We start from the raw sequence: 144,179 nt of genomic DNA on the forward strand, positions 1-144,179 counted from the left end.
GACTGATTGGAGGAAACATGGGATGTCCTGGATGAGCCTTGGATCCCCACATCCATGTTCTCACAATGATTCCCACTGGCAACATCCTAAAGCTGCGTGACAGAAGCCAGCACCACATCGAGGTGTGAGCAAAGGGTCTTCAATTCAACTCACATCCATACACAGCAATCACAGTCCTTAAACATACTAAGGGCAGCAGAATTATACAATACACATTTATTAACATGTGGGACTGTGTCCAGTAAATACACAAACGCACAAGAAATTTGAGGACTGAAACTAAAAAGCACATAGATAGACCAAAGTAACCCACTTCTGGTTAGAAGCTCACAGAGCAATTCACAGACGAAACAACGTGCCCTGCCATTCTGCTACAGGGATGGAAGCTGATGCCTAACTGATATCAAGAAAGAGTTGTCAGAGGAAATGGAGAGGCATTTTGACTGATCCCTTGGAAAGTCTTTCAGCGCCTTTCACACTTGAGATGACCTTCGTTCGACTACAGATGTGAAGTAAAAATGCAATGTGGGAATGAAAATAAAGTTTCTTCAGCAGGCAAATCGTCATCTCAATCAGCCGAAATCGTAATTGGACTGAGGCGATTAAGGCATTGCAGAAGAACAACAACGCAGATGAAGACAGTACTTCAGCGCTTCAGAGTATCTCAAAGGCAAATGAAGATCTGTTGTTACGTAAGTTCGGTAAGACCAAAGGTTGGTTCAGCTCTGAGGTCTTTTACATTAATATTTAACTAATATTCTACAAAAGCATATCATTATATCAGGGTATATTTGATTCTTGCTTACCGTATCCTAGAACAATAAGTAAAAGGTATTTAAGTGATAATGGGGCACTCGGTTTCACAAGTGCTGCAATATGTCTGCTGAACTCTATGGATTTAATGGTAGTGAAATGGTGAGCGTGTGTATAGACAAGACATTGTATATGAACAGCTTGAGTGTCATAATGGCTCAAGGCATAGGCTTCTCTTTGCAGACAGAAGAGAGGAACATGAGGGATATGGGAAATCAGTGACCTCTTACAATTAGCTATTAAAGCAACATTCCTTCTTTCTTTCATTTAGTTTTTGAGATCCCTCTGTGCCTGTGTTCTTGGGGGGGGAGACTACCTGCATCGCTGTTTGTAATGACAGACTCGTGGAACACTTTGAGCAGCGATCAAGATGGTGCAGTGATTGCTATACTGGACATACATTTGGAAGAATGATGGTTCAATTTGTATAGTGCTTTGTCATAAAACCTGGCTGCCACAGAAATTATAAGACTGAGTCATTTACTTAAGGTGGCAGTAAAACTGGCCTGACTGCTCCTTAGAATCCTAATTCGGTCCATCTACATGAAGTGGCAGTTCTTTAGAATGCGAAAGTTTCTGGAGGAAATACATATTCCATGTGAGCTGTTCTAGTGCAACATCTATTTGTGATCATGTGGCACATGTCACACAATGTAAACGCAAAGTAGAAAGTTCAAGCTCACAACAATATGACTTTGGCGCGAATTGTGCCTTCCGCCACACACCGCCTGGTGGCTAGCGGAGTATATATGTAGACGTAGATATAGTTTGGTACTTCCATTTAATTTTTATTAAAAATGGGACACTTTAAAAAGTTTATTATGAACTGGGACATTTAAGAAAAATAAACGGAACACAAATTGTACTGGCAAAATTTGATGACACAGAAGTTTACCTTTGCTTCACGCATTTAGATGATCCCAAATGAATTTTTACATTTTATTCCGCTGCACTATCACCATAATTTTCACTTTTATGGATTTTTATAAAGAATTGCTTTTCTTTTACATTTTCTCATAAAAGTCAGAACATGAAACCCCATTAAAGTATTTTTTGACAGTGAGCAAGGCCTTAACTGTTTCGGCATTCATTCTAATATTTTTTCAGCTGATCACAAAGTGTTCACTAAGGTAAACACATGAACATTCAACAGTTTCTCCACTATCGGCGATAAAAGGAAATTCGCTTTTTATATTGCAGTTAAATTCACACTTTCGTTTTGCTATGATAAAACAGTGATTGCGTAGGATTAAAGTTGCCATGTATTCACTATAACGGCTTCAGAGAGTTCTTACCACACAGGAAAAAGAATTTCTTACTATCTAAACCAACCGAAAATACAACTCAACATGAATCGATACAAACAAGAACGTAAAACATTAACAGTAACTAAACAAAGTTTGTAGAGCAAGCTGTGCAAGAGATGGTTCCTCGCGTATGTGCTTGCACAGTAAACTGCGAGCGTAAAATACTTTAGCCAAGCGGAATCACAAAAAGAGGACATTTGAGCGTCCCGGAAAAAAACTTTCGGAACTGCGGGACAATATGAAAAAAAGGAACAGGGCTGTCCTGGGAAAAACGGAACGAATGGTCTCCTTCGTCTGATAACATTACCCTGATTACCGTGGATAATGACTTTGAAGATGTGAAGGGAAAAAAAGCACTGATTGAATAGTCTGCCATATGGTTCCACAATAACAAGCTTATCCTCAACTATAGCAAGATTGAAACTATGTATTTCTTCCTGCACAAGCTAAATGAAAAAGTGAATGAGTCTGCATCTGTTAAACTTCTTGGGATCCACATGGATCCCAAACTGATTTGGAACAGCCACACCGAACAGTTATGTATCAAAGTATCTAGAGTAGTCTTTTTGCTGAACAAATTAAAAGTTTTAGTTAGCAGACTACTACTTCTGTCTTCTTCCTATGCCTTCTTTCAGTCTCATAAGCAATAAAACTGTGGGACAACTCTCCTGGTGCTCATGCGGTGTTAATGTGTCAGGGGAAAGTTACAAGAGCAATTACAGGTATGACAAATTTAGAACCATGTCGAAAGCAGTTTAATGTTCTAAATATCTTGACTGTACCTTCTCTTTCGAAATTAGTCTCAAACACACAGGAATGAAGCTATATAACAAGCTGCAATCATCAGTGTGAGAGCCCACATCTCGTGGTCGTGCGGTAGCGTTCTCGCTTCCCACGCCCGGGTTCCCGGGTTCGATTCCCGGCGGGGTCAGGGATTTTCTCTGCCTCGTGATGGCTGGGTGTTGTGTGCTGTCCTTAGGTTAGTTAGGTTTAAGTAGTTCTAAGTTCTAGGGGACTTATGACCACAGCAGTTGAGTCCCATAGTGCTCAGAGCCATTTGAACCATTTCAGTGTGAGACTTGCCCTATGATGTTTTTGAGGAGTACCTCCATAAATTGTTAGTTCAAATGGCTCTGAGCACTATGGGACTTAACATCTGTGGTCATCAGTCCCCTAGAACTTAGAACTACTTAAACCTAACTAACCTAAGGACATCACACACATCCATGCCCGAGGCAGGATTCGAACCTGCGACCGTAGCGGTCACGCGGTTCCAGACTGAAGCGCCTAGAACCGCACCGCCACACCGGCCGGCAAAATTGTTAGTTGCTGAGTATGTTTATAGTGTTAAGGAATTTGAAAATGTTTAACAAATCTCCTCATCCTCGTGTATTACTCAAACCAATTAACTACATTAAAAATGAAACTAAGAAGCAAATAAAAATTCATTATTGTATATTGCTGAAACTGTTAAATTGTACTCAAATACTTCAGATTTGTGTAAAATAGATTATGTATAGTCTTACCAGTTCCCAGCGCATCTCATCTGTTTGACAGTAATAAGCAAATTTAAGCATCAAGATGGTAAACTATTAAATGTGTCGTAGAACTTTAATTGTAAAATTGTCTATTTTAACGTATGTTGGTTAACGACAAATAAATACACTACTGGCCATTAAAATTGCTACACCAAGAAGAAATGCAGATGATAAACGGGTATTCATTGGACAAATATATTATACTAGAACTGACACGTGGCTACGTTTTCACGCAATTTGGGTGCATAGATCCTGAGAAATCAATGCCCAGAACAACCACCTCGGGCCGTAATAACGGCCTTGATATGCCTGGGCATTGAGTCAAACAGAGATTGGATGGCGTGTACAGGTACAGCTGCCCGTGCAGTTTCAACACGGTACCACAGTTCATCAAGAGTAGTGACTGGCGTATTGTGACGAGCCAGTTGCTCGGCCACCATTGACCAGACGTTTTCAATTGGTGAGAGATCTGGAGAATGTGCTGGCCAGGGTAGCAGTCGAACATTTTCTGTATCCAGAAAGGCCCGTACAGGACCTGCAACATGCGGTCGTGCATTATCCTGCTGAAATGTAGGGTTTTGCAGGGATCGAATTAAAGGTAGAACCACGGGTCGTAACACATCTGAAATGTAACGTCAATTGTTCAAAGTGCCGTCAATGCGAACAAGAGTTGACCGAGACGGTTAACCAATGGCACCGCATACCATCACGCCGGATGATACGCCAGTATGGCGATGATGAATACACGCTTCCAATGTGCGTTCACCGCGATGTCGCCAAACACTGATGCGACCATCATGATGCTGTAAACAGAACCTGGATTCATCCGAAAAAATGACGTTTTGTCATTCGTGCACCCAGGTTCGTCGTTGAGTACACCTTCGCAGGTGCTCCTGTCTGTGATGCAGCGTCGAGGGTAAACGCAGCCACGGTCTCCGAGATGATAGTCCATGCTGCTGCAAACGTCGTCGAACTGTTCGTTCAGATGATTGTTGTCTTGCAAACGTCTCCATCTGTTGACTCGTGACGTGACGTGGCTGCGCGATCCGTTACAGCCATGCGGATAAGATGCCTGTCATCTCGACTGCTAGTGATACGAGGCCGTTGGGATCCAGCACGGCGTTCCGTATTACCCTCCTGAACCCACCGATTCCATATTCTACTAACAGTCACTGGGTCTCGACCAACGCGAGCAGCGATGTCGCGATACGATAAACCGCAATCGCGGTAGGCTACAATCCGACCTTTATCAAAGTCGGAAACGTGATGGTACGCATTTCTCCTCTTTACATGAGGCATCACAACAACGTTTCACCAGGCAACGCCGGTCAACTGCTGTTTGTGTATGAGAAATCGTTTGGAAACTTTCCTCATGTCAGCACGTTGTAGGTGTCGCCACCGGCGGCAACCTTGTGTGAATTCTCTGAAAAGCTAATCATTTGCATATCACAGCATCTTCTTCCTGTCGGTTAAATTTCGCGTCTGTAGCACGTCATCTTCGTGGTGTAGCAATTTTAATGGCCAGTAGTGTAAATGTCACAGACCAGAACAGCTTCCGCTAGAGTGCTTCCTCGATGCGGCTGACGCCACCCAGCGTCCCCCGGCGTGATCGAAACTGATCACTCCCTCTGCTTATGAGCTACAGCTCACGTTTCTGCAGTGAATCGATAAGCGAAAAAAGAAATGATTTATTATTGTAGTCTGATTTTCTGCACGAAATATTATCGTTGATTCTAGGTGATACATTACAAAAACAACAGTAGTGTGACCTCTGCTCATGCAGGGTATGACATCAGGAATATTGAAGTACGTAAGTTACCATTGTGGACAGAATTTACCCGAGAAAAGTAAATATTAGTGCATTAGTTTGTGCTGCTTTTGCTTGGCGTATTGTCACGGTGGTTGTGTAAGAATACAGAATTTTTACGTGGCTAGATTTGGTATCTCACTTTTTCAGGTCCGAGGTGCGAAGTTTTCTGTAGACTTGTTTTATATCAATGAGTAGTTATATAGTTTATTAATGGTAGGATAAAGGTGAATGTTTCAAGGGAAATGCAGTTCCGTATTTTTGCATGGGATATATTATATCAGTACAGAGATTTTTTTGGGGTTTACTGTTATCTGTCTGAGGTACTCGTTGGGCGGTATGAGGCATTTGAAGCTCCCAAACAACGCGCCACGAAGGAATTGTGCAAGTGGAACGGAAATCTGTAGATGTGATGTACCTGTGCAGAAAAATAACTGATTATAATTTCAGACAAAGTTGATGACTTATTCGAGAGAAAGTGCTTCACAAATTGAGCAAGTCAATAATGCTTTGGTCCACCTCCGGCCATTATGCGTGTAGTTATTAGCTTGGCATTGATAAGAGTTGTTGGGTAGGCTCCTGAGGGGTATCATGTAAAATTATATCCGATTGGCGTGATAGATCATCAAAATCCCAGCATGGTTGGAGGGCCCTGCCCGTAACACTCCAGAAGTTCTCTCTTGGGCAGAAATCCAACGACCTTGCTGGCCCTGGTGGGGTTTTCCAAGCACGAAGGCAAGCTGTAGAAACTCTCGATGTGTGTGTGTTCCTGAAATGTAAGCTCAGGATGGCTTGCCAGGAAGGACAATAAAATGGAGAGTAGAATGTCGTCCACACACCGCTGTGCTGTAAGGGTGGCGGCATGACAACCAAGAGGGTCTTGCTATGAAAAGAAATGGCACTCCAGACCACTGCTCCTGGTTGTCGGACCGTATAATATGTGACAGACAGGATGGTATCATACCACTGTCCGGGGTGTCTCCAGCCACGTATTCGCTGGTCAGCGGGGCTCAATTCAAAATGGTACTTATTACTAAGACAGTTCTACCCCAGTCAATGGGAGTCCAGGCCGAAGACGTGTTTGGAGATGCCCCGGATAGTGGTGGGTCATCAACCTAAAGCCCATCTCACACGGGGTAAGATTCTCTGCAATCTTACTTACTGGCTCATGTGACACCTCCCTTGGGGCTCTGTTTTCTGCTAGCTGGCTAGCCTGCAGGGAGCTGTGTATATTCCCCACGATACGTCCGGTGCTATTTTTCTTGTGAGGCCTAGATGGGTTCCTTGCTTGCTACCTGCACTGGCCAAACAGGCAGGAGTCCTGTTTGGTGACTGTTGTCACAGCCTAAAGGGCAGGAACTCTGGGACAACTTCAGTTAACTCTCAAGACTAAACAGAACGTCACGTTTCCGCTGACTGACCTTCGATCTTCCTCAAACGATTGTAAAGGAACTATTCGTTAAAAAAAAATTAGTTCTCGTACATATCATTTCGTTAACGGTCACATTTGCTATGATATTTTAGGATTAAGTAAACTACTGCAAGAATTTTGGAAGTTTACAGTGAAAAATAGAGGTCGCTATGAATTTGCGTTTGGTGCATGTTATGTCATATTTTGCTGCATATGATACGTAATTAACATGTTTGCTGCAGATGAATGTAACTAACGTAGTGAAGGATGTGGCTATCTACCACCAATCTTAAGATAATGGATCGTATGTAACGTTATTCTTGGAGCTGCGCGAGAGCGAGAAAGCCAGAACGAAATATTCACAAAATTTCTCATATGTCGAAACAAGATTTTGGCAAATTACAGTATGCAAAAGGGAGAGTATCTCGCCATATGATTAATATGCAAAACTTCCACATGTACCGCGATATTCAAGCGACTGTCGTATACCCCAGTGTATTTTTAATAACAAATGATATGGACTAGAACTTGGCAACGGATTTTATTTCTGTTCCACAATAATCTAAGAATTATGAAAACAACAGGACATAGCATGCAATCTTTTCTTTCCTATCCCTGTGCAGAATGAATGACTGCACTTTTCCGCCACAAACATCCTTTAGTTTGTCAAAGGTATTGGTAATCTTTTTACGTCTTCATACATAGTTGACTGGATTTTACAAATTTAAACGTCGTATCTCTCAGATCATTGAGATACAGAAATGAAATTCTTTGGTCGGTGTCAATCCACATAATTAATTATTAAACACACACTGGGGTACAGGATTTCATTAAAATTTTAACAGAAATATCGATTTATTTTCGGCTGACTTCTTATTTCCTTTCATTTTCTTCACGGAGACGTTATCAGTGGCGAGTTTTGAGTAATACCTTAAGTTCTCTTGTTTCCGCTTTCAAATCTGCTTCTTTCGCCAAATCACAGCAGAGTTTGTAAATATTGATGTCACTAACATTCTAATGCATTTGAAACTGCGACAGAATCATAAAACAGTAACTGATGGAAAGACAAGTCAGTAGTTTATGAATACACTGATGTCCAATATTACAGCAGCAAAATGCTATTTCCCCATCCCGTGTCTAATTCACGATATAATCACCAAACTGTCAACCATATGTCCATACCATCGTGTCCTGCACGGAAAATGGCATTCCACTCAACAGACAACCATGCCATTGATGACGTCAGGGCACCTATCAAACGAGGTGATGTTTCCGGGTAGCCCCACATCCACAATCGCCGTGTACACAGTCACAGACGGTGCAGTATGGCAGAGAGAAGATGCGTACCAGGCTCTCTGAGGCGAAGGGCTAGAGAAAGAAAGGGAGCAGAATAGTCGCAAACTGATGTGGCCCGATGTCTTATTGTGAATCGTTGTGTTGTTTCTCGGATGTGGTGACAGTTTATAGAAACAGAAATAGAATCCCGAAAACCAGGGCATACCGACCAAGCGTGACTTCGGAAGAGAGGTCCGTTATATGGTCGTAAGGGCACGACACTACCGCCTTAGTGTTGCACGGCAACTGGCATGTGAGCTCGCAGAATCCACTGGACGTGTTGTATTGAGGCAAGTGGTGTGCAGAAGGCTTCGGCAGCGTACCTTTATTGTCAGAGACCTGCTGTATGTCTACCTCTGACGCTCTGACGCGTATTCACAGTTGGGAACGTCTAGAGTGGAGTCATCAACGTGCCACCTGGGTGGTCGAACAGAAGGCCAATGTTGTTTCCACGGATGACTCCCTATTTTGTCTAGAGAGTGATCCTCGATAGATTCGCATCTAGAGGGAACGTGGAACACAATTTCGGGACCCAAACATTGTGGAAAGAGACCGATATCTAAGAGGATCCCTGATAGTATGGGCAGGGATAATGTTTACCACCCGAATCCCTCTTCATGAAATTCTATGGGTGAATCAGGAAGGTTTAAGTCCTGTCAAGTATTGTGACGAGATCTTGGGACCCCACTTGCAGTTGTTGCGGGGTGCTGTGGGTCCAGACTTCATACTGATGGACGGTAATGTTCGACTTCATAGAGCGTGGGTTGTTGAGGCTTTCTTGGAAACAGAAGATATTGCACGCATGGCTTGGCCTGCTCGCTTTCCCGATTTGAATCCCATACAGCATGCCTGGGATACACTAGGGAGACGGCGTGCATCACGTCAGCATCCACCAACCACTCTCTAAGACTGCGAGGTCGGCGTTATTCCCTCAGCATGAGATTGATGACATCATTCACAACATTCCCTGTCGATGTCGGGCCTGTATTGCTGTCAGAGGTGGTCACACTCCATACTGAGCACATTAACCAGTTGTCAGAATTTGTGTGCAAATCCATTAAGTTGGAAAAAAACGAAGAAAGTTTTTCTACCGTTATGCTTGTTCCAGTTGTTTACGTTCTGTATTTTTTACATTTTTTTCTGCTTCACTATCACCTGTTTATACTGCTTTGTGGCAAAATAAAGACAACCTTGCAAAATTTCCGTTTTTTGCTCTAATATTGGACACCAGTGTATGCCCAGTCTCGGTATAAAAGTAAAGTGAAATTTCCGCTCATATGTTATTCCAAACCCACAGTAATTCTCGTTTCACCAGCTATCAATCGAGCTTAGATATTACATCACTTCATTGAAAACTCTTTAGTCGCTTGAATATTGCGGTAGATATGGAAGTTTTGCATGTTAATCAAATGCAAAATACTCTCCTCTTTGCGTTCCACCATTAGCCAAAACCATGTTTCAGTATCTGAAACTGTTTACGAGATAGAACGAGTTTTGTGGATCTTTCATTCTGGCTTTTTCGCTGGTATTTCAGGTCGGGACGAAGCTCTTTATATACAATCCATTTCCTCGAGACTGGTAATACACACATAAAAAAAGTTATGCGTCACCTCGGTTCCGAGAGTTCCGGAACCTGCTCAGAAAATTGGAATACAGATCATCATAAACATCATTTCCGCCATTTTTATTGCTCATGAGAACCACACATTGCATGTCGTACAACGATACAGGGAGACCTTCAGAGGTGGTGCCACAGATTGCTGTACACACCGGTACCTCTAATACCCAGTAACACGTCCTCTTGCATTGATGCATGCCTGTATTCGTCGTCGTATACTATCCACAAGTTCATCAAGTCACCGTTGGTCCAAATTGCCCCCTTCCTCAACGGCGATTTGACATAGATTCCTCAGAGTGGTTGGTGGGTCACGTCGTCCATAAACAGCCCTTTTCAATCTATCCCTGGCATGTTCCATAGGATTCACGTCTGGAGAACGTACGGCTACTCTAGTCGAGCGATGTCGTTATCCTGAAGGAAGTCATTCACAAGATGCGCACGATGGGGGCGCGAATTGTCGTCCATGAAGACGAATGCCTCACCAATATGCTGCCAATATAGTTGAACTCTCGGTCGGAGGATGGCATTCACGTATCGTACAGCCGTTACGGCGCCTTCCGTGACCAACAGCGGAGTACATAGGCCCCATACAATGCTACCCCAAAACAGCAGGGAACTTCCACCTTACTGCATTCGCTGGACAGTGTATCTTAGCGTCAGTCCGACCGGGTTGCCTCCAAACAAGTCTCCGACGATTGTCTGGTTGAAGGCATATGCGACACTCATCGGTGAAGAGCACATGATGCCAATCCTGAGCGGTCCATTCGGCATGTTGTTGGGCCAATCTGTACCACGCTGCCTAGTGTCGTGGTTGGAGAGATGGATCTCGCCATGGACGTCTGGAGTGAAGTTGCGCATCGTGCAGCCTACTGCACACAGTTTGAGTCGTAACACGACGTCCTGTGGCTGCACGAAAAGCATTATGTGATGGCGTTGCTGTCAGGGTTCCTCCGAGTCATAATACGTAGGTAGCGGTCGTCCACTGCAGTAGTAGCCCTTGGGCGGCCTGAACGGGGCATGTCCTCGACGGTTCCTGTCTCTCAGTATGTCCTCCATGTCTGAACAACATCGCTTTGGTTCACTCCGAGACGCCTGGACACTTCCCTTGTTGAGAGCCCTTCCTGGCACAGAGTAACAATGCGGAAGCGATCGAACCGCGGTATTGACCGTCTAGGCATGGCTGAACTACAGACAACACGAACCGTGTACCTCCTTTGTGGTGGAATGACTGGAACTGATCGGCTGAGGACCCCCTCCGTCTAATAGGCGCTGCTCGTGCATGGTTGTTTACATCTTCGGGCGGGTTTAGTGATATCCTTGAACAGTCAAAGGGACTGTGTCTGTGATACAATATTAACAGCCAACGCCCATCTTCAGGAGTTCTGGGAACCGGGGTGATGCAATACTTTTTTATTTTATATGTGTGAAGAGCAATATCTTTCAAACTTAAAAAAAATTCAGTATGTTAGCTACATTTCATATGCAGCAACCTATGACCTAACAAGCATCAAACGCAAATTCATAGCAACCTCTATTTTTCACTGCAAACGTTCCCATATTCTTGCTGTAGTTTACTTAGTCCGAAACTATCACAATAAAAATTACCATTAACGAAATGATAGGCAGTTCATCATGAAGCTGACGAATGGAGCTATATCATGTGTGAGAATCAAATCTGTTTACCGAATAGTTTCTTTATAATCGTCTGTGAAAGGTTGCAGTTCGGTCGGCTCGGGCGCCCTGCCGTTCACGGAGTCATGTCAGCCAGCTAACTTCTCCTGTCTCCCCGTGTGAGAGGTTCAGCATGTGAGATAGCTGTCACCCCTCTGCTAGCCTGCAGCCGTGTGCGCCATCTAGCAAAAGTGCAGAGACCCTTACACTTTGTGAAATGTCGCCAGCGATATGGCCCACCAACCAGTGGTGATGGTCTAGGGTGCCATTTATTTTCATAGCAGGACCACTCTGGTAGTCATCCATGGCACCCTCACAGCACAGCGGTATATCGACGATATTCTATGTCTCGTTTTGTTGCACGTCATGGCAAGTCATCTTGGGCTTACATTTCACAAGACAACGCCTAGCCACACACGGCGAGAGTTTCGACGGCTTGTCGCCGGACGTCTCCCCAATAGAGAACGTTTGGAGCATTGAGGGCAGGGCCCTCCAACCATATCGGGATTTTGAATCTCTAACTCGCCAATTTTACAGAGTTTGGCATAGTATCCCTCAGGAGAAAATCCAGCAACTCTGTTAATCAATGCCATGCTGAATAACAGTTTGCACAAGGGCCAGAAGTGGATCAATGCGTTATTGACTTGCTCAAGTAGTGAAGCTTTTTCTGTTGAATAAGCCACCAAACTGTTCTGAAACTTTAATCATCTGTTTGTACATGTACGTCATATATACCGATTTCCGTCCCATTCCGATAATTCTTTTGTGGTCTGTCGTTTTTTGTCTTTTTTGTCTTAGGGTACACACGTAAAAAACTGTTCAGAAAATCTGCGTTTTCGTTTTAGTATTGAAAGTGGTACACATTGTCAGATATCCACACAGACAGCATTTTGCATAAGCTCACACAATAAATGTACACTGTTATTTAACCCTGTAGATAATCAAGTTCAAGTTCAAGTGGCTCTAAGCACTATGGGACTTAACATCTGAGGTCATCAGTCCCCTTGACTTAGAAGTACTTAAACCTAACTAACCTAAGGACATCACATACATCCATGACCGAAGCAGGTTTCGAACCTGTGACCGCAGCAGCCGCGCAGCGCTGGAATGAATGTTACATGAAACTTCCTGGCAGATAAAGGGTATGAGTTGGAGGGGGTCGAACCTGCGACCGTAGCAGCCGCGCAGCGCTGGAATGAATGTTGCATGAAGCTTCCTGGCAGATAAAGGGTATGAGTTGGAGGGGGGCCTAAACCTGGTACCTTTGCCATTCATGGGCGATTGCTCTACCGGCTGAGTTGTCCAAGCATGACTCACGATTCTCCCTCGCAGCTTTACTTCTGTATTACCTCTTCTCCCACCTTCCAGACTTCACCAAAGTGCTCTTGCATATCTTGCGGGACTATCGCGGTGCAGATGAATGAGGAGCCATTCGTCTGGCATCTCGAGATGGCGTAGTCGCTCTTCCAAGGGGTAGCGGCTGGGGGCGCGGGCTGATCTGTTAGACAATTTCAAAGTTAATATATATTGTCTAGGCTGCGTGTTTTGCCTGCGCGAGCGAAATAATTATTCCTTGACTTAGCGCTGCTCCACGGCGAGCGAAGAAATGTAAGAAAATCGGTATGTGACGGGACTTTGTTGCGAGACAGGATAACGAGGGGACGTGTATGAGGTGTGTGCAATGAAACAGTTATTGTTAGGCGCCATATCGTATAATTTGTGTTTTTTGACATTTGACATTCACAAGCGGGGTGTAACGTTGATGTGGAGATTAGTAACAGCCGTAATACAGTCTGGTGCATTTCAAAGGTAATTTCGCGTATTTATTTGTGATCAAAAGCTTCTGTGATTCTGTGATGAACTGTAATATACGATAAGCTTGTATAGGACTTCGAACATTTGGTGGTCTATGTTTGCTGTAGAACCTGCTCCAATAACACTGTCAAAAGCATAAAAAAAAATTCTCTGCTAAAACGAACTCATTTCATTCGCAGACAGTCATCGCATGATCAAATGCGAATGGCTGTATCCGAGTTGGAGAAGATCCTACAGAAGTTTTCTCTCTCTCACACATTTCAAAGAATTTTACAGGCGACCGTCGCAGTCGGCAGCTGCTTCTACACCACGAGAGGAACTTGTGTACGAAATTACGTACGCTGTGGAAATAGTCGACGCCACTCTGGAAATTGATATTGTCCTTCACAGACGTACAAACAGAGACACTACACACACTATTTCAATAACAACGAGTTTAATATTACCAGCTTAAAAACATTAATTTGTTCTTTTGAGCCATAGCATTATAAAAATGGCTAAAGCGTGGCAGCATCTGCAAGGAGTGAAACGTAAACACTGTCTAGTATTTCACGTCCAAAAACAAATTAATAGACAATCATTCAGTTATATGTATTTATTGTATATATTGTGATAAATGTGTATTATATGTTATGTATATGCACTAATGTTGTGCTTTGTATAATTTCATGTACGACTGATGGAATCATTCTATGTGAGCTACATCCGACACCAGAAAGCCACGACAACGCGGGTCCATCACTTACGAACTTCATGCGGCTCTATTCTGCAGTAAAGGCAAGCACAAGAGTGAAATGCTAAGTCATTGCACATATTAGTCTGGTCTTTGTAGATAACGACTGGGTTAGGAATGTTTGTAGATTTAGTTATTTTATGTTTTAGTATATGCAGAGTGATTTGTGTGTGTGTTTTTTGTTCACTATTGTGGAGAGATGTTCTGGGGTATAGAATGTGATGTGTATTTTCGTAGAATAAAGCTGAATTGCATCCAGAGTAAAGTAATTAAAAGAATAGCGAACAACTAAATACTTGTGGTTAAAACCAGATCACAGTTTAAAATGCAGAGGGAACAGGAAGCGAATGTGCAGCCCAGTGGTGACGAACAACACCCACGCAAACGGTAGATGTTAGCCAAGGAGAATCCAAAGATCCTATGGCTGAACTAGTAAATCAAATGAAACTTTTGATGAATACCGTAGTTAGTTTAGCTTCAGAACAGTCTCACATGTCTGCTATTCTAATGACCATGTCTGCTACGCAAGCGAATATTTCAACAACAGTTGAAAATTTAGCTTTGGAACAGTCCAACATGTGTGCTACTCAGACGAAACTGTTAGCTGAGCAAGCGAGTATGTCTGCTGCGCAGGCGGCTATTTCCGCAAATGTAGAAGCGATACCTATGGAACGGGCAAATATAGCGGCTAAAGTAACAAATCTAACCACGTAACTACCACTGTGAGCAATTTAGTAGCAGAACAGGCCGAGTTAGCCGACAAAGTAAAGGGTATAACCTATAAAGCGAAGGAACTGCCCACAAGGGAAGATTTTTTAAAAGTATTAGCTGATGTGAGTACTTTGACAAATGAACAGACAGAATTGAGGAACGAAATAGAAAAAAGAACACATTGACACCGGTGTGTCAGACCCACCATACTTGCTCCGGACACTGAGAGAGGGCTGTACAAGCAATGATCACACGCACGGCACAGCGGACACACCAGGAACCGCGGTGTTGGCCGTCGAATGGCGCTAGCTGCGCAGCTTTTGTGCACCGCCGCCGTCAGTGTCAGCCAGTTTGCCGTGGCATACGGAGCTCCATCGCAGTCTTTAACACTGGTAGCATGCCGCGACAGCGTGGACGTGAACCGTATGTGCAGTTGACGGACTTTGAGCGAGGGCGTATAGTGGGCATGCGGGAGGCCGGGTGGATGTACCACCGAATTGCTCAACACGTGGGGCGTGAGGTCTCCACAGTACATCGATGTTGTCGCCAGTGGTCGGCGGAAGGTGCACGTGCCCGTCGACCTGGGACCGGACCGCAGCGACGCACGGATGCACGCCAAGACCGTAGGATCCTACGCAGTGCCGTAGGGGACCGCACCGCCACTTCCCAGCAAATTAGGGACACTGTTGCTCCTGGGGTATCGGCGAGGACCATTCGCAACCGTCTCCATGAAGCGGGGCTACGGTCCCGCACACCGTTAGGCCGTCTTCCGCTCACGCCCCAACATCGTGCAGCCCGCCTCCAGTGGTGTCGCGACAGGCGTGAATGGAGGGACGAATGGAGACGTGTCGTCTTCAGCGATGAGAGTCGCTTCTGCCTTGGTGCCAATGATGGTCGTATGCGTGTTTGGCGCCGTGCAGGTGAGCGCCACAATCAGGACTGCATACGACCGAGGCACACAGGGCCAACACCCGGCATCATGGTGTGGGGAGCGATCTCCTACACTGGCCGTACACCACTGGTGATCGTCGAGGGGACACTGAATAGTGCACGGTACATCCAAACCGTCATCGAACCCATCGTTCTACCATTCCTAGACCGGCAAGGGAACTTGCTGTTCCAACAGGACAATGCACGTCCGCATGTATCCCGTGCCACCCAACGTGCTCTAGAAGGTGTAAGTCAACTACCCTGGCCAGCAAGATCTCCGGATCTGTCCCCCATTGAGCATGTTTGGGACTGGATGAAGCGTCGTCTCACGCGGTCTGCACGTCCAGCACGAACGCTGGTCCAACTGAGGCGCCAGGTGGAAATGGCATGGCAAGCCGTTCCACAGGACTACATCCAGCATCTCTACGATCGTCTCCATGGGAGAATAGCAGCCTGCATTGCTGCGAAAGGTGGATATACACTGTACTAGTGCCGACATTGTGCATGCTCTGTTGCCTGTGTCTATGTGCCTGTGATTCTGTCAGTGTGATCATGTGATGTATCTGACCCCAGGAATGTGTCAATAAAGTTTCCCCTTCCTGGGACAATGAATTCACGGTGTTCTTATTTCAATTTCCAGGAGTGTAAATAGTATGAAGCAAACCCACAGACAATTTCCGATCGTGATAAAGAGTTTAAACAGTGAAATTGAAACCGCGCGTAGGAGACAACAAACGGTAGAAGTAGAGGTACAAAACCTGGCCTCAACAGTAAAGGAACTAGTTTTCGGATGTGAAGTGCGAATGGAACAAAAGCTTCCAGAAAAAAACCAGCAATTTAAGCAACAGTTAGACGACTAAGTAGTGGATAAGGAACAGTAAGTGATATTGTCCATTAATAAAGATATCAAATGGTTCAAATGGCTCTGAGCACTATGGGACTTAACATCTGAGGTCATCAGTCTCCTAGAACTTAGAACTACTTAATCCTAACTAAAATAAAGGCATCAAGGAAGCGGTAGAGAATATAGCGAGTGAAGGCCTACCGTTACCTCGCCAAACAGACCAAGAGTTGAAGGAAGTTTTTGAGCAGATAGCAACCGAGTTCCAAAGATGGAAAGGAGAAGTTACACAGAATTTGCAAGCGGACACTCAAAGGATGGAAGAACTACAGGGGGTGAAGAAAGAAAGGAAGCCAGCCCAGAGAGGAGACCTAGAGGTAGAAATCAGGGCGCAATATATAATTATGAGGGTGATGAGCAGTACCCAGATACAAACTCAAACAATCAGATGTATGGAAGTATGTCACCTGTGAATGATTACACCAGATCCATCATGGAAGAGAAAAAGCTGAAGCAAAGGCAGTTCCAAATTTTTTTTCCGGAAGAGAAGGCATTAAATCCTGTTAAATTTATCAGAGGATTCAGAGGAGTGTTACCACAAGCTTGGTCTGATCGACAGAGAATCGAACGTGTATTGGGTTACACACAAGCTGATGGTAGTCTGTGAGTGACTGACGTAATAGACAAGTCGTCACTCCTACGAAGAATTTGAGAAGGCATTCCTCAATAGATATTGGTTAAGAGGCATTGAGGAGAGATTGGAGAAGGAAGTACATAGCCCGGAACCCTTCTCTTACCGAAATGGGAACTCAAGAAGATACTTCAAAAATATTTGAATAAAGCAAGATATTGGGACCAACCAACAGATCACAAAAGGGTGATAATGATCATCAAAGCTCAGCTTCTGAGGGAGATCAGGCAAAAACTGCTGCAGGTTTCAGAAGATAATCTGGATGAATTCATGTCTGCAGTAGATTCAATCGATTTGCTACAGGAGGAACAAAGACGAAGAAATAATTGCAATAAATCCTATCAAATGGAAAATAAGCAGACAGGTTATAACAGTAATAACGGAAGAAATTGTAAGCCAAACAGAAACAGACAAAGGCGATTTGAAAGGAGGTACAATTCTGTAAATAATGACCATAGAAATCAGGAACAAAGTAATCAAACCTTATATGAGGCGAGGCCAAGGCCAACAAATAATCAAGCCTGGCGAGAACAACCACCGGTCATAGTCATAGCAACTGATGGTAACAACGGATCGGCTAGAAAGGGCAATTTAAACTGAATCCGACCGGATTACGCACCAGAGGTTCGGTCAATAAAAGAGTAATGGGGGCAAGCAATCACTTGTAAACTGTTTGGGGTACAGCGATGGAATGAGGGTCATTGAGGAGTTAACAGAAGACGTAAATCCTGGGGAACAAGTTTCTAATAAAGTGTCAATATCAGCAATCTGCATCGAAGTATCAGATACACCTGTCAGAGTAATCTTGGATTCCGGAGCTTCGATAAATGCGATCTCCAACAATTTATTTAAATGGCTATCCAAGAAGACAAGTTATCGACGTTGCTGATACGAAACTCTGAGATCATTGGATCCTTAGGTACACATTCGCAACCAGTCTGGATACATACTTTGCTAGATGTAAGAATAGGAAATACAGCGATAAGATGTGTGTTCATTGTAATTCAAAAATTAATAGAAGATTGTATCATAGGATTAGAGACTATGAGGGAGAAGGACTCGGCCGTTACAGTCAGTTTTTGTGGTAATGGGGAAATGGCACAAGTTGATCTGATCATGGAAGAAAGGAGCATTGGGAATTACTGTCCTGGGCACGGTATTAAGCTCATTAGAAAAGAAAGGAGATGTAAATGAACAAAAGAGGTAAAGGAAAGTAAGATACTCAGGATAACAGAACAAGTGGAAGAAAAGGCAAAGGAAGCTGTTGGATTGGAAAATGAACAAAATGATCAACTGGTGGATCTTTCGGAGAAATATACCCAGGCTTTGAAGAAAGGCCAGGAGTTATTAAGGGATTTATATGCAATTTGGAGGTGTCTTCTCATGAGACATATTGTTATAAATCATATCCAATTCCATGGAGATTGAAGAAATCAGTAGGTGAAGAAATAAACAGGATGATAAACGTGGACCTTATAGAACCATCAGTCAGTCCATATTGCAGTCTGCTGTTATTTGTACCTAAACCAGGGGGAAAAGTAAGACTGGTATTGGACACAAGAGTCATCAACACAATTATTGTACTGGTGAGAACTGACCCAGAAAATATAGATAAACTCATTCAGAAGGTTCATGGAGCCAAGTACTTTGTCAGTATTGACCTACGGACTTTCTATTGTCAGATCAAATTGGATTAACAATCAAGACAATATACAGTCTTCATACACTACTGGCCATTAAAATTGCTACACCAAGAAGAAATCCAGATGATAAACGAGTACTCATTGGACAAATATATTATACTAGACCTGACATGTGATTGCATTTTCACGCAATTTGGGTACATAGATCATGAGAAATCAGTACCCAGAACAACCACCTCTGGCCGTAATAACGGCCTTTATACGCCTGGGCATTGACTCAAACAGAGCTTGGATGGGGTGTACAGGTACAGCTGCCCATGCAACTTCACCACGATACTACAGTTCATCAAGAGTAGACCTAGTGACTGGAATATTGTGACGAGCCCGTGGCTCGGCCACCATTGACCATACGTTTTCAATTGGAGAGATATCTGGAGAATGTGCTGGCCAGGGCAGCAGTCGAACATTTTCTATATCCAGAAAGGTCTGTACAGGACCTGCAACATGGGGTCGTGCATTATCCTGATGAAATGTACGGTTTCGAAAAATGTTCAAATATGTGTGAAAACTTATGGGACTTAACTGCTAAGGTCATCAGTCCCTAAGCTCACACGCTACTTAACCTAAATTATCCTAAGGAAAAACACACACCCATGCCCGAAGGAGGACTCGAACCTCTGGCGGTACCGGCCGCACAGTCCATGACTGCAGCGCCTTAGACCACTAGTGTAGGGTTTCATAGGGATCGAATGAAGGGTAGAGCCATGGTCGTAACACATCTAAAATGTAACGTCCACTGTTCAAAGTGCCGTCAATGCGAACAAAAGGTGACAGAGACGTGTAACCAATGGCACCCCATACCATTACGTCGTGTGATGACGAATCCACACTTCCAATGTGCGTTCACCGCGATGTCGCCAAACACGGATGCGACTATCATGATGCTGTAAACAGCACCTGGATTCATCCGAAAAAATGTCGTTTTGCCATTCGTGCACCCAGGTTCGTCATTGAATACACCATCGCAGGCACTCCTGTCTGTGATGCAGCGTTAAGGGTAACCGCAGCCATGGTCTCCGAGCTGACAGCCCATGCTGCTGCACACGTCGTCGAACTGTTCGTGCAGATGGTTGTTGTCTTGCAAACGTCCCCATCTGTTGACTCAGGGATCGAGACGTGGCTGCACGATCCGTTACAGCCATGCAGATAAGATGCCTGTCATCTCGACTGCTAGTGATATGAGGCCGTTGGGATCCAGCACGGCGTTCAGTATTACACTTCTGAACTCACCGATTCCATATTCTGCTAACAGTCATTGGATCTCGACCAACGCGAGCAGCAATGTCGCGATACGATAAACCGCAATCGCAATAGGCTACAATCCGACCTTTATCAAAGTCGGAAACGTGATGGTACGCATCACAACAACGTTTCACCAGGAAACGCCCGTCAACTGAAATTTGTGTATGAGAAATCGTTTGGAAACTTTCCTCATGTCAGCACGTTGTAGGTGTCACCACCGGCGCCAACCTTGTGTAAATGCTCTGAAAAGCTAATCATTTGCATATCACAGCATCTTCTTCCTGTCGGTTAAATTTTGCGTCTGTAGCACGTCATCTTCGTGGTGTAGCAATTTTAATGGGCAGTAGTGTATATGCCAGAAGAAGTTATCATTCTGAAGTACTGCCTTTCGGTTTGAATGCGAGCGCAGTAGTTTTTATAATGACATCAGATGCAGTGCTAGGACCAGAACTAACAAGTCAGCTCATCCGGTCCGTCGATGACATCTTAATGGCTACCGCAACATGGGAACAGCACATCTGCTTATTAGAGAGATTACTGTAAACTTTTAGGAGATCTCGAATAGCCGCAAACCTGCAAAAGTCTCACTTATGGATGAATGAGATAAACTTTTTGGTTCATTTAATTGATGACAGATGAATTTTGCCGGGCAGTGCCTAGATAAGCACTACTAAGAATTTGCCTACACCTAGGGATAAGAAACAACTTAAGGCGTTTTTGGGTTTAGCCTCATTTTTCGACGTTTCATAGAGGACCAAGCAGAGCCATTAGTAAATTTGTTAAGAAAGAATGTTTCTTGGCAATGCATTGGAGAAAGTAAAATAAGCTCTGGTAAATGCGAAATTATTGCGTCACCCAGATATGGATTTAGATTTTTGCTTTATGACAGGGTCTTCAAATGTTGGATTAGGATCTTGTCTCTTCCAAATTAAGACAATTAACGGGCAACCCACGATCTGCCTGTTAGCTTTTGCAAGTAGACTGTTGTCGAGTTGTGAAAAGACATATACCACGACTGAGACGGAAGCATTAGCTACAGTTTGGGCTTTCAAGAAGTTCCATTATTATTTATATGGGGCACAAACAATAGTCTATTGTGATCATCAAGCCCTCAGCTTCTTGCAGTTGTGCAAGGTGCTCACACCAAGATTATTACGATGGACAATGCCATTACAGGAGTATTGATTTCACATACCGTATATTAAAGGAAAGAACAATCAAATTGCTGATGCCATATCTAGGCTGCCAGAAGAATTAGATCAGGAAGAACAATTAGGTAAGTGCAGAGAAAAATTTACTGTCATGTTAATGAAAGAACCAACGGCAAGAAGGTATTATTTAGAATTATGCCAGGGGTTGGAGAAGTTACAGAAAAAGGATATACGCTGGTGTGGTATCCAACCTGAAAGACTATTTTAAGGTGATAAATGGAGTTTTATTCCATCAGAGGAATGCAAACAGAGATAATTGTGTGTATGTATTTCTGAAAGCCATGAAGTCAAGTTGATACAATATACACATCTAGCATGGGGCTCCTCTGGACTGATTAAGTGTCCCAATAAGCTACGAACATATTGCTACTTTCCTAATTTGCAATGGAAAGTACAGAAGGTCATTACAATATGTGCAATATGTCAAAAACCAAAACCTAATAATAAAGGTAGCAGGTGTTTCCTCCATTCTGTATTACCGGAGAAATGACTAGCTTTGGTATCCACAGATGTCTGCGGGGAATTACCCAGAGCGCGATGAGGATGTAGATACATCGTAGTCTTCTTGGATGTATTTATAAAACATGTGAAGTTATATCCAATAAAAATCGCAATGAGTAAAACCATCTTAAGAAAATTATTGCTGGAATATATAGGATGAGTCGCTAACTATTGCCACCTAGAATAACTCCGAAAGTATGATAGTAACTGAAAAGTTTGTGAGACAAATATTGCATGGGACAATGGGGGCCATAATATGATATTGGTTTTTTGTGGTTTGTTAGATGGGGGTACGTCAGAGGTATGAAGGTCAACTTTGTTTTTTAAATGGGATGCTATAGTTTGGTACTTATTTTCTGATAGCGGATATAGAGATGAATTCAATGATGTGTAACAGTAAGGTCTTTGAAGGTCAATGAAGGTCACAAAGGTGGCTTGAACGTTCGTCCATTTGCAGAAGGTGTTCGAAGTGATGGCCATTGGTATCACTGCAGTGCTGCAATCTTCATATCATGGATTGAGTGGTATTCCTTATCACTTCGGCACTTATCGAAGCAAATGCTCTGACATTTCTCTCTTGTACATCGTGCAAATAGTAAATATTAGCTGAATACGGCGTATCCATCTAACGTACCATTGAAAAATAAACACCATTCAAGGGGTTTCGCAATACAACACTAATAGGAACGGTAAGTCAAGTATCATCGAATCAAGCGAATGTCAGTGATGTATTCCTTCGAAGAACAAGTGTATATGCTTCTCATTTACAGAGAATGCCAACGAATTTCAGTGAGAGCTAGAGTCTTATATGCTGAAAGATATTCTCAACGTACTCATCCTACACATTGTACGTTTAAATATGTGTATGATAAATTGAGAACAAATGGATCTTTAACGCATTGGAAACATATCCGGCAAAGGAAAGTTACTAACAAGGAAACGGAAATGGGTACTCTTGCCACTGTGGTTCGAGATCCTTGTGTTAGTTCATGTCAAATCGCAATGGCATCTGGCATGAGCCAGAGTAGTGTTGTTTGTGTTCTGCATCGCCATAAATATCATCCTTACCATATCAATCTCCACCAAGAATTAACTGGTATGGATTGTATGCATCACACTGACTTCTGCTGATGGGCTCAACTTCAGATTCAGAGGCATGACACATTTATTAATCTGATTTTATTTACTGACGAGGCTACATTCACGCACCATGGAAATGTTAATTTGCATAACATGCATTATTGGGCAACTGAAAATCCAGGTTGGCTGTGGGCAAGTTGTACACCAAAAATCGTGGGCGGTGAATGTATTGTGTGGGATTCTGGAGGACAGAATTATAGACCCTTATTTCATCGAATGTAATCTTAATGGTAGGAAGTACACTACATTCCTGCAAGAAACGTTAGGTCTGTTATTGGAAGAAATACCTTTAGGAACAAGAAACAGAATGTAGTATCAATGCGATGGGTCTCCAGCACACTTTTCGCTGATGGCTAGAAATTAGTTGTGGAGACACTTTCCAATTCCCAAATCGTTGGATTAGACGCTCAGGAGATGTCATGGCCAGTTCATTCGCTAGACTTGACGCCTCTGGAGTTTTTCTTGTGGGGATTCGTAAAAGACATTGTTTATAAAAAAAATGGTTCAAATGGCTTTGAGCACTATGGGACTTAACTGCTGAGGTCATCAGTCCCCTAGAACTCAGAACTACTTAAACCTAACTAACCTAAGGACATCACACACATCCATGCCCGAGATAGGATTCGAACCTGCGACCGTAGCGGTCGCGTGGCTCCAGACTGTAGCGCCTAGAACTGCTCGGCCACTCTGGCCGGCCATTGTTTATAAAGACGTTCCAACTACACCTGAAGGTATGCGAGAGAGAATTGTTAGAGCATGTGCTTCGATAAGTGCCATTGTGGTAAGGAATACCGCTCAGTCCATGATAAGAAGATCTCAGCGCTGCATTGATACCAGTGGTTATCACTTCAAACACCTTCTGTAAATGGACGTCATGTCACCTTTGTGAACTTCATTGACATTCAGAGACCTTAGCCGGCCGCGGTGGTCTCACGGTTCTAGGCGCGCAGTCCGGAACCGTGCGACTGCTACGGTCGCAGGTTCGAATCCTGCCTCGGGCATGGATGTGTGTGTTATCCTTAGGTTAGTTAGGTTTAAGTAGTTCTAAGTTCTAGGGGACTGATGACCACAGCAGTTGAGTCCCATAGTGCTCAGAGCCATTTGAACCATTTTTTTCAGAGACCTTACTGTTGCACATCATTGGATTCGTCTTGTTAGCCACTATCAAAAAATAAGTACCAAACTATAGCATCCCATTTAGAAGACAAAGTTAACCTTCATATCTCTGAATCGACCCCACCTAGTAACAGAAAATCAATGTCATATTATGGCCCCTGTTGTCACATACAACTTTTGTCCCACAAACTTTTTAGCTCCTATCATACTTTCGGATTTATTCTTGGTGGCAGTAGTTAGTGACTCACCCTGTATACCCCAAGTAGTGAAACCACAAGCTATTATATAATATAATGGCAGTAATGTTACCCCATATACCTGGAGGGACGCATTGGATCAAAATAGAATTAAACAAATACTAACACCTAGATATAATCCACAAGGGAGCCCGATTGACAGGGTTTTTCGCAAGCTAAATCGATTTATGAGGACATATTGTCAGAATAGTCAAATGTGGTGGATAGAATAAGTGCAAGAGTTCGAAGACATTCTAAATAATGTACTGCATACCTCAACTGGTTTCATGCCAGAGGAATTTATGTTTCAAAAGAAGAAAGAAATGAGTGAGAGAACTGGGAAGAAAAGATTAAGGTGGCTTTAGTGAACATGGCGAAAAAGACCAGAAAGAGAAAGTTAAAATATGACAATAAATTAAGGAAGTACAAACTTTTTATGTGGGGGATAAAGTGTTGTTGCTCACTCATCCACAGGCATATTTACTGAAGAAGATGAACAAGAAACGGCAATTGTTATTTGTTGGGCCGTTTGAAATAATAAGGATTCCACACCCTGGGACGTATCTATTGGCCTACCTAGTGACAGGAAAGATGAAGGGACTCTATCCTCACCATGATATTAAAAAGTACTATTTGAAGAGAAAATAGAATTACTCCAGTCTCTAGTAAAGATTGTACACATTAAGCAGATTTCATTTCATTGAGTTTTTTTGTTGTAGGTAGGCTTAGTTATATAACAAAGTGTATAGATGTTTGTTTTCGGCAGAACCACAGAAGGAGAGCTGATGCTGCTTGCATACTTTTATGTGTGTATGAATAACTTTTGTGTTGATCTCCAGACTGAATTTTAATTTTGTTCGTGTTCATGTTCTAGATTAAGTATAAAGAGTAATGTAGTTCATGAGCGATAGTGTCAGTTATTACTGGAAGCAAATACTTTGACAGGAAATGATTCCAAGTAGCTCTGGACATTGTACTTCATGCACTTGTCTGAGAACCATGCCAAGGCAGAATAATTTTCTGGGGATACTAGACAACAAAGAGCAGGGGTGTGCATGTCATCTCGTGGTTGGCTTTAATACAATTAGGTGGACCTTTGCTATATAACTAAATGTTCATGTTATGTGTAAGGTAAACTAATGGTGGCTGAGCTATGTTAGATTCGGATGCTAGCGAGAAATTGCCATGTATTAGGGGTTAAATGTTTATATTACTTGAGCAGAATGGACTTCCAGTAAAGCAAGCTAAGTAATATGACAATGTAAATAAAACCTAAGATTGTTGATAAGGTACAACCAATGCACCATAATTACAAACATTATGAGAATTCATATCGTGTTGAGACTGATCCACGGTGTAATTCGATGAAAATAGGATATAAAAACAGTGACTTTTAATAGAAGTGTTATAAATGTCAAAGAATGGTGAAAAGTGAACAAAGAAGAACTCTATCTCAATCTATCATGCCAGCGCAGAAACAGGTTAACACGCCAATCTACTAACAATGAAAGGGTCAAGAAGAAATTCAAAGTACTTCCTTGCAAGATCGCCTGATGTCACCCAGGTTCTCTGCAGCAAATAATTGTAAAATAACTGAACATGAAGATTGTAATTTAAAGTCAGAAATTTCAGTCAACGATATTCGTTAAAGTACCAAAATGAGAAATGAGATAGGAAACCAGACTGGCTGACCTCACTACCAGTTTTCCATGGTTTCCCATGGAGGCTTTGCCCAGATGGAGGGGTCCTAAATCTAAAGGGGCCATAGCCTTGCCAATCGCCTATTGTCAAACGGTGTTTGGTAAGCGTAGTCCAGCCTGGAGTAAGGAGAGGGTAAGGTTCTTGATAGCAGCCATTTATGAAATTAGGCTGGCAAATAAATTTTTATGTAAAGTTAACGTGAGTAGTGGGACTACCTTTGTGTCAGTTCAAAGTACCGTTATTCAAGATGGCGGCGATGAGGTCATCCAAGATGGCGGCTGTGACGTTCATGTGATGAAGTCGTCCAAAATGGTGGCTTTTGGCGGGAAGTTTGAATTTTGGCGGGAAGATAGGTCAGTTGGGCTACCTCTACTAACCCAACACCCCCTTCCCCTCCCCCAGAAAATGGCGGGAAGCTCAAATTCCACCAGGACAATGCAACACACCTCTACTAACTAAGGAAAATGGCGGGAAAAAAGGTCACTTGGGCTACCTCCACTAAACTAAGTCATCCGACCGCCACCTCGTCCTAGGGATTGGCGAGAAAATGACTCAGCCTGCACTGGGCTGCTGGAGAAAGGAAGGAGTGTACTTTCTTCTTCTTCTTTCGTTTCACCCTCTTTGGGGTACGCTGGATCAATCATTTCTTTGTGCGTTGTTCTTTTCTTAGGGCCCAGTATTTCTTCATTCTTTCTGATCTCCTTCTCCTCTCTTCTTCCGAGATGAAGGATTTGGACTTTTGTGTGGATTTGTCTTGGAACCTTATGTTTCCATCTTTAGTAATTAATTTAGCAGTTCGATCAATAAGTGAATTTTCTGAAATATTTAATTCCACTAGGTCTTTCTCAGTTTCTTTAAACCAGTTGGGCTTCGTTTTTCGGTTACTTAAGAAGTCAAAGATTTGTTTGGTTAATCTGTTGGAATTCATTCTGAGAAGATGACCATAAAAATTTATTCTCCTTTTTCGCATAGAATCTGAAAGTTTTTCAATTTTCTTGTAGAGAGTTTCATTTTTTATGTATATAATCTTATTGTCTTGAAATTTTGGCCCAATGATTTTTCTTATAATTTTTCTTTCCTTTACCTCAAGTTTCTCCATTTGGCCCTTGAAATTCATGTTAAGTGTTTCTGCTGCATACAGTGCTTCTGGCTTAATCACTGTCTTGTAATGTGTAATTTTGGACCCCCCATGAAAGGGATTTTTTGTTGTATGTATTTTTTGTTAGTTGGAAGGCCAATTCAAGTTTATTTTTTCTGGATTCCATTGCTTTGCTTTCCCCAGCATTCCAAGTAATCCATTCTCCGAAATATTTGAATTCTTTTACTATTTCAATCTTCTGTTTGAACTTTGAGGTATTTACATGAGTGCTTGATGTTTGTCAATATCTTAGTTTTTTCAGAGGAGATGTGAAGACCAATTTTAGCTGCTTGTTTCTTTAGTTCAAGGATTTGCTCCCGTGCTTCTTCCATTGTTTCAGCAAACAGGGCCATATCATCTGCAAAAGCAATGCAATTTACTTTAAGGTTCTTCTTTTTGCAACCCAGTCTTATACCACTCTTAATATTTGTGTTCCATTCCCTGACTACTTTCTCAAGCGCACAATTGAACAGCAACGGTGAGAGCCCATCGCCCTGTCGCACTCCCGTTTTTATTTCAGGGGGTTCCGATAGTTCGCCCATAGATTTAACTTTCGAAAATGTATTTGTAAGGGTCGCTTTTATAATATTAGTTGTTTTCTTATCCAAACCCATTTCTTCCAGGACTGATAACAGAGATTCTCTATCAATCGAATCATATGCTTTTTTGAAATCAATGAAGGAGATTACATATGTCTTTGCCCTTGATTTTTGGTATGCCATAATGTTTTGAGGTTTAGTATTTGTTCCGAACATGATCTACCCTTTCTAAAACCTCCCTGGTATTCCCCGATTTGCGGATCCAATTGCGGCTCTGCCCTGTTCAAAAGGATTTTAGAAAGAATCTTGTACGTTATATCCAGCAGTGATATTCCTCTATAATTGTTGGGGTCTGTCTTCAAACCTTTCTTGTGGATAGGGTGGATGAGAGCTGTTCTCCATTCTGCGGGGATCTCTTCTTCTTTCCAGATTTGATCGAAAACACACTTTAGGGATGTAACTGCATTTTTGTCAGCCTTTTTCCATAGTTCGGCCACTATTTGATTTTCTCCAGACGCCTTGTTGTTTTTAAGTTCTGAAATGACCTTCTGTAGTTCTTCAGTCGTCGGTGGTTCTGAATCCGGCTTCTCATAGTTGTTTGGAATGGATTCAAATTTTTCAAGGATGGGTTCACAATTCAAGAGTTTCTCAAAGTAGCCTGCTAGTATTTTGCAGTTTTCCGTGTTGTTGTGAGCGATGGTCCCATTTACATCTCGAAATTGGAGGGTGGGTGCTTTGTATCTTGATAACCTTTGTTTGAAAGTTCTGTAAAAGCTCCTTGTGTTGTTTTTAGCAAATTCTTCATCAATTTGGAGGAGAGTTTTGTTTTCATGTGTCTTCTTACCCTTTTTATATTTTTATCTACCAGTTTTCTAACTGTAATGAAATTCAGTCTACTTTCTTCTGTTTTCTGTGATTGCCAATTTTGCCATGCCTGTTTTCTTGTTTCAATGAGGGCATCACATTCCAGCGACCACCAGGCATGTTTTTTACTTTTTTTGTTAGGTGCTATCCGTTCAGCTGTAGTAATGAGGTTTTCCTTGATATCCCCCCAGCTTTGTGTCTGAATGGTTTCTGTTGCTTTTGTGAATTCATCTGATTTTAATATCTTTTCTGTGCTATACTTCCGACCCTTAATTTGTTTCATGCTGCGTTTCCTGTTTGGGATGACTTTGAACTTAATTTTAGAAAGGTAATGGTCTGAATCCAAGTTTGCACCCCTGAGTACCCTAACGTTCATGATTTCCTTGCTAGAAATCTTCTTGATTGCCACATGATCAAGTTGAAATTCCCCAAGGCTAGGATTTGGGGATACCCATGTCTTTTGTCTTCGTGGTAGTTTCTTGAAAGCTGTGGATTTAAGAATTAAATTGTGTGCTTGGCAAAGTTCTATTAGTCTCACACCATTTCTGTTTATTGTCTTGTGTGCAGGATAGTTTCCAACTATTTTCTTATATCTTTTTTCCTTACCAATCTGTGCATTAAAATCTCCAAGAAGAATGATGATGTTTTTATCTGAAATTTTCTGAATAATGTCATCTAGATGATTCCAAAAGGCCTCCACTTTTTCTTTGTTTTTCCTGTTATCCTCGTTTATAGGGGCATGTGCATTGATAATTGTGTAGATTTTGTTTGTGCTTGTGAATGTAAGACTTGAGAATCTTTCTGATTGGGAATCAAAGCCAACTATTGAGTTCAAGATTTGTTTGTTGATTATAAAGGCTGTCCCAAGATGTGGTACATTTTTCATTGCTCTCGGTCCCACTTTCCCTTTGTATATCCTAAAACCTTCGGAATCGAAGGTATCTGTATCCATGCATCATGTTTCTTGAATGGCTGTTATGAGTATGTTGTGGTTCTTTAGCGTATCTGTTAGATGTTTTAGTTTTCCAGTTTTCAACAATGAGTTTGCATTGAAAGTTGCTAGGTACGTTGATTGTCTATATTGAAATTTGGATGAGATTCCACGACACTCCGACTTGTCTTGCAGACTCCCCAGAATCCGAATGTCTGCTGACGTACTGGCGTACGGTGGATCGTCCACCTGGGGTAAAATAGTTTACATCACACACTTCCATGATTGATGAAAGTTATTTTGGGTGTGGCCCAAAGGCCACAAAATGTACAACCAAGATTGTGAGTCCTGGAGGTAGCTCTTCCGCTCTCTCCGCCGTTGGGAATCTGAACTTCCTCTTCCGCCTTCGAGACCGTTGACCAGGTTTCACCTAGTAACCCTAGGCAGGGGCCCTTACAGGGTGCTACCATCCGGAGCCAGATGGACCCAGGTTTTTTTAACAAGGTGTTACTCCTCCCCCTCCTCCTTCCTCATCACTTGCGAAGTGAGGCCCCGGACTTGGGACCGGCAGTGGTGGAGTTGGAGTGTACTTTATTAATTTTGGAACAATTTATTCAGGGACGGATTTTGAAAGATGGTATATTTATCACAGTGATACAGAACACACACTCTGACATGCTTGGGGTAAAGCCACACAGCCTACAGACCTACAAACCACTCGTAAAGAATGCAATACATTTATGTCCAGAGAGCCAAACAACACGTAAATCGTCAAAATAATAATCCATCTAAAAGACTCTGCAAACATGCTTGCTAATCATCAACTGTCGAAATCATGCACCAGTCTTTATTTAAACAATTAGAGGCACTACCGCCATCCAGTGTGTTTTTCTTGAGGTCCAGAGTCCTACTGACCTAGTACACAGTACTGTCACCAGAGGGTGCTATCATCCATTCCATGACATAACCCAAGATGACTGTCTGGAGGGGAAAATGACTCAGCCTACGCTGGGCTGCTGGGGAGAAGACGGAGTGTACTTTATTTGTTTTGCAACAATATGTTTAGGGGCGGATTTGAGATAGTATATTTATCACATTGATACAAACACACACTCTGACATGCTAGGGGTCATCCCACACAGCCCACAGACCTGTAAACTAAACCTAAATAATGCTCTGCAGACTCGCAAACAGCTGTTGAATTACAGAAATAATTTCAGTACAGATATTCAAACTGCTCTTAAATAACGCATTACACTGGTGTGCAGACATGAAATCAACTCGTTAACTGTCCAAATAATGCATAGCACAGCCTACAGACCTGCTTGCAAAATAATGCAGCAGACACGGAAACAACGTATGCAGGCACTGCCCGCCACCCCCTGTCCATTGGGTTGCAGATGAGGCTGCCGCACACGCTCCCAGAAGTTGAGATGCACCGCCATCCCCCTCGAAGAGATGCACAGGTGCCCATTTGGGTCCTGCAAGCATCGTGTGGTGACAGCCCTTTCGTACTTTGTACCTGAGAAATTCCTCTCAAAGTATGTGTTCACCTAGGCACTGTTGCTGACACGACCAGACAGGAGCAAAAACCTATTTACAGAGCTCAAACACTCCAAGGGCGCCTGCACATCGATGCCACCATGAGCCACAGCTTGACACAACCCAGCGTGAGCCATCACTCTCACTCCACTGCAGATGGCATGTAAAAGTTCTTAGAGTGCTATACTGACATCACATGTCTATCTAAATAAGGGCCAAGTCATCCTCTGGACTGCGTGCGCATGTGTTTACCATTGCTGGTGCGATGAGGCGTAGCTGTGGTGCAGGCCCAGTGGGAGCACAATTCGCCATTATTTTCTGCAGACGAGACTTTCAGCGGTAAAATTAACTGACAGTTAAACCCACAAAATTTGTCTACAGATCATCAAATACATACAAGACGCACAAGAATATTGGAAACCAGGAACATATTTACCAGTGTAATTACAATTAAATATTAAGATTGCTGCTACAGTCTGACACCGATTGATGTACAATGATGTCTCCTCTTGACAGCTGTAGTTCTGGAACAAATCTCAGTATCTAGAGTGCACATAATTTTCCACATAAAAAAATCTCTCTCATACCCTCACGGTTATCGATATGCTGAATCTATACATCCCTCATGATAGGACACACACTCATCTTCTCTGGTCATACCACAACATAAGCCACAGTAACTTAACACTGCAATATATACACATTTTACACAAACAGTGCAGTTATGTTCTATATCTGCACAGTGCCTGAAAAAATTATGGTATGCCTACAGTAACACAAGCTACATGTCTCGATTCTCCTCGGTCCTAGGAAATTATCTGATAAAGTCTTACAATCAGCACTTATGGAAGGTGATGCATCCTGCCTAGATTCTCTCAAAAAGTGTTATGAAGGGCAGGCGTCCGACACTGGGTGTGATAATGCATACCACACCCCTGGATGTAATGCTTGGAAAGACATCACCGATGCAGCTTGGTGTACTGTAATCATCATCACTACCGATACAACAACAAGAAAAATGCGAATTCCTTCTTCCTTGAGATCCTAATGTGGCCCCCATCAATCATGTGTTACCCTTCCTGCTTTCAACACACACAAACGTTCTCACTGCTATGTAGAGACTCCCAGCACAAAGCATGTCTTGTGAATGAATGGGGGATTATGATTGGCTCTTATCGAATTTAACCCCCAAATTACTGATGCCACCAGTGTGGAAGCACCGTCCACCTTTCTTTTTTCTTTCTGCAGACAAGACTTTCAGCAGCCGAAAACTATTTTACACTGATCGCCATATTGCACTGACATCTAAACCTTGCAAAGTGCCCTACATTTCTTCAAATATGGAAAGACTCTTAATTGCACTGTTGTCCCTCTGAGGACAGGAGCTTGAATATTAGAGCATGAAACCAATCTTCAATCCAGCAATACATCACCGTGTACCTTGGCAATGTAGTAAACATACAATTCGTATCCTGCGCCTTACAAAATCAGCCCTCTTACATCATTCATACATATACCACGAACACAGACAGCACCGTATACACCCCTCGCAGCACTAGATATTGCTATGTGAGGGCGGCAGTCATCCACTACCGACGGGTGACCAGAGCACCCTCAGGGGACCGAAGCCACTCTCAGAACTGTTCTACAAATTCGGTCTCATTTCCCCTCGGCACGAACGCGTTACAGTTTCTGGTCCGGACCTACTTGCTCGCTTGTTTTTCTACACCCATCTCCAGACACTGGGATTGCAAGAACACATGTATTTTTGCATGGTTTGCCATAATATTATACTATTTTCGCGGTAATTCTCGATATCAAGTACACAGCAGTATCCTACTGATCGCTCTCGCAGCATAATTCCGAATATATAGACTGGAAATTATTTCTCTACAAACCCCAAACTTTAGCGAGGTGGTGTGTGCTCTAGACCACTGTTTAAGTAGAAACTTATCCCGTCTGCGAAGACCTTTACGTGAGAACTCGAATTAAATAGAGGGAAATGATATTTCCACTTGCAAATACCGATGTCGGTGATGTAACAGATTCCAAATTATCCCTATAATTTACAAATTCGACTAAGGTGTTTCTCATGTCTAGAGAACCGGAAAATGTGTCTTCCACCTGCTAGATCCACTCACCACAATCGATCTTCACTCAACTAAATAAAGTGTTCAAATATGAAGAAGCAGTCAACTGAACAAATTACATGGAAGGGAATAATGGTCCAGCGCAAACACATGTCCGTATTGAATCTTGTCAAATTTCCACTTGATCATGAAAGCTGCCCAATACATACTAAGTACTAGTTCGCTATTCAACTGTCTACAGGACGCTACGGTTAAGTCAGCTACATTCCTAACTAAATGTTACAGTGGCGGTCTCAGTTGAAGGACATTTGACAAAGTGCAAAGTATCGGAAATACACCCTGCTGATGGCTGTGGCTCTGGAAATAGAAATACCTGTACCGTTCTTGTGACTTGACATACTCTTCCCTTTGCTGTCACAGTACTCCACGTCAAATCCATAACTTCCTTACAACTGGACATAGTCATTTCTTTTGCACATGTCGGAACACAAACACATACTTTATAAGCCTGATGCTCAAGATGAACCTATCATGCACCACCTACTACTATGTACAATACATCACCAATAAATGATTGCAGACGATACAAAATAATACCGACCGATAATCAATGATGCGTGGACATGTCTCATAAATTTTTCTTGCGAGTGCTACCACCGTGTCTTAGAAAGAGAGGCGTAATCGTCTTACAAACCGCTATATGTTAAAAAAAACACACAACAATATTACCATCACAAGCGGTCTTGGTTCTACAGGTGCACACAAGTATCCATGTTAAAAGCTATATACATAAATCCATGTATGGCATTACCTACAAATGACGTGGTTTTTCCAGACAAATACCATGACACTGAATATAGACAGTGATCGCCGGAGTGTATATTATCACACCAGAAGTGTGGTTACACGCAATCGACAGTGCACCCTCGTAATAAAATTATCGAATTTTGAAAGTGATTCGGTTAAGGAGCGTGGTATGAAACAGATATTTGCAACGCCCTCACGCCGCCACCACTAGATATTTCTCCAGTATTTGTAACGCATTCTGTCTCGATGCCATATCATTTTTCTGGCACTCTCATATCTCGGAACGAGCCACGTTTCTCGAACCTATCTACTACAGTAAAATTCCAACATGGTTTTAGGTAGCCCCTATGTATATTGCAACTACTCCTCAGACTCTGTGCTACCATCCCTACAGCTTTCCGCATTGTTCCAATGTAAGCCAGAACTGAGTAGAAGTCACAGAAAGCTATATCTACCACCTTCGGCAACCCGTTTAGAAACATGCGAAGCTGAGTTACTGTGACAGATATGTGTTTGGATGGAAACGAATCCTGCTCCTGCAACACGAGGTAGTATAAAAGACAGTACAGGAACTGGGGGAAGGACATGGATTTTGCTACTGCATTGTGGTGCTTCTCCAAACTACAGGCAGGTACTACCGATCCACGTCCCTCAGGGTCCATTCACCTCTATCACCCCAACATTCTATTCCATCCATTCTGTTCCATCTACCAGATAAAAATTACGAACTATAAAAGCGCCACTAACTTCATCCGATAGAAAACTCGATAAGATCATATCTCTCTCCTCCCATATATCGAAAACAAATACCGCATGTGTGCCGGCATTGAGCACATGTGACAAGCCCAGTCAATATACAGCTATTCATTCACTGCACAGACCAGCTTAAAGTGTCATCACCTGTACTGTAGGAGGACGACCGTATCCCACAAACTGTATTGTAAGTCGCAAGAGACGCCGCTCTCTGTGACCTCATGTCGTTGTTTGAAGCATTGGTTTTTCTCTGCTGTAACACGCTCTGTACACTGCCATACATTTTGTTTTTCCTCCACGACTTCAAGGGCCATGTCAGATTCTAAACTGACATTAACACGTTCTGATCCATTGCCTCTCGCAGAAAACTAGACGTCGCACCGTGTAAATCATCTTGTTACTGCGGCTACCATAACACACCACACACACTGGGTGATTTTAAATAAAAGACAGTTACAACATAAGGAAACTGGAAGAGTTTGGCGGCGTTGTAGAGAGTTTCCAAACTGCTGTCCAAAAGTGATTGACGACCTCTATATTTAAACTCATCTGTAGCGTTGACAGAATAGCTAACGGCTTTGTGTTCCATTTCGACTGATTCCTCACATTGCAGTCATGTACGCGATCGCTGTTTCGGTGCTATCCATCCCCAGAATGTGTTGTCCCTGCACCAAAACTCTTTCTCCAGCTCAAAAACAAGCGACGTCAGTCAATCACTATGTGGTAACCAACAGCATACCAGTGGACGGAATGGGGTAGAAAAGACACCATTCAGTCACAATATATCCTTCTTGCTGGGATGTAGGAGTCTCTACATAGCCACAGTAACTTAACACTGCAATATATACACGTTTTACACAAACAGTGCAGTGGAAAATTATGTGCACTCTAGATACTGAGATTCGTTCCAGAACCACAGCTGTCAAGAGGAGACATCATTGTACATCAATCGGTGTCAGACTGTAGCAGCAATCTTAATATTTAATTGTAATTACACTGGTAAATATGTTCCTGGTTTCCAATATTCTTGTGTGTCTTGTATGTATTTGATGATCTGTAGACAAATTTTGTGGGTTTAACTGTTTCCCGCCAAAATCCGCCATCTTGGATAACAGTACTTGCTTCATCAGCTGACATCATGGGTGCCATCTTGGATTATGTCACGGTACAGATGACAGTGCACTCTGGTGGTGGTACTATGTACTGGGTCAGTAGGACTCTGGACCTCATGGCATACACACTGGCTGGTGGTAGTGCCTCAAATTGTTTAAATAAAGACTGGTGCATTATTTCGATAGTTGACGATTATCTTGCATGTTTGCAGAGTCTTTTAGATGGATTATTATTTTGACAATTTACGAGTTGTTTGACTCTATGGACATAAATCTTTACAAGTGGTTTGCAGGTCTGTAGGCTGAGTGGCGTGACCCCAAGCATGTCAGAGTGTGTGTTCTGTATCACTGTGATAAATATACCATCTTTCAAAATCCATCCCTGAATAAATTGTTCCAAAACTAATAAAGTACACTCCTTCCTCTCTCCAGCAGTCCAGTGCAGGCTGAGTCATTTTCCCGCCAATCCCTAGAAAGAGGTAGCAGTCGGGTGACTTAGGTTTGTGGAGGTAGCGCAAGTGACCTATCTTCCCACCAAAATTCAAACTTCCGGCCAAAAGCCGCTATTTTGGATGACGTCATCACATGACGTCATGGCCGCCATCTTGGGTGATGTCATCGCGCTCATCTTCGATAATGGTACTTCGGGGCGACATGAAGGTCGTCCCACTACTGAAGTGAACGCCTTTTGGTTGACAAGGTATTGCATACGGCTAGTGCAGAGTGGGTTTTCGAAGCATTCTAAACAAAATTTCGCTCTTGCGGGGGTGGCCACATAATATCCCTTGTCGGTTGGGGGTCGTGAATCGATCAGCTGATCCATTCAATGACCTTCCTATTGTTATTGTTTCAAAGTTAATATATACTGCGAGGCAGTGCATTTCCCCTGCACGAGCGTAATATTTATTCCTTGACTTATCGTTGCTCCATGGCGAGCGAAGAAATGTAAGAAAATCGGTATGTGGCGGGACTTTGTTGCGAAACTGGATAATGAGAGGACTTGAATGAAGTGTGTGCAATGAAAAGTCATTGTTAGCCGCCATATTGTATAATTTGTGTTTATTGAGATCCACAAGCGGTATGTAACGTTGATGTGGAGATTAGTAACAGGCATAATTGGCGCATTTCATAGGCAATTTCGCGTATTTCTTTGTGATCAAAAGATTCTGTGATGAACTGTAATGTACGACAAGTTTGTACAGGACTTCGAACATTTGGTGGTTGATATTTACTGCAGAATCTGCTTCAATAACACAGTCAAAAGTATAAAGAAAGTTTTCTCTGCTAAACGAATTCATTTCACTCGCAAACAATCATCGTATGATCAAATGCGAATGGCAGTATCCCAATTCGAGAAGATCCTATAGAATTTTTCTCTCTCTCACATTTCAAAAAATTTTCAGGCGACCATCAGAGTCGGCAGCTGCTTCTACACCACCAGAGTAACTTGTCTATGTGTACGAAATTGCGTATGCTGTGGATATAGTCGACGTCACTCTGGAAATTAAAATTCTCCTTCACAGACATACAAACAGAGACACTACACATACTAGTTCAATAACAAAGAGTTTAATATTACCAGCTTAAAAACATTAATTTCTTCTTTTGAGCCATAATATTATAATGGTAGCATACTGATATGGCAGTGGCTGTCACTAACGACAGCAGTGGAGGCTGCAGCGAGCTAAATTTAGAAAAGCATTCTTGTAGGTTAGGGCAACTGTGCTTAGCGCAGCAGGCGACTACTAAATGAAGCGTTACATATATTCAGGGTGTTTCACAGTTTATCTTACAGACTTATATAGGTTGTAGAGAGGACTTACTAGTTCAAGTTTTGCATAGAAATCCATGTCCAGAAATGATGCATTTCCATGTTACAAGGAAAACAACATGTACAGATTTCTCTTCTGTTTACTGTGGTATTACAACAGTTGTTCGATATGATCTTCACCATGTTCGGTGCACACAGTGTAGCTGCACAGTATGTTTGCATGAACTCTGTCTAACATGTGTGGTGTATGGTTAATCACTCCTGCGGCAGCCCTGATCTGTGCAATCAAATCTCCTCCAATTGGACAAGGATCTCATGAACAAGACTCTTCATGGCCAAGCAAGTGGTCCACCTCGACTGATCTGCCAGTCCCAATAGACTACATTTGGATGGTTTCAGATGCAAACTGCAAAATGTACTGCCATGCCATCATGCTGGAATCAATGGCACATCTTCCAAAATCTCCGCCAGCACTTGTTGCAGGAATATCAATTACCTGGCACCCGTTAGGAGGGGAGGAAGGATGTATGGCTGAATCACATGATCATTGCAGATACCTGCCCACACATTGATGCCGAAGGAGTGTTGAAATCTTCGTGTGGCTTTGTGGTTTTCTTTATCCCATATGTGGCTCTTTCGAGCATTCAGTACATCTTCCCTATTGAAATGTGCTTTGTAATTGAACAAAATTTGCTTTGGAAACTGAGAAAAAGCCAAATAATGGGGTAAAAACCTAGTACAGAAATTAACATATGGCACAAAATCTGGTGGGAGCATGGCACGTACCTTCTGAGGGTGATATAGGTGGAGCTTCTGTTCATGCTGAACACGCCAGATGGGCGAGTGAGACACGTGCAAGTCACATGCAATGGCTTGAGTACTTGGTGATGACTCCTCTTCAGTTTGATGAAGCACATCCTCTTCCAACATTACAGTGCTCTGCCTTGTTGGAGCACAACAGTTTGCTTAACACTTTTGAATTTCTCACTTTCCCGCAACCATCGTTCTATTCTGGCAAACATGGGATGAGATGGTTTCACATGATTTGAAAAGTACTCACGGTAGAGATGTCGAGCTTCTCCTACATTACAGCGAGCTTCATCTTAAATTAACAACACACTTGTGTACTCTGCTAGGCTGTACTCAGGCATCCTGTTACTGCAGTACTAATCACCATTGAAGTGAACTGACACATCACCAGGAAGCACGAAAACAAGACAGATGAAAACAGAGAACATCACGTGACACCACGTCATGGTACCATACGTGAATGTAGATAGCCTACTGTAACAGACGAACAGTGTAACAAATATCTGTTGCTTGACTGAGGTCTTGTTTCCCTTGTAACCTGGAAACAAACCATTTCCGGACATGGGTTGCTATGTAAAACTTGTTCTACTACAGCCCCTCTACAACCTCTAGAAGTGTGTAACACGAATTGTGAAATACCCTCTGTATGTCTGTAGTGCCCATTCTGTTGGACATGTCTGACAAAACAGTGGGCGTGAATATCAATACTTGGGGAAATTTTTCCGAAGGTGGCTGCATTGGGGAACTGAAATTAATCAGTGTTGCGAGTTGAAAATTTGTGCTGGATCGCGACTGGGATCCGGGCGCTTGCTTCTCTACAATGGTTGCCTTAACTGCCTCAACCATCCAGACACACTTTCCGACCGACCCAACTTGCCCAGTCCAAATAACGTCAATACGGCCTCCTGGTCCATGTACCTCTCAGCTGAATTGATTAATTTCAATCCCCTAATGTGGTCACTGCTGGAATAATTTTCTTGAATATTGTTGTTCATAGCTGCTATGTTATAAAAGTGTAGTTGTCTGTTCCGCCGGACATGGCCGACAGCATGGTGATTACACATTTTTCGAGATTATTAGTATTAATATTAAACACTGACATGGCTTTTATCGTCGTGTAGATTGTAACTGTGTGTTTATATACGATGTATGTTTAAAACATATGTAGCCTATGTCTGTCTGAAGGTTTAGTGGAGTATTGTGCAAAAATTTGAAATATATGAGTCAAGAACTTTTAGAGATTCTTGCTGTCAACATTTCCTCTTTTTATATATATAAAATATGAAACTTGTTTCATCTGAATGTTTATTGAAGAAATATGTAAAACTTTGAAGTAAATTACTCAAGAACTTGTCTTTATATACTGGTAGTAGTATAGATACCAGTTTGGCTACTGACATTATCAGGTCAAAACTTAGAACCTGTAAAACAAAGTTCAATGTCAGTGTCAATAAAACACATTCTTAATTGGAGCTTCAACGGAATCTTGTTTTCAAAGTTCTAACTTTTGATCTGATGATGGTAGCACCTTGAATGGCGCTATAAATAAAGACATATGTTAAGTTGTCTAGTCTGTTTTATTCACAAAATATTCACAATGATCATGAACTCATAAGGAAATTTAGTTCCTTTCTTAATAGGTTGGTATTTTCTTGTCACTTAGATTAAAAAATATTGAAAACGGTTCTGCCTTAAGAGTTAATGTAGACTTCAAAATTTTATGTTTTGTAGTACAGCAAGTTCATTCCACACTAAAGCTACAATTGATTTTATCTTCCACATTACAAATTACCTCTATAATCCATCACTGGGACGATCCTTGTGAATCTATAAGGAAACCCAAAGAAAATTTCTCCATCATAAGTCTTCTCGCCTCCTTGATTCCTTGATTCAGTTACACATACAGATTTGTAGGTGAAAAACTTACAATATTGCATTCTTGTTAATATCTGCATTTTTCTATCTCTACTAATGTAATTTATTAGTTTTCCATGAACCCACATTTACTGCATTTCTGAAAAAGAGGACATTGTTTACGTCTTAACACGAATTTAAAAGTTGCAGTTTAACTTTGTACTGCAGTGAAATGTGGATGGTAGGCAATTTAGACAATAAGAAGATACAAACTTGTGAAAGGTGTTCTATAGAAGAATACTGAAGATTAAATTGTTATATCGATAACAAATGAGGATGTACTCTACATCTATATCTACATCTATATGCTGCAAATCACTGACCACTGTGAAGTGCATGACAGAGGGTACATCCCAGTGTATCAGATATTAGGGTTTCCCGCATCCCATTCACATATGAGGTGCGAGAAGAATGATTGCTTAAATGCCTCTTGTGTGCTGTAATTAACGTAATCTTGTCTCCCTACGGGTGCATTACGTAGGGGGAGTCATGTAGAATCATCATTTAAAGCTGGTCCTTGAAACATTGTAAGTAGGGCTTCTCAGGATAGTTTATGTCTACCTTCAAGAGTCTGCCAGTTCACTTCCTTCAGCACCTCTGTAATGCTGTCCCTTAAGTCAAACAAACATGTTACCATTCATGCTGTCCTCCTCTATATCGGGTGGTCCATTGATCGTGACCGGGGCAAATATCTCACGAAATAAGCGTCAAACGAAAAAACTACAAAGAACGAAACGTGTGTAGCTTGACGTGGGAAACCAGATGGCGCTATGGTTGGCCCGCTAGATGGTGCTGCCATAGGTCGAACGGATATCAACTGAGTTTTTTTTTAATAGGAACCCCCATTTTTTATTACATATTCATGTAGTACGTAAAGAAATATGAATGTTTTAGTTGGATTATTGCTAGGATAGTCTAGAAATGCTGTCAGTCATTGAAGGAAATTGCTTAAAAATCACACTTGTGACCCATTCTAGAATACTGCCGAATTGTATAACCAAATAGGACAAACAGGATGTATTGAACATATATAGAGGAGGACAACACGAATGGTAACATGTTTGTTTGACTCAAGGGACAGCATTAGTACAGATATGCTGAAGAAAGTGAAGTGGCAGGCTCTTGAAGGTAGACATATACTATCCTGAGAAGCCCTACTTACAATGTTTCAAGAATCGGCTTTAAATGATTCTACATGACTCCCCCTAGATAATGCACCCACAGGGGGACGAGATTAGGTTAATTACAGCACACAAGAGGCATTTAAACAATCATTCTTCTCGCACCTCATATGTGACTGGGATGCAAGGAAACCCTAGTATCTGATACACTGGGATATACCCTCTGCCATGCACTTCACAATGGCCAGTGATTTTCAGTGTATAGATGTAGTTGTAGATATAGATATAGATGTAATGGGAAGAACAAATGAAGTAGGCAATAAATCGGTAAAACTCTTAGGTATTCACATTGACTCTAAACTCTATTGGGAGGAACATATCAATCACGTATGTGAAAAAATAACTCGGGTGGCAGACCTTATCTTGAAACTAGGGGAGGTAGTGAGCTTGGAGTACCTTAGGGTGACATACTGTGGGCTATTCCAGTCACATATTTCATGTGGTCTGATTGTATGGGGGCACTCTCCTCACATCAACAACAACTTGAAATTACAAAAAAAAAAAAAAAAGTCTTACGCATAATATGTAAAAGAGGTCATAGGGAACACTGTCGTCTTCTTTTTTCCAGACTCATAACACTCAAAATTATAAATTTATACATCTATGTGTCTGTACTCCACATTAAAAATAATATTTCAGAATTTATTGCTAGAGGGGAAATACATGAACACAACATCAGGGCTAAGGGTAATTTAGACCTACCGCGCCACAGATTAGCAAGAACAGGGGAATGTACTAGTACATCCTGTATGACGAAGCCAAAATCATTGTAAAATGATCTGTGGTGAATACAATTCTTGATTCTTGAGTATATCCTCATTTGTTATCGATCTAACAATTTAATCTTCAGCACTCTTCCATAGTACAACATTTCAAAAGTTTGTACCTTCTTCTTGTCTAAATTGTCTACCATCCACATTTCACTGCAACTTTTAAATTCGTGTTCAGACGTAAACAATGTCCTCTTTTTCAGAAATGCAGTAAATGTGGGTTCATGGAAAACTAATAAATTACATTAGTAGAGATAGAAAAATGCAGATATTAACAAGAATGCAATATTGTAAGTTTTTCACCTACAGATCTGTATGTGTAACTGAATCAAGGAATCAAGGAGGCGAGAAGACTTATGAGGGAGAAATTTTCTTCGGGTTTCCTTATGGATTCACTAGGATCGTCCCAGTGATGCATTATAGAGGAAATTTGTAATTTGGAAGATAAAATCAATTGTAGCTTTAGTGTGGAATGAACTTGCTGTACTACAAAACATAAAATTTTGAAGTCTACATTAACTCTTAAGGCAGAACCGTTTTCAATATTTTTTAATCTAAGTGACAAGAAAATACCAACCTATTAAGAAAGGAACTAAATTTCCTTATGAGTTCATGATCATTGTGAATATTTTGTGAATAAAACAGACTAGACCACTTAACATATGTCTTTATTTATAGCGTCATTCAAGGTGCTACCATCATCAGATCAAAAGTTAGAACTTTGAAAACAAGATTCCGTTGATGCTCCAATTAAGTATGTGTTTTATTGATACTGACATTGAACTTTGTTTTACAGGTTCTACGTTTCGTTCTGATGATGCCAATAGTCAAACTTACATCTACAGGGTGGACCATTGATAGTGACCGGGCCAAATATCTCATGAAATAAGCATCAAACGAAAAAACTACAAAGAACGAAACTCGTCTAGCTTGAAGGGGGTAACCAGATGGCGCTATGGTTGGCTCGCTAGATGGCGCTGCCATAGGTCAAACGGATATCAACTGCGTTTTTTTAAAATAGGAACCCCCATTTTTATTACATATTCGCTTTGTGATAGATGGCGCTGTAGTAGTCACAAACGTATAAGAAGGTGGTATCACGTAACATTCCGCCAGTGCGGACGGTATTTGCTTCGTGATACATTAGCTGTGTTAAAATGGACCGTTTACCAATTGCGGAAAAGGTCGATATCGTGTTGATGTAGGGCTATTGTGATCCAAATGCCCAACGCGCATGTGCTAAGTATGCTGCTCGGTATCATGGACGACATCATTCAAAGTGTCCTGACCGCTCGCCGGATAATTACGTTATTTAAGGAAACAGGAAGTGTTCAGCGACATGTGAAACGTTACCCGCAACCTGCAACAAATGATGATGCCCAAGCAGGTGTTTTAGCTGCTGTCGCGGCTAATCCGCACATCAGTAGAAGACAAATTGCGCGAGAATCGGGAATCTCAGAAACGTCGGTGTTGAGAAGGCTACATCAACATCAATTGCACCCATACCATATTTCTATGCACCAGGAATTGCATGGCGGCGACTTTGAACGTCATGTTCAGTTCTGCCACTGGGCACAAGAGAAATTACGGGACAATGACAGATTTTTTGCACGCGTTCTATTTAGTGACGAAGCGTCATTCACCAACACCGGCATGATATGCACTATTGGGCAAAGGAAAATCCACGATGGCTGCGACAAGTGGAACATCAGCGACCTTGGCGGGTTAATATGTGGTGAAGCATTATGTGAGGAAGGATGATTGGCCCCCATTTTATCGATGGCAATCTAAATGGTGCAATGTGTGCTGATTTCCTACGTAATGTTTTACCGATGTTACTACAAGACGTTTCACTGCATGACAGAATGACGATGTACTTCAAACATGAAGGATGTCCGGCACATAGCTCGCGTGCGGTTGAAGCGGAATTGAATAGCTTATTTCTGACAGGTTGATTGGTCGTCGAAGCACGCCATGGCCCACACGTTCTTCACCGGATCTGACGTCCCCGGATTTCTTTCTGCGGGGAAAGTTGAAGGATATTTGCTATCGTGATCCACCGAAATGCCTGACAACATGCGTCAGCGCCTTGTCAATGCATGTGTGAACATTACGGAAGGCGAACTACTCGCTGTTGAGAGGAATGTCGTTACACGTATTGCCAAATGCATTGAGGTTGACGGACATCATTTTGTGCGTTTATTGCATTAATGTGGTATTTACAGGTAATCACGCTGTAACAGCATACGTTCTCAGAAGTGATAAGTTCACAAAGGTACATGTACCACATTGGAACAAGCGAAATAAAATGTTCAAATGTACCTATGCTCTGTATTTTAATTTAAAAAGCCTACCTGTTACCAACTGTTCGTCTAAAATTGTGAGCCATATGTTTGTGACTATTACAGCGCCATCTATCATAAAGCGAAAAAAGTGGCCCAACTAAAACATTCATATTTCTTTACGTACTACATGAATATGTAATAAAAAATGTGGGTTCCTATTTAAAAAAAAACCAGTTGATATCCGTTTGACCTATGTGCAGCGCCATCTAGCGGGCCAACTATAGCGCCATCTGGTTTCCCCCTTCAAACTATTCAAGTTTCGTTCTTTGTAGTTTTTTCGTTTGACGCTTATTTCGTGAGATATATGGCCCGGTCACGATCAATGGAGTACCCTGTATACTACTACCAGTATATAAAGACAAGTTGTTTAATGTTGTTACCGGCCGGCCGGAGTGGCCGTGCGGGTTCTAGGCGCTACAGTCTGGAGCCGCGTGACCGCTACGGTCGCAGGTTCGAATCCTGCCTCGGGCACGGATGTGTGTGATGTCCTTAGGTTAGTTAAGTTTAAGTAGTTATAAGTTCTAGGGGACTGATGACCTCAGCAGTTAAGTCCCATAGTGCTCAGAGCCATTTGAACCATTTTTTTAATGTTGTGACCAAAAATCTCTAAAAGTTCTTGAGTGATTTACTTCAAATTTTTACATATTTCTCTAATAAAACTTCAGATGACATAAGTTTCATATTTTATTCATATGAAAAGAGGAAACATTGTTAGCAAGAATCTCGAAAATTTCTTGACTGATATACTTCAAATTTTTGTACAATACTCCACTAAACCTCCAGACAGACATAGGCTATACGTTTTTTAAACATATATCGTATATAAATGCATAGTTACAATCTACATGACGATAAAAGCCTAGTTAGTGTTTAATGTTACTGTTAAAAATCTCGAAATGCTCTTGACCAATTTACTTCCTGTTTTAAACAATACTGTAATAAAAGTTCGGACTGTACAAGAAAGAAAATGCTGTGCTCCCCATTTGCAGAACAGAACTATGTGAAATACTGTCACTGAAGCCACTATCTTCACGAATCCAGCAGTGGGAGAATTCTCATACCCTGTACACCAATGATCCCACCCGATTTACCCATTTATTTTAAGCGATTTTAATTCCCAATCAAGGTTTCGTTGACTATAACAATAAACAAGGTTCAAGGTCAGTGACAGGGGGAGAGAGGAGATGGACAGAGAGAGGTGAAGGAAAAGCATATGTAGAGGGTGGAGCAGAGATAGGACAGGAGGATATGTACAGATACAGAGAGGAGGAGGAGACAGATAGAGAGGGGAGCAGTAGATGGGAATGTATATCCAATTCCCATACACATTTAGCAATTGTGAAACATTGGGGGGTTTGCCATTTAAAAGTAGAAACATGCAGGTTGTTGGAGTGTATGTACAGATACTTGTATTGGTGACTGAGGACCATCTACTGAACAAAATTACAACAGTATTTACTTCATATATACTAAGATGGTATCTGTTCTTTCGGACATGTCTGGGACAATACGTTGAGAATGTGGGTTTCGCGGAGGCGTGCCAGAGATAAATCTCTGCAGTCGCACTATCCTCTGTGTCCTTGGTGACTCAGATGGATAGAGTGTCTGCCTTGTAAGCAGGAGATCCCGCGTTCGAGTCCCGGTCGGGGCACACATTTTCATCTGTCCTCGCTGACGTATGTCAACGCCTGTAAGCTGCTAAGGGTTTTCATTTAATTGTAAAGTATTTACTTCATTTGCAGACTAATAATTGTAGCTATTGGGAGTGGTATGTGTTTAGGTTGGTTAGTATCTGCAAGTACATTTGGCAGGAGCAGACCATTGATGTTTACTTTTGCCTTTGGCAACAGGCCAGGTATTGAAATGTGGACACAGAACGGTTAGCCTATACTGACATGTGTAGTCCACTTACTGCTGTAGCTACCACCATGCAGAAAACATCAGGACTAAATTATGGGGAAGACTGATGGATGCATGAAAAACAACTAACATAATGAAGTGGGTACATTTTACGGTACCAAGGGCACGATATCTGCACTTATACCCCTTGCAATACGCACTAATACCCCTAACAATCTGTATAATAATCGATCTAGACGATTTTATTTGCAAAAGAAAATATCACACGACTATAGCAGGATAAGTCTGAGACATTTGAGGAAGTGAGTCAATGATCACAGAGCTGTGATGTTCCCAAGTCTCAGTTACACTAGCGGTAGGAAGAATAAGATTCCACAGTCAATCTTGAGTGTCTCACATATGAGGAAAACGGCAGCTGGTAGTGGTGACTGTTTTAGCTGTTTAGTAAGACAGGTTTGTAGCCTCATTTTATTAGTGCGCGAAATCAATTTTTGTAAGCCACATTTGCGTTTTCTTTTCTGTGTATTTAGCCCTTGGCTCAGTTGTAATATCACAGTATGTGCTACTACATTAGCAACTACGTAGCATTTGTGTCGGCCTATGTGAACGGCAGCTGATGACGAGACTGCAGAACACTGCGAGCTGTAGCGTGATTTTGGATGTAAGGACCCGGCTTCAAGAATAGATTTTGGTTTGTGAGTACTTATTCGTTTAAAAGTGTTTTTGATGGCCACGTGATATTTCTTAACGAAACAAACTTCTTATTGGATTCCTGACTCCGATCTAATGTCATAATCTAAATGCTAGCACCAGTGTCCGTCCGAATATCTCATTTCAAGTCATATTAAAATCTGTGCACCAGAATTTTGACAGGAGCGCACGGGAACCTTGAAGGTATTCTTACCTCCATGCGGAAATAGTAGCAGACGGCGCCGCTGCCGTATTAGCCGTCATGCCACTTCCTACAGCGTTACTTTAGCGGCACTATTATGAAGTGGCATTGCATTTCGGGGAAACCAGTAACTTCGGTGCTTCTTCCTCTTCTTTACTTTTTTGATTCTGGTAGCAGTAGTATCTGTGTCTCCTTGTAACCTAGCACTGACTTACAAAGATATTAGTGATGCAACTCATCACAATAGCCAGATTTATTAAACGAATCATTTATGTTTGAGAACGAGCTATGTTCGCTTCTTTAGCTATCCGTTTTGGAATTGACCCATCTTTCAGATGTTGTACGAAGGGTCGTACATAAAAGCTAAAGTAGTTGCAGGTATCTATAATGATTTTTTGCAAAAAAAAAAAAAAAAAAAAAAAGGTGTATAAACATCCAGTCAGATTTTAATAAGTTTTCAGAGTGATTTGCAGATTGGCAACTTACTTCAAGTGATCAGAAATATAAAATTGTGTTCGTTACAAAACGCAGAAAAACTTTATAACAAATCTATGAGTCACAGGCAGTCATACAAATACTGTCCGCGGCTAGTGGTCTTGCGGTAGCGTTCTCGCTTCCCACGCTCGCGGTCCCGGGTTCGATTCCTTCGATTCCCGGCGGGGTCATGGATTTTCTCTGCCTCGAGATGACTGGGTGTTGTGTGCCTTTCATGATCATTTCATCCTCATTCACTCGCAAGTTGCCGTAGTGGCGTTAAAGAACTTGTGGAGCGGCGGTCGAACCGCCCCGCGAGGGGTCTCCCGGCCACCAATGCCATACGCTCATTATTATACAAATTTATTTTAAGCATTACTGGGCACGTACACTGTATTTGACATGTCCGATAATATTGTACTGAATGTTTTGAGAACAATGAATAAGTAAATAAATAATCACATAGGTCTCGTGTGAAAAGCGGGAGGCACACCCTGGTGCATTGCTAGGCCAGTGTGCGATTTGCAGGGGGGGATGGGGGGGATTCCCCCCCCCCTCTGCATCAGACCATCCCCTCTTCTGGTTTTAGTTTATGCATCCCAACCTGGGATGTTCATTTCCCACGCAGTGGAGCAAAACTTTACATATAATTTAAATTTGTGGAGCCAAACACTGAAAGTTTTTACTAAGTCTTAGTATTAATACTATTAATATGTTTCAGTTTTCTATCATCAGAATAAGTACAACTTTTCACAAATGTGCGTCTGCTTTTTGAATTCCCCTCGTATATCTGTACCCGTATGTAGATGATTTTGTAAATAAGCTTTACCTATAATGTACTTTTAAAGATATAACAAGGGATGGATTTTCTGATAGTGTATATGCGTCAATAGTGAGTTTCAGCATTAACATCTATTCATAAATAGCTGTTTAAACATGCGTAACGCCACGGTCCAAGCTAGTAACATATATAATTCTACTAACCCCCTAAGACATCCCCCCCCACTGTAAAAGCACAAATCGCACACTATACTGCAAAACTGCAGTTAGGTAGTCGACAAAGGGGATTGCTTGTGAAACTCTACTGTGACATACTGTTCATCTGAGTGGGATCTATAAGAAATAGGACTATCAGAATCAGAGGATACTGAAGAGTACAACGAAGGGCGGCGTAATGGTCATGTACTGGTTTGACTCACGGGAGGACGCCACCAAAATGCTGATGAAACTGAGCCGTCAGACGCTTGAAGACAGATGTAAACACTTTTGTTACTAGCGATTACAATAAGATGCATCACTTCCCGTTCTAATCACTTTCCGGCTGACAGTATCGCCTTTGAGAGCTTGAATTTAAGAACCGCTTCGGAATATCCTTACTAGCAATTACAGTCAAGCAATGAACAATGTTGCACTATTATCTCATTATGAAAGCTCCGTAGCACCCTAAACCACTCTCAGTTCAAAGTCTTAATTCCGACGAGATGTAGAGCAGTTAATATTCAAGTATTTTCTCATTGTCAGAGTTAAAAATAAAACGAATTTAGCTCAGGACCTGTGTACTTGGCAAACGTGGGTGACATGTGTGGGTTCTACATTAAGCATTTCATGAACAATACTTGGAAGGTAATGCAGTCCTGGTCTGCATATCGGTTATAGAAATGAAGAAAAGTTGTCTACATTTGCCTTTCCTCCTTCTCCAACAAGGCTGCATGTAAACTTTCTCGGGGGGTTTTGACAGCTATTCTTGGAGAAATACCTCGCCGTAAACGTAGATTCTTTTTTATTCTAGCGGAGATAAAATTCACTGTCCGGCCACATAAATATGTAATAAACCAATATCTTTTGAGGAGACTCGCAGCACCAGAAGCTATTCTTTCTCGTACTTCAGCGATGAAATGGTTAGGGGATCGAATCAAAACAGATGGCAGCTCTAGTGCAAGTATGTGGGAGGTTTACTGACAAGCAAGGTTTCGATACCTGTTTTAATGAAACGTAAACGATAAAAATGTGTTCTTGAGTGAAATGAGCTGATTGCCCACTGATGGAATAGTTATGAATCTAATACCTTGCAACGCGTGCTGCTTGGACTTTGATCTGCAATAGTAGTGGGAGTTGGTGGGTTGCTGCGTCAGTGTAATGGTTAGAGCATGCAAGAAGTCGGTGGAAGTATGATGAAGAATCTGAAATGAATCTAAAAGAGAGCTGGAACATGCTGTCGACTTCATAGTATTCGTGATTGAAGTTACAGCGGCAAGTGTATGTAGTAGTGTGCTCAACATGGCTTCATCGAACAGAGGAATAGGATTGCAGATAGGTTCGGCTTGGTTTCAGAGAAAAATTAATCTCAGGCCACAACATAGAGGTGTACATCTAGTGACGGAAGAAATTTTAAGGCAAATGCCAGAAATATGTCAATTCTCAGTTGGACTGTTTCATGTACAGAGTAAGTGTAAAGCAAATTTCCAAACCAATTTACGTAATGTATGCTATTTCATTGTTACGGACTTGCGTAAATATTAGTGAACCTGTAGCAAATTAGTATGGGAACTGTGCGAGTGAACAAGAGCTGTGTTACCGAGTGCATTTATTGTTCGCGTTGGTCAGATAACCTCTGCAGTTGTGAAGGGCGCGCGAGTTGGTTGGCATTATTTCACTACTAGCCTGTATTTCTGTTTTACTGCTGGAGGCAATCGCCTGTAACAGAATTAGAACGCCCTAATGTGATTGTTAGGTGTTACCTACAGTAGATCTCGTCGGTGAATGGAAAATGTGTAGTGTAAAATAGTCTTATATGATTGGGAACGTAATGTAAACATAACAGGTTTTGTTTTTACCTCAGTTTCCTGAGTTCTGTTGTACTGGCATGATTCTAATCATTGACTTGTTCATCCCATATCAGTAGACTTCTGCAGTTGTGTAGGACAATGTGTCAAATTGAAAGTACGATAAAAGTGACTCGTTTTTCTTATGTTCCCAGAACTTCAATAGATTATTTGAAAAGCGTTTAGTGTTAGTGCCCTCCATTTAAGCTTGTTGAAACGCGGACAAATAACTTCACCAGTTTTGTGCACTGATGTGTGTTGATTTGCTAATTAATAATTTTCCTCTGTTGAGTTGATGACCCCTTCTTTTAAAGTTTCTTAGTAAGTCAGTAATGAGTTGTAAGCCATCAGGCAACATATTATGTTGTCAGTAACACAACTCCATACCAAAATAACATTTTTGTTGCTATAACAAATTTACACATGGAAAGTTGTATGTCTTATAACTTTTGATACTGTATTCACTTTAGTCATATTATTTCTTACCTACTTGTGAATTACTGTTTAATAACAGAACTGCAAATCAGTTTACCTTTATAATTTCAATCTATAATTATGTAAAGGAAAATATTTATCCTGTCATTATTGGCAGATTGACTGTCTAAAGATTTATTGGAAAAAAAAAACCTAGCAATTGGGCAACTGCAGCACACAGGGCCTCTCATAATATTGCACATATTCATATCGGTTCAGAGTCATGTTTTCATTTTCTGGTTCATAATGAGTCAAAGATAGGCAAGTGACTGTTTAATTACTTCTTCTGTTATTGCTGATAATTCATCAAAATTTTCATTTTCCTGTTGTGTGTGTGGCTCAGTCACATACTTAGTTCGATGTAAATATTGGGAAATCAGCATTTCATGTAAATAAATGTTACTGGTTACTTTGGAGAAATTTTCTGTTTTTGTTATGAAGTCAACATTAAGATCTTTTTGGGCTCAATTGGATATTTACTTGTGTGTTTATTTGTTCAGGGAACATCAATAAGAATAATATTTCATGTCCTTGATTTTCTAATGGGATTTTCCTTCTTTGGTCCAGTCGCATAAGAATCAATAAACTTTAGTGTAATAAATGACAGTTGCCATTATTTAAGTTAGACTTAAATATGACAGTTGATATTTAAAACAGTTTAAACATTTGCTTTGTGTATATTTGATGCCGAACGTTGAATTTTTCCCATAGAATGTGTTATAAAAAGTTGAGAGGAAGTTGTCATTGTGTGTTGGAGCACAGTGTCAAATCTGACTTGTGTTGATAATCTTGAACAGTTACCATTCTTACTGAACATCATTTGTCTTTAAAATTCTTCACCACAGAATGACTGTCATTTAGAGTTGTTGTATTTAAAATTGCAATGAAAACTGTGATAACTTCCCCTTTCTATGCCTTTAAACTATGTTGACACTTGGTACAGTGCTTGGTGGGAGTGACTGTAAAGGCATTCCCCATTTGCAGTCACTCCCATAAGCCACCACCCGAATGTGAACATAGTTTGTGTATATAATGTATTCTTTTAGCTTGTCACATGATACTTCAGAGTTGTTCTGCCAAATATAAATTCTAATTAAGGCCACAAAGTTCATTTTGAGTTAGGAAATAAATTTCCGAAGAACTACTTGTATGAAAATAATTCATTACCAAGATATTGTTACTACTTCTGTATGAAGTAGTTGACTTATGCATTATTTCTACTGTCAAAACATTTTGAAAGTTGTTTTTTTATCATGGATTTAGATAAATTTAATTATTGATGAAGGATAATCTGACTATGCTACTGTGTTTCAAATATGTTTGTTTAATATCAGTAAAATAGAAAAATTGGTATGAGTATGGGTGTTTTACTTGAACTATAAAGTTAGTGCTTTCGTATTAGTAAGAAGTACAAAATATCAGCATAGTATTATCTACCTTTCTTTCTGAAACACTGAAATGTTTTAGCAAAGACAGTTACGTAATGCACTTCAGCTGGGACATTTTCTCTTTTAATGTGTGTCTGTTTCCATTACACTTCAGAACTCATGTCTGGTAGGTTGTTTAACTGTACTGATGATATTACCTGAAAAAAATACACAGAAATACATAAGAGAGAAAAACGTTGTATGCTTCTTTCTGCTCATAGCGCAGCTGGGTGCTACAGACCCTCCAGCTTCATCTCATCATTATAATAGAGCAGTTCAAAACACACACACACACACACACACACACACACACACACACACACACACACACACAGTCAAAACTTTCATACACTTGATACTTTGTGATTGAGAGAAACATCTATCCCTGTTTTACTTTATTGTAAAAATAATATCTAACTTATAAATTACCATAAGGATTCTGATGGCAGCTCACAAACAATTAAAAACTCAATTCCCAAAATGTAAACAGTGCAGGAAAGCAACTGCGAAATTTAAGTTTTAAGTTTTTTAAGGTCACTTTGGAGTACTCTGATCTTGCAATTAATTTCGTTTGAGGAGAATATTGTTACCAGGAGTTACGAGATGAAGTGCATTGCTACTTATGAAATGTTTTTCTTAGTTTTAATATGTAATTTTTGAGAATATTTCCTTGTTATGACTTTAATTTTAATTTGTTGCAGTTCTTCATACATCAGCTAGCTTAGCTCTTAATGAAAGTTGGGACCCTGATGTAAGGTAAGTATATAGAATAGCTGTAGTATATGGTATGAGAATGCTTATGTTTAGATCATTAAGTAGGAATGCTATGATATGGGTAATATTTTTTTGTAATATCCAGGTCTCAAAACTCCAGATAAGAGACTAGAGTTAAAGTTTATTAATGTTTCAATAAGATACTTTTGTGTATATCTATCATAAGTCTGAATTTAGAGCAGCTGCGTTTCCATGCCAGTTCCAGAATTAGTACTTGTCACAAGTATTGATTAAATGATGACCTAAAAGCATTTAATATTCAGAAACTGTGGGTTTTTGATACAAGTGATTCACTTGAGGGTTGTACCATTTTTTCCAAATTGATTTACCATTCTAATGTGTCAACTCTTCTGCTACAGAAGACAGACAAACTGCTATCACCTTCTCCTAAAGGAATTGCGTGTACCTTGACTTATTTTAATGACGTGTAACTTATGACATCTTAGACTGTAAGTAGTTGACAGTGGTTTGTGTAAATTATTATGGTATTGCTTTGGGATCTCAGCACTCTGTCTGTCTTTCTGTCTGTCTGCCTGTCTCTTCTGTACGATTAAGGGCAATAGCAGCGCTTCATTGCTCATAATGGAAGGAACAAATATCTTTCTCAGTATCAGTATTTTGAGGAGCCATTTCATGATCATCACCTGTTACAGTGATTAATTCAGTAAAAGTGCACTTACAGTGTTAGGAGCTCTTGTGTTGCGTGGCAGTGTTGGTAACACTTCACGTGATGAACGAAGGGAACTGAATGATGATTCATGAGTTGGTTGTCAGTAACCACTCAGAATACTTGTTCCGAATTTCCTATAGTTCATAAATAAAGTTAGCTGGTATTTTAATAATGTAGCAAAAGATAGATTGTTACTTACCTTAAAGATGACACTTAATGTTTCAGACAGAAACATTTAAAAGACACTTAGATAAGTTTTGGCTCAGCCTTCATCAGAAAAAGAAACACACACACACACACACACACACACACACACACACACAAAACATGTGACCGCCAACTCGGGCACTCAGATCAGCTGTGGCCGTATGCTTGTGCGTACGTGTCTTGTAATTGTGCTTGTCTGCAACTTAACATGTCATCTTTATGGTAAGCAGTATCTTTTCCTTCATTGTTGATATTACAGCCTGGAGTTCCCATTGTTTGATTTAGCTGGTATTTCGTTATATTAGATTAGAATTTGACCACATCATCAGAATGTTCGGCAAAATAAGAAACAAGACACATAAATTGATCTTGCAATGACATACATGTATCTTGGGCAATGCTGCACATCAATTTGTTGTGGCAGTCATGTTGTTGTGTTGAGATTTGGGCATTAGTTTCACCAACTCTCAAGCAGATTGTCACATTCCAACCTACAGGTCAGTTAAGCACATCTGTTTTTATTTCCATTAATGTCAAAAACAAATGCAGTCAAGAAACATTAGGTTCAGAAATCATTAGATGCAGCAATTCTTATTGACTACTGCTTGCTATCGCCAGATTGGCTCTCATCGTCAATGAATTGCAAATACCAGTATGTAACACAAGAACTGTGGACACTGTAAGATCACTTTAGCAATTAATTGTTCAGGTACATTTATTTTTTTTTAAAATTAAGTAATGGAAATAAAATAATTCAGCCAGTTAGGACACATAGAGTATATTTTAAATGTGACATTGTAAATAAGAAATGAATTTAGGTCCTGCCCTCTGACAAAATCAGATTCTTTTCACAATCTGCAGTCACTGACCTCGTTCCACACCAAGTTTTTGCAGTCTTATATAGTGGTTTAGTGTTGTGATAGTCAGTAATGAATTTGGCAATGTAGTGTTTCATATGTGATGCTCTGCTCAACTTGCAAAAAATAGTTTATTTATAAAAATAAGAATGCAAGTTGGTTGAAATGTGAAGTGAGGAACTTTGATTAATCAGGATATTATCACAATAAAACTGAAGAATTGCAACAAAGTTTCATGAAGGCAGTGTTTCTACACTTGCAGGAAGTCTAGGCTTTATTTGTGCTTACCATAAGAAGGATAAGTTTAAATGTTGTGAAATGTCGAAGTAAATAGCACAGTGAAGCAGTGTTTCAGCCATCAGCATTTGAGGCTTTTGGCACGATACACATTATGACATAACCACAAGATAAAAGCTTTGGAATATTCTTTAGTTTATACACTTAGGAGTAGAAAAAAAATTGCTTTTTATTGAGAGAACATCAAGGGTAGTATTTTGCATTAGAAAGGTAAAATGGTTAAATGTACTTCTAATCCGATTCTTTAAAAGAACTAGTCATTAATAACAGTTGCTCATATAGTATATATACATATAAGCTAAACTTTAGTTTATGAAGTCTGTTTTATAAAAAAAGATGAATATTACTGCTTTTCAGCATCACCCTTATAGACCACTAAAAGATCCTACCTGGGAAAAGGAAAATTGCTGGTAATGTTCTTACCGTATTTAAGTGTTAACTTGTTTCCCAGGCATGGTCTTATTTATGTTCTTGTTGAAGATGTATTGAAAGTTAAAAGTAGGGATACTAATTTATTGTTGTTACATAGAGTGCAGTTGCAGACACAATTTAAAAAAATGTGGTAGGCCATACTGATTTTTTCATAGTGTTGGGAGTAGTTTTTCTACTAAACGATTGTTCACAAAATTTAAAGTGAATGTTACTGTTTGCGACTGGACTTCTCAGTTAGAACTAGCTATATTTTTGTAGGTAGCTATTTAACCAGTGTGTTTTTAAACCTCACTAAACATGATAGTTATTCTTTAAAAATAAAGAAATTTTTATGTAGCATGTTGTGAAAAGCATAGGGTTCTCAAATATACATTCAGGAAACTGAGATGAAATTTCACTCATCTGGTATGATAATTTGTGACAGTTTGGTAAGTGCTCATTAAGAAACAGAAGACTTTACACCTCATCGCAAATGTCAAGTGCTCTTAAAAAACTGACCTTATGTATGTTGTGGAAAAAATTTATCATAGATGTAGAGCCTGTAAATGTCAGATAATGCAGTGATTCATCTTACAGAACCTGCTCTAAAATGCAAATTTCTTCCAAAATCAACTCATGAAATTTCACTAGAAATTAAGATGATGCAAAACATGTTTGTATGAGGCATTGTTATGAGTGTGTGAAGTATCAGTTGCAATGTTCGAAGGTATTGAGTATTGGAAAAGTGAGTTTTGTTCTTAAAAACTTGTTCATTATTATGCTATCACGCCAAACTATGTCAGCATCGATAGAATGTAGACATATAGACATATCTTCCTTCTTGTTAAGAATTAGGTAACCAATCATAAAGGACAAAAAGTTGTTTTGTTGAGGTTAACATTCCACCATTGTGTCATCATTGATGACCTCAGGAAATTCGTTTCTCTTTTGTTAATGAATACTCCTGTTTTGCTACAGCAAAGTGAGACATGTACTTCCACATCTACATGGCTACTCTGCAGATCACACGTCTCTGTTACTCCACTCTCAAACAGTATGTGGGTGAAACTGACACCTATATCTTCCCATGAAAGCTCTGATTTCTCGTATTTTATAATGGTGATTGTTTCTACCTATGTAGGTCAGTGGTGATTGTTTCTACCTATGTAGGTCAGTGGCAACAAAATATTTTCACATTCGGAGGAGAAAGTTATTGACTGAAATTTTATGAACGAAAAACACATTTGTTTTAATGATTTCCACCCTGAATCCTGTATCATGTCCGTGACACTTTCTCCCCAATTTCTCAATAAAACAAAATGTACTCCCCTTCTTTGAACCTTACAGTAGTGAATTAGTAAAACTTATTGTTTAGGATCTATTTATTTATTATTTATTTGTCCTGTGGCCATTTGACACAGCAGTATAGAACATGTTTTATACATGGCAGAAATAAAATATGTACTGCATATATAAACATGAAGTAGGACAGAATTAGGTGAGGAAAGAACAGAAAGTAGGTCATTGCCTTATCAAGAAAACCAACCTAGCATTCACCTTAGCAACTTCCAGATACCATGAAAAACTTGGGTCAGGCCTGACAGGGTATAAACCCCACTCCATCCAAATGTGCATCCAGTGCAATAACCATGTAATAGCTATCGTTATCAGGATGTGATTTGCAAAGAAAACCACATGTACCTAGTGTACAAGGAACTTAAATCATACAGAAGTTATAAAATCAGTAATGTAAGTAGAACATGAAACTTGGTTACACGTTTCTGAAAAATTTAGACACATGAACACATGTCAATGTTGAATCCATCATAAATTTTCTTGCAACTGATTCCCTGCTCTGAGGACATGTATTTTGCTGCATCTGAAACAGAAAACTGGAAACCAACGGCAGAAAAACTCTTGTGCAAGGATGCACATAGGTAGTACACCCTATAACAGATGACAAAATACTCAGCAGGAAACGAATGCCTAGTATTTCTGCAAGACAATGTATTCACTTACATTGCAGATACATTTCTGAAAAAGAAATTTTTTTTAACTATGGCCTGAAAGCTGTTTCCTTCTTCAGCCTCGTTTGTACGTTAGCAGTGCATTATAAATAAAGACACCAAGTAAGAGTTGTTTTTATTTGTTCTTCGTGGAAGGACCCATGTTTGCTGTTGGTTTACAGGTCATAAAGTTTAGCTTGTTATCGGCACAAATTTATATACTCATAGGGAAGCTACAGTAAGAGCACACAACTTTTCAAATAGGGGCTTGCAGAACTATGTGACAAAATTTGAATTGCCATTTTCTGTAATATAAACATTTCATTTAACTAACTATTAGTTTTACCTCAAAAACACTAGTCTGTAAACTATAAGGGGCTGAAAGCAATCAAAGTAAGCCATTGTAGCACCTTGTGAGGGGCATACTTTTGAAGTGATTCTCAGACAAAACATGCTGAACTGAGTCTCTGGGAGAGTTCTGCTAAATGATCTTTCTAGTTTGTCTTGATTAACATACATTTTTTAAAGTTTTGTGCATCAAATTCTTTCTAACTCAGTTTCACAGAGTACCAGGTGGTTTTGATTCATTTTCCCAAGTTGAATGTAATTTGTTTCGTGCATATTAATGATTGGTGCATTGAACTATGAGTGTATGGCTTGAGAACTCGATCAGTTGTTGTAAGTGTTGACTTCTGAACATTGCTCATTATTTCAATAGTGTCACCTATAACCAACACGATTTTACTTGCAATTTCTGAGGACTGAATAGCATTTATATAAATAAGGAACAGAAGGCGGGCCTAACACACTGCCCTGAGGTACCCAGTATCTACTTTCTTTATGTTTGATACAAATCTGATTTTCTGATTAGAATGAACCAGTGTGAGTTCCGCAACCTATGATCTATTGTACAAATAAAACTGAAACCACTTGTTTCTTATCCCTTTGACCCCCATTGCTACCAGTTTTTCAGGAAGCATTTCGTGAAAGCTTTCCCATGACGTGGCCAGTCATCATTTAAATCTGCTAGTGTTCCCCTAAATTACTCCCTGCAGATATCAGGCTTTCAATTTTTCTTCCAGTAAGGTCACATCTGATTTTCTGTTCGTGGCCTTGTCAAAACATACTCTCTAATTGATAAGCTGTTGATTAAATATAAAAGTCTTTAGAAAATGTGACCACCTGTCAAAGGCCTGATAACCCTTTTGCAGTGTGGACCACTTTGAGAATTACTGGAAGAATATCTATGTGGTTGTGCAAGGTACCGACAGCAATGTGGAGTCGTGCCAACTCCAGTGCCGTGGCCAGCTGCTCAAGGTTTGTCGGACGAGTTTCTACGGCATGAACAGTCCTATAGGGGTAGTCCCACAGATTCATGATTGGGTTTAAATCTGGGGAGTTTGGTAGCCAGAGGAGTATGGTAAATTAATTGTGGGCTCTTCAAATCACAGACGTACGCTACAAGCTGAGAGACATGTTGCGTTGTCCTGCTGGTAGATGCCATCATGCTGAGGAAAAACACACTGTATGTAGGGGTGGACATGTTTCCCAAGATAGATATATACTTGTGTTGATCTATTGTACATTCCAGAATATTGAGATCACCCAGGGAATGCCACGAAAACATTACCCAAACCATAATGCTCCCTCCTTCAGCCTGGATCCTTCAAAACATCCAGCGGCCATCTGTCTGTTCAGCAGACACTGTTAGCAGCCCCTTAGTTCATCTGGATGGTCAGTTTCTCAACAGTTACTCATCGATTTGCCTGTACATTTCTCTGCAGTCGTTGTGCACCCATCAGCTGTTGCCCATGGTTCTTTCGGCACCAGTTTTGGATAGCACCACTTTGCCATGCATAGTACATTTTACCCACGTCTGCATGCAGCCAGTTTACAAATTTTGCCATTTTGAAAATGCTTCCGTCCTTGGCCCAAAAGCCTATTATTGTGCCCCTTTGAATGCCAGATAAATCACAACATTTCCAAATTACTGCACTGTTTTCAGCTTCTCCCCTGACAAACTTTATATACACTCCACTGCTAGTGCTGCCACCTGTGAGTGGTTATTGCATGTTGATGTCAGAACATACATGGTGCTCACATTAAAGTGACTGGACAGTATAGCTTGCTTTTTTGATGTTTGAGGAACTTGAAGCATGGCTAGTGTGTATCAGTAAACTATGGAAGTTCAGTGCAGAATATTATATGCAGAATTTGTGCCAGCTTTTGACAGTTATGTCATTGTTGCCTTTGTTGTGGTCTTCAGTCCTAAGACTGGTTTGATGCAGCTCTCCATGCTGCTCTATCTTATGTAAGCCTCTTCATCTCTGAATAAATACTGCAATCTACATCCTTCTGAATTTGCTTACTGTAGTCATGTCTACATCTATAATTTATACCCCCACACTTCGCTCCGCTACTAAATTGGTGATCCCTTGACGTCTCAAGATTGTGACCAATAAACCTATCCCTTCTAGTCAGGTTGTGCCACAAATTTCTTTTTCTCCCCAATTCTATTCGGTAATTCCTCATTACTTTCATGATCTACCCATCTAATCTTCAGCATTCTTCTATAGCACCACATTTCGAAAGCTTCTATTCTCTTCTTGTCTAAACTGTTTATTGTCCATGTTTCACTTCCATTCATAGCTATACTCCATACAAATATTGTCAAAAAGGACAGCCGAACATGTAAATCTGTATTTGACCTCAAGAAATCTCTCTTCCTCAGACATGCTTTTCTTGCCGTTACCAGTCTCCTTTTTATACCCTCTCTACTTTGACCATCATAGTTATTTTGCTGTCCAAACAGCAGAACTCGTCTACTACTTTACGTGTCATTTCCTAATCTAGTTCCTTCAACATCACCTGATTTAACTAGACTACATTCCATTATCCTCATTTTGCTTTTGTTGATGTTCATCTTATATCCTCCTTTCAAGACACTGTGCATTCCATTCAACTGTTCTTCCAAGTCTTTGCTGTCTCTGACAGAATTACAATGTCACTGGCAAAGCTCAAAATTTTTTTTTCTTCTTTCTGGACTTTAATTCCTACTCCAAATTTTTCTTTGGTTTCCTTTACTGCTTGCTCAATGTACAAATTGAATAGCATCGGGGATAGGGTACAGTCCTGTCTCACTCCCTACTCAAACATCATTTCCCTTTGATGCCCCTCGACCCCTTACAACTGCCATCTGGTTCCTGTAGAAGCTGTAAATAGCCTTTCACTCCATGTATTTTACACCTACTACCTTCAGAATTTGAGAGAGAGTATTCCAGTCAACTTTGTCAAAAGTTTTCTGTAAGCCTACAAATGCTATAAATGTAGGTTTGCCTTTCCTTAAACAATATCCTAAGAGAGGTTGTAGGGTCATTGTTGTTTTGTGTGTTCCTACATTTGTCCAGAATCCAAATTGATGTTCCCTGAGGTTGGCTCCTATCAGTTTTTCCATTCTTCTTCTTTAAAGAATTTGAGTTACTATTTTGCAACTAGGATTATTAAACTGAAGGTTCGGTAATATTCACACCTGCTAGCACCTGTTTTTTTTATTGGAATTATTGTACTCTCCTTGATGTCTCAGGGTATTTCGCCCATTTCATACATATTGCGCATCAGATGGAAGATTTTTCCATGGTTGGCTCTCCCAAGGCTATCAGTAGTTCTGATGCAATGTCCTCTACTTTTGGGGCCTCGTTTCAACTTAGGTCTTTCAGTGCTCTGTCAGATTTGTCTCCCAGTATCTTGTCTCCCATCTCATCTTGATCTATGTCCTTTTCTGTTTCTATAATATTGCCTAAAAGTTTATCTCCCTTCTATAGACCCTCTGTATACTCCTTCCACCTTCTCCGTTTTTCCTTCTTTGCTTAGGACTGGTTTTCCATCTGGGCTCTTAAAGTTCATACATCTGCTTCTCTACAAAGGCCTATTAGTGAAATATGCTTCTAAATCCTTACATTTGTCATCGAGCTATTCCTGCTTAGCCATTTTGCACTTCCTGTCAGTCAGATTTTTTTAGACATTTGTATTCCGTTTCAACTTCTTCGTTTACTGCGTTTTTATATTTTCTCCTGTCATCAGTTAAATTCAGTATCTCCTGTGTTATACAAGGATTTCTGCTTGGCCTTGCCTTTTGACCCATTTGATCTTCTGTTGCCTTCACTATTTCATCTGTCAGAGCTAACCATTCTTCTTCTACTGTATTCCTTTCCCCCTGTTCTTGTCAAACACTGCCTATTGCACCCTCTGAAATTCCCATAAACATCTGGTTCCTTCAACTTATCCAGGTGCCATCTCCTTAATTTCATACCTTTTTTTGTAATTTCTTTAGTTTTAATCTACAGTAAATAAATTTTGATAGGGGTCCACATCTGCCCCTGGAAAGGTCTTAAAATTTAAAATTTTACCATTACATAATCAATTTGAAACCTTCCAATGTCTACAGGTCTCTTCCATGTGTACAACCTTCTTTCATGATTCATAAAATAGGTGTTAGTGATAATTAAGCTGTTCTCTTTGCGAAGGTTATTTCCCTTTCATTCTTTTCACCCAGTCTATATTCACCAACTATTTTTTCCCTTCTCTTCCTTTTTCTACTGTTGAAATTCAGCCACCCATTACTATTACATTTTCATTTCCATTTCCATTAAATAAATCTCTTCTTCATCAGTGGAGCTAGTTGGCATATAAACTTTACTACTGTGGTGGGTGTGGTCTTAGTGTCCATCCTAGCTACAATAAAGCATTCACTACACTATTCATAGCAGCTTACCTGAATTTGTATTTTCTCATTCATTATTAAACCTAGGCCTACTCCTGAATTTTCCCTATTTCACATTGTGTTTGTAACCCTGTATCCACCTGATGGGGAGTCCTGTTCCAGCTGCCACCGAGCTTCACTAATTCCCACAAAATGTGACTGTAACCTATCCATTTCTTTCTTTAAATTTTCTAACCAAGGTGCTTGATTAAGGGATCTGACATTCCACGATCTGTCGAACGCCAGTTTTGTATCTACTAATGATGACCTCCGGCTGAGTAGTCTCCACCTGGAGATCTGAATGGGGGACTATTTTACTTCCGGAATATTTTACCCAGTAGGATGCCTTCATCATATAATCATACAGTAGAGCTGCATGCCCTCGGGAAAAATTATGGCTGTAGTTTCCCCCTACTTTCAGCTGTTTGCAGTAGCAGTACAGCAGCACCATTTTGGTTGATGTTACGAGGCCAGATCAGTCAATCATCCAGACAGTTGTCCCTGCAACTGCTGAACGGGCTGCTGCCTCTCTACAGGAGCCATGTGTTTGTCTGGCCTCTCAGCAGATAGCCCGCCTTCGTGATTGTACCTATGGCACGGCTATCTGTATTGCTGAGACACGCAAGCCTCCCCACCAATGGCAAGGTCTGTGATACATGGCGGGAGGACAGTTATGTTACACAAAATAAAATAAAAAGATTATATATGCATGTGAGGAAACTCTGAATAATGAATAAAATGAAAACAGACTTCACCTTCGTTGTGTCAGAAGTTCGTGAGAAACTTTTTCTATAAGTAAAGTGGTTCGTAGTAACTAAAGAATGCTCACACCCAGTTAGCTATGTGTCTCAAGTATATGAACTTACAACAGTGTGTATTATGACACTTTGGCAACATGGTGCTTGTCCTTCTGCCACCACTCGGCACTTACAGACACTGACACCATTCATAACAACTTTGCAGCATGCTACAAGAAATCTTATATTGAATGTCAGAGGTTTCACATTTTTTGCATGCAAAAATATAATCATGTCTGTAACTCTATAGTTGATGGAATTTGCAGGTACCATGTCTATTGGTTTGGTATCTTGCACGTTGCATGAAACAGTTGACAATATGAACTCAGCTAGACTTGTTTTACACATCACTGAACATAGTGAACAAACTACCCTTCTGTTTTAAGCATTTGTATCTGTACACTGATGGCATCATAGGGATAATATGGCCTGTTACAATGCTATTAAAGGGTTGTACAGAGCTTTACATGAACGGGTGTAGAGCTATTCAGATATTTTGCCTGACTTATCTTTGTACTTTTTCAGAATAGACAATTGAGAAATGTTGTTATTGAAGGTTTTTGGCAGTGTGTGTTATACAACCAAGGCTTTTTCATTTGTTCAGTGTGTTTAATGTATTAAAAAGTCCTATAAAATTCTTTACCACAAATCTCCAGGCATAAGATCTTTGCAGAAAATTTTCAACAGTTAGTAGGCTTTTATGAATTTGTGTTTCCTTATGATATTTCTTCTTTAGCATGTCACCACACTGCAGATTAAGAAGTTCAGATTGTATGGCATGGTCTGGTGGATTTTAAAATACTAAACTTACTTCCACCCGGAAAATGCTGGCAGAAATATATTTTGAAAACATGAGACATTTTCTCTATTGTCCACAAACTTGTGGCTAGGCCTGTTCCACTTTGTTTTCTACAGAATTAAAAATGCTCGGTACAGTTTTACATGCTTTGTAACTTAAGTCACCAGTAGTAGTTGCCAAAATGACTTCACTGGTATATCAGTATCAATTTTATGTATAAACACAGTGTTTGTGGACAGTTAGTCTTCCCACATAGATGGAATGAAGGGTAGGCAATAATGATACCCAAAGTACCATACACAGTAATATGGCTTGTGGGGTATAAGCATTACTTAAGTTAAATCCATTAAGAAATTCTCTGACGTCTGCAGAAAGAGATAATATACAAAGCAATTAAGCAGGTGATAATACTGTTTGCAGCTAGATTATTTCATTAAGAATAATTTCTATTCCTGCTCTAAGACAGTAAGAATAAATGTAACTATGAAACTTTACTGCTGTTGGAATTTCACTTCAATATGCAGAAAATACAAAATACACAGAAAAAGCCTTTTGAACTGTCAGGATTTCCATGTTCTGACAAAAAAGTGCTTTGCTGACAATGGTTTACTCCAACTAACAAAGTAAAGTTTGCAGGTAGTGCAAGTTTTACAGAATTTTTAAGTGTGTGAAACTGACCCTTTCTCCATTTTATATGTACTTTTACCACTCACAGTTGTAAAATAGCAGATGATTTTGTTTTGATTGTTCTTTGTTAAAATTTCCTCAATTTACTTAAACAAAGAAATATTGGCAACTTCTTGGAACATCAGCAGTTTTTCTTCATATAAGGATAAGAAGTCACAGTGTAAGTCACAGTTCCTTATCTTTCTGTTTTTGGTGAGCAGTTTTGATTATCATAACCATTATCTGACAAAAATTAATTTGTCCAGATGACATGAGGAGATGATGTTTTGAGCCACTGTGTGCCGCTGAAAGATAAGCTGTCACCAGCTGAGCAGTTGGTGATGACTACATTGTAATCTGCCACCTTCAACAAATGTTTTTAAAAATTTTAAAGGTGTAGGGTGTATAGAAGACAAGTATGTCCAGAGTATTAATAGAGTACCGTACTTACTGGGAGCAAATTAAGTTAGTGTGATCGGAATTGTGATTTTCTTGGGTGTTCTTTGGGTCTGTGTGATGTCTATTAATTAGTGACAGTGAGTGCTTACTTTTTTTTTGTTGGTTCCATATTAAACACAGTTACATTCTGTAAGTCATTCTAGGGCATGGCAATACATTTTTCACACTTGATAGTGTTACCACTTCGTCATATTTACAGTGCTGCTTCTGCTCTATATGACGTTTCTTTAGTTCCAAAAGTGAAGACTTAACTGCAAGAATACGCAAGTAATTTATAATTTTTAAACATTTTTTTTAAGTTCATTCACATAACAATTCTTACACAGCAAATACTGTTACGAGCAGTTGAATAAGCGATTGCTGTTGTATTGAGAATTGTCCATTCCTGTTCCCACGGTGAATGAATAGCGTTGTGTGTCACATGAATGGAATCTATGTCTATTTGTGGTATATACTCCACAAGGTACTTTTCAGTTATGGCAGAGCATACTTCATGCCAGTATTAATGATTATCTGTCCTAGTACATTTGTATGGACACGAATGACAAAAATGACTCTCTGTGCCCCTGTACAAGTTGTAAACTCCCTTATCATATTAGATAGTCCCTTCATGAGGTAAACTGATCAACAAAAGGGCTGCACCATCCTCATGACTTGCATTGTTTGTGTTTTCGTGATCAGAAACCCCTTTCTCAACCCTCATGTAACAACATAGTTGCTATGGTGAGAGATAAAACACAGAATTGATCTGCCTCATCATGGTCACCTCAGGTCTACACCACCAACTGATGACCATTGTCTACATATTGTAGCTCACAGATACCTCAAGTAGAATGCAACAGAACTGTGCACTGCCTTCATGGAGCCGAGTGGGAGGGCTGTGTCAATCCATTCAGTAAATAATTGCCTCCATGCAATCAATTTGCTTCTAGGTGCCCATTACGAATAACAGTTCAACCCACCTGTTCCCAGCAGTGTGGTGTGTGACTGTGGGCAAGGAAATGCCTGGAATGGAACCAGGCTCCATGGCTTTGGAATGTCTTCACCAATGAGGGCAGTATTTCTCTGATAGCTTATAATCATTGTAGAAGAGAGTGAAGGTGCCAAGGACCAATGCACATTTCGGGCATGCAGCTTCATGTGCTCTGCAGGGAGATGAGTTTGTTATGTTCTGGAGCAGTGCCATGTATGGATGATGGACGCTTCTCAACATTAAGAGAATTTGAGGGCTATGTGGTATCAGGACAGGATCCTCCAATCTACTGGTAAGCCCTGTCATCAAAGGTCAGTTATTCTTCCAAAATAATGCACATGCACAGAACACCCATGTCATGAAAACTTTCCTTCAGGAGGCTGGAATGACCTGCAGTATCTGCTGACATAAATCTGGGTAATCACTCATGAGATAGGTTGAAACTTCTGTGTATTGTCACAGGAACTCTTATCACCCACTGAATTATATAAGTAGGGCTGATATTGAAGAGTAAGACAGTTATGACCAGCAATGTCTTGACCATGTTGTGGTGACCATGCAAAGGAGGATCCAAGCATGTTACAGTGCATAGGGTGGAGCAACATGATATTGAATGTTAGCTAGCAACAGACTTTGTGTGATAAATGACATTATTTGTGTACATAGACGAGTATAAGGCTGCTTGATTTTTATACTTTTATTTTTCCAGGTTAGCATCGATCTACATTGTGTCAGTGGTCTTCCGTTTTATTTTCATGCCTTCACAGTATTTTTGCTTATTCTCATATATACAATTACAAAAATATTCTGGAAACCAGATATAAAATTAATAGAACATCTCCATAAACATCTGAAAACATTTTATGTGGGCATGAAAATAAAATAAAAGATCACTGATGATGAATGTGTAGTTCAGTAATGTCTAATAAAAATAAAAATATAAAAACAAGCTGCCTTGTCCTTGTTTATATAGTTAATAAACATTATTTGTATATATAAAGTCTGCAGGATGCTGTGAATTCAAAACTAATTTTAATCCCACAGATGTCCTCTTTTGAACAGACTGCCCCCAATCTCTCCCCCCCCCCCCAATCACACCCCCCATCACCCCCCCCCCCAATCTCCCCCCCAATCTCTCTCTCTCCTCACCCCCCCCAATCTCTCTCTCTCTCTCTCTCTCTCTCTCTCTCTCTCTCTCTCTCTCTCTCTCTCTCTCTCCCCCCCCCCCTCCAATCTCTCTCTCCCCTGCCCCCCTCAATTTCTCCCCCTCCCCCCTCAACCTCCCCCCTCAATCTCTCTCTCCCACCCCCAGCCTATATCTCTCCCCCCTGCCCCCTCCACCTCACCCCATCCCCCCCCTCTCTGTCCCATTACCACCATCTGACACTCCCATCTCCCTTCCCCATCACTCACCCCCTGCCCCCTCCACCTCTCTCCATCCCCACTCTCTCTGTCCCATACCCATTTTCTCTTGCTCCCATCACTGATATTGAGCCTTGTTTATTGTTTACAGCCAGCGAATCTGTGATAGGGATTTGAAGTTGCTTAAAATAAATGGGTAAATTGTTTGGAATAATTGGTTATCAGGATATGAGAGACCTCTCCTGCTGCTGTATCTTTGAGGATAGTAGCTTCAATGACAGTATTTCACGTAGTTTCTGTCTGCAAATGGGTAGAACCACAAATTATCGGACAACTCAGATTCCTTAGTAGTATTATAATCATAAACCCATAAGCCATAAATACAACTTTCAGGTTTTCTGGTAAAACAGACTGTGAGGAAGAAAACAAACTAGTACATAATTTTGTACACAGTTTTTGTTTAAAGTTGTGTATAAGGAGAAAGAATATATGTGGGTGAAACAATTTGTGTAATGGTTTAAACATCCTGCTATCATGGTTAGAGCTGACACTGGGAAAGAAAACATAACCACATATTTTCACAGCACTGTATAGCATTTCTTTCTCACAGTCAGATTTGACAGAAATATTATGCGTTGTAGTTTAAAAAAGTTTATAGCTTGTGTTCGTATGAATGTTTCTAAGAATATTGTGTAAATTTTTAAGTAAATTGGTCTAGAATTTTTCAGGGTTTTTGGTAATGATGTTAAACATAGATTTATGTTTCTGATTCCAAAAATATATATTTACATACTACATATATTTAAAAAATACTTAGCCTATATGTGTCTGAAGATTTATTAGAATATTTGTAAAAATTTGAAGTAAATCGGTCAAGTACTTTTCGAGATTTTTGCTGACAACATCAGATAACAACTTGTCTTTATATAGTAATATACATTGGGTTCTGTCTGTTTATGGTCATTGCCTTGCTTTTATTCACATTGAAAGAGATCTAACATTCTTAATGCCAAGTTTTACTTCTTTCCAATATTTCCAACATTAATACTTGCCTCGGCACATCACATCAGCAAACAGTATTACACTGCCGTGATCCTATCTGGAAAATTATTTATGTTTATTGAGAATGTTAGGTGATCCTATTGCACTTTCTTATTGCACATCCAATTTTACTTTCATGTCTGTTGCATATACCTCATCTAGAACATCATGTTGGGTTCTACTAGTAACAAATTCATCAAGCCAGTTGCATATCTGAAGGTACTCCATATGATGGTATCTTGGTTATTAAGTGACAGTGTGGTAAAATGAAACATGGTGTGTGCTTATTTCAACATCTCCTGTTTATGAGTGTGTGTAGTGATCAAAGACTAATATGATAGTATCTTCGTGCTGCTCTTTAACACAAGAGTCGCGTGCATGGTGGTAAAGATGTATGATATCAGTACATTTAATCCTGCTCAAATTGTAGGTTGCAAATCCATGGGACACTCAATACGCAATGAGGTGGAGACAGAGCTTTTCAAGTCACATTCTTATCGATGTATGATGATTACTAGGTGAACTGTGATCACGAAAGTGGACTGTTGTGGGGGCAACAGTGTGTTTATGGCAGAGATAATCACCACCTGTCTTGGATTGTAACACTGGATTGGTAGAGCACAGTGCAGCAAATCATGTGCACCTATTGATCACTCGCTCATTCACTGCAAAACTGCCATTGAGCCAGCATAGTGCACAGAATCACCACCTCGCTATGGGTGTAAAAGCAGCTTCCACACACCTCTTCTGTTCAGCACATATCACAGGGTACAGACATTAGTATGGATTCAGGGACACTGTCAGGGGCTGGTCAGAGTACTAGTAAATGTTGTCTGGACTGATGAGATATGCCTCACCTTGGTACATACTGACAGCAGGTTACCAAATGAAGTGGAATCATTCTGCTTGCCAACAGAGCAACATTTAGGCAGGTGGGTGAAGTATTTTCAAATGGGGGCCATTGATACATTGGCAGTTGTATGTTACTGGGGAATGCAATAGAAACATATTGTACCGTAAATTCCATCTACATGTTCATCTAGAAAATGTAGCTGGCCACCTGTACCTTGTCAAGTCTGTGCACCATCTGATCATTTTTGAATTTTGCCTGAATAGTTTTGAGGGACATTCCACAGACATGATCTCAATCATATTGAGCATTGGGTGAGATCTGTGCACCTTGGATCCAACTCCGACCAATCTCTGTGAATTTTGGGCAGTGGAGAGTGATCTTGAATAAGCATGGATTTCAAACACTTTTGATATGTTGTAAAGACTATGCTTCGACACCACTCCACAGTTGTCAGAGCAGAAGGAAATGCTACTTGTTGCTAGGCAGGTGCCTTAATTCATTTAGTCTGGAATGAATTTTTTTCATGTGTAAAAAGTGTATAAATGCTACTGTTGAGCAACGGAAATGCAGAACATGATTTGTATGTTTAGGTGCTGAAAATGAAGCATTAGTTCTTCAATTAATGTGAATAGGTAGTTGAGGTGATAAAAGGTAAGTGTGTCTCAGTGAAAGAGAGAGTCTGGGTAAAGAATACTATGAATACTGAAGATTGAAAAGTAGAAAGTTGGCACTGTAAATGCCTACGAAATTGACAGATACTATTTTATCTAATGAAGGAGTTTATTGAAGAATTGTCTTGCATAGATGTCGATACAAGAAATGAAGTTAAATGTGGAGGTAAATGTTAGATGGTAGACAAACAATAATGAAGTTACTATAAAACAGTTCAGTAAGAAGAATATTAGAATATAATTATAGAATATGCAACTTGGTGCTGAAGAAATGGCAGTAGGATTGTCACTGGTATGGGAAGGGTAGAGGAAAAAATTAGTCTGGAAAATGGAAATGTGTAGCTTCAGGAGAGATTTAAACAGATACAATGTTGCTGGGGTGACGTACAGAAAATGTGTAAAATAATTGGGATTGGCAGATGAGATAGACCGATAAAGTTTGGTATGAAAGCATTAGAAGGAAGGTCAAGAAACTGAAGATTCTTTTAAGGCCAAGTGAAGAAGCAGGGCCAGGCTGAGAGCATTTTTCCACAGAAGCGAACTACCATTTGGCACCCCCCACCCTCCCACCCCTTTCTTTCTCTTGTGCAGTTTCTCCTGTGTCAGTTTTTGCCACTAATTGTGTGCACTGTTTATAAATCTTGCACTTGGGCTGTCCTCTAAACCTGGTGCCCTAAGTAGCCACTACTAATTGTGATACATCCTGTTTAGAAATCTGACACATGTGTTGCCTCTGGTGCCTCAAGTAGCGATTTCTCTGATATTTTAGCTGCAAACTGGCCCCGTGAAAAAGAATGTGGTAGAAGCCATTAAATGTTAACTACAAAGAGTAATGCATTACATGTGCGATGCTGGATTTGTGGCTTACCATGTAGCTTCTAGTACTAGACTGGGTGTTCATGCCCCATATTGACATCATATGTTGAAAAAAGGGAGGAGAGGGTTTATACCTGGATTTGTTGCTTTGCCAGTCATGTGATTGTTGCATCTATAAATCTATAATACTGTTGATAGTAAAAATGTTTTCAGGCCTAATGACCACACATAAAAATGTATAATTGCGTAGTGTGTAAAACAAATCTTATAGAATATGTAACCAATGCTAAAGTTCCAAATGCTCATGATGTCATGTGGACTGGCTGTGGAGTGATGTAGCAGTATTTTGACAATTCCAGCATTGATAATGGCTTCAGTTGTGGAGCTTGATATGCAGCACATTTTTGGGAGATGCAAAAATAATGTGTTCCTCGTCCTGTCACATTGGATATGTGAGAGTTGTGTTGGATGTCTTATTTATCGATTGTAGGTGAGTGTAATGGAGAGGTGTATAATGTAGTGTTGTGTTTTCATTGTATTGTGGTGGTGGTGGTGGTGGTGGTGGTGGTGGTGGTGGAAGGGAAAGGGTGAAACCCAGTGCTGGCACATAGTGTATTCTTCTCGATTAGTACCAAGCAGGCTCCGATCTTGATGTCTCCACCAGACAGACATGTCACTGTCAACATGTCACAGGTGCTCATTGTGCAGAGATTTGAAATTTAATCCAGGTAGTTGGTGCGCTGGTTGCTGGTCATCTCTCCTGTCGTTGCTGGCGAAATACTGGAAGTGAAAATTTCGTCCGCCACCAGAACTTGGATTGGCTTACCTCCTAGTTGAGCTTCACTACACAAACTTGTGTTAGTGACCTCCACATGGAGGTGAGTTACACAGGTGTATGTGGTTTGCATTAATAAACAAGTAACCCTTTGAGCTTCAAGATTAACAAGTTTATCTATGTTTACATTTGGAATGTAGCATTGGAAAGTTCTTCCCCTGACTTTTAATACTACTGTATTTTCTGTTTCTGAAATATAATCTACAAATTACAACAGTGTGGCTCTGTTGATGAAATTCATTCTTATGTTGTTGTTGAAGTAGAATATTTGGTGTCTTTTTGGGTCCTTTCGTTTTTAGATCAAAATGCAGGTGTTCTGCAACTAGTATTTGTGCACTTGGTCCAAGCTCCCATTATACCCATGTGTACAAACTTATGCTAATCCTGTAACAAAATTTAAAGCCAGAACTGTCTGGATTGAAACATAGATGGCATCCAACTTTCGTCTCTGTCTCAAATGCTTGCACTGAAAAGCTAGAGTCTGCAAGCACATAAAGAACCTGAAATGGGTTGCAAGGTGTCATAGCCAAACCTTTGTGGCATATCTCCCCACTTCTATGAAAGGGCAAAGAACCATGTGTAACTCTTCCAAAAAAGGAAAAAAATCAAAAAGAACTTACTAAATATTTTCTGTATTTTTAGGGTATGTTTTTCAATTTTTCCTTTTAATATGCTGAAGAAGATTTCGGAAGTTCAAATTATATAATATAACTTAGCCTAGAGATTTGAGTTGCATATAGGCACAACAAAAAAGACTGTCAGAAAGTGAGCCTTCGGCCGACAAGGCCTTTGTCGGAAAAAAAACACACACACACACACACACACACACACACACACACACACACACACACACACACACCCCTCATGCAAGTTCAACTCATAGTATTACATTCCATCATTGTTTGATTTAGCATAGAGATTTAGTGGAAAAACGTGTGCAGAATAAGAATGGCCATTTCTCACAGGGTATTTAAATTAACGTTCAAGATTCGTGAATGAACTGGCCATGGGAAAATTTGTTTAAAATTGTTACAGACAAGTGAAATCAATAAATTTGAGGGAATAAATTGGATTTTATTGGTTGTATTGATTTTGAATTAAAGAGGTGCTTCTACAAAGTTATTTCAGCAGTGTTTCACTTTGCCTGTTGCATCACACTGATTGTTTTACATGTGTTCATTTGTGCTAGAGTGTAGTGGTGCGAGATTATTTCTATTCCCAAACTTCCCTATTTTAAAGGCTTGCCAAAACGAAGCAGAGATAGGTGTACATAAAAAGGTATACCATTGATACCTACTGAAAGTGGGAATTCCTTCACTTCAGGGGTACAGACAAAAGGGAAAGAAGAAAAAATTTATCGAGGAAGTGAGAATAATACATACTTCGGAGCTACAGTGCTAGGAAAGGCTAAGGTTAGGATGGTGCATAATAGCTCATCCTGTCTTGTAGCATCTCCCTTGATCCGGAGACATGAATGATTTTTCTATTCAATTCCTGATAATGTCATTTTCCCCTTATTTTGGGAAAACAAACATTCCATTTCAGGAATATAGTGAATGTGGCATCTTTTTTGTCGTATATTTATTGGCATCAATAAGTGCATAGAAAACTTCATGTAACTGAGTTGCTACCACTGATGTCTGTGTAGATCAGCTTTGACATTTAAAATCTGACACATGGGACACTATAGTGGAAAAAAAAATTCTGCATTCCAACTCAGGTGCTTCTAGTTTAACTGTGGGGAAACATGTATCTGCAGTTGTCTCTCTTGCATCATAAACATCATGAAAATATAATTCTAAGATGTATTTTTCTGATTTCCTTATTTTGTGAGAGATTTCAGTGTCACTGTTAAATATTTTATTATTTATTTTTTATTCACTATTCAATACTTGGTTTTTAAGGCTAAATGGAAGTATGAATTTAACATTTCTCTCAACATTTTTATAATTATCTTATCAAAAACTTTATTCTCTATGATTAAACCAGCAGGCTGACGTTATTTGAGGAAAGAATGATTTCAGTGAAGTTATCTACACGTTCATTTCCAGATATGACAGCTTCTTCGTGAGTTGCATGATACATATCTATAATGATTTTTTCTATTTGCAGTGAAGTATTTGAGAACCCTGAGCTTAGTAACACTTTAGCAACAGCTTTCATCTGTAGAGTTAGGGTAGGAATCATCCCATGAGAGGCTGTGTGTTGTCTGGTTAGAAAACTTGTCATTTTCTTTAGATATAGGTGAAGTAGTGTTAGATGAACGTACTGTTGGAAATAACATTATTGATAGATTCTTTAATTTCAGAGGTCCTGTCAGTCTCAAATAGTGGTGCTGCATGGACAAATCTAATGCATGGATTCATTTAGTAATATACTAGTCCTAAATTTGTTATTATAGGTAATTGTTGGATGTATTTAAAGTACAGAAATACTAAGTTTATTGAAACTGAAAGAAAAATATTTTCAGTGGAGAGTATCTGCTGGGTTCTGTGTGTACAAGTATGTCTGAAGGCAAAAGATTTAACTGTGTAATTAACACTTCTGCTTAGAAATTTGTAAATTACTCATGGCATTCAGTACTTAAGTTGTAAAAAAGCAAAATGCTGTATGGTTATACTGAATTCTATAGAGATTTTCAGGTTTCTCCTGTTAATTCATGTCATGTAGAAGAATTATTGAATGTTGTTTTTGTGTAATGTAAAGCATCATGGTTTTGGTACTTTTTCACATAATGCTGCTGTGTTAGAATTAGTGCAGTAACAAAATGGAGAATGGAGTTCAGAATTATGTGAATAATTTTACCAAGAAATTTTTCTCTGAGACAAGGCAGTTGTTATACTTACTGTTGAAGAAGTCGGAAATATCTTTATTTTTCATGTTATGGAAACCATTATTTATTTGTTACGTGAGGTAGCATTGCCAAGATATCTTTTTTCCCACAAGTTATACAGAAAATAACCTTAATAGAATGCAATGAAGTATCTATCCATTTTTACCTCAGTTGTTTGATTGTCTTATGGTATTGCTTGCCTCCCAGTGCAGTTCTTTTCATTATGCTTGAATCATTTAGATGCATTCTCCATCCTAATTTCATGACAGGAACTTACTTTTTAACTGTTCACATTGAGGAAGAAGAAATAGAGATCTACATTATAGGGAAATAATGACTGATGCACTGGCAAGAGTTTTCAACTTTGTAATTTACCTGTTGTTTATCTGAAACATACATAGAGTTGAAAGTTTCACTCTTTGTCATAATCACACTTTATATGTGTTACACGTGCACATACTAATATGTTAATGGTTTCCTTAAGAAATTTACTCTTCTCAGTTTCTTTTTGTAGATTGTTGCTTCACTGTAAATTAAAGTTTGTCTTAAATGAAATTGTAATTTTCACAATAGAGCTCCAGTTAAATATGTTGTTAAGCAAAAGCCAGAGAATAATCTTACTTGTCAAAGTGTAGTTACATGACATTAGCTTTTCAGTTTGTTAGCTGTCATAAAATTGGTGGGTTTGTGGAATACCAAAATTTTGGAATTGTGGTTACATGGGAAATTAATTTACTTTCTTATTAACAGAGCCTGAAACAATACTGCTCAAACAAAATACCAGACACCTTTGTTAAATCAATGATGATAGAACATTTGTCTACTTCATTTTAATCTGAGAAGATATTAGTTTTCTTAAACATCCCAAATTTTGGGTCACTAAGCAGTAGATATAAATTTTGCTACACAGATCACAGATTAGGATCCCATGTTACATTCTTATGCAGTTTACTTTCTTTTCAAGCCTATGTATCTAAACATCTAGGAAAAGAAAACAAAGAAGAGGATTGTTTTTTTAAATATTAAGATTTCACTGCACACTGCTGTTGATATTCATCCAAAGAACATGTGATTATAATTTAAGCTCTGTTTAAATTAATAATATTCCGTCTGCAGTTCTCTCTGTCTTTCTGTTTGTATAAAACTATGCACGCACACAATAATTGTCAAATAATTACAGAGAATCCAATCACACCTGCAAATACTGATTCACCTTTATAACTTCCCTTGTGGAATGTAGACTTTGAAGCACTGCAAAGATAATTATTTGTAAGGAAGTTCTATTAATTAGTCTGTCCAGTGGATGTGCCATAGAATACATGTGTGTTTATGGCAGAAAATAATTGTTGCTACTGGATATCACAGGAATACAATTGTATGAACCACAAGCTGTACAGGAATAATTTTTCCATGTTGTAAAATAAAATTTGAATGGTTTTTGCAGGTTCTCAGTTGCTGGCCATAGCAGAACTGAGCATTTACTGCCGAGAGATAGACTTTAAAATGCTTTGTGGTTGGTTGTTTATCAGTTCTCATAGAAGTACATGGCAGTATGATCATCTGTAGATGATATTTGTTGTCTGTACTTTGTAAATGTAGGCTAATTTGTACTGCTAGATAAATTCTTAAAGCAGTTCAGTGCATCTCCTGGAATTTCTTTTGAAGGAATGAATGTAGTATTTCATATGATTTTGTATAAAAAAAGGAGTGCATTTGGAGAAGATTACCAATTAGGCTGTGCTTAATAATTTTATGCTTGTTATATTTAACATATCAATGGAGCTGATAGCAATAATTCCATAATATTAATTGTATCATTCAGTAATTAGAGAGAGAGCTGCATAAAAAAGTCTGTCTGTACAAAAACGTGTAATTTTTTCCCACCATAAGCTGTGCAATTCTATTTGTATATATTTTTTATCTTTACTTGGTTCTTGAATATCATGCTGTCATCAGTGTCCATTAGAAAGCCCAAACATGGTGAGCATTTGTTAGTAGCTGATTATATAGTTTTTCTAATTGAACTTCAACATGTAACATTTTTAGATGCACAGAAATTTGTGAATTATTTTGCTAGCTTAAATGTGACATTATAATTTGTCCTAGAATGGAAAGAATATAACAATGAGGTGTAATAACTTGTCAATCATAAAAACAAGGAGAAGGAAAACATTATTCTAGGAAAATTGTAACTACTCCTTTGTGTTCCATCATATAATGGAGAAGCATGTTTCCACAGTCCTATTCGCATTGATGAAACTTTCCAGAGGAAGGATACAGTTCATGGTTAAAAAAAAAAAGTCCCATCTAACAAGCCACAAAGAGTCATTTCTTGAAAATTCTCACACTAATTGGCCACAATGAATTCTTTGTTGTGTAAGCAGCCCCATATATTTTGTAATCAAGATACTATACTGCATTATGTAATGGAATACATGCATAAATCGGAATCAATCAGAAGATATTCAACACACATGTTGCATGCATTTGATAAAATTAGAGTATTTTACAAGCGTTTCTTGCACTAGTGGGTTTCTAGCTGTACTGGTGTGACAAAAATTACATTAAATGTTGGGAGCCAGTTGAATAAATGATGCCAGTTATTTTATGTAATTGTTTTGTTTTCGTTACACCATGGTGACTGGTCATGGTAAGAGAATACAGACTTAAATGTCTGGTAAAGACAATCTTAGCATTTGATTTAGGAGCAGTGGCATAGGCTACACTTTATTTTCCAACATCACATGTGAATTTGAAGTGCAGATCTCAAGGATTTATTGTGACTGCTTAACATCCTTATTTGTAGTAATGTGTTACTCTAACTCCCAAGTGCTGGGCACTTCCTGATTTTTTAAAAATTTTTTTTAATTTAATTTTTTTTTTTTATTCGGATGGTTCCCGTTAATGGTTTACTGGTGTCTGTATTCCCAGTATTAAGGCTAACATCTCATAAAGCTTTACTCCATCCTTATTCTTCTTAAAAAATGGAATGTTTTTGGTATCTCTCCAAATGTGACATGACAGTTGTGAGCATCGTTCACGAATTTAGAGTCTAAAGTTGGTGTTACATATGTTTTGCTCTAGCTGATTTACTGATACATTGTTAACAGTACTGTTATTGAGATCTTTTGTTTTTATTGTTCATATTGATATAATGTCACAGGTACAATCCATACAGCAATGTTTTATAAGATGCTTAATTCATTTTGGAAGATCATGGTAGATGTCAGTCTATCATTTTTCTTAACAATGTAATGTGATTGGACAGATAAAAAAATATACTCACCAAGAGGTGTCAGCAGATCAACCACATAAAGGTATTAAAGTTTGCAAGCTTTCGGATTTGGTGGCCCCTTCTTCTGGCAGAAGGGTGGAAGTGGGAGGAAGGGGGTGAAGGAAAAGGAAGTGAGGTTCGGGAAAAGTGGCAGAGTTCAGAAAAGTCACCCAAACCTCTGGGTCAGGGGAGACTCACAGGACTCATCCTGTCCAGTAAGTCTCTCCTGATGCGAGATTCTGAGTGACCTTTGCAAATTCTACCCCTTTTCGTAAACCTCACCAGTCCTTTCCCTTCACTCCTCCTCCTTCCCCTTCAACCCTTGTGCCAGGAGGAGGAGGAGGAGCCACTGTCTCCAAAAGCTTGCATACTTTAATACCTTTACAGGTGTGTTCTCTTGCTGCTGCTTGGTGCGTAGATTTTTTTATCTGTCCAGTTACACTATATTTTCAAAATTTTATTAACTTCATTCCTGTATCATTTTCCTTAGTTTTGGTATTTGTTTTAATTGTATTTTAAATGCATTGCCCAAACAGTTCTTCTTTTCGTGAAAAAGAAAAGGCAGAGCTGTCTTTACATTCTTCACTTTCCTGTAAAAGCGATAATGTCAAACAATTTGCAGTTTAGTGGATGTCTAATAAGTTATTAGATTAACACCTTCAATATTTAATTATTTAATTTTTTGTCCTAGTAAATTGACAAATTTGTACTTGCAACTTGAAGCAATAGTTTTGTATAGTGAGGAACTCTCTAATGCGAGAAATTATATCATATTTCTCAAAACAATTTTACAATAACAGCTGTAATACAGCAGTACTGATCATTGCTGTCTCTTAGTGAAACTAATTTGTAGGATCTGGTGGCTAACTCCACAAAATGTATTACCTTAATGAGCATAATTGTTTTCTGCCTATGTAGTTCCATTCCACAAGTTTATTACACCAACAGAAATTCTAGGACATAAAAAATAAACAAAAATTGGGAAAGATAACCGCTTACTTTTGTCTGATTTGATGTCTAAAGCTTCAAACACATAACAGTCATTAAAACATGCTGACCCCTCCCAAATCTATCTATCTATCTCTCTCTCTCTCTCTCTCTCTCTCTCTCTCTCTCTCTCTCTCTCTCTCTCTGACACACACACACACACACACACTGTGTGTGTGTGCACAATGACATCTCTGTGCTATTGTGTGTTTCCGTACATATCAGTTTTATTTATTTTTATACAAAGCTTCAAGGAACTATGCATATCTTAATTCTTTCACAAGTTACATCTGACTCCAGCCCTTGCAATACCTCATCATCTGAAACAAACTAGTTGAACCCAATTAAGTTATGTGAATAGCCCTTCACTGAAGCTTCATTTCATATGCTCCTAGAGAACATTTTGCTCTCCAAAGCTAACAGCAATAGCCACTGGTCTCATTTTCTCGTCAATTTGACCATTTATCTCGTGGGAGATGGTTGTGATGTTGCTTGCTGCTCTTAATTGTAATGTCAGTTTTCTTTCAGTGGAGGGCAGAATGGCAGTATTCACAGTTGAAAATGTGTTATTTGCATCAGCTTACACTGGCCAATAAATAAGAGCTAGTCCAGAAGTTATTTAAAACTCAATGTATCTTTATGGAATTTAAACCTATTATTGATGTACTTCATGTTGAATTACTGAAAACTCAAGTATATTTCGCTTAATGGGAACGGTTCTTATCTTGACATTCTATATGTATAAAGGTGTATCCAGATAGTATCTCCTTACTTAGTGTGTCATATAATAGTCAAAGGCCATTTACGTAACAAAACTTTCACAGCAAAACGAGATGAACATATGCAATTTAAAAACTATACATCCACATTGCTGAAGAGCTAGTACATTGTACGCATATTAGTCACTATGTTAATGGCTTTTTCAGGGGTGGATTTAAGTAAAGGTTGAATTCGAGATACGTATGACAACCTCAATTTTCTATGTAAAAAACATACTTTTTGTCACATGGAGTTGGAAGAATTGGGTAACATAGTTTTCCTTATAAAGGTGTTTCTGCAGAGATGTGTGTGTGTTCATTTTATATATGCTGAAAAAATTTCAGCTTCTTATCTTGCAGTTGCTCTCTGATGTTTACTTCAGTGGGTAGATATTAGTCAGATCTGCTGTTACACTGCATTCATATGTGTACATAGTGGATTTTCATTGGTACGGTTTTGTTGGTTTATGTAACATAACTGTAGTGATTTAAAAATGATATTCATATTACTCTGTAAGACAGTGCGAATGCGATCTCACCTATGCCTTGGCATTTTCTGTCACTTGTTTAAATGATCAGCTGTGAACTATTGCACCTCACCTGGTTCTCTTAAACATAGACAGAGGACTCATTTCCGGAAAATTTACACTGCTACCTATTTTATGTATGAGTTACCTAGTACTGAATCTCATGATTGTGAACGTAATAGTGGGAAAATTGTTTTTGCAAGGTTATAAGAAAAACATAGAAGAAATTTTTATTTGATTTTTTTTTTATTAGACTATAAAATTGCTGTTGGAAGCAAAATTGTACTTCTTATAATACACAACATGATATCAGTTATTCTCAAAACTTTGTGTATTGTTCACAAATTGCCCATGTAAACATTAATGTATGTTTGCACCACTTTTAACAAATTTCAAAGATGGTACTTGTTAATTCAAGTTGCATTCTTTTTTATTCGTTAAGTTGAGTGAAGTGGAGCTTACTGCACTTAGTTTACATTGTTTTCAGTTGAATGTTTATGTGATTCATTAATGTTGGCCTTGAACCTTTAAGCATTGTTCCAGAGTATTCTTAACAGAGAGTAGATATAGTTGTGTTGCTGATGCCAACTGCACATATTTTGTGTATAAGTAGGATAACTAGCAGTTTATTACAGTAGCCATTCTGTTGCCTCTTTTAGAGTAAATCTTAACAAGTTGTGAGTTTTCGAATGATTAGTTAGAACAAAAACCAGTGTCATGCTATCTCAGTTTGGTATTAAAATCTACCATGTGATTGTACACCATTAGAACATTGAACACTCTTTATGTGAATTATTCAGCAGCCACTTGTTACAGTTGTTATCTGTGCCACTAAAAGTGAAAGACTTTGAATTTGTAACCATTACTTTGTACACTATTGATATAAAAAAGATAATATGGAATTTTTTATTGTAATTCCAAGTGACTGCTGTGAAATGGACTGATTTTGTTTTGGAAAGTGAAGGCTTCTTTGTCTAGAGAGATCACACACTATTCCTGTTGCAACAGAAAGAGAGGAAAAATTGGTTAATGTTCTCAGACAGGGAATAAACTATAAATTAGTATTGTTGTTGGTGCATTACAAAGGACATTATATTAATTACCGCCTCATTGTTATTTTTGACAGAGTTCTGTAAAAGTGGTGTGGTAGTGCCTTTAATTTCATTATCCTCTCCTGGATTTCAGACTAGTGTTTTATGAAGTGTGTATGTCTCATATTTACATGTAAGGAATTGTTAAGACACGAGTGTGCTCTTGAATGTCTTAAAATCTACTTACTATTCCAGCATCAGAAAATTATGCCAAAGTTTTCTGCGTCTCACACTATAGGGACTATTTGATCTATGAATTTTTTTTTCAATAATTGTAGTGGTACAATTAGCATTGAATGCTTCCTATTTTATACAGAAATGTTGAGTGTAAGATAGTGGAATGCCACAATATAGCTAAAGGCCTACACTGTGGATTACATTCACCTCTCTCACAGACAGGAATCAGATATTCCAAAATTAATAACTAATAACATAATTACATTTCATGTAGAATGTGTTGTCCAGGCAAGATTTATGATCTGAAGACAAAGTTTGGCAGCCAGGAAAATCCTGAGGAAATAGGAAATATAAACACTGAACCTCCTAGTTCCCATTCAAATACTTTGTATAAAACATTTATCAGGCTATATACATTACAAAATGTTAGAGAGCTTTTGATTTATGTTAAGTAAAATACCTTTATGCCTAAAATTCTTTTATATTTTTCTTCGTTAATTGACTTTGGATATAGGATAATTCCATTTAGAACATACCTTCAATGAAATGTTTTCCTTTGCCAGTTCTCAATAGTTACACGTCTTAATTTTTAAAACTCACCTTGTACTTATATCTTTGTTCACAAGAATTTGACGTCTCTTTTCACCAGGAACACATTGTGATTAAATTCCAGTAAGATATTATCTCTGTTAGCCAGTGATACAGTACTTCTTTAAAAAAATACTTCAAAAGTATTAGAGTTTTAGAGCATCAGTTCACTGCATGCGCACATTGAGCCATTAGGGTAAGAAAAGACATAAAATGCAGTATTCAGTCAGAAGTGATACATTGTGCATATCCTACATTACATTTACTCTGTAGCACTATATTTAAATAAACTGCAGATGAAAGAAATTTTATGAAGACATTATGCCTAGGTAGTAAAGAATTATCTTAAGCTTAGAGGGAAACATTCAAAAGAGTAAAACACAGCATTTAGTCTTCTCTATTTAAACAAAAGGGAAAAAGATGTCAGAAATTTACTTGCTGCCACCAAAAATTTTAATTGGAGTTGGTTTGCTGATTTTTAGTATGCACATTAATCAATTTCAGGTACCTCATAATGAATTCTGATAAAACAGAATGAAAATTGAATCCTAATTTTGCAAACATTGTCATTTAAAATGTGCTGGAAATAAGGGTACATCAATTCCCACTTTTGCATACATTGCAGTTTTCAATCTCAAGGAAGTAAGTTTAAATCAGAGCCCACTTTTGTATACAATTGCCATTTTAAATATTATGGAAGTAAGGTTGTCTTGCAGTGTCCCAGAAAACTTGATTATTTTTATTTGTTTAATTAAGTGTTTCTTATTGGCCATACAGAACCAAATAGAGGTATAATAATTGTGATAACTGTGAACTGTAAGACAGTTTTCGCCAACATTCTTTATGCTGTCACAACTTATGAAGTTCTTACAGGCTGTGAACATAACAATACAAGTTTTTATGTTGAAAGCTAGTCTGTGAAAAATTTTATTCAAATGGCTCTGAGCACTAGAAAAATTTTATTCATTAAATATTTTTTTAGTTCTCGTTTTGTGCTTTGCTATGGAAAAAGATGTGTTCACAGGGCATATGCAGTTAATCTGAAGGAAGGATTGAATTCTTCGAATTATGCTAAGACTGATATTGCCTGAAAGAACTGAATCTCTACCTGCTGTAGTAAAGATGAATGTTTACCTTTTTATTTATAAAAGTGGCATGACCTAAAATATGGAATGAGAAACTTGTTTTCACATGTGTGTTTAATTATTTGATATTTCTGGGATTAATGCACATTAATTAGGCTGGTAAAAACTTCTGGATTCATAAATTTATTAAATAAGAGAAAATATCACCTGTAAGTGTATAACATAGAGTTATAGTTTTTATGTTTACTATGACACATTATTTTTTTACCCATTGGCTTTCCATATTCAGATACATTTAGAAAGTTTTTCTTGCCTACTGGTTTGCCACTGAATGTGCAATAGTTTCTGAACATGAAGTTACAGGTGCTACTGTGTGGAAATCTTTTTCCCCTCTTCCCTTTTGAGACACAAATTACATTTATTTCAGTGAAGTACAGCAACATAGTTGGTGATAACTTCTCTTACACTCAATATTGTAAATTAAATTTTTTAAAATAATTATTGTGATTCCCACCAGCTACTAAAATACTAAATAATGAATTTCATAGCAGCTTTGTATCTGATGTATACTAGTACACACAGACACCTAAGGAAGTGCTTTAAGACAAAGTAAGGTAATCACTACAATGTTATAACTGTACCTCATTTTGGAAAAAAAAAGGCAATTTCTCATATGTTATTTATTTTTGTATTAGGATTCTCATATAGCTATGGTAACATTGTGATAAGCAGTTTAGTAATACTGTGCCTTTAACTCTGGAATTAGGTATTTTTAATTTGTGGCACTGATAGTATGTTTGTAGTACATCCATATCAAAGTTAAAAAGTATTGTTGTCAACACTGTTTAATGTGTGTAGTAATGGCAGTGTGGTTTCATCTGTACTCAGTAATATGTGGTTTTCTGATATTACTTAGCTTTTAAACGTCAATACATCTGTATGATATAGCTCGTGATCAGTATTCTTAAATGGCTGGTTGTTGTTGCTTAATCTTATATGTAATGCATTACTGGTTGCTTCTGTGTGTCATCTTTACTTTTAGTTATTCTGACAGTGTATCAGAACATAAACTGCTCAGTAAATATTTTGTTATAGTTGATTTCTTAGTTTGACTTCTGATAATACAGAATGTATTTATGTGGACATCCTAGAGTTTTTGTATACATTGCTGAAGGTGCAACATGAAAGTTATATACCACATTGTTCCTAATTAAACTATTCTAGTGTATTCTGCAAAGAATACTTCATAATGTCAGATGTTATAAGATACAGCATAATTAAGATTGTAGATCACATGGTGGAAATTCAGGAAAGGAAATACAGAATTTATAGGCATCACTAATGGATGCTATGAAATTCATTGGGAACACAGTCTTTTATTTAGTATTACATACCCTAAAATCCAGCATATACCTTCTTTAATTAATAGGCGATTGTACAAAAAATAAAATGTAGCAAAATAATCAATTTCAGAAAACACAAATGAGAGGTGTGTTCTAGTCAAACTTTGGCTTGTTGAAAACAACTGCAGCAATTTTGTACACAATTGGTTTAATTTCTAGTGCCTGTGAAGCATTAATAACAGATTTCTTGATGTTTAATGTGTAACCTAATTATTTATTTTGTTAGCAACTAATTCTTAACATACAAAATTTGGTGCCTAACCTAAATATCTTTTGTGGGGAGCTGAATATAATACAAATTTGTATGGCTCGGAAAATGTTTTTGTGAGGAGTCAATATGTAAATATTCTGCTAAAGTTTTTCCATTTATACAGTTAGCTTAATGATAATAATTTGTTTGTATATTTGAACAGCATTGTGTACTGAATATTGTCCTCCCTTTTGTAAGTTGTACCTTTGTCAGGAATCCTGTAGTGTGCTTTTGAATGTTAATGGTGACATTATGTACACAGTGATTCGATTCCGCTTTCTTTTCTAGGGATGACATGGAAATGATGCTGAATAAAATTGTGCCTGAGGTAAGTCAGAATGAGTGTACAGCACTGTAAAATATCTTATCATTTGGGTTACTATCATTGTTTCACACAAGAACATTGGGTTCTGGATTCTATGTTTTATTTAGTAATTAATTTTTGTAATATGATATTTAATATAATAATGATTTTTCAGCTACATTAGAATATAATTTTCCATTTGCTTTTAATACTTTAATGAAAACTTATCTTATTAGCAAATAACATATTTGTCAATAGAAAAATGTAGCAGATAAAGTGGTTTGTTCATACCCATTGGTTGTATGGTACACTTACTGAAAGCTGTGGGTTTGATTGCAGATAGCTGGCCACCATGAAAGACAAATGTGAAACTCAAATTAAGCTCACTCATGCCTACTTTGTGGTTATTAGCTTGTCTGATCACAACTCACAGTTAATCAAATTATGTAAAGTTGTGTATACAATTTACAAAGAAACACAAAGAAAAGAGTGAGACTGATTAATAATAGAACAAAAGCAAACTTAAGAGAGAGATTAAAAAAACCTTGACCAGAATGATTTTAAAATGTTTTTAAATAAGCTTCTTTTAAATGCAGTTTAAAACAAAAATATTAAATGCCACACTAGGTAGTCATCAAGGATACTCGGATCACTACAGATTCAAGAGGTCTCAAATGAAAAAGTGACATCTACAAATTGCCAGAAGGAGTAATGAACTGGAAGTAGGTTCATATTATTATTACAGAAAATGCAGGTTTATAAAAGAATTTTCCATTGTAGAGATATTTTAAAAAAATTACTGTTCAAAAGATGCTGAAGTAATTGGTTAAAATTGTTCGGGAGATGCAGCAGTGGAGTACAATGAAAAAGCCATACAGAGGAATCAAAATATTTCACAAGCCTTCTAAAAATGAGACGCCCTATCATTAACATGAAAAAAGTTTATTTGGTGATTCACGGCATTTCCAATAAGATATGTAAAAGATGTGATCCTATTATATGTAACTTTTGCAACCACATGTATAATTACACCATTAATCTGTGCTGATTTCCCAGACAGATCAAAATATACCATTAGTGGGCCTCACTGAGAAGGGTGCTCCGACAGGTGTGGGTGACTACTGGACAGTCACCTAACTTCATTTCCCAGATTATTTTGAGGCAGTAATGTACTCACATACTACCAACAAATTTTACATTAGTCAATTCTAGACCTATTTTGAATTCTAAAATGTTTGCTTTACCAATACTGCTTTTCATACACTAATTGTGCACAATATAAACATTTTACTTTAAATGATGTGGAGTACTGAAAGTTGGTATCTTCTTTGACGTATCCAAAGTATATCAGCCATAGCATTGTATTAGGAAATCTACATTTTTGTTGCATTTGTGGTTTGGCATATGCCTAGGTTTGCTCCTGTGTATGAAACAGAATCCAGAAAGTTACAGTAAGGGATACAAGTAATTTGTAAAGACATTAGACATCAGCCGCCAGGATTAGGGATTATAATGGATGTTCTGCAGGATCTCCTTACACAGTTACATTTGTCTGGTTGAGTATAAGGTAAACAACAAAGAAAATTTTTCTCATGTGCCCTTTCAAAATGAAACACACCATTAACCTACAAAGTAAAAGATTCTTTGGTGATTTGCAGTAAGATGTGAAGTTACGTGACTCTGGTATATGTAACTTTTGCAACTACATTGTATGTTTGCGAAAATTATTACACTGTTTTACAGACATTGGCTTATGTTAAACGGGGGGGGGGGGGGTGATGTAATCATCAAATTCTATATTTGAAAACAAAAATCAGGTAATTTAATGTTTCTACAAGAAATAGGAAACAGAGCAGAGAGTTGCTAGTATTTCAGGATGCATTCTGATTACAAACAAAAATACCACATAGAGATTTGCTCAAATGTTTAAAATCATTTGAATCAATCCAAAGAGTTGGAATTCATGTATAATGTTTTAGGGAATTTTTTGAGAAGGCAAAAATATGTGTTTTCCGAAGTTAAAAAAGGAATTCTCTCTCTCTCTCAGCAACTGCACTGATATTGTGCATGTATTAATAGCCAACACTTCATCGGTACAACATGACCAGATGTGATTGTCATAGTCGTGTAATACACAAAACTATTCAGTTTGCTAGGGGAACTAGATTGCTTTCTCCCTCCCCACCTCCCTCCCTCCCTCCCTCCCTCTCTCCCCACCTCCCTCCCTCTCTCCCCACCTCCCTCCCTCCCTCTCTCCCCACCTCCCTCCCTCCCTCCCTCCCTCCCTCCCTCCCTCCCTCCCTCCCTCTCTCCCCACCTCCCTCCCTCCCTCCCTCCCTCCCTCTCTCCCCACCTCCCTCCCTCCCTCTCTCCCCACCTCCCTCCCTCCCTCCCTCCCTCTCTCCCCACCTCCCTCCCTCCCTCCCTCCCTCTCTCCCCACCTCCCTCCCTCCCTCCCTCCCTCTCTCCCCACCTCCCTCCCTCCCTCCTGGTCTCCCCACCTCCCTCCCTCCCTCCTGCTCTCCCCACCACCCTCCCTCTCCCCCACCTCCCTCCCTCTGTCCCCCACCTCCCCACCCCCGCCTCACTTGCTCTCTCCCCCCGCCTCACTTGCTCTCTCACCCCGCCTCACTTGCTCTCTCACCCCGCCTCACTTGCTCTCTCACCCCGCCTCACTTGCTCTCTCACCCCGCCTCACTTGCTCTCTCACCCCGCCTCACTTGCTCTCTCACCCCGCCTCACTCGCTCTCCCCCCCGCCTCACTCGCTCTCCCCCCCGCCTCACTCGCTCTCACCCCCCGCCTCACTCGCTCTCTCCCCCCGCCTCACTCGCTCTCCCCCCCCGCCTCACTCGCTCTCTCCCCCCGCCTCACTCGCTCTCTCCCCCGCCTCACTCGCTCTCTCCCCCCGCCTCACTCGCTCTCTCCCCCCGCCTCACTCGCTCTCTCCCCCCGCCTCACTCGCTCTCTCCCCCCGCCTCACTCGCTCTCTCCCCCCGCCTCACTCGCTCTCTCCCCCCGCCTCACTCGCTCTCTCCCCCCGCCTCACTCGCTCTCTCCCCCCGCCTCACTCGCTCTCTCCCCCCGCCTCACTCGCTCTCTCCCCCCGCCTCACTCGCTCTCTCCCCCCGCCTCACTCGCTCTCTCCCCCCGCCTCACTCGCTCTCTCCCCCCGCCTCACTCGCTCTCTCCCCCCGCCTCACTCGCTCTCTCCCCCCGCCTCACTCGCTCTCTCCCCCCGCCTCACTCGCTCTCTCCCCCCGCCTCACTCGCTCTCTCCCCCCGCCTCACTCGCTCTCTCCCCCCGCCTCACTCGCTCTCTCCCCCCGCCTCACTCGCTCTCTCCCCCCGCCTCACTCGCTCTCTCCCCCCGCCTCACTCGCTCTCTCCCCCCGCCTCACTCGCTCTCTCCCCCCGCCTCACTCGCTCTCTCCCCCCGCCTCACTCGCTCTCTCCCCCCGCCTCACTCGCTCTCTCCCCCCGCCTCACTCGCTCTCTCCCCCCGCCTCACTCGCTCTCTCCCCCCGCCTCACTCGCTCTCTCCCCCCGCCTCACTCGCTCTCTCCCCCCGCCTCACTCGCTCTCTCCCCCCGCCTCACTCGCTCTCTCCCCCCGCCTCACTCGCTCTCTGCCCCCGCCTCACTCGCTCTCTGCCCCCGCCTCACTCGCTCTCTCCCCCCGCCTCACTCGCTCTCTCCCCCCGCCTCACTCGCTCTCTCCCCCCGCCTCACTCGCTCTCTCCCCCCGCCTCACTCGCTCTCTCCCCCCGCCTCACTCGCTCTCTCCCCCCGCCTCACTCGCTCTCTCCCCCCGCCTCACTCGCTCTCTCCCCCCGCCTCACTCGCTCTCTCCCCCCGCCTCACTCGCTCTCTCCCCCCGCCTCACTCGCTCTCTCCCCCCGCCTCACTCGCTCTCTCCCCCCGCCTCACTCGCTCTCTCCCCCCGCCTCACTCGCTCTCTCCCCCCGCCTCACTCGCTCTCTCCCCCCGCCTCACTCGCTCTCTCCCCCCCCGCCTCACTCGCTCTCTCCCCCCCCGCCTCACTCGCTCTCTCCCCCCCCGCCTCACTCGCTCTCCCCCCCCCCCGCCTCACTCGCTCTCCCCCCCCGCCTCACTCGCTCTCCCCCCCGCCTCACTCGCTCTCCCCCCCGCCTCACTCTTTCTCCCCCCCGCCTCACTCGCTCTCCCCCCCGCCTCACTCGCTCTCCCCCCCGCCTCACTCGCTCTCCCCCCCGCCTCACTCGCTCTCCCCCCCGCCTCACTCGCTCTCCCCCCCGCCTCACTCGCTCTCCCCCCCCGCCTCACTCGCTCTCCCCCCCTCACCTCACTCGCCCTCTGTCTCTCTCCCCCTCACCTCACTCGCCCTCTGTCTCTCTCCCCCTCACCTCACTCGCCCTCTCTCCCCCCCTCACCTCACTCGCCCTCTCTCCCCCCCTCACCTCACTCGCCCTCTCTCCCCCCCTCGACCTGTCCGACCCTCCTGATTTAAGTTCTCCATGATTTCCCTAAATCTCTTCAGGCAAATGTCGGGATGGTTCCTGTGAAAGGGCATGGCTGACTTCTCCATGCTTCCCTAATCCGATGAGACAGATTACCTCACTGTTTGGTGGCCCTCGGCAAATCAGACTGCATCTACCCCTCCCTCAATCCTCTACCCCCTCAATCCTCTACCCCCTCAATCCTCTACCCCCCGAATCCTCTACCCCCTCAATCCTCTACCCCCCGAATCCTCTACCCCCCGAATCCTCTACCCCCCGAATCCTCTACCCCCTCAATCCTCTACCCCCTCAATCCTCTACCCCCCGAATCCTCTACCCCCCGAATCCTCTACCCCCCGAATCCTCTACCCCCCGAATCCACTATCCGCCCCGAATCCTCTACCCCCCGAATCCACTATCCGCCCCGAATCCTCTACCCCCCGAATCCACTATCCGCCCCGAATCCTCTACCCCCCCCGAATCCTCTACGCCCCCCCGAATCCTCTACGCCCCCCCGAATCCTCTACGCCCCCCCGAATCCTCTATGCCCCCCGAATCCTCTATGCCCCCCCGAATCGTCTAACCCTTCCCCCCAACCCTTGAACCCTTCCCCCCAACCCTCTAACGCTTCCCCACAACCCTCTAACCCCTCCCCCAATCCTCTGCCCCCTAATCCTCTAACCACTCCCCCCAATCCTCTGCCCCCTAATCATCTAACCACTCCCCCCAATCATCTGCCCCCTTCTCCTCTACCTCCCTTCTACACCATGCCCCTTCTACACCATGCCCCTTCTACACCATGCCCCATCTGCCCCCCTGCCCCATCTGCCCCCCTGCCCCATCTGCCCCCCTGCCCCATCTGCCCCCCTGCCCCATCTGCCCCCCTGCCCCATCTGCCCCCCTGCCCCATCTGCCCCCCTGCCCCATCTGCCCCCCTGCCCCATCTGCCCCCCTGCCCCATCTGCCCCCCTGCCCCATCTGCCCCCCTGCCCCATCTGCCCCCCTGCCCCATCTGCCCCCCTGCCCCATCTGCCCCCCTGCCCCATCTGCCCCCCTGCCCCATCTGCCCCCCTGCCCCATCTGCCCCCCTGCCCCATCTGCCCCCCTGCCCCATCTGCCCCCCTGCCCCATCTGCCCCCCTGCCCCATCTGCCCCCCTGCCCCATCTGCCCCCCTGCCCCATCTGCCCCCCTGCCCCATCTGCCCCCCTGCCCCATCTGCCCCCCTGCCCCATCTGCCCCCCTGCCCCATCTGCCCCCCTGCCCCATCTGCCCCCCTGCCCCATCTGCCCCCCTGCCCCATCTGCCCCCCTGCCCCATCTGCCCCCCTGCCCCATCTGCCCCCCTGCCCCATCTGCCCCCCTGCCCCATCTGCCCCCCTGCCCCATCTGCCCCATCTGCCCCATCTGCCCCATCTGCCCCATCTGCCCCCCTGCCCCATCTGCCCCCCTGCCCCATCTGCCCCCCTGCCCCATCTGCCCCCCTGCCCCATCTGCCCCCCTGCCCCATCTGCCCCCCTGCCCCATCTGCCCCCTGCCCCACCTGCCCCCCTGCCCCACCTGCCCCCCTGCCCCACCTGCCCCCTGCCCCACCTGCCCCCTGCCCCACCTGCCCCCCTGCCCCACCTGCCCCCTGCCCCACCTGCCCCCCTGCCCCATCTGCCCCCTGCCCCACCTGCCCCCCTGCCCCACCTGCCCCCCTGCCCCATCTGCCCCCCTGCCCCATCTGCCCCATCTGCCCCCCTGCCCCATCTGCCCCCCTGCCCCTCTGCCCCATCTGCCCCCCTGCCCCATCTGCCCCCCTGCCCCCCATGCCCCACCCCCACCATGCCCCATCTACAACAACCCTCCCTGTCCTGCCTACACCACCCGCCCCATCTACACCACCCGCCCCATCTACACCACCCGCCCCATCTACACCCTTTACCCCACGCTCCCAACCCCCACTCTGTCTACACCCTTTACCCCACGCTCCCAACCCCCACTCTGTCTACACCCTTTACCCCACGCTCCCAACCCCCACTCTGTCTACACCCTTTACCCCACGCTCCCAACCCCCACCCTGTGTACACCTCCTACTCCTCCACGCACAATCGCCCAACCCCAATCCCCGACCCCCAACACCTCACCCTGTCTACATTTCCTAAACCCCCTCTCCCCTGCCTCGTCTACGCCTCTGTCTCCCCCGCCCCGTCTGTGCCACCCCTCCCCTCTCCCACCCCTCCCCTCTCCCCTGCCCCGTCTGCGCCACCCCTCCCCCACCCCCTCCCCCTCTCCTACACCGCCCCCCTCCCCCTCTCCTACACCGCCCCCTCCCCCTCTCCTACCCCACCCTTCCCCCTCTCCTACACCACCCTTCCCCCTCTCCTACCCTGCCCCTCCCCCTCTCCTACCCCGCCCCTCCCCCTCTCCTACCCCGCCCCTCCCCCTCTCCTACCCCGCCCCTCCCCCTCTCCTACCCCGCCCCCACCCCCTCTCCTATGCCGCCCCCACCCCCTCTCCTATGCCGCCCCCTCCCCCTCTCCTACGCCGCCCCCTCCCCCTCTCCTACACCGCCCCCTCCCCCTCTCCTACACCGCCCCCTCCCCCTCTCCTACACCGCCCCCTCCCCCTCTCCTATCCCGCCCCCTCCCCCTCTCCTACCCCGCCCCCTCCCCCTCTCCTACCCCGCCCCCTCCCCCTCTCCTACCCCGCCCCCTCCCCCTCTCCTACCCCGCCCGCTCCCCCTCTCCTACCCCGCCCGCTCCCCCTCTCCTACCCCGCCCGCTCCCCCTCTCCTACCCCGCCCGCTCCCCCTCTCCTACCCCGCCCGCTCCCCCTCTCCTACCCCGCCCGCTCCCCCTCTCCTACCCCGCCCGCTCCCCCTCTCTTCCCTCGCCCCCTTCCCCTCTCTTCCCCCACCCTCAACCCCCTCTCCTCCCTCGCCCACTCCCCCTCTCTTCCCCCACCCTCAACCCCCTCTCCTCCCCCGCCCCCTCGCCCTCTCCTCCCCCGCCTACAACCCCCTCTCCTTTTCCCCGTTTACTCCCGGCCTTCACCCGTCTCTCTCCCACCCTTACCCCTCCAACCACAACAGAACGACCATCTATAATTTAATTGCTCATACTGCTCATGAGTATATTTGTTTGTTATTCTCTAGTAAAAGGAGAAAAACGAATTTCTATGATGTGTGTTTAATTAATTTATGGAAGTTGAAGATAGATAGCATGTGGTTATAAAGTGAAGCTGCTCGCAGAGGTGCAGTGTGGGCTGCAATTATCGTATCGCATGAAAACTTGCTAGATAGTCTAGTGTTAATGTGGAATTGATTTATGCTGGAAAAAATTAGGTCCAGTTTTGGCCACCTGGTGAAAATCTGGTGCTGTGTATGTCAGCCAGTACATTATGACTTCCTACCTTGTAGCCAGTATGTCCACCTTGGCACAGAAAACAGTGGCAACATACCATGGCATGGAAGCAGTGAGGCCTTTGTAAGTTACTGGAGGGATTTGACACCACATCTGCAATCACATGTCATCTAATTCCCATAAATTTGACGGAGGGGTCAATGAACTCTGACACCATATTTTATCACATCCCAGATGTGTTTGATCTGGTTCAGATCTGGTGAGTTGGCACCAGCACAACAGTTTGAACTTGCTACAGTGTTCCTTGAACCACCCCATCACACACCTGGCCTTGTGACATGGCACTTTACATTGTTGAAAAATGCATGACATGATTGAAATGAAGGGATGTCGTGGTCTGCACCCAAAGTAGGATACTCCTTGACAATTATGGTGTCTTGCATGAGCTCCACTGGACTCATGGATGGCCAAGTGAATGTTCCCCAGAGCATAATGGAGCCGGCACCAGCTTGTGTCCATCCCACTGTAAAGGTATCAAGCTGCTGTTATCCTGGAAGGTGACGGATTTGTGACCCCCATCGGCATGATGAAGATGGTATTGGGATTCATCAGACCATCAGTGCTCTGCCATTGTGCTGACGTCCAATGCCTATGGCAGCGTGCCCATTTCAGTTGTAGCTGCCGATGTCATGGTCATTGGCTGGTTTCACTTTTGTTTTGCCATGTGAAGAAGACAATCATGACAGCACTCATCAAACAGCTGACAAGTTTTTCCTAAATGCTCATGCCCAACCTTGGGCCATCACAATCTGCCCTCAGCCAAACCCACATGGATTGTGTATGTCTTCCACTTTCTTCACACAGCACACTAACTGACACTACATGTGCCATTCGTGTGTCTGACTAGCAGTCATTCCTCACCAGGTGACATTGTCAGGGTAGGCTTATATTGATAGTAGGCTGGTGGTCATAATATTCTGCCTGATGAGTGTAGAAATGTTTACATATGCAATGGATTAGGAAAGGGATGTGGACAGTAAAGTACAAATAAGTAAGGAAGGCATAATGTAGATTTTGTTCAGCATGAGCACCGGAGATGATGTTGTGATGCTGCTCACAGCAGTTATGGTGGAATCTGAGTGACATGTTCCTGTATACTGGCCTTCAGATCAGATAGAGACTGAATATGTTCCTGCTAAACACGTTCTTTTACATATCCGCAGAGCCAAAAGTCACAATGATTTAGATCAGGTGATACTGCAGGCCATCCATAGAGAAAACCTATGGAGGAGGAGGGTTGCATTAAGCAGATCACAGGGAGAGCAACATGTGTCACTCAATCTTGCATGAAAACGTGGTTTTCACACTGTTGTGCTCTTCCAAAGCAGGAACCACATGCTATGCAAGGAGGTCTCACAAACATGCAGGCATCACAGCACACCTGACAGGCCTTCTGCGTGTATTCTCTGCCAAAAAAGAAAGGGCTGGGAATATAGGTATGTGAGAATCCACACTACCCAGTCACCTATGGCAAGTGCAGTGGCTCTTCATGCACAACATGCGGTTTAACAGTATCCCAAATTTGATAGTAATGTGTATTCACTTGACCCTTTAGTGTAAAATGTGCCTCATCACCTCATAGAATATTGCCCTGTCTCACGTCATCAACTTCGATCCGAACCAGAAACAGAGGAGCAAATTCAGAACATTGCTGCAGATTGTCTGGTTTCACTTGCTGCACCATTTGGATCTTTCACAGGTACCAGGGTAAAACTGCAAAACTTTCTGTACTGTAGACAGTGGGATGGACAAGTCTTGTGACTCTGCAAGTGCACAAGCGCTACCCATGGTATGTGCTGCATGATCAGTTACAGCAACAGCTACCTCATCAATAACTTTCACTGTAATAGGATGTCTTCCTCTTCGAGATACTACACAAAGTTCACACCTGTTTTGAATTTTATGATATCCTTTAAACCTTTTAATGGCATCAGGCCTCTGCTCAGACACTCTCAAGGCAGTGCTGTAATTGCTGCCATTCACATAAAACAGTTTCACTAACAGTGCACAGTCTCTCTTCTTGATAGCCACATGTTCACTCATGTTATCGCTTGTCAAATGTCAGCATGGATGTCCTACCACCATACAGCGTATAGAGCCAGATTTACAGCTGGTGGCCAAAATTAGATACAATTTTTTTGCAGTGTAAATCAGTTCCACATTAACGGGTTAGTATGTCTACTGAGTTTCGCTTACAGCCCATACTGGACCTCTGTGAGTAACTGCACTTTTATTGCAACCACCAGGTATTCAAAAATTAAAGTAAATGTATTAAAAATTGATTTATAATATTTCTGTATGTAGTAGGGATGATACCTTCAGCTGTATTATTAGGTCTTATTTGATTTACAATCAAATTTTCTTACATCACACTATCTTCAGGCTTATGTACAATACCAGGAGGCCATGTGAATCCCTGGTAATCATTATACATGTTGTAGTGGGCACAAAAAAAATCAGTGTCCGCTATGCAGAACCTTCTTTCCTGCTTGTGCTGTGTGAGTAGAGTCTGCTAGATTTTTTTTGTCTGCGAGATGTGTGATGATGATTACCTGGTATCTACATGTTGACCTGGTAACATAAAGTCTCCTGTAGATGGTCTATGTAAAACTGAAATGGATTGCAAATAAAGTGCTGCCTGTGAACACAGCTGAAGGTGTCATCCCTATTACATAAAAATCAGAAAATGGATATCCAGAGATACACTGCCTGGTCAAAAGCATCTGGACACTCCTATGTAATGTGGCTCTGACCATTAGCTGTCGTGAGAGGTGGGCCCACCAGTATAAAACAAGGCGAGGTGTATTGTGTTGTCAGTGGACATGCAGTAACAGCAGAAAGGGTAAGTCAGGAGAACTCAGTGACTTTGAACGTGGACTAGACATTGGATGTCATCTGACATGCAAATGTATCGGGACATTTCAACTCTTCTAAAGATTCCCAAGTTGACTGCTAGTGATGTGATTGTGAAGTGGAAACATGAAGGAACAGTCACAGCTAAACCAAGATCAGACAGACCTCCACGTATTGACGGACAGGGACTGTCAAGCATTACAGAGGGTTGGTGTATAAAATCACTTGAAATAACCGTCAGTTCCAAAGTGCAACCAGCAATGCAGCTGCCACAGTGATTTTGTGTAAAGACTTTGAAAGGAATGGGATACAATGGTCAAGCAGCTCCTTATAAACCACACATTTCTGTGTCATTGCTAAGTGACACCCAAGGTGGTGTAAAGTAGTGATCAGAACAAGAAAATGAAAAGAATCGATTCGGTCAGTTATTGGAAAACAATTGCCTCATTCAGTTGTAGCTTTAGGTATCAGTTAATTAATTAATAAATTAATCAATCAATTCTTTTGAGTGAAATCATTCATGGGGCGCAGATGAATGAAAACAATCAGTTCTATCAGCTGTAGCTTGTACATATAAGTTTGTCTACACATTGATTCTTCTGATTGAAACCAATCTGTTGGTGCAACTCAATGAAAACAGTAATTACAGGGGGGGAGAGCATGCTTTAAGAAATTTGAATGAAAAGGTATTAATTATTTATTTATGTATAATTTTATAATGCAGCACCAGTACTTAATCTTTTAAAACCAACCAAAAATCTGTATCTGAAGTTAGAAGTATGAAAAAATCATTTTCATGTAAATAAATACATAAATTTAGAAAATACATAATTTTCAAAAATATAGTTTTTACTCAACTATCCTTGAAATAATATGTGTTGTTTGACTCTAAAAAGATTATGGTTCATGTGTAACCGAAAAGGCTGAAAAAGTATGGAAATGAAATCACTCAAATCCATTTGAGTGAAAAACTTATAGCTGACATGGCTGCAGAGACTAGTTCCATTTCATTCTTTCATTCAGCTGAAAAAATCAGCCTGTCAGTTTGTTTTAATTTCCTATCAGTAGTGCAAAGAGCGATGCCACTGGACAGAAGATGACTGGAAACAAGTGATTTGGAGTGATGAATCACACTAGACCTTCTGACAATCTGATGAATGGTTTTTAGTTTGGTGAATGCCTGGCGAGTATTAGCTACCATAATGTGAAGTGCCAACAGTGAAGTATGGAGGAGGTAGTGTCATGATATGGGGGTGTCTTTAATGGTTAAGTTGTTGCCTACCTTTTGCACTTAAATGCTGTACTTAAAAAAATGTGAACACGTTACAGCATTATGTACTGTGTACAGGAGAGGAAGGGTTCAAAGACGATGATGGTATCGACATGACAACATACTGTGTCATAAATTTGCATATGTGAAGCCACGGTTTGTGGACAGTAACATTCCTGAAATGGAATGGCCTGTCCAGAGTCCTGACCTGAACCCAGTGGAACACATTTGCGATGAGTTATGATGATGATTTTGCTCCAGACCCCAGTGTCAAGAATCACCACCTTCTCTGGTTTTGGCTCTTTAGGAAGAATGAATGGAGAGTTCAAGCCTTCGTAAAGGAGAATGCCCACTTGGTGGTGTTGGGATATATTTGATAAGATAGTATATATACTATTAGCTAATTTAAATGAAATGACCATGTTGTTTGAGCAATGAAATTTTACTTCACTTCATGTTGGGAACATATAACAGAATTTTTGTGTATTAGTAATCCATCATGGGTTGGGGAATAACATCATGAGTTAGTAGTGGAGGAAGTTGGTAACCAGCAACTTAGACAAGGAACTTGCCAAAATATGTTTACAGGGTTCGTTTATTGCCTCTGCAAACTCAGTTTTAAGTATAAATTAATTATTTCATTGTAAAGGAGGAGCCAACAACAAGATATGTAGAATGACGCAAGCATACACAATGTCGGTGTAAAGGAACATGACAATTTCAGGAACACATTTAAACCACTTATGGTTGATGTAATCTGAAAACAATGGCCCAAAAAGGTTTTTAAAATCGGAGAGAATTTAGTGAGTTACACCAGTTAAGATGACTTAATAGGTGATTAAGTTGAAGAAAATGTAACTGATTTCATTAGTTGAATAAAACCAGTGATATATTTGTGTTAGATGTCAATACCAATATGAATAAAGGCTGTTCGCATTTGCATGTTATTGGCAGCAAGGCACAGTGAGCGCTTTACCTTCAACAGTAAACTTTATTTCTGTCAAATGCTCACATAAATTCCTTAATGGCTAAACTGGTGTCGACTCAGTAGCCATTGCTGTACACTGATAACAAGTAAGGAATGATATACAAGTGGACTTACAGTGATGTTACATTGAAAATCTAAATAAATATTATTAAACTACTAAAATTTAAAAGTGATAACATAAGTACTTTTTGGCTCATGGTTATGTCAGAACATGAGGAGCCAAGATTTACAGTGGCTCATACTAGGGGGTTGACATCTGTTTATCCATTGTAAGTCCTTACACAGCGAGACCTAGCTGTGGAAGCCATGACAGTTTGGTCACATTCATTAGCTGCCTAAGAATAAGTGATGAGAATAGGAAATTGGTGGCAAAAGTTCAGATTCTGTACTGTTGTTTTTAAATCCCTATTAAAAATGTCCAAGGAAGTGTTACTTGATGACAATAAGATGCTTTAGTTAACCTGAAATTGTCACACAATTATTCAGTGGAATTAGACAAGAGATGATACAGAATGATTTGAACTTCACATGAAAATCTGCCATTGACATTTCATACACATACTGTCAACAAAATAGTTATGAATGCAGAGTTTCTGCAACATCATGTATTGTGTAGATATTGCTTTAATGAATTTTAAGTTGTGTGTGTGTATTTTCGCCCCTACACATCCTGCTCTGAGGAAGAACAAGAGTTTGAATGTCTACATAAGTGATTCCCGACCTTTGGAGTGTGCCCCACATGGGTGGGTGGGTAAGGGGGGGGGGGGTTGTGAGAGATTTTATAGGATGAGGAGGGGGGAGGCAAGCAGCTTAGAAGAAAGCAGAAACTTGTGGTCAGACAAGTCAGAAATTTTATATTCTTATTATTACACATAGTGAGTTCATTTTTTGTAGTGTTGGCAACAGCAGCTTTGCGTCACGCATCACCAAATTATTGCTGACACAACAAATTCTTCAGTTTGCATTGTGCATAGTTAACCACGTATTGTGCCTGTTGTGTTCTGTAGAAGTAAATAGTATTTTTATTGGTTTTGTACATTGAGTGAAAGTGTCTGCTAAAAGGAGATGGAATAATGAAGAACATAATCAAGTATGAATTCAAATTTATTCAAAAAGACAATGTCCAACCACCACAGTGTGTAGTGTGTCATAATGCCCTTAGTAACAACTCGTAGCGGCCTGGAACATCACCTAACAACAGCTCATATGGTGTTGAAAAATAAACCAAAAGATATTTTTTGTTGGAAAAAGACATTCTTTAAGTCACATGAAACTGGACTCTGCTGGGATTACCCTTTGCAATTGATGTGCATGCACTTCCTTATGAATATGCACTTATATGCACTTCCTGATGAAATACTAGAGGATGTGGTTGAAATGAAATGTGATTAGGGTGCTAAAGAACAGTTTCAACAAATGGGATTGGAAGAATTTTGGGACAGTTTCCTTTCTATTTATCCAGGAGTGGCAAAACAAGCCTTAAACATCCTCATACAGTTCTCATCTCCATACCTATGTGGGACCAGTTTCTCGACACCAGCTGTTGCGAGGAGGGGGTGAACACTGCAATTTTAATTTAGCTACCAAGTCTTTTGAAACACTAAAGTTTTGTACTACTCTGAATATGATAACCCTGTTTCTACTGATGTGTCAATTGCAGTGTGTCAAAGGAAAATTTTCCGAAAGCAGCAAATAAATAATCATCATCATCATCATTTAAGACTGATTGTGCCTTTCAGCGTTCAGTCTGGAGTGTAGCCCCCTTATAAAAGTCCTCCATGATCCCCTGTTCAGTGCTAACATTGGTGCCTCTTCTGATGTTAAATCTATTACTTCAAAATCATTCTTAACCGAATCCAGGTACCTTCTCCTTGGTCTGCCCCGACTCCTCCTACCCTCTACTGCTGAACCCATGAGTCTCTTGGGTAACCTTACTTCTCCCATGCGTGTAACATGACCCCACCATCTAAGCCTGTTTGCCCTGACTGCTACATCTATAGAGTTCATTCCCAGTTTTTCTTTGATTTCCTCATTGTGGACACCCTCCTGCCATTGTTCCCATCTACTAGTACGTGCAATCATCCTAGCTACTTTCATATTCGTAACCTCAACCTTGTTGATAAGGTAACCTGAATCCACCCAGCTTTCGCTCCCATACAACAAAGTTGGTCGAAAGATTGAACGGTGCACAGATTACTTAGTCTTGGTACTGACTTCCTTCTTGCAGAAGAGAATAGATCGTAGCTGAGCGCTCACTGCATTAGCTTTGCTACACCTCGCTTCCAGTTCTTTCACTATGTTGCCATCCTGTGAGAATATGCATCCTAAGTACTTGAAACCGTCCACCTGTTCTAACTTTGTTCCTCCTATTTGGAACTCAATCCGTTTATATTTCTTTCCCACTGACATTACTTTCGTTTTGGAGATGCTAATCTTCATACCATAGTCCTTACATTTCTGATCTAGCTCTGAAATATTACTCTGCAAACTTTCAATCGAATCTGCCATCACAACTAAGTCATCCGCATATGCAAAACTGCTTATTTTGTGTTCACATATCTTAAACTCACCCAGCCAGTCTATTGTTTTCAACATATGACCCATAAATAATATGAACAACAGTGGGGACAGGTTGCAGCCTTGTCTTACCCCTGAAACTACTCTGAACCATGAACTCAGTTTACCGTCAACTCTAACTGCTGCCTGACTATCCATGTAAAGACCTTTAATTGCTTGCAAAAGTTTGCCTCCTATTCCATAATCTCGTAGAACAGACAATAACTTCCTCCTAGGAACCCGGTCATATGCCTTTTCTAGATCTATAAAGCATAGATACAATTCCTGTTCCACTCATAACACTTCTCCATTATTTGTCGTAGGCTAAAGATCTGGTCCTGACAACCTCTAAGAGGCCTAAACCCGCACTGATTTTCATCCAATTGCTCCTCAACTAATACTCGCACTTTCCTTTCAACAATACCTGAGAAGATTTTACCCACAACACTGATTAAAGAGATACCTCTGTAGTTGTTACAATCTTTTCTGTTATCCATGTTTAAAGATTGGTGTGATTACTGCTTTTGTCCAGTCTGATGGAACCTGTCCCGACTCCCAGGCCATTTCAGTTATCCTGTGTAGCCATTTAAGACCTGACATTCCACTGTATTTGATGAGTTCCGACTTAATTTCATCCACCCCAGCTGCTTTATTGCACTGCAATCTATTGACTATTTTCTCCACTTCCTCAAACGTGATCCTATTTCCATCATCATTCCTATCCCATTCTACCTCGAAATCTGAAACATTACTGATCGTATTTTCACATACATTGAGCAACTCTTCAAAATATTCCCTCCATCTGCCCAAGGCATCCACAGGATTCACCAGCAGTTTTCCTGACCTGTCCAAATCCTTGTCATTTCCTTCTTACCTCCCTTTCGAAGACTGCTAATTACACTCCAGAATGGTTTTCCAGCAGCTTGACCCAATGTCTCCAACCTGTTTCCAAAGTCTTCCCAAGATTTCTTCTTGGATGCTGCAATTATCTGTTTGGCTTTGTTTCTTTCTTCAACATAACTTTCTCTGTCTACCTGAGTTCTAGTATGTAGCCATTTTTTATACGCCTTCTTTTTCCTTTTACAGGCTGCCTTGACTGTGTCATTCCACCAGGCTGTTTGCTTCCTCCTACTTTTACACACTACTGTTCCAAGACATTCTTTAGCCACTTCTAGTACTGTGTCCCTGTACCTTGTCCATTCCTTTTCCAATGACTGTAATTGACTACATTCAACTAACTGGTACCTTTCTGAGATCGCTGTTATTTACTTGTGCCTGATTTCCTTATCCTGAAGTTTCTCCACTCTTATCCTCCTACATATGGACCTGACCTCCTGCACTTTCGACCTCGCAATCCCAATTTCACTGCAGATTAAATAATGATCAGTGTCATCAAAGAATCCCCTGAATACACGTGTGTCCCTCACAGCCTTCCTGAATCCCTGATCTGTTATTATATAGTCAATGACAGATCTGGTTCCCCTGCTTTCCCAAGTATACCGGTGAATGTTCTTATGTTTAAAAAAGGAGTTTGTGATTACTAAGCCTATACTGGCACAGAAATCCAAGAGTTGCTTCCTGTTCCTGTTGGCCTCCATATCCTCTCCAAATTTACCCATAACCTTTTCATACCCTTCTGTTCGATTTCCAACCCTGGCGTTAAAATCACCCATGAGCAGAACACTGTCCTTGTCCTTTACTCTAACAACTACATCACTGAGTGCCTCATAAAAACTATCCATCTTATCTTGATCTGGCCCTTCACAATGCGAATATACTGACACAATCCTAATTTTCTTGCTAGACACTGTCAAATCTATCCACATCAGTCGTTCGTTTACATACCTTATTGCAACTACGCTGGGTTCCATTTCTTTCCTGATGTAAAGCCCTACACCCCATTGTGCTATTCCTGCTTTGACTCTGACAAGTAGACCTTGTATTCTCCCACTTCCTCTTCTTTCTCACCCCTTACCCGAATGTCACTAACAGCAAAACGTCCAGCCCCATCTTACTTGCAGCCTCTGCCAGCTCTACCTTCTTCCCAGAGTAGCCCCCATTGATATTAATAGCTCCCCATCTCATTACCATTTGTTTGCCAAGTCGTATCTTAGGAGTCCCTGGTTTGTCAGTTAGATGTGGGACTCAGTCACCTCCAAAGGTCCGAGGCATTTTGCTCTGATTGTTGCCAGCATCGTATTTAAAGTACCAGGGAAGCAGGTTGCTAGCCTTACTTGCCCCGAGTCCCATTGGGTTTTACCCCTAACGGCTGAGGGACTAACCGGTGGATTTGGTAGTCTTTGCCGTATGAGCACAAAGGTGACCACGACTCAGAATATGTCCGAGATGCCCAGCCTTATTCCAAAGTAACTGGTATCCCGACCGTCGGGACCATTTACTTGGCCACTCATACGTTGCCCGTGGTTCATGAACTTGGACATGACTACAGGAACCCACACCATGAACCACAGCAGCAGCAAATAAATAAATAAATAAAATAAATGCATGGGCATGAGATATTCTGGGGTTTTAAAGGTGGGCAGCAGATAGAAATAATTGGGAAACACTGGTCTACATAGTCACCACAACATTTTGTGCCTCTCACGTCTAAGACCTTCACAATAAAAACACATGCAAACAAATATTTTTGCTGGAGGTCTTGGGTTTGATGCCAGCATAAAATAATACAACGTGTAGATAGTTAAGGCACAGTATTTTGATTGTGTCTGGCATTGTATGTTGACTATAAGCAACAGTTTTTTGATTGTCTCGTGCATTGTATGTTAATAATGGAAAAATGTTTGAAGTACAGTAGGCAAGAGGAGCTGATACACAAGATGTGTAATAAAGTGTCTCCAAACACATTGGTTGCTGCCATCTTCAGTAAAATGATCACTATCAAAAATAGGTAATGCAGTATTTCTTTAGCATTTGAATTGTACAAGTTCGGTTACCTACTGCTGTAGTGAATGTGTCCCTTGCATAAAAAAATGACAACATTGCAATAATGGGGAAACTACTAGGCACTGTATTCTGCTAACATTAAATGTGAGAACGCTTTACGATGATGTCTTTGAGTAGTACACCACAGTAGAGCCACATAAAGTCAAGATGAAATCAGTAGCTGTCAGGTATTTCTGAAATTACAGTTTGGGAAATGCTGTTATCTTGGGGTGAGGGGGGAGAGTGATCCTAAGCAGTTAGATGGTCAGTGGAGTTATACTGATGAAAGCATACCAGTATTGCTTCAGCATATTCAGTTGTGTTAGAATTTCATCTCCCTACCTCCCACTGCATAAGAATTTCCATCTGTAAAAGATTTCATACCTTAATCTGGGGGTTCAGTTTTGGGATTCCAAGTGAAAACTAGTGCAAAGAACCTTTGAGAGAGGGATATCCCCCCCCACTCCCTCTAGGATTCTTGTGTGTGTAGAAAGTTGTCTTGGTTGACTTAGTATTTATCTGTACAAATCGATTACACACTTGTACAGACTGCCTTCCAAACATAATTTTAAACCTGTGGTCAAGGCAGTAAGGTATGTTGTGTAGTATCCAACATCAGTTGGAAGAGCATGGAAAGACTCAAATACTTTCTGTTCCCATCACAGACTGAAATTTTGTTGGAGCACCAGAGGAATGTCGCACCCTAAACTTATCTCCAAATGCTTGTCACAACCTGCCATCACAGTACATGTAACACACCCAGTCAGTGTGGCATTTGTTCATATTGCATGCACACAGTGATTGCTTTGACATAAATTAGGGGTTATAAGGAATGCAACTAGACAGTGTTATATGTTTTGATTTTGACCAGTGTGCACAAACTGTTCACTTGTTTCATAGATACATTGTTTGTTCGTACTAGGAGGAAACTGAGAACAAGTTACACAGATGATAGGAATCAATATTTTTAGAACTTGAGAAGATTAAGTTTGTGGACTATGTGATCTTAGTTCACAATATAAATATTGTGTTGTTTGTAAATTTATACAGACTTTACCTGTAATATATTCTAAGATTTATTGCTGTGCTGCAATTGACTGAAGAGTGGGATAACAATGACTGCTGCATTTGCTGATTTGTACAAAATGTGTACACCTAAAATTATAAATAAAACACTGAAATAATGACACACTAATAAAGAGGCTAGTTTTAATTAATATTGTAGTGAACAATTTACTAAATAAATAAGAATTATTTAGGAATAAAGGAGGCGACTCACCGAAAAACAGAAGCAGTGTGTCGTTGATAGGTACCCAAACAAAAGGTACAGAACGTTGCTGGATTTCGGAATGGGCTTCCTTTTTCAAGCTGTAGGAAGAACATGTGTGTGCATGCACACCCACACTATAGGGGTGGGGGTGGGGGGTGGGCGGGGAAGCGGTGCAGCGAGGTACCTTAGGTTTAGACCAGGAAGCTTATGGGAGCAGCAGATGTGCTGTAAGGACAGCTACCATCTGCAAAGCTCAGAAAAGCTGATGGTGGTGGTGGGGAGGATTCAGATGGCATGGATTGTGAAGCAGTCATTGACATCTTGCATTTTGTGCGCTGTTGCCTATTGTGCCACTGGGTGTTCCACCTTGTTTTTGACAACAGCTTAGCAGTGGCCATTCATTCTAGTTGACAATTAGTTGGTTGTTGTACCAATGTAAAATGTTGTGTGGTTATTGAAGCAGAGCTGGCATATAACATGGCTGCTTTCACAGGTGGTCTGGTCTCTGGGGTAGGATAGGCCCGTCACGGGATTGGAGTAGATGGTGCTGGGTGGGTGGATTGGGAAGGTCTTGCATCTGGGTCTTTCTCAGGGTTATGATCCCTGTGGAAGGGGTTTGAGGGTGGATGTGGCATAGGGTTGGACTAGGATGTTGTGGAGGTTGGGTCGGTGGCAGAACACTACTTTGGGAGGCGTTGGAAGTATTTTGGGTAGGATGTGCCTCATTTCTGGGCACGATGACACACAGTCAAAGGCCTGATGAAGGATGTGGTTCAGTCACTCCAGTAAAGGGTAGTATTGGGTGACAAAGGGGGGGGGGTGCTTTTTTGTGGTTGGTTCTTGGGATGGATGTGAAGATCAGGTGTGTGTGTGTGTGTGTGTGTGTGTGTGTGTGTGTGTGTGAAGTTATGGCATAGAAGATCTGCTTGTGACTTAGGTCTTGAGGTATAGCATGTTTGCAAAGACCACTTTGAGGCTTTCAGCATACTGGGTGAGGGAGTTTTCATCATTGGAGATACCTCTACCACGGGTGGCCAGGCTGTATGGGAGGGATTTTTTGGTGTGGAAGGGGCAGCAGCTGTCAAAGTGTAGATGCTGCTGGTAATAGGTGGGTTTTATGTGGACCAAAGTTTAGGTGGAGCCATCTGAGAGAAGATCAACACCTAGGAAGGTGGCATGATGGGTGGAGGAGGACCAGATGAAGTGGATGGGAGAGACGGTGTTGAGGTTTTGAAGGAATGAGGATAAGGGGTCCTGGCCTTGGTTCTAGACTATAAAGATGTCATCAATAAACCTGAACCAGACCAGGGTTTTGGGTTTCTGGGAAGCTAGGAATGTTCCTCTAGGTGGCCTTTGAAGAGGTTGGCATAGGAGGGTGCCATGCGGGTGCCCATGGTTGTGCCACAAATTTGTTTGTGTACCTTCTCTTCAAAGGTGAAATAGTTATGGATTAGGGTGTAGCAGGTTAGGTGTACAAGGATGAGGTGGGGTCTGGAATCTGCAGAGTGATGCGAGAGGTAGTGTTCAACCATGACAAGGTCATGGGCATGAGGGATACTGGTGTATAGGGAGGTTGCATCAACAGTGATGAGTAGGGAACCAGGAGGTAAGGGTGTGGGGATGGTTGAGAGCCACTGCAGGAAGTGGGTGGTATCTTTAATGTGAGAGGCTAGGTTTTGGACCCTTGGTTGGAGATGTTGATGAACAAGGATCAAGATGCTTTTTGGTGGAAGCACTGTAAGCAGACACAATTGGGCGCCCAGGGTTGTTAGGGTTGTGGATTTTGGGGAGCATCTAGAAGATGGGTGTGCTAGCTGTTGTTGGGTGATTAGGGAGATTGGATTCAGGGGTGAGGTTCTGGGAAGGGCCTAAGGATTTCAGCAGATCTTGGAGATTATGTTGGATTTCTGGGATACGGGATCACTTTGGCAGACCTTGTAGGTGGAGATGTCGGACAACTGGCAGAAGCCCTCTGCCCAGTAGTCACTCCAGTTCATTGCAACAATGGTGGAATATTCGTCTGCCAGGAGGGTGATCAGGTCAGGATCCGTTTTTAGATTATTTAGAACAGTCCTCTCTTCTGTTGAAAGGTTTTTGTTCTTAGGGAGGGACCTGGGGAAGGATGGTAAGGCCAGGTTGGAAGTTATGATTTCCTGGAAGGTGACCAGGGGATGGTTAGGTGGGAGTGTGGAAGGGTCATGGTTGGATGGTGGTATGAATTGGGACAGTCAGGGTTCGATGTTGGGATTGGTTTGGTTTTGGTTGGTGAGGTTAGTGACAAAGAAGTTTTTCCACCGTAGGGAGTGGGGGAAGGAGAGTAGGTCTTTCACAAGTCCAACATGATTAAACCTGGGAGTAGGGCTGAATGTGAGGCCTTTGGACATGGCTGAAACTTCTGTGGGACTGAAAACTTTGGTGGAAAGTCTAACAGCAGTTTCTGGGATTGTTTTGGATCTGGATTTCATGGGGTGTTTGTAGGATTATTTGGAGGATGTGGTAGGTTGGAAAGGGCAGTTAGGCAGCATCTGGATTTTGTGAAGGGTTGATGAGGAGGTACACTGTGGGTAGGATGGTGGTTGCACAGTAATAATAATAATAATAATAATAATAATAATAAAGATTTTATTGTCTTTAGGCCATTACAGCAATTGACAACGTCAAATGAAGTTACAATTTATAATACAGTGTGATAAGGTATTGACTACTGAAATATTTTAGCTTATATTACAATAAATGTACAGTGGGTCATCTGTTGGATTACTACATTTTACAGTTGAAGTATTCATTGATATCATAGAACGGGTGGGCAATAAACCATTCATGCAGTCTTTCTTTGAATGTATGTTCAGGAAGATCCTGTATAGCATGTGGCAGCTTATTAAATAGTTTGTGCCCTGTGACTTCATAGCTATCTATTGATTTTGATAGTCTGGTAAGGCGTGTATATGTGTTTGATGCTTATTGTGTTGTAACAATGTACATTTTCTCTACGTTTCACATCTTGTAGGTTCTTCTTCATAAAGATTAAGACATTGAATATATAGAGGTTTATTACTGTCATAATTTTTTGTTTAGTAAATAAGGGTTTGCAGTGAGCCTTATGTGAAGAATTTGTAATTATCCTAATGGCTTTCTTCTGCAATAATAGGATGTCATGTATATGACTACAGTTACCCCACAAGGTAATGCCGTAGGATATTATACTTTGGAAAAACGCAAAATAATATCTGATATATGTTTCAGGTACACAATTTCTGAGTTGTCTTAATAAATAAATTACTCTAGATAGCTTACTACTAATATAGTTTACATGTTGGCCCCAGGATAACTTTTCGTCTAAATAAACTCCCAGGAATTTAACAGTACTAGGGTCATCAGATAGTGGCTTGTCTCTTAGAGTGAAGATTATCTGCTGAGTTTTATTTTCATTTAGCAGGGAACCATTTGCTCTGAACCAATATGCTGCATGAGTGAGTGTATTTTCAGCACAGGTTTTAGGATCATTAAGATTGTTACTGCTATGAAGAAAAGTCGTATCATCTGCATACAATACAGTGGTGGCTCTAATAAACGAGGGAAGGTCATTGATCACTATCAGAAACAGGAAGGGCCCCTGTACAGATCCCTGAGGCACACCTACTTTAACATTTTCTGTGTTTGACATTTCCTTACCAACACAAACTACCTGTTTACGGTTGTTGAGATAAGCTTTTAATAGTCTGAGACTCTTTCCTTTGATGCCGTAGAATTCTAGTTTCTCTAGTAGTGGCGTGTGCTCAACACAGTCGAAGGCCTTGCTTAGGTCACAGAATGAGACCTGAGCAAAGCCTTTGTTCTCAAAAACTTTAAGGATGTAACTGACTACCGTGTTGATTGCATTAATGGTTGACAGATTCTTCCTAAACCCGTATTGTGTAGCATTAATTATTCCTAGATTCTCAAAGAGAGATGATAATTGTTGGTACATGTTGCATTCTATTACCTTGGAGAATGCGGGTACTATTGAAATAGGCCTGTAACTAGATGGAGAGTCTTTATCTCCATTTTTGTATACTGGGACGATCCTAGACAGTTTTAACTCATCAGGAAAATATCCCTCAAGTAAGCACTTGTTTATGCAATGAGTTAAAGGGTACAGAATGCAGTCACACACTTTTTTTAGCAGGTTGCATGATATGCCATATATATCTAAGCTATCAGATGATTTCAGTTGTTTTATGACCCCTTGTACATATCTAGGCGATACTTCGGAGAAGGTTAGCATGCTTGTATTTAGTGACTGTCTACCCCAAGGTGTCCCAAGGTGGGAGTTGGATGTCAGCAGGCTGGATAAACGTGGAGGTGGTGTCTGGAATGTTCTTCTAGGTGTTGAAGTGTCAGAATTTCAATTTGGGTGATGAGGTGTAGGTAGTGAGGATTGCATAGTAACAGTATTTTGCGGTGGTAATGAAGGTGGTTCAGGGATGCCTGTGCCATAGAGATATGTTTGTATTGAATGAGGTGTGTGAGGGAAAGGGACTGGTGGAATCTGAAAAGATGGAGGTTGTTGCGGAAGGACAGGTGGGATCCAGAAATAACGATTTTTATGGTTAGGCCCTGCCGGGGGGGGGGGGGGGGGGTTCCATGGCTTAGGCTGTGTTTAGGGAACAGAATATGGGACAGGGATTTGGCTAGGAATAGGGAAATTTTTCTGAACTGGTGCACATAAATAGAGCAGGGGTCCATTTTGGAGAGGTGGGAGGAGGGATAGTGCTGACCAAAGAAATTGGCATTGGAAGTGGTGAGTAAAGCTGTGAGGTGGTTGTAGGGAGGGTTGAGTAACTAACATTGATGGGTGTAATGAATAGAAGGAATTGTGTTGGGGGCAGGAGGTAGTATTGTGACTGGAGAACATCTGATCATTTCCCCACAAGCTCCTCCCTGCCTGCTGCCTCTCTCCATCCCATCCCATCCCATCCCATCCCATCCCATCCATTCCCACCCCACCCCAGTACAGTCTCCATGGGCCAGAAAAGAGCAGTTGACTGAACACAATGTAGGGAAACAGGTATGTAAGTACGTGTGTGTGTGTGTGTGTGTGTGTGTGTGTGTGTGTGTGTGTGTGTGTGTGTGTGTGTGTGTGTGTGCACGCGCCTGCCTGCATATTTTTCCTTCAAGCTTGAAAAAGGAAGCACATTCAGAAAGCCAGCCAAGCTGTGTACCTTTTCTTTTTGTACCTATTGACGACGCAGCGCTTCTGCCTTTCAGTGAGTCATCTCCTTTATTCCTAAATAATATGTAATTCTCAGCCAGAACTGTCTGTACATTACAATTTAATAAACAGTTTGTAGAAATACTAGTTCCATTATTTTGGTTGTTAATATGGCACTAAAGTAAAGTTGTACAGTATTGTTGACTGGGAGACCCCAAAGGGTAGGTTCAGTTGTCTAATTGAAAAAGTTTTTCTTATCCTTTAACAGAGTGGCACCTTTCATTTGTGAAGTATGATAGTTGTTGTTTTAACTGTATTTGATAAGTGTGTGTGACTTACTGGTGTATGTAGTGTTGTAATGATGATGACAATGCATGGGAGAAGATGAAACTCGGTGCCAGCACATAGCTTTCTACTCTCAAATAGCAGCAAAGGGGGACTGAGCTTAACATTTCCATCTGACTGATGGTCACCATCAGCAGCGTCACATGCCCTTACATTCAGACAGTGCCAAGAGGTTTGGAATTTAATCTAAGACGTTGGCACAAAGACGGGGCTCAGCAACTATATGCCATCACTACTCCTCCCCTTTGCTGCAGAGGCAAAGGCAAAGCAGCCAATAACACATGACATTCATTGGCAATTACCCATCCAAGTACTGCCCATGCCTGAAGTTGCTTGGTTTCAGTGATCTGATGAGAACTGGTGTATTCAATGAGGCTGCAATATGGCAGTAATAGATTGAGATTATGTGGCAGTTAGACTAGTTATGGTTAGACGTAACAGTTTAAGCTTTCCAGCCTGTTCTATTACTGAATATGTAATCAGTCATCCTATTCATGTAAAATGTTTTAGTTTCATGGGAAGTATTGAGAGAAGTATTAGAAATTGTTGATAAGAATCAACAGTTTGATATTTTAAATAGTGACTCTTCTGATTGTATTGTCTTCTCTTTCCTTGACCCTTTGCACCCACAAATGATGAAATTCCTGCTTAAATAATAGTTCATCTGACTGGTATTTAGTATGAAATGAATAATGGAACAGTCCATATTTGGAAATAACTGAGCTATGGTAAATATGAAACAGTTTACCGATTACCATAAACAGTGTAATGCTGAGAAATAGTTACCACATTCAAATTTTACCTTTTTTTTTTTGCAAGTAGTTGACGCTTATGACTTCTGTACCTTATTTTGTTCATTTGTATTTAGGTCACAGCAATTGAGACTGTGAAATTAAAATTCTGATAACTCGTTACCAGGGTAGTGGTCACAGGAAATATATTTTTATTCTGGTTTCTGGAAGAAAATATTATTTGCTATTCATGAATTGTAATGATGTTGCAGTGCCACAATATACAATGAGGTGACAAAAGTTATGGCAAGAGCTGATTGTAGGGTTACAATGTGACACAGACCCCATGAAGCCATGGACCAAGTTGTAAACGAGGCAGTGTGCAATCTGGTGGTGGCTCCATAATGGTGTGGGTTATATTGTTGCAAAAGAAGCTGAGTAGCACAGTCACCTTGGTGTAGTGGTTATGTAGATTGTTGTACGGGGGGTCGTGAGTTCAGAACACACCTGAACTGCAAAATTTTAATTTCTATATTCGATTTGAGTACATTCTAAAAGTATCGACAAATGTCAAGAATAATTGTACTGGAATTTATTGTAACTGTATATATACTGTATGTGTTCTGGCCAGAGGCAGTTCACTCCGCGCTCTTGTATGTGCAAGTGCTGAATAAACCTTCGTTAAGTGAAGTTAGTGTTCGTCATTCATCTAATTACACCTTCTTCTACGTGACATTATTCTGGTGGAGACGCTGGTTATTGGAACTTGTGATAGCGCACGTTATTGACAACACAGTGGCGAGAAACCCGAGTTCGAGCCATATTCAATAGATCACAATCTATCGGAGACAGAAGAAGAAGAAGAAGGAGAAGAAGAAGAAGAAGAGGAGGACGTTACAATGACAGCTACTGTGTGCTACCACATGAGACATCCTTCCATCCTTCCGGGTTCTCTGGTGACGATGGCCAAGATCCAAACAAGTGGCTGAAGGTATATGAGCGTATTGCCAAATTTAACAAATGGGATGACACCATGTGTTTGGCTAACCTGTTTTTCTTCTTGGAGGGCACTGCCAAGCAATGGTATGAGAACAACGAGGAGAAGTTCGCAAGCTGGAAAGTATTGCAGGTGGAACTGTGCAAGGCTGAAGATAAAGTGTCCAGGAGAAACTACAGCATCCTACATTCAAGATGTCTTGGAGCTGTGTAAAATAGTGGATCCTAGAATGGAGGAGGAAGATAATGTTGCACACCTCATGAAGGGTGTTGCTGAGGACATGTCTCATGCCTTACTCCTGAAGGAGGTTTCGACAGAAGACGACTTCATAAAATGGTGCTACTATATTGAGACAATGCATCAAAAAAGAATTACATGCAAGAAGTTTGAGCGCCTTCCAAACATTGTATTGATGTCTGCGATTGAGGAAGGAACTGATTTCACAAGTGTTCATCAGATAGAAAGAGAGGAAGTTCAGAAGGCACTGGGGTTGCACGATGAGCAAAAAAACTGAGACTCTTCAATAGGTCATAAGGGAGGAAGTGGAACAGACACCCAATCTCTTGTCCTTCATTTCCCTTTAAAACGGTGAAATACCAAGACCCAGGCAAAGTTATGTTCCAACAATGCCCCATGAGGAACCTGTTTGGGCACCAAGGAAGACTGCTGTCTGGAGGACCCAGGATAACCAACCAGTATGTTTCCACTGGCGATGACCGGGACATGTGGTGCGCTATTGTTGAGAAAGGCGGCAGATATTTGATGATGCTCGTAACAGAAGACAGCAGACTGATCTTAGCCGATGCCAACTCCAGGACGATGAAGATGAACAAGAAGATGGGGGTGCAGGATGACATAGGTCACCATTGCCACAAGCTAGCCACTGGAGAGGACGCTCCCCAATACGCCGATTGAGGTCTCCATCGCCGTTTAGAAGCTCCAGCCGATCACCTAGCCGCCGCAACTTGGAAAACTAAAGGGTGCGACCTTCCTTGGAGGTGAGGCCGCCGAAGAGAAATATCCTCCGCCGTCAATCACTACAAAAATGATAGGAAACTATGTCAATATCCTCAGGGATGGTCGATCAGCCCATGCTCTTGTGGGCTCTGGAGCATCATATTCAGTCATTTTGAAGAAGTACCGTCGCCAGTTGCAGAAAACCATATTCGTCGACAACAAAACATCTCTGCTGAAGGTGGCTAATGGGAAATATGTAAAACCTACAGGAAGATGTGTCATTTGTTTGGGTATAAGTGGCCATACACAGCCCTTAGAATTCATTGTATTACAAGAGTGTAGTCATGACGTCATTCTCAGATGGGACTTTTTGAAAGCTTCTGAGGCAATTATAGATTGTAGTCACTCGAAGATTATGCTCGATGAGATGACATACTGTGGACAGGAAGATGCGCATCCGAGTGTGTGGAGACTGTGTGTGCTGGTTGAAGTGATGATTCCTGCAGTCAGTGCTAGAAAGGTAACTGTCATGTGCCATGCCATGCATCAACCCATGGATCTTGTAGTGGAATGTAAGAGAAGCATAGCACTGAAGTATAACTTGGTCATCCCAGCCTCTGTCGTCTCGTTTAAGAATCGATTTGGTGAATTGTGGATAGTTAACTGTCGCCGAGAACCGCAGATCCTTCCAAGATGCATGTGTGTGGCAAACATTGAGCCACTAATTGCCAAACAGCTGAGTGTAATGGAAACCTCCCATGCCGAGTCTTTGGGCGAAATAGGCACTACTGTCTTGAGACAAGATCTAGCTCGACTATCACCAGATCTCACTAAGGAACAACAGAAGAAGCTACTTGCCATTCTTCAAGAGTTCTCTGAATGCTTCAATACACAGGTGAAGAGCAAATTAGACAAATCGACGGTGAACCACCAGATTAGCACTGGAGACCATCAACTAATAAGCCAGAGAGCATACCGTATGTAAACAATGGAACTTCGAATAACTCGCGACGAGGTAGAGAAAATGATGAAGAATGACATCATTCAGCCTTCGCAGAGCCCATGGTCGTCACCAGTGGTTCTCTTCAGGAAGAAGGATGGCAGTTGGCGCCTTTTGTTGATTACAGGAAGATAACTAAAAAGGACGTTTACCCTCTTCCACGAATTGACGATACACTACATTGTCTGAAGGGGGCTAAGTTTTTCTCGACCATGGGCAAGTAGGGTACTGGCAAACTGAAGTAGATGAGGCTGATTGTGAGAAAACTGCATTCATCACCCCTGAGGGCCTGTACAAGTTTAAGGTAATGCCGTTTGGTTTGTGTAATGCACCAGCAACTTTTGAATGGATGATGGATAATCCTCTAAGGCACATGAAGTGGATGATGTGTGTCTTTGTTTGTTGTTGTTAGATGACATTATAGTGTTCTCAGAGACCTGAACACGTAAAAAGACTGAGGGCCGTTCCTAAGTGTCTCCAACAAAGTGGACTGAAACTTAATCCAAGAAATTGTCTCTTTGGAGCAAAAGAAATCAAAATACTTGGACACCTTGTGTCAAACAAAGATGTGCTGCCAGACCCAGAAAATGTGAGATCTATAACTGACTTTCCTATTTCTAAAAGTATTATAGATGTGAGAAGCTTTCTCGGATTGTGTTCTTATTACTGTTATTTTATCAGACTTTTGTATCAAAGCCAGACCACTCCAAGAGTTGTTAAAAGCCAATGCTAAATTTATCTGGGGTGGTGCTCCACAAGATTCTTTCAATGTGCTGTGAAAAGCTCTGATGACTGACCCATTACTTGGTCTGTATGATGAGAGAGCACCTACATTACTACACACAGATGCCGGTGGCTATGGGATCAGTGTTGTTCTGCTGCAAATTTCAGATGGAAAAGGGAAGGTTATAGCCTATGCTTCTAGGACACTTACAAAAGCTGAGAGAAACTACTCGACTACAGAAAGAGAATGTCTTACTGTGATCTGGGCCATGTGCAAATTTTGACAGTATCTCTATGGAAGACCATTCACAGTTGTTACAGAAAATCATTCACTCTGTTGGTTGACAGGTCTTGAGAATCCAACAGGACGACTCGCCAGGTGGGCACTACGTCTTCAAGAGTATGACATTACCATAGTGGTATGACATCACCATAGTGTACAAAAGTGGAAGAAAACACCATGATGCCGACTGTCTCTCAAGAAACCCTGTGCGAGACCATCAAGACTTTGATTAAGATAGTAACTGTCTCGCAGCACTCCAGAATCTCTCTGCTGAGCACAAGAAGGACGCTAAGCTATCTCAAATTATGCTTGCCTTAAATCGGTCAGAGGATGTGAAAGAACAATTTAAGGTAATTAATGGATTACTTTGCAAGAAAAACTTTGATCCGTTTGGAAAGAGGTGGCTACCAGTGATTCCTGACCACATGCGCTTAGATGTTTTACAGAAATTCCGTGTCACACCTCAGGCCGGACATTTAAGATTTATTAAGACATATGATAGAATCTGCAAGAGATTTTTCTGGCCAGGTTTATTTAGGAGTGTCCGTCACTGTGTCGCACTGTTGAGAGTGCCAGAGGAGAAAGGCAGTTCCTCAGAAACCACCTGGTCAAATCATACCAATTCCACCAGCCGAAACGCCTTTTCAGTGTGTTGGGATTGACCTCCTTGGACAATTTCCAATGTCTGCTATTGGCAATAGATGGATTATTATTAGCACTGATTATCTGACGCACTATGCCATTACAAAAGCCGTGAAAACGGCCAAAGCATTCAAGGTAGCCAAATTCATTGTGGAAGACATTGTATGAAAACATGGTGCCCCAAGGTCGTTAATTACGGATTGAGGGAAAAGTTTTTCAATTGAATCTTGTGACAGAGATAAACCGTCGGCACAACATTACTCATAACATGACTGCCTACCATCTGCAAACTAATGGGCTTACTGAATGCCTTAATAAGACCTTGGCCGACATGCTATCAATGTTCGTCAGTGTTGAGCAGAGAAAGTGGGATGAGGTGCTACCTTTTGTGATGTTTACCTACAACACTGCCAAACAAGACACCACAGGATTTCGCCATTTTTCCTGGTGCATGGGCATGAGGCGACTATGATGATGGACACTGTGCTTCCATTACATCCTGATGACGTGGATGACGACTACATTGGCCAGGTGTTAACCAGAGCTGAGGAAGCTTGGCAGTTAGCTCAACTCTGCACGTTGCAGGCTCAAGAAAACAATTGCCGAAGGTATGACACAAGCCATCGCCCTACTGTCTACCAGCCCGGTGACCACATCTGGATCTTCACTCCTGTTTGGAAGGTTGGTCTCTCTGAGAAGTTCCTCAGGTGCTACTTTGGATCTTATAAGGTTGTAAAACAGTTGTCTGATGTTACTTATGAAGTCTAAAATTTTGACCTCAACACAAGGCAACGAAAGATCAGGGATAGGGTCCACATCCTTTGAATGAGGCCCTATAAGGATCCTGCAACCCAGGGTAAATTCGAAGCTCTGGTGACAGGCAACAAGCGGAAAGGTGATGAAGAGCATAACAGCAAAGGAAGTTCTAAGATCGCCGCCAGGGCAAACGTCAGTCATCGAGAGTCGGAGTATGCAGGAGAGACGACTCGTTCCTGGACTAGGAGGACGTAACACTGAGACTCTGTTCTCTTAAGGAGGGAGCAGTGTCGCAAAAGAAGCCGAGTAGCACAGTCACTGTGGTGTAGTGCTCATGATACTAGGCTGTTGCATGGAGGGTCGTGAGTTCAAAACTCACCTGAACTGTAAAATTTTAATTTCTATATTCGGTTCCAATACATTCTAGAAGTACCCACAAATGTCAAGAATCATTGTACTGGAATGTTCTGTAACTGTACATATACATATGTGTTCTGGCTGAAGGTAGTGCGCTCCGCGCTCTTGTATTTGCAAGTGTTGACTAAACCTTCATTAAGTGAGGTTAGTGTTTGTCATTCGTATAATTGCATCTTCTTCTACGTGACATTATTTACATGGGCAGGAACCGATCATTGACTGGAAATGGTTATCTTCGTTTATGAGGAGACCATTTGCAGCTATTCATGGACTTCACGTTCCCAGACAATGATGGAATTTTTATGGATGACAATGCTCCATGTCACTAGGACACAGTTGTTCGTAATTGGTTTGAAGGACATCCTGAAGAATTGAAGCGAATGATTTGGCCATGCAGATTGCCTGAAATGAATCCCATCAAACATTATGGGACATAATCAAGAGGTGAGTTTATGCATAAAATCTTGCACCGGTGACACTTTCGCAATTCTGGGCGTCTGTAGAGGCAGCATGGCTCAGTATTTCTGCAGAGGACTTCCAATGACTTGTTGAGTCCATGCCACACGAGTTGCTGCTCTATGCCAAACAAAAGGTGGTCTGATGTGATGTTGGGAGGTACCCTTGACCTTTGTCACCATTGTGGTATGTTGACCTATGTTAAAACTGCAACATCATGATACAGTTATTTCTTTTATTAATCATTCTAGAGCACCATATAAACACTGTAAAAGTTGGAAATGTTTCTCTCATAGTAGTCTAATTTCATTTGCTTCCAACTTCATTGCTACCACAATGTCATTTTTTCTTATTTTTTCTCAATGTTGCTGCGTTGTGTTGAATTTAGCATGTATTGGCTGTATTGTGGAAGAACTACCTGCTGTGTTGCTTCATTCCAGGCCTGCTTGTTAACTGGTACTGACAGCTGGACATCATTAATTTAGTTGTGAAATAGTTAAACCCTACAAATGTTGAAAGAAAAAGGTATGAAAAATTGCCATTTCAGGAAACTGGCACTATCAGATGTAATTTGAAGATGACTTCCACATTCAGAGCATCGTAAAGTATAAAATCGTATTGAAACGTAATGCCTGGCGGGTGCTGAATGATGAGGATTACTTCAAGTTGTAAACCCATTTTCAGTATAAAAACGTTGCTTTTATTCACATGCCCATTGTCATAGTGGACATAAGCCAAATAAATCATTTGTAAGTGTTCTGTTTCACGCCGTCCTTAATGTAGCGGACACCATAAAAGTAATGAAAGTTTGAAAGACTCTTTGGTAGGCAACTCCTACTCTGTAGATGAATATCTTAACAGGGACTGTTAGATCAGCTTAATTAAAATTGATTGTTGCTTCATGACTAACATTAACTGAGAATCTTGGGGATAATGAGTGTGGAGGCACTGATCGTACAGTGGAGACGAAGGGAGGTTGCAAGGTGTTTAAAACATTGGGCTTGCATTTAGGAGGAGTGGGGTTCAAATCTCTGTCTACCTATCCAAATTTAGGTTATTTCTCTAAATTGTTTAATGTGCTATGTTGGTTCCTACAGAAAGGATATGGCTGACTTCCTTTCCCATTCAAATAAAAATTATGCAGAAACTCCTGTGGACCATTTGGTGAAATCCTTTTTCAATCTGAATTACACATACAAATGCGTGTGTGAGAGCCCTCCACCCTCCCCTCCCCTCCCCTCCCCTCCCCTCACACACACACACACACACACACACACACACACACACTCACACTCACACTCACACTCACTCGCTCGTCCAGTTACATTTTGATGGCTGATTCTAACCCCCCCCCCCCCCTCTCTCTCTCTCTCTCTCTCTCTCTCTCTCTCTCTCTCTCTCTCTCTCTCTCTGTGTGTGTGTGTGTGTGTGTGTGTGTGTGTGTGTGTGTGTGTGTGTGTGTGTGTGCGCGCGCGCGCGCGTGTGGGCGACATTTCTCATTAAATGTTGTAAATGTTGCTTAATCGTAATTCATGGAAATGATTTTCAAAAACTATGCCCAACTTGAAGAGCAGTTGACTACCTTGTTGGGGAGGGACAAGGGATAGCTTAAGGAAGGAGGGCTAGTCCTGGAGACCACAGGTAGGGAGGACCCCACTTGCTTTGAGGATGAACTGTAGACAAGGATGAAGGGAGATGCATCAGAGAGATTTATTTTATGTAGGAGTAAGGGGGAGGAGAGGAGGTGATAGTCGCACAAAATTATTGTGGAAATGATACAATTTTCATTTTGTTTACAGGGTTTGCCTTATAGACATTCCTGTGAAGGGCCCGACGACATGGTGAGTATTCCGTTTACTTTTTGGCTCTAAATGATTATACTTCTATATAAGTTTATTTATCATTAGCCACATTCCATGTGGTGTATATCCATTATTTTTTCTAGGTTACTGCTATTGGCTTGTTTCATTTTCAAATTGTCAGTTTAGAGTAAATGACCTGTAATTGAACAGCTGTAAAAATTTTACTGTTAAACAGAGGTAAGCCTTGAAGCAATAGACCTAAATGTTGTTTAAAATAAGTATGTACATGTTCATGTAGTATGAAGTTTACTGCAGTTTATATATCACTATGAATATGTTCTGAAATGTATAATTTTGTTACAGCCAGCTCATGTAAAAGCTTGCTTCCTTGGCTCTTCACTTACAATACCAATAACGGATGGTAAATTAAATCTTGGTACATGGCAGGGTATCTGGCTGTGTGAACACCGAGACCATGCAGGCTCTCGCAAAGTGGTAATTACAGTTAATGGTTGCCTCAGAGACTCGAGTCGAAGCCCATTGAGCCCCGTTTCACCGATAGCATCTACAAGTAGTTAAGGGTTCAGGGAGAAGTATATGATGTGTGGGCCGTAGATTTAACATTCCATACTACAGAAGTGATTGATAATAATTTCATACATCTTCATTTATAATGAAGAGTGGTGTGATGGGAAGTTTAGGTGAGACAACGATGTTTCTTAGTTGCAAAACATTGTTAACAGGGAAGCAAGAAGAAAGTTGATAATGGCACAAGTGCAATTCTCTGATATGTTGTGTAAACATATGAAAAAGGCAGTTTTTGTGTGCTCAACTTGCTGCAACATTTCAGTGATCCTACGAATGTCACCCAGTTATCCCTCAGGGTACGAGTGTGTAAAAACACTACACTCACTTCGCCGATGAAGTTGTGAAGTTGAGAATATTTAGTTAAGGAAACAGAGTTCATTCCTTGTTGTGCAAGGAACACACAGCAGATGGTAGTTTGGAAAGGAAAAAGATTTGGCCTTTCACTGCCACAGCACAAGAAGTATACTTTATTTTGTGAAACACAAATAACCACGTACGTGCTGTACCTGGGCTTTATGATATGACATGTACAGTTATATAGAAATAAACAAACTGGTCACTTATACATACATTAGTATCCTTCCACATATTTGCAAGAAAAAACACACAAATGTAAAAAAAAAAAAAAGTAATCCCTAAATGTTTTCTACACTTGAATTATGGTTTCCTGAGTATTGCATCATACATGAAAATTTTAATTAACATTCCATTTATGATTACTGTTCCTTGTTTTTGTGAAATAATTATTTAAGACTTGTCCTTTAAGGGGCTTACGGTTTGGTATTATTGTTATAATTTGCTCACACTGCGGGTACTTTGAGTCTAAAAGCACATGTGTGACTGATGTTCGAGAGTGTTTCATATACAGGGTTTAGTTTGATTATTGTTAGCTTATTATAAACAAACGAATGATAAGAAATTCCTTCGTACCTGATACTTTATCCCAACGATGAGAAATAGATGTTTTGTAATGTTTTTCCAAGTCAGAATGTTGTTGACATGTATGTAAACCTTGTACACTCAATATTTTTTTAAAGGCCCAGGTGCCAGTGTGTGGAGGATGTAAAACCTCAGTGTGATGTCCCTACGTTTGGAGAACAGTGTGAGGAAAGTGTGGTAACTTCCAATAAGCTAAATATTTTGTGACAGGTCCATTGAAAATCTTCACGTGTATTAATATGTTACCTTGGTTTATCTTGATGGTGTAATATTTCTCCTAAAAATTGTCACATTTGCTTTTTTTTCTCTTGCAGTCATGTCACAAAGTAGGAGTCTTCCACATGAATGTTAATTATGTGTAGGTTTTATCAGGCTTGTAAAAGTTAAATGAAAATGCTCATGACATATCGAATTTTACTTCAGAATTGGAAATTTCTGTCTGTGCATTTCATTGTCACATGGTAGAGCAAGCACATCAGTATCAATGCTAGAAAGCTGTGTGTATTGGTACAATATTACTGATGTGTACAGAGTTTTGTTAATGTTATCTGAGAGATGTAAGTCTGTTGACTTTTTTTAGTATATGTGTAAGCACAGTTACACATAGAAATTTTCAGTGGTGTGAAAGTTGACTAACACATGGACAGTTCCATTGAGATGTTGTCATTCCTTTTGATGTTCCTTTCTACTTAAATGGCTGCACATAATAACAACCACAAAAATGGGTGGTGATGGAGGGAGCAGTGGATAATGCAGAGGCATTGATATTGGAAAATAAAAATAGTTGGAGCAATTATAATGAGACTTGGTTTATTTAAACCCCTATTCCCTTTACACTGTGTAGTATTATTGTCTTTCATTTTGTCACTTCCAGAAGTTTATTTATTCATGATTGTGGGACATAGAAGAACTTCATTTTTGTGGCTATATGTTAAAACACTAAAATCTTTTAGATGACTCAACTGAAACAAGGACTGCATCTTTGATCATTAATTGCTATGATTACTTTTTTATAAAATTTTGCAACATTTTTTTGCAAGGAAATGTATCTCAAAACTTTGACAATAATTTGGTCTTCTTTGGTATGTCATCCCTTAACTTTCTACAGGTTTTATTTACTCTGTGCTAATAATTATTACTAGACTTTGGCCATGAAGTTATCTCCCAGAATTACAAGTCATTATTATGGTTGTTGCACTTAGTGCTGAATGTCTGACATGTTTCTGTAATTAAATTATCGTCATAAATGAAATTGCAACAGATACAAGGTGTGGCAGCTAAACAAAAACATTCGAATTTGAGCTTGCTACTCACTATGAATGCTAGCTGGTATTAAAGTGGCACATGTGCACACACATACATCGATAAAGCAGTTATGAAGAATGAATGACAGTCAATACAAATGAGTGTGGGCTGGAGCTGAAAAATTAAAAAAACCTCTCATTTGATTTATAATGTTTGAGAGTGTGAAGTTCTTTTGATTACCTTAATTTGTCAGTTTAATGTGTGATCCCGGAAGTATCTATATTTTCAATTAATACAAGGCGCAATCCTGTGGTTTACTGAGCAACACAAAATTTGGAACCTGGATCATTACTAAAAAATCTTAGAGGTTTGATGGGAGCAATACTTGCATGCAAGCAGCTTGTGATATACCCAACATGTTTCACAAAGCGAGACATAAATATGAGGCAGAATGATGAGGTATTTGAAGTTTTGCAGAGAGAAATAATATTTTTGTGTTAGCTAAATTACTTATTTATTTAACTGAAGTGGCGTCCTTTAGAATAACTGACTTCAGGCTATGAACACACAACAAACAAACAGTAAATGCATGCACATCTCTGAAAACTTTATGCACACTGAAACTAGATGCAAGCACTTAAATCATTTTCAACACTCCCTGTGCTTTAGTGATTGCATTAAGTTTTGAACACAAATAAATAATTTTTTTGTATAAGATCACCTGCATAATCAGCATCAGAAAAATGCACTAGTTGTAGTTTGATCATGTTGTTGGAGTGCTCTGTACCATTATCTTCTCTTTCAGTCAGTAATGAAAAAGTCCCTTAACCACTTGCCTACATGCCTTATTATGATCTACCGAAACCTATACTGTTTACTGAAAGTGAAGTATCTGATCACAAGATAATGGATAAAAAGTAAGTGGTCCATCCACTTCACGGTACAGCATTTTCTCAACCTCTGAGTCTTTTTCAAAAAGTAGTAAATGGACATGAGGATCAGCCACAACACTCAAGACCATCTGCATCACCCATTCCAAACTTTTAAATTTATTCTTCTTGTTTGTATGCACTGATTCATTAATGTTTTCTCTTCTGCATGCTCTCTTTATTTCTGCCCTCATAAAGCAATGACCATCTTAGATTGTAATACGAAACAATTCTTATAGTGATGTGACAACTTTACAAATCACTTTCCTCAATTTTGATGAAGCGATAAGTCCATCATCTCCAAATAATGACAACAAAAGAACTTCACCACTTGTTGGGGTAAGGAATAAACATGAATCAGACTCATTTACTTCAAAATTAAACTGCAAAAGAAAATCTATAAACTTCTTGTTTCAGAACTCAGTAACCTGCATGAGCAGCTACAAAGACTTCTCAAGCTTGCAAACAGCAGGATTCTTTGTGTCAGTAACCAGTCCCTTAGTTATTTCCATATAGATTTCTTCTTCAAGAAGAATTGCAGTGCAGATGTGAAATGTGAAACTGTATCATCTTTAATTATTCATGTGTGTCAGCTGCCATGAAAGATCTGAAAACGTCATACCGTATGACTGGCGAGAAGGTTTCATTACAGAGCAAGGTGGCACAGTGGTTAGCACACTCGACTTGCATTCGGGAGGGCGACCTTTCAAACCTGGGTCCGGCCATCCTGATTTAAGTTTTCTGTGATTTCCCTAAATCGCTTCAGTCAAATGTCGGGATGCTTGAAGGCATGGCCGTCTGCCTTCCCCATCCTTCCCTAATCTGATGGGACCGATGACCTCACTGTTCAGTCCCTCTCCCAAATCGCTCAACCAACCAACCAATCCTAGTGCTCCATATATTAGAGCAATAACAAGGTTTCATTGTAGTTGATGCTGTACTCGTGTTTGAGGCCTCTTGCATGAAGCTGTACTTTGAACCCAGTGATCTTTGTTGTTTGTGTCAAACAAGACCTTGAAGTGAATAACTTGCCAGCTGGTGGTTGTAGGAATGATCTTCCAAGTTTTGTTCTCCTCATGAGCTTCCAGTTTCTCTGTGATTGCCTCCCTCAAATATTTCGAGTCTGTACTGGAAACTGCTTCCTTCAAGCTACTGAGAGTTTAATATTGGATGAAATGAGCTTCTTACCTTACTGGTTGATTAGGATGTACTGTCTCTTCCTGTACTTACAATGGCCTGATATGAACTTGCTTGTCATGATCCGCATATTCTTTGTCATCTTTGATCTTAAGTTACATGTCATCATTTTGTTGTATTGCTGGCATTATGCTGCTACTCAGGTCAATGAATGTGACATCTTGGGATATGAAAACTCCTCAGTTTTCAGGGTAAAAAAGCCAATAACTTGTCGAGTGTCCTTGGTATTCAGCAGACATAATTTTTGGCTTTAGCTTTGGCTTTGAGGGTGCTTTGAAATTATGTTGGCACATGAGCAAAACCATTAGAGTAAGAGGTGTGGAGGTTTACAAGATACGGTTTTCGTAGGTTCCATAACTCGTATGGAGTTCGCTTCAGTGTGTGCTTCATCAGACTCCTGTTTACCATGTAGAAGGCAGTGTTAATTGCTTGTGCCCTTGAAAACTTTGCAAGAGTCTCAATTTTTAACAGGGTGTGTGTGCTTTCAACAATTGGTAGATTGTATCTCTTTAATCAACCATTCTGTTCTAGTGTGTATGGTGCATTGTCTCCAGCTGGAATCCAAGGTATCTGACATGCTATTTCATGGCACAGTTAATAAATTTAGTTTCATTGTTCATGCACAGTGTTTTGATTCTTCGACCTAACATGTTCAACACAAGAGCACTGCATTCACGAAGTCTGCGACACCAGATTTGTGTATAAGAAAATAAAAAGGCCTGTGTCCTGTTGCATCATCTTTAAATGTGACAAAAAAAAGCTCTGCACCACTGACAGATTCAAGTGATATCAGACCACAGACATATGAATGTATAAATTCAACTGAATTCGTAGAACAAATCATGTTTTTGTTGTTGAACTTCAGCAGATGTACCTCGTCTAGCTGACCTGACAGGATGCCTCCCCCCCCCCCCCCCCAAAAAAAAAAACCCACTTCTTTGATGATATTACGTTCAACGATACCCTTGGCGGTCATTTGCTGATTTATCAGTTTATCGATGTGCTCCAGTCATTCATGTGACTTATTTGAGGTTATTCACTGCAACATTTACTTCATCTCACTCTCTCGAGTCACACCTTCTGCTACAGTTTGTCATAAACTAAAGTAACTTGATTGTTTTTGAAGTACAGTAAATAATTTAGTTTGATAGCTGATTAGAATGTTGTTGAGATGTGCCACACTCGTTTTCCATCTTATTATTTGTTGGCAGTGCCAGTTCCCCTCAAGGTGACATGGTATTCTTTATCATCACTAAGTGATAAATGATCTGCTCTCTGATCCAAAGTGTCCATGCTTTCTGCAGAACCTTTGGTTTTATGAGGTGAAATTACCTTTTTGTTTTGCTTTCTGATCACCATCACTGCAAATGCACCAACTTTTTCACTATCCATAACCAACTGGCACTCTTCTTGATGAGACGTCCATCAGCGTTTTCACATTTTGTTGACCATCTGACACACTGTCTCATGCTTCTTTGAACTTATACTACTTTGATGGCACTGGTGTGAAGATTTTTGCCATTATGGCTACATCCAAGACATTTTTCCCAGTATTTTGAATCTGCAGTGCCAGCTTTTCAAGTTTAGCAATGTGTGCAATGACTAAATCATTCACATCCATTCAGTATTCATGAAAACACTGCATTAAGGTTAACTTAGATTACTCCGATTATTGCTCTGGTATAAATCTCAACTTTTTCCATGTTCCATGTGCTGTTTCACAAATGAACAGATTTTGCATTTGATTTTGAAGTTCTGATGAGGAAATCAGGAACATAGGCTTGGTATTTTCACGTATCTGTGCTTTTATGTCCTCACAATCAATTTTATGTGTTTGAATTCGTGCATGTTCCAATTGTACAAGCTCACCATACAGGCCTTCAAGGCCCAAGTAATGTTGACTGGCCACTGGGTCATCTTCTGCCTTGTGATGTCTTGCAGTTGCGGTATGGGTGTGCATGTGGTCAGCCATTTTTCTAACTTTTCAGACTGTGAACCTGTAGCTTTTCATGCAAGTACCTCCTCAACTGGCATAAAATGGCTGAGTGCATCCTGTACCAGGAATCAAACCTGGGTCCTTGGTATGGCAGTGATCTATGCTGGCCTCTCAGCTACGGAGGCACAATTACAACATTAAAAATTCAGTAGGCTTTGAGAATTGCAGGGCATGTAATTTCCAAGCTTGACACTTCATTTCATCTAATTTTGCAGTGTGCATAACAGAAATTTCTTTGGCAGTTGTAGATTAGTTTTAATTTGAGTGCAATGTGATTGGGGTACTGAAACTTGGATTAGTAATAGTGGCCGACGACAATTTTTTTTAACTTTTCATGGTATAACTTGTCCAGTTCTCTTTGATGTATCATTCAGTGCCTGGGCCCATAACCTGATGAGATATTTGAAGATTTGCAATGAGAAATTACATTTTGTATCAAACACCTGTTTTATTTGAGTGAACTAATGTCCTTTACAGTGACTGACTTAAGCATAGTAATACCAAATACAAACATGTAAAACTTTTTCAACTTAGACTCATATCAAGTGTGATGCAAGTTGTCACTTACTGCAAGGCCATCTGAGAAGAAGGCTGTATCACTACTTCCATGACATACATCAGTGTATGTGACAGAGACATAACCTCTTGCTCACAGAGGCCATGGTGAGCACATAAAATGTAAAATTATTTCCCTTACTTTTTAACTGCAGTAGTAGGTATATGTAATGGTTTTACTTTGTCACTAAGAGATTTATGTCAGTTAGTATCCGATATGTGAATAGTTTGCTGTACCTCAAGAAACAATTTTTCAGATGCATTTAAAAATAGCACAGCAACTGTCCTATACTACATGGTTTTAACTTTTTCAGGCGCTAGATCTGATAAAATTCTATAAATATATTTGAAGCTTGGTAAACACCATTTCATGAAATAAGTTATTAAAGAAGAATGAATTTTGTTGACAGTAGGAATCAAAGGGAATTTTGAGTTTTTACCTCAATGTGTAATCTCATGCAATGTTACGTTTTGAATCTTTTACAGTTGGTGATATTTTTCTTTTGCAAAGCATTATTATAGTGTGTATGTTAATTGAAGAATGAGCAGTGTTTGTACTGGGGGAAGCTGCCTTTCAAAGACAAATACTGCAACTGCCATACAACATGACTAAGAGTCGATGTCCTGCCACAGACTATAACTCTCTTTGAGTAATTATGTAGTAATAATTAGGTTTATGGAGCAATATACAGTGTGATTGACCATGGATTTTACACTGATTGCTTATACAAGTGTTCCTTTCACTATTTTGTTACAAAAATAATTTTACCAGTATATCTCTGTCTGCTCAGTCTGTATATTTATATTTCTTGAGACGGTTGCACAGCCTCAGTGAAAAGTGTCAAAGAAAATTGAAGAATTTGTTGTAGTTGGGTCCTGAAACATGTTCCTTAACCTCTGCCCTTTTTTACATTAACAACACTCCACCACTTGCACATAGTTTCAGTGAATAATGGGGCACTCAGTGGTACATGGAGCAATATTCACTAAGGGCAATATTAAAAATTTTGACAGCAAGTTTAACATTCTGTCTCTCCAATGAAGATAGCCATGAAAATATCAATATCAGTCCATTACCACACTTTAATAAGTTCCCTTTTTGGACCATTTGCTATGTTTTCAGAGAACTGGCAGCTACAGTGTCACTGGGATTCAGTCATTACATATGCATTTTAAGATGTGCATGCTTATTATTAAAAAAAAAAAAGTTTGTAACTGAAAAGTGCTACTAGCCTCAAGATGGGTGCTAAGCATTAAACTTCATCTCAGGAGGATTATTGAAATATGACACGACCTTTCTGTTAATTCTTCCGCTGTTGAAAATAGCTTCAATACGTCATGTCCTATTGCCTCCAAGTTAATGATGACCTGGCCTTGCTTCTGAGTTCAAAGATAAGACGAAAAGACTTATCCTTAGTGCTTTTGTCTGGCAGAATGTGAGCCATGTTGTGGTTCTATACAAGCAAAATATGAATCATGAAGTGAAGCAGCATTGGGTGATCATTCAGCTCCAGAATGTGCTTGGCCAACAATATTACCACCCTTGTAGTGTAGCTGTGACTTAAAGCATATTTCATCAAAAAGAAACGGCAGTTCCTCATCGTCTCCATTGAGAATTTGAGCTGTTTTCTGCTAGTGGGGGTAGCAAATATATTGGAGTCTTTTTTTCTGATATCACTCTTGTTGAAAGATTACTACACAGCTGTGACAGTTTTACACGACTGGGTCAAACTAACACAGTGTAAAAGCTGGCCCTGAGTACTAGCCTGCTTCTTGTCAATCAACTGTTAAGTAATGTGCATTAGCTGAATAGATATTTTTTTATTATCTAATTATGATGTGTTTATCTATTTGTTGTTGTATATTCTCAAGGTGGGCAACAATTTATGCATAATTGGCAAGCAGTCCGTACTTGAAGCTGTTTTTTTGGACGCTGCCGTGTAGACTAAAACCATAAACACAAAATTGTTCACACACACACACACACACACACACACACACACACACACACACAAAATATTCTTCTTAACACTACAGCCATTCACCCAGCAAAGGTGATTGTGTGTTACATGAAACACTGAACTTAAATTAGTCAAATTCTCAACTTTAACTGGAAGATTTGTACTTCCCATTCTCTTCACTTGCATATTGTCAAACTTAACACCTGGAAACAATCAACTATCAATAACTAAATGGCAGAAAACTTTAAGGTTCTGGACATCTTTCACAAGCAGGGGACCAGTGAGATTGTCATTCATTTGAAGTAGCCCCTCACAGTGTATTTTACATTTCTATATCATCCCTTTCAGATCACATAATGTGGTGAATTATATATATTGTTCAAATACAAAATTACAGCACTTTTAAGCAGGGAGTTCTCCAAGTGTGCCTGTGATCTGTAGCATCTCTCCCAGATGAAGATTTAGATAGATCAGTAATGCAGCAAAATATCACAAAGATTTCTAAACTTCTTTGCTGTGAGTGAGTAACAGTAAATGCACTGCATCATGTAGCTCAAAATGTAGTTCACACACTTGTAAACACAACAAAGAAGCTAGAATTCATATTTGGCACACACTACTACTGGACTTTGGGACAATTTATGTTAAAATTCTCAACATCAAACAATAAATGTTGTTTTCACACTACTTCCACTGCTAATAAATTGAAAGCCAAAGGAAGAACAAATAAAAATCAAACTTACTATGGACTGTTGTGTTCTGATGAAATTTTATCTGTGCATTTCTCTCATAACTTTTTAAATAATGGAAAGTCTGGTTTAGGATATCGACAACATAAAGAAAAGGCTCGAGTGCTGTTCACCTTTAAGATGACATGTTGAATTGCAAGCAGGCTCAATGAAAAGGCTGTTACATTTAAGTTTTCAGCCAAGGTATCTTTCAGAAAAGAGAAATGCACACAAGGAAGCACACCTCACACACACATGACTGCTCACTCCAGCCACTCTGGCCAGACTGCAACAAAAATGCATTGAACGGAAGCGACAATCCGAAGTGGGGTGGATAAGGTGGATGGACAGCAGGGTGCGAGTGGGGGAGGAGGAGTTGGTGTGGCCTGGCTAAACATGGAGGGACTAGAGGGGCAGAGCATGAGTGACAGGCAGTGAGAGGCTGTGGGGGAGGGAGAGGAGGAGGGGGAACAGGAAGCAGAAGTAGAGGAGCAGAGAAGGGGAATAGAATGGTGGATGCACTGGCAGAGAGCAGGGTAGAATGAGGGTGAGGGGAGGTCAATTGAGAGGAGATGACAGGGCAGAGAGGCTGGAAACAGTTGGGTGGCGGGTGTGGGAACGGAAGGTTCCCGTAGGTTGAGGGCTGATGATTTTGGGAGTGGAGAATGTATTATAAGGATAACTCTCATCTGCACAGTTCAGAAAAGCTGGAGGTGGAAGGAAGGATCCAGATGCCCCATGTTGTGAAGCAGCTACACGTTGTGCCACAGGGTGGTTCACTTTGCTCTTGGCCACAGTTTGGTGGTTGCCTTTCATCTACATAGACAGCTGATATAAAAAGCGGAACAATGATTGCAGAAGAGCTGGTATATAACAGGACTGCTTTCACAGGTGGCACAGCCTCTGATCTAGTATAAGACCATGACAGGATTGGAATAGGAAGTGCTGCGTGGGTGTATTGTGCAGATCTGGCACCTGGGTCTTCCACAAGGATACTTTATCCCTGTGTCAGGTGATGATTGGGATTGTGAGTGGTATAGGTATGGATTAGGATGTTGTGAAGATTGGATGGGTGACAGACCACCACTCACCACTTTAGGAGGGATGGGAAGGGTCTTGGTTAGGATGTCCCTAATTTCAGGGCATGGTGATACATGAGCAAAGCTCCGACAAAGGACATGGTTCAGTTGTTCCAGTCCTGGTGATAGTGGCTGAGAAAGGGGGCACTTCTTTGTAACTGGTTTTTGGGGTGGTGGGAGTATTGTGTGTGTGTGTGTGTGTGTGTGTGTGTGTGTGTGTGTGTGTGTAGCATGGGAAATCTGTTTGCAGATTAGGTCTGGGGGGAGGGGGTAGTGTCTTGTCTATGAAGGTCTCTGTGAGACCTTCAGCATACTGGACAAGGGAGTTCCCGTCACTGTAGATACGCTGTCCCTGGGTGGGCAGGCTGTATGGGAGGGATTCTTTGGTGTGGAAGGGATGACAGCTGCCGAAATGCAGGTACTGTTGGTTGTCAGTGGGTTAGGAGTGGATGGATCCATCAGGGAGGTGGTGGTCAATGTCCAGGAAGATGGAACACTGGATTGAGGAAAGTTAAGTGAAATGGGCGGGAGAGGTGTTGAGCTTCTTAAGGAATGAGGATAGAAGTGTCCTGGTCGTGGGTCCAGATTGGGAAGATATCATCAGAGAACGTGAACCAGACCAGGAGCTTCAGGTTTTGGGACACTAGGAAGGTTTCCACTAGACAGTCAATAAACAGACTGGTGTAGGAAGATGCCCTGCGGGGTCCATGGCTTTGCCACAGATTTATTTGTATACATCTTTTTAAAGGAGAATTAGTTGTGTGTTAGGATATAGTCAGTAAGGTGTAAGAGGAATTAGGTAATGGCAAAACTATGGGTGTGAGGGATGGTGTTATATAGGGAAGTGATGTCAACAGTGGCAAGTAGGGATCTAGGAGGTAAAAGGGTAAGGGTGGTGCTGAGTTGGTTGGTATCTTTGATGTGGGAGGCTTAGATTTTGGGCAGTAGGTTGGAGGTTTTGATCTTTCTTGGTAGTACAATAACCAGTTAAAGTGAGGCATCCAGGATTTGTGGATTTTGGGGAGTGTGTAGAAGCTGTGTGTCTGGGGTGTTAATAGAAGTGATCAGGGAAAATGGATTCAGGGGAGAGGTTCTGAAAAGGGCCTAAGGCTTTACGCAGGGATTAGTGTTATGTTGAATTCTGGGATGTGATCATTCGGGAAGAGTTTATAAGTGGAGGTGTCAGACAACTGCCACAGGCCTTCTGCTAGGTAGTCACTGCGATTCATATTGACGCTATAATCTGTTCATCGTAAGAATAATCCTGATGTAAACAAACACAAACGCGATGATTGGTCAGAAGCCCTAGCACACGTACACTAGTGTTGTTACGCTCTTTAGAGTAGGTCCTACTTATGTATTAGATATCTTATCACTAAGTTACGTTAAACGAAACTATAAGATATTCAAATGTATTAACAGCCATCAACGTTTTTCTTAATCACGCTTTAGCTACGTAGTTTTTATTTCAAAAATCGTGTACAGTGACAGCCTCTGCAGCGTTGTGCTCTGATTGTCGCGCTGTTAATGCGCACTATGAAAATGGCTGAGATTGATTTCTGTTCCGTAGTGAAACACGCGCGTATAACTCTGTTAAAAAGTGCCGAAAAATAGGCTGTTCTTAATGTTTTTCATAAATTACGGAGATAATCAGCTTTGAAGTTTTCCCAGCCCTGTATGTAATGCAGTTGATAATCAAACCCACATTAAGCGTTTAGCGCAGTCGGTAGCGTAATGGAATGTGAACCAAATGCGGGAATTAGTGCGGTGGTTCCTCCCACAGTCATTTTTTTTTCTCGTTCACTGTGATGTACCTACATTTCGTTATTATAAAACTTGTCATCTTTTTTATGAATAATGCACGTCTTGTTTCTAATTACACATTGGACGCGAAATTCCTGTTTCCATTTCAAATACAAGTGCTTAACTATCGATGTTTTATGAAGGTCTGTTCATAAAAGTTCTTTAAATAAGGAAACTTAAGTTTAATTTTTTAAGGCAAAAATGAAAAACCAAATTCTCTTTATTTGGACAATGTCCATCGTTTTATACCACAGAGGTAAATAAGTATAGTAGAAACATGAAAAACAATCATTTTCACAGCGTCGAGGACATCATACAAGTGCTACATTTTTACTGTAGCTACTGTATCATTACAACATGAACCCAACAGAACTGATCTGGAGCCGAGCTACGGTTTGACCCGAGAATACCAAGACTGTTACGCTACCAGACATACTGAAACTAACGCACGCAGCTTTTTCACACATCACTGCCGACCGCTGGCCGGGATATAGAACGGCTCGTCATAAAAGGAAAAGAGAAAATGCTGCGCCTGATTGGCTTTGTGGACTCTGTTGATGATAGGCTTGTTATCAACGTAGCAGGTGACACTTCCAGAGTTGAAATATATTTATCGGGTTCGAATAAGGAAGGAGCTAAGAGATTACCAGACGTCTCACTGTAAGTAATATCTTCTGTGGTTTCAATATTTAACTATACGGTGAAATCCTTCAATATTCTCTTACGTTACACACATTGAGAGTAGACGTATTTGAAAGGAAATGACATTCAAAGCTGTATTGCTCCTCTGTTCTTATCTTTTTACGTGTGAACTGCAGCTGACCACGTCACTGTAGGCTAGCTGTACCAGCTGACCGGCCAGTGCTGTCCAAGTTAATGCGCCGGTAAAGGTATTGTCCCGTATTACCGCCCAGTCGATGTGCTCGTAACGCACAGCACAAAACGTACCCTTATTATCGTACTTGACAGTACTCGAGACAGCTTGGCTGCAGTCCCACGGAAATCCAATGAGGTTCCAGCAAACGCATCTCAATTTATTGATGAGGTAGATAATTGTTTGTCTAGTATAAACTAGTACATTTGACTTCCGCAGAAGAATACATAGTGCAATGTTTAAATCAGGTTTATTCATCTGATGAACGGATTATACTGAAATCTCTCAGCGGGTATGATGATAAGGTCAGGATATGTTTTGAGATTGCGTATGGCTGTCCTTACATTCTGCTGAAAGATTGGTGGTGTTAGGAAGGATGTTGAGGAAGGATGGTGAGGTCAAGTTGGAAGTGAGAAATTCGTGGAAAGTATCAGGGAATGGTTATGTGGAGGGGGAGAGGATCGTGGTTGGGACGGTGATGTGAACTGGGAGAAACAGGTTTCGGTGTTGGGGTTAGGATGGTTTTGGTTGGAAGGATTGGTGGCAGAGAAGTGTACCAACCAGCTGCAGGTATTGGGAGAGGTGAGTAGTTCTTTGACAAGTCCAGCATTGTTCAATTTGGGTGTAGAGCTGAAACTGAGGCCTCTGGATAGGACAGAACTTCTACGAAATTGAGGATTTTGTTGGAAAGGTTAACAACATGTTCTGGTATTGTTTCGGTTTTGGATTTGGTGGACTGTTGGGAGTTTAGGTGGATGAAAAGATCAGCTAGGCATCGTCTTGATTTCAATGGCTTCTTTACAACAGAAGCCATCTGGAATGTGCCCTGCAACCGCGTGGCCCGAACGCACCTGTGGTGTGCGAATGAGAGCGTGAATACGCTTTGCGAACATTGGCGGAAGTTGCCGAAGATTACCGATGCTAATGACAGCTGTGTGAGTGCATGTGCAGCGGCCATGCGCCACCACTCATTTGCACATGAGTTGCAAATCTGCACTGTGCGCTTCGCTTAGCACCAGACTCGTACGGAATTTATGCGAATAATGAATATGTATGTAAATTACCATTCATTATTCATTCATTGCTCCAATTCTTTGTCATTTATTAAACAAATGTACTTTTCGTTCCTTATAAATTTGTTTTCATAAGTTTTTTGGAACGTCACATCAGAAACTATTTGATTTACGGAGATTTAGTGTTGTGACACTAAAGAAAATACTTTCAACACATGCAATGCACCGCTGAATTTGTCTTTAATCACGACTTCACTGTATGACTTTCATCTCTCAATTTTCTGCAGCAAAAATTGATCATCAGTTATGCCGTAGTTTTTTTAAAATATATAATTCGCTGTGATTCCACTATATCTTCACTTCTCAAATCACCTTCCAAATAAAATAATCTTGTTACGTCACAATATCATTCAAAACTCGTGATCCGATTTCTTTGGTTGTGATACGTGTGATGTTTGTTGTAAGCCTCCCTCGGTCACGGACGGCAGTTGATGTGAACTACCGGTACTTGTGTAAAATCGTGGGTAAGACTTGGTGCAGTAGTTGCAGTTGGTATAGAAGGGCAAAAAACATCTTCCAATCATCTCTCCACACTTCCGCTATACACAAGTTGCAGATGCACTGCAATATTGCGAACTGTTTTACGTACTCAAACCCAGTGTCTCTTCTGGAATTTTTGAATCTTAAAGCTGTACGTAATTGCACAGACGGATTTCGGATCAAATAATTATTCCCAAAATACTTCGAATGACTTTAGATGTCCAGCAGAATTCCATAAATGCTGGTAATGTTACTCATTAGGAACCACTGAGTTCTTTCGTTTCATATCACTGCAAATACGAATGAATTGCATAATTATATCACGGAGACACACACATCCGAAAACGTTAGCAACCTAAGAAAGGCGTTGACGATTGACACTTTCTGTCGGCAGCATTCTCATCGTTGGCTGTTAATGTATTGTTGTTCAGCCCCGGATCTGCGATATTTCTGAACCGGGGCAAAAACTTGAAAGTGTAGCCCCCACCCTTCCGCCTCAAACGTTTGAGATAGGACGTCAAAACTAAAAACTTCGATTTTTCAAAAATTGTTCATTTTGTAGCTCACATCTTTCAGAAGAGTTTGATGTATAAAACATGTATGATCGGGGAAATGTAAGACATGGTCTTAAGTGTGCCAGAGTGCAGTGCCACGCCTGTGCACACAGCATTCTTCTATCGCACGTCACTGTATTTTGCTCTGTGGCATTCAAACGTGTATGTTATGTAATGGAAGCCATCAAACTTACATTCAGGACAGTGGAAATTAAAACGTCCTGTAGTGTCTCTCTTGCTCCTAGTCGGCCGGGCCGGTTTGACATCCTACACCCCGCCCCTTCCCCCTTTAAAAAAAGCTCACAATTAATACTGGGTGGGATTATTTGTGACCGGGGAATAAGAACTCTTCAGAAAACTTTCACTCCTTATTGATTATTAGCTAATAACTTTCTCTTTGTAAAATTTGAAATTTTCCCGGCGAATCAACTGTTCAAAAAGATTTTGGGCTTGCAGCCGGTCGTCGTAAACTTCATTGCAAGATATTTCGGCTGGACAACTGCCAGCCATCTTCATGTGAGCCGAACGAGGACTGAAGAAATTTGCTCGAGACGAAGACGTCGATAGCTGCGGCCAGCGACAATACCGACGGCAGCTGAGTATTGCAGTTCCACCAGCGAGGGCGCTGCCGTTGGGTGGTGTGGCGCTTCTGTCTCCGCGACTGCAACGCATGCGCGGCAGTACCATCAGCGCACTATATATGCTGGAGCGGAGAACGTCTTCGTTCCCTCCATTTATCCCTCCTATCAACTCTGATCCTCACTCCCCCTCCTTTCCTCTGTCCTTTTCCTGGGCTCCCTCTCCCCCCTTCCATCCTCTTTCTTCCCCACCTCCCCTCTCTTTGCCCCCTTCTCTCCCCCAAGTCCTTTTACATTTCCCTCCTCTGCCTCCTCTCATTCCGTCTCGCGTCTGCCCTTCTCCCCCTTTATTAGTCCTCTCCCTCCTTGGTTCCCCCCCCCCCTTTTCGTTTTTTCCTCTCCTCCCTCCTTGTTTTCCCCCCTACTCCAGGTCCCCCCCCCCCGCCCATCTGCCTTGGATCGGGAGTGCCATCTTTGTGCCGCCTTTTTCGTGCAGTGTTTTACAGTGTGTTTTTCCAGTGCGTGCTCCGTGTTGTGTCTTTTGGGAAGTGTAGCGAACAGCCATCATACTGTCGCTGGGTGTGCTTTTTTTTTATCTCTTGCAAACAGAAACCAGACTGTCGCCATGTTTTTTAATTGTGTGTCTACTATGTTACTTGTCTGATTCCTGTGTATTTTATCAACTTTGCCAACCCCTTTTGCTTTCTGTTTTAACTTTATGCATTTTTACGCCATTTTACACTTTAAATCACCATTTTATCGCCTGTTTTTCCATGTTTCTTTCTTCTTCCTTTTTTTAAACAAAAGTCTGTAGGCTGTAGAGCAGCGTAGTAAGCTGCTGCCAGCCCGCCCCCTTCGGGGGGAATTGAAAATCAATAAAGAAGTCCTCGTTCGGCTCACCTGAAGATGGCTGGCAGTTGTCCAGCCGAAATATCTTGCAATGAAGTTTACGACGATCGGCTGCAAGCCTGAAATCATTTTGAACATCTTTCTCTTTGGCATTCACGCTTTCAAGTTTATTCGGCTCAGCTAGTATATTTCCGTCCCCTTTTGTCTGCGGGGAAAGTTTTTGTTTATATTTTTATTTCTAAATGCGAGAGGGTTTCCCCTGGCAGAGATTTCACGTACATTATGCACGCATTCAAAAATCAACTTATGATTCATTCAGAAATAACTTAGAATGTGTTCAAAAACCATCAGAGATGCGTTCCAAAATCATATGAATAATCGATAAACCAACGTGCGCTGAATGCTAGGAGCTTTCTGAAACAAGATTTTTTTCTTAAAGAATATGAAATTGCCGCCCGCTGAAATTGCCGCCTTGCCGCCCGGGGCAGATACCTCCTTGCGCCGCCCCCCCGCTATCGTCCTTCGTCACCCTTGCCCGCTAGATCTGGGCGTGGTGGTGTCAGCTAGCAGTGGGTGGGGGAGACATATTGGGGCTGCTTCGGTAGTGTAGGACGGGGCAGTAATGCACGTATGTGGCTGCCTTCTGTCTCCGTGCACTTATCGAAGCAACCAGACCTTGCTTGCATCATGAAACAAACTTCACGATGACTTTGGACAGCTTAAGGGACCTGGGGAGATTTCCATTTCTGGATGGACGTAAAATATATCTTCATATCTATCTTTCTGGTACGTTATTTTGTAAAGCACAGCATGCATTTGTTGTGGAAATTATTCTTCTCAAACATCCATTGCGTGATGAAAAATTCTCCGTTCTCCATTTACTTGCCAGAATGCCAACAGTGCATTCTATAAACCGCCTAGTCCGAGACAGACAGTTTTTAAAGATTCTTTAATTGTTAATCTCCTTCCCCCATAAGGTTCAAAAAAATTGCTATGAGCACTATGGGACTTAACTGCTGAGGTCATCAGTCCCCTAGAACTTAGAACTACTTAAACCTAACTAACCTAAGGACATCACACACATACATGTCTGAGGCAGGATTCGAACCTGCGACCATAGCGGTCGCGCGGTTCCAGACTGTAGCGCCTAGAACCGCTCGGCCACTCCGGCCGGCCACCCACAAGGACACATTAAATTTTCATATATAACAAATGCCTCATCAACGACATTGACGCAAGGCATAAGTACTCCTGTGTTTGATATGGGGCGTTTCTCCGATGTTCGTAAATTTTACTAACAAGATTTTCATGCAAAACTGGTTGCATAATAATAAATGACTCACTATGTTTCCATATGCTCCAACATCCATGTAAGTGAACTTATAATCCGCAGCGCATAAAGCAAGTAAAACGTCGGAAAAATAATTTTTATAATTACAGTAAAGAACGTTTGTTATGAGAAAAAAGGCATAACATATTCCATGTCCATTTCACTCAGCAGATCGGTCACGATTACCTGTCAGCTGACTGACTAAATTTTCTGCTAAACATTGTGGCTGCCTAGTGTGTTATAGCCCAAAGTGCTGAGGCCGTCCGCCTAGAATCATTTTTTATATTTCTTTTGTTACGTTGTAAATCATGTAAAGCTGTGCTCAACTCGAAAGATGGTTTCAGCGCTTTTAAGTCCCATACTGCTTAGAGCCATTTAAACCAATTTTGCAGCGCTTTACTAGACATGTTGGTGTGTGCTTGACTTCCTCCCACCTCTGAAGAGACTTATACAGCTAGTTAGAGGGGGAATCTACATTTCAACTCTTACTCCAAAATATGGTGCAACTTGACATGGCATTATCATCATTGTTATGGGCGAAAGAAGCAACAAGAACAGAGAAAATCATAGGCCCAACCGGGGATTGAACCTAAAGCCTACGTTTTGTAGACTGGAACTTCAGCCACTGAGCGACAAAGGGTCATTTCTGGACAAACCGTTATTCATTATTTAATTTACACATAATTTATTGGGGAATAACTTTGTTTGAATCTTTAACTTAATCAAGTAATCAACCAGAGAAATTTATTTGAGTAATGCCCATCTCATTTCTCAACTGTGTCTTACGCTTCCTTTCTCTTTATGTTGATACTATGTAATGCAAGTCCTACTAGTTCATTTGTTCTATTTACTCAGAAAAGCCAACTGTGTAGCTGGATTGAATTTTATTTTTAATTATAAACAAAGTTGTCACACACCTCAACTTAAATTGTTTAATTTGTTCTGTTCAAAATCTGTCTAAATGTCAGTGCAATTTTAGCAGATGGCTGAATGCGAGCATTAATTCATAAGCCATTATTTCACGAAAATAAGACTACGAACAATATAACAGACCAGTTCAAGGACAAAGAACCTTATGATTGTATTGGCCAAAATGATAACAACAAAAATGTCAAGAGCAGTGGAGAGAAAAATCCGAGATAACCAGAGACTAACTGTGTGACACACAAGGTTGTTATTCAACAGTTCTAGTACAGTGAAGATCGATCTGTCTGTATCAAGCACTAGCACTGAACTGCCTGGCAGTATGCTTTGCAGCCGCCTAAATACCGGCTGTGTGGAACAGTATTGGCTGGTGCACTCACATGGCAAGGCATTGGCACGCTTGCTGTGCAAGTGCAGTGCTGCCGCGGTGCTCTCTATCAGCTATCGAGACCCGTCTCTGCAGGTGGGCCTTCTACCTCTGCAGCACCTGATACCAGATCCCCCACTCCCTGAGACAGGTGCATACAGGCAGAAGCACACCAGATGATTCCATGGGGGGCAGAAAGAACATATGGGTGATGACCCAGAACCATCGATCGCAAGATGTGGAAAGGAGTGGAGGTCAGTGGTGTCCGTCCTGAGGGCACCAGAAGGTTCCTCGAATTCCTGTGGGAGCTGAAGGCAGTGCTAGAGTGCTCCTGGGGAATCACCAGTGACACTAGCTCGAGGGCCTTGTGGTCACCGGAAGGTGGAGAGGAAGAGGGAAAATGTGGTGCTGGTGGTGGTGGTGTGTGTCCATTCCATGTTTGGACTGATGTAACCAGACACACGTGGGTCTCTACTATTGTTGCTGGTATCCAAGCCACTGGAATTCTTTAGGAGCAGGTCCACACAGCTGTGCCAAGTGCATAATGCCAGCATGGCAGAGAGCAGGTATGGCAGGGGGCAACTTTAGAAGATGACGCTGTGTACATGGTTGCCACCTGCGGAGCAGTTTAGCAGGGCAACTAAGATCAATTGGCATGGTGCAGTAGGTGTTCAAAAGCAGAGTGAGGGCAGATGTAGTGGCAGAGGATTCAGCAGCCTTCTTCAACAAGACATTTTGTGTCTCCATTCATGGAAGCATGGAATGGAGGGCTGAGAATATGTCCCATGCCATTGGCCACACAGAACCTTTTGAAAACAGTTACAATGAGTTGGGGGCCATTAACTGAAACCAAAGTGTAAGGTAATCCTATCCTTCGATGGCCAAAACGTGTGCCAAGGCAGTGAGTGAGGCATCGGTTGTGGTGGACGCCATGTGTACCATATATGGATATTTGGATTAGGCATCCACACACAATAAGCAATCACATTGACCCCAAAAACGGGCCCGCAAAATTGAGGTGGATGCTGTCCAAGGACAGCGGGGTGTAGGCCGGGCTGCAAATGACTATTGGGGGTGCTACTTCGTGCTGGGCAGTGCCTGTGCAACAGTAGACCATTCGCTCAATGTCGCTATTGATACCCAGCCACTATATGTGTCGGCGAGCCAAAGCCTTCATATGTGACATCCCTCAACGTCCCTGGTGGAGTGAGCACAGGACTTTTTGATGCAGTTCAGTGGAAATCGCCAAACAATGCACATCAGTCCTAGTGTCCTAGAGAAGTACATTCTCAACAACTGAAATCCTGTGAGAAAGTGGTTTCCAGGCTTTGAGCTCAGTTGCAAACCAGTGGGTGAGGTTGTTTGGCCAGTCAAGCGTCGTGTATCAGAGGATGTGTTGCAGTATGGGGTCATGGCCTGTGGTGGCTGTGACACATGGAGCCATAATGAGGAAAACATCAAATGTATGTTCCTGTGTGGTATCAGTGTGGAAGCAGTAGATCTCCTTTTGGTCAAAATCATGGTCCGGTCCAACGGGTAGACGTGACAAGGCATTGGCATTAGAATGTAGCACCATGAGCTTAAACCAGATGATACAATTATAACCACTCGGCAGCAGCAGTGCAAACGTTGAGCCTTTTGCTCAGGGAGTTTTTAACAAGGCCTGAATAAGGTAACCAAGGGCTTGGGATCTGTAACAAAAAGATAGACATGAATTTTTTTAATGGCAAACATTATCGCCAGTGTCTCCTTTTCAATCTGTTAGGAGTTGTGTTGTGCAGGGGTGAATGTCTTCGACACGTAAGCAGTTGACTGTTCAGAACGGTCCTCATTCCTGTGAGCCGGAATTGTCTGATGCCATAGGCAGATACATTGGCTGCCACAACCAATGGACATCCAGGAGAAAAAAGTGTGAGACAAGGGGCAGATTTCAGCATGGTTTTAATTGGTTAAAAACCCAGTGAAAGGCAGCAGTCCAATTGTACGGCACTGCTTTCTTATGCAAGTGATTGAGCGGTTGCGAAACATAGGCTGCATGAGGGAGGAACTTGGAGTGATAGTTGACTTTTCCCAAAAACACGTGCAGTTTAGTTAAGTTCTTTGGGTGGGGAAGAGAGTCGATGATAGTGACATTACAATTTATAGACCTGGTTCTGTCTTTGGTGAGGTCATGCCCCAAATACTGTACTTCCAGTTGAAAAAAATTGTAACTTCTCAAATGACAACATAGACTCTTTCCTGCAAGGTGATCAGAGGGTGCAGAGGTTTTGCAAATGATGCTGACAGGAGGATCCCGCAACAATGAGATCACCCAGATAATTCACACAAGCTGGAATGCACTGAGTCTGTTGTTCCAGATACCTTTTGTTTGGAAAATTGCTGGAGTTGATGAAATGCCAAACAGGACTTGCTTGTACTTATGTAATCCAAAGAGTCTACTGACAACAACAACATTCTGAGATTCCTCATCTAAAGGCAACTGAACATAAGCGTCAGCAAGATTGACCTTTGAGTAGTATTCCCAACCAGCAAGTTTGTTAGTGAGGTCTTCTGTTTGGGTATATGACACATTTCAGCCAATGACTGTATGGTAGCCTTGAAATCCCCACATAATTTAAGAGAACCATTGGGCTTCTTGAGTATAATTCGGGTGGCTCATGTGCTAGATTTCACAGAATAAATGTTGGCTTCTGTGGCCCTTCGCACATTCAATAAAATTTTTCTGGGTTTGTGACTGCAGTGTCAATATATACAACTAATGACGTTTCTGCCCCTGTTGCATGTGACCTCCTTCAGGGTGTTTTTGTTTACTATTGAATTAGAAAAGTTTGTTTCTTATATACCTGCAGACATGGCTGTTATCTAATTCTGATAGGTTGTTAAGGATGAAAGGGAGGGATGGTAGAAGTCTTTATTGGTGTTTTTATTATTTCTTTTCATTGGTGGAAACCCGACATTTTGATTGGTGTTTGCATTACTACTTGTGATTGGTGGAAATTGGCAAATCGAAAACCAGGCGGCAATCGTGATGTGTTGTTGTTTTCCGGCTTTCTTGCACCAGCTGAGGTGCACCAGCACTCTATGTACCCGCAACCCCCTGCGGTCCGCTGCATGCCTGTGAGTATTGCTTCATGTGAGCTGTCGTCCTATAGCGCTGTTATTGCTGGCAGTCAAGTCATCAGAAGTCGTTACTGGTATTTACTGTTGGTGGGTCATTTGGCTATTTCTATTGCCTCTCTGATCTTCCTCCTGGAAGTAAGGGGCTGTTTCACCACTAAGCGAGCTTCACCACTACACAAGCTTCGAATATTGCCCCATCTGTGGCATGCAGGAGCATGTGTGAAGGTGGTATTATGTGCACACCCTCTGCTAGAATGCATATTCGAGGAGTTAAAATTCATATCTCAAATTAATAAAATTAATTGTGGCAGAATGTGTCATTAGGCATAAAATGTTTTCTTTCTGAAGATATTTAAGAAATCACTGGTTCCCATGGCCTTATCCAGTTGAAGGTCATCATCATGATTAATAAGATCTTCTGCCAAACGTATTTCCACAGACTCCTTAATGACTGAATCCCAGAAGGATCTCAAAGACAAGTTTTCCATGGGAGAATAATCTGTAGACTGTTCTGTTGAGATACATTGCTCAGCTATGACTAACTTAGTGAGCTGTGAAGGATGAGCATTGCACTTTTCATATAATGTGAGACTTTAAGGAGAGGGAACTTGACATGGCAGAACCTAAACCAAAAGTCTTATGGTGGTATCTTGATGATACTTTTGTGGTGTGGGCCCATAGTGAAAATGAACTTCATGATTTTTGCGGTATCTGAATTCAATCCATGAGTATATTCTGTTTATGATGAAAGTGGAGAAAGGTGGCTGTGTGCTGTTTCTGGATGTCTGGTCAGTCACTTCGTGACTGTGTCATTGCGTTGTTGTGTTTACCTTAAGCCCACACATATGGACCTGTATGTGCAAGCATCTGTCTGTCACAACCCTTCACAAACTAGGCATCCTTTGAACCTTGGTGCAGTGAGCACATGTTGTGTCTGATAGAGGTATCTTTGCAAAGGAGCTGAAACACCTCAGTTTGTATTCAAAGATAATGGATATTCTCCACATTGGACTGGCATAGTTTTTAGAGGAAGAAATGTGACCACTCTCAAGAGGAAGAGGAGAAAAAGCTGTTCAAACCCAGGGCAGTACTCCCATTTGTCAGCAATATTTTGTTGAAATTGGGCAGAATCCTAAGGTAACATTATGTTGAAGTGATCATTCAGCCACCTATGAAGACTTGTGCTCTTCTTGGTTCAGTAAAGGATGATGTGGGATTTTGGAAGACAGGAATCTACAGAATACATTGTTAGTGTGGCAAAGCCTACATTGGTTAGACCAAATTCACAGTATGTGAAAGATGCAATGAATATAATCACCACACTCACCTTTCACAGTCCAGCAAGTCAGCCATAGCTGAGTATTCTACCTCCACAGCACATTCTATGCATTAGCCTTCCTCAGAATTTATTTATTTATTTATTTATTTATTTATTTCGTATTCCATTAATCCGTATTGTGATAAATCACAAGGATGTGGAATGAGTCATGATTACATACAACAGATATAATACACATATATAAAATGACAAAAATGTACCATAAGATTATGAATAAGTTTGTAGGTTAAAATCAAATCAAAGGTATAGCTCAAGTAATATAAAACAATACCTAAAAAGGAAATATAGTACATTTTCCAAATTAAACAAATAATACACATATATAAAATGACAAAAATGTACCATAAGATTATGAATAAGTTTGTAGGTTAAAATCAAATCAAAGGTATAGCTCAAGTAATATAAAACAATACCTAAAAAGGAAATATAGTACATTTTCCAAATTAAACAGTTAATGTGATCTATAGCAAACAAATTTTTATCAGTATAAAAAAT

The 144,179-nt window shown here is 41.1% G+C and overlaps 1 protein-coding gene across 1 annotated transcript; it reads left to right on the plus strand.

Annotated features, from left to right (window-relative positions):
* The first annotated feature begins 49,739 nt into the window (after nucleotides 1-49,739).
* Nucleotides 49,740-121,502, plus strand: LOC126236752 (UPF0047 protein YjbQ). Its single transcript, XM_049946290.1, has 5 exons — nucleotides 49,740-50,307; nucleotides 53,289-53,343; nucleotides 85,102-85,141; nucleotides 119,174-119,215; nucleotides 119,540-121,502. The coding sequence occupies exons 1-5, from the start codon at nucleotides 50,142-50,144 to the stop codon at nucleotides 119,753-119,755; spliced, it is 519 nt and encodes a 172-aa protein (XP_049802247.1). The 5' UTR covers nucleotides 49,740-50,141; the 3' UTR covers nucleotides 119,756-121,502.
* The last annotated feature ends 22,677 nt before the right edge of the window (nucleotides 121,503-144,179 follow it).

Source organism: Schistocerca nitens, chromosome 2 (assembly GCF_023898315.1).
Source record: "Schistocerca nitens isolate TAMUIC-IGC-003100 chromosome 2, iqSchNite1.1, whole genome shotgun sequence".
Taxonomy (NCBI): Eukaryota; Metazoa; Arthropoda; class Insecta; order Orthoptera; family Acrididae; genus Schistocerca; species Schistocerca nitens.

What these genes read in the sequence shown, in the direction of transcription:
- LOC126236752 (XM_049946290.1), top strand. Translation starts at nt 50,142, where the DNA reads ATGGCTTCATCGAACAGAGGAATAGGATTGCAGATAGGTTCGGCTTGG. An exon ending in TGAATAAAATTGTGCCTGAG is followed by an intron (nt 85,142 to 119,173) that starts GTAAGTCAGAAT and finishes TTTTGTTTACAG; the next exon opens with GGTTTGCCTTATAGACATTC. An exon ending in GTGAAGGGCCCGACGACATG is followed by an intron (nt 119,216 to 119,539) that starts GTGAGTATTCCG and finishes ATTTTGTTACAG; the next exon opens with CCAGCTCATGTAAAAGCTTG.